Source organism: Solanum lycopersicum, chromosome 6, assembly GCF_036512215.1.
Source record: "Solanum lycopersicum chromosome 6, SLM_r2.1".
Lineage (NCBI taxonomy): Eukaryota > Viridiplantae > Streptophyta > Magnoliopsida > Solanales > Solanaceae > Solanum > Solanum lycopersicum.
This window is the reverse complement of record NC_090805.1, coordinates 36123902-36244914: the sequence shown is the minus strand read 5'-3', so window position 1 is coordinate 36244914 and position 121013 is coordinate 36123902. Positions and strand designations below refer to the sequence as shown.

Sequence of the window (121013 nt, the reverse complement as noted above, 5' to 3'; positions counted from 1 at the left end):
ACATATTTACTATTTAGTAAACAATGAGATTATAATATATTACATAACTTTTGTTTTAATATAATACATAGCGATATTTTGCTTTTTCACTTATTATTGAATTTTGTTATTATTTCATATGTCTCAAAATTATCATATTTTGTTATTTAATTATTTGAAAGTAATTTTATTTTTATTCAATAATGGAATGATCTTTTATTTATAATAATAATAATAATAATAATAAGTTTTACTAATTATTTTCTTTCATAAGGAATTACATAGTATGATAGTAGTATCTTTTCGAAAATAACGATTAATTTATTATTAGAAAGTAAAAATATTAGAGTTGATTTGCATCTCATAATAATTTTTCTATCATTACATTATTTATACTTGTAAAATTATGTTGGAAGATTTATTTTCTATTACTTTCCCTAATCATATTTTTAGTTAGTTTAAATTATTGATGTATTTTTAAAATTTTGTATTATTTTATTATTTTACTATATTATCAATTAAAAATTTAAAGATTCATGAGACTTACTCTCATGTCTTAAGGCTTACGTCTCTTCATGTACTAAGTAAAATGTCTCATCTTACGATCCTACTTTTTAAAACACTAATAAAATACTCTCCCTCCATTTTGATTGATTTGTTACTTTCCTTTTTAGACAATTTATTTATTTGTTTTATTTTTAAAAGAATTATTTAATATTATCATATTTTTTAATCTATTTTAAGATTTCTCACTCTACACCTTTGTGATTCAACCCATCGGGTCGTACAAAAGTTTACTCTAACACCTAGATAAAAGAACTCTCAATCCAAAATTGGTTATAATATGCGAAAAATATACAAATTATAAGCTAACACCCTAAATGTTTATTAAATCACCATAAATTGATTTGACACTCCAAAATTATTTTACAAGAAAACATACTAACACTCAGGGGTGGGCATTTTCGGTTCAAACAGTGGCGAATTCAGGATTTAAGGGTTGTGGATGCTTACTTTTTTAATATAAAATTGTTTGCAATCACATAGTATAAACATATAATAACTCAAACTCTTTGATAAAAAAAATTAACGTATATTAACTCAAACTTTTTGATAAAAAAAAAAAGTAAAACGAAAAAAAATGACTAATATTATCATCATAAAAAACAACCTTTAATTATAAGTCACAATCACCTACTAGTAAGATTGTCATTAGGATTTTATATCATTTAAATCCTGAAATCGTCACTGGCCATAAGCAATGAAAACTCCAAATCTAATTCCCCAAACCTTTTTTTTCCATTATCTGACTTTAATCAAACATCAAATCTTATTACCTTGATTTTGTATTTTGTATTTTTTTTTAAAAAAAGTTTGAAATTTGTTATTGGGTTGACTGCTTTCTCTTTGAGACAACAACAAGAAGAAGAATGATTTCATGTTTTGTTAAGGAAAAAAACCTTAAAAGCCAGCAACGGAAAAGATTTTAAAGCATAGAAATAGTTTTAAAAAAAAATAGTCAACCTAAACTAATTAAGAAAAGAAAAAGTCAAAACATGTTCAAAATTCAGAGTAAAAAGAAGTCTTAATTTAAAAAGAGATAAGTATAAAAAACAAACCTAAACTATACATTTTTTTTAGTTTCATACCTAAACTATTAAGAGTTTAAGTTTCATACCTAAACTATCACTTTTTAGTTTGAAAAACACACATCTCTCTTTTATGTCACTCTCATCATGATATGTGTAATACACTCTCTTTTTTATTTTAAAGATTTTTCACATCACATTCCACATGGACAAAACATTCAACCTTGACAAAAATTAAATAGATTATTAGTATTAGTTAAAACTAAAAATTTAAAAACTATTATAAAAAATATTATTTTCTTTATAAAATAAAATGTAAAATATTTTTCTTACCATCGCCATCACTTCCTCTCACCCCACAATCCCCACCCGCACCATTTCTTAAAAGTTTTTTATTTTGTTTAAATTTCTTTTATAAAAATATTTTATTTTTTTTACTTCATCTCCTCCCCCTCCTCGAATACTAATTGAGATATTATTTTATTTTCTTAAAAATATAATTTTACCCATCCCTCTTGACCCTCCACTTCCAAATTTGTTTTTCAGTGTTTAGATATACATATCGAAAATACTTTTTACTTGCTGCCACAAGACTTTTTTTAATTTTTTAGTTATTTATGTCATATTCGATACACTAGTAGAAATTTTTTCCTAAAAAGATATGTACGTGCATATCTAACACAAAATGAGAAAAACGTAAAAAATAAAATAAAAATTAGGAGCGAAGAATTAAGTAGGATAGAGTAGATTTTTTAAAAAAATAAATAAATAAATAATATCTGTTTCTATAGGGGGGATGAGTGGGTGGTCTTTTTTTTTATTGGGTGGGGGGAGGGAGATGAAGTATGAAATTTTTAAAAACATTTTACAAATGATTTTTTTTTTAAAAAAAAGATAGGAGTTGTCAGGAGGGGGGGATGCGTGGAGGAGGTGGGAGAGTGGGGTAAGAAAAATAATTTAACTTTATATAGATAGTAATCGTTGATTTTTAATTAAGATTAATATTTTATTATTTCATTTTTATCTAGGTAAAATATTTTATATATGTGGAATGTCATGTGTTAAGATTTTTTCAAATAAAAAAGAGTGCATTACACTCACCACTGAAGTGTGTTTCTCAAACTAAAAAAAATGATAGTTTAGGTATGTAATTCACACTCTTAATAGTTTAGCTAATAAAACTCAAAAAATGTGAATAGTTTAGATGTGTTTTTGACATTTATTTTATTTTAAAAAGGAAAAAGAAAAAAAAAGGTGTAAAATTAGCTGAAAAAAGTCAAAAAAGAAGTGAAAATTCGCAGAAAAAGGATGAGCTTACGAGATTCAAACCCTTGCCTGCCTTGCTTCACACACTTTATATTTCAAACAAAAAACATGCAGCTACGACTGCTTTGTTCAATGGGTACTTATTTATGTTTAATATCGTATTTTTCATATTTTCTCTAAATATATACAAAATCTTTATTGAAATCAATGGGTGCTTGAGCACCCAAAACTGTCTACGTGTGTCCGTCCTTGGGTTCAAATTGATCAAACTGAAATTTTCTAAATTTTAGTTTAATTTGTTCGGTTAGTTTCGATTTCATATTTTAAAATTTTAATTATTCGATTCAATTTTTGGTTCTTAAAATATTATATTTTGGTTAGTCAAAATTTTCAATACATTCTAATTTGCATTCTAATTTCCAGGCCACCAGTACAGAACGATACAATCCATTATTATTCGGCCCAAATTTATATATCTAAGCCTAACCCAATCCAATCCAATTCAAATTTGAAATTTCATAAGAGAAAAGACATAAAGTCACCATTGAAGTTGTTTTGGATTTCCAAAAAGATACCTTAACTTTGTGGGTGTCCTATTACCCCACAAAAATATTGAATATCGTTGTAAAAGGGTCATTTCCACACCTAGTCAGACGTGTGTGAGGCTCACACTTATATTAATCCAACCCAATTCGTTTAAAAAATGATAGTCACATGTGATACACACAAGCTATATCTATATTTCCATTAAAACTAAAAAATGTTCCTAAATTAATTTCTCTCCTCCATCAAATTTGCCATTTTCACAGACATTTTATTTATTTATTAATATAAAATCCTTTCCTTCAATCTCTGTTTATCCCTATTCTTTCCGCTAATCTCGCTTCAGTATATAATTATCTTTTTATGTGATTTTTTTTTATCTTTTTTGTTTTTCTTTCTTGGTGTTGTAATTAGGTTTTACTTTGATAATTGTCTTTCTAAGTTTTTTGGATTGAATTTGGTTTTAGTATTTTCTCACTTGGGTGTGAACAACTTTTGCTAGGTTTGAGTTTTCTCAGTCAAATTTATGATTTCGAAATAGAGGAAATTTGAGATTTGATAGTTGAATTGGGACTTTAAGGAAATTTTTAATGTAGAGTGATCACAAAGAATAGCTTGAAAATGGTAATATTTTGAGGAAGAAGATGATTTAAAGCAAGTAAATAATTACTAAAGAAAATAAGTGTAATATGACAGTTTTGTTGAATCCATCCCATTGTTTTAGTCAACTTTAGCTATTCAATTGGTACAAGCAATTGTTAAAAATGAATAGTAATTGGAGTTGAAAAGAAAAGATTTGGTAGTTGGCATATTGGTAAGATTTGCAATCATTTTTGACTTTGCTATGTTTACATATGTCATTAGTGACATAAGTATGGTTTTATCCTTCTATAAATAGAGCATTCTTGCTCATTTGTAGAACACACCAAGTTAGAGAGAAAAACCATTTTGAGAGCAAAGTGAGGTATTCCATAGACTATATAAGAAAATAGTCTGTGAAGAAAAATAGAGTGTGAGCGATATTTTAGTAAGACGGAAACCAAAAGAGTGTTGTTCCTTTTGAGTGTGTAGTAGTCATATTGAGTGTTGTATTCGTGACTACACAATGTAAAATTCCTTACTATAGTAATATCAGTTGCTCCTCTTGGCCCGTGGTTTTTTCCCTTATTCAGAAGGGTTTCCACGTAAAATTCTTGGTGTCGTTATTTTCCCATTTTATTTCCATTACATTTACCATATATACTTTTGTGCTTGTCCGTGTTTTCCCAACAAACTGGTATCAGAGCCAAGGTTTTATCTGAGTATGCTCTGTGGTTACAGCACAGTCTGAACTTCCACATCAGAAAATATTTACTTTGATTTGCGATAACTATATTTTTTGTGAAAAACAATGGAAGCCAACTCAAGTAGAATGGTTACTTTGAATGGTGTTAATTATGTCATTTGGAAGGGGGAAATGGAAGATCTGCTTTATGTCAAGAATTTTTATAAACCAGTATTTACCAATGTAAAGCCTGATAATATAACAGATGAAGAGTGAAATTTGTTGCATAGACAGGTTTGTGGATTCATTAAGCAATGGGTCGATGATAATGTGTTGAACCATATTTCTGGGGAAACACATGCTCGAACCCTATGGGAGCATCTTGAAAGTTTGTATGCTCGAAAGACTGGCAACAACAAAATGTTCTTAATAAAGTAGATGTTGAGTTTGAAGTATCATGATGGTTCTCCAATGACAGACCATCTGAATAATTTTCAGGAGATTATGAACCAATTATCTGCTATGGGCATCAAATTTGATGAAGAAATTCAAGGCTTGCTTCTACTTGGTTCCCTACCAGATTCTTGGGAAACATTTAGAACGTCATTGTCAAATTCTGCTCCGGATGGTGTGATCTCTATGGATTCCGCCAAGAGTAGTGTCTTGAACGAAGAGATGAGAAGAAAAACTCAAGGTTCCTCTTCGTCGGATGTCCTGATAACTGGCCCCAGGGGGAGAAATAAAACTCGTGGTTCTCAGCATAGAGAACAAAATAGGAGCAAATCCAATGACATACTTAAGGATATTGAGTACTATCATTGTGGCATGAAAGGGCACACAAAGAAGTTCTGCAGGAAGTTGAAGAGGGAGAACAAAAACAAAGAGGAAACTAAAGAAGATGACAATGAAAACTGCCTAGCCACCATCATCACCGAAGATCTTGTTACCGTTTTTGATGCAAACATGATAAATATTGCTTGTGATGAGTCAAGCTGGGTTGTGGACACTGGTGCCGCATCTCATGTGACATCAAGGAAGGATTTTTTCTCTTCCTACACTCCTGGTGATTTTGGAACCTTGAGTATGGGTAATGAGACTGTTTCTAGGTTGGTTGATATTGGTACAATTTGTTTGGAAACTAGTGTTGGAACTAAACTAGTTTTGAACAATGTGAAACATGCTCCTGATGTTCGTCTGCACCTAATTTCTGTTGGTGTTTTAGATGATGAAGGATATGTTAGTACCAACGGTGATGGAAAATGGAAGCTCATTAAGGGTTCCTTGGTTGTGGCTCGTGGTAACAAACGTCGTGGTCTATACTGGACTATGACCTCTACTTGTGTTGATATGGTAAATGTTGTTGAGAGCGATGGCTCTTCAACATTATGGCACAAGAGGCTTAGCCACATTAGCGAGAAAGGACTTAATGTTCTAACCAAGAAGAAATTATTGTCAAATTTCCAAAGTGCTAAAATAGAAAAATGTGAGCACTGCTTGGCTGGTAAACAAAATAGAGTTTCCTTTAAGTCCTACCCTCCTTCGAGGAAGACAGAGTTGCTTGAGTTAGTGCACTCTGATTTATGTGGTCCAATGAAGACAAAGACATTGGGTGGTGCACTTTACTTTGTCACTTTCATTGATGATTGCTCGAGAAAACTTTGGGTCTATGTCTTGAAGACTAAAGACCAAGTGCTAAGTGTCTTTAAGCAGTTTCAGGCTTCAATTGAAAGAGAAAATGGAAAGAAAGTGAAATGTATTCGTACTGATAATGGTGGTGAATATTGTGGACCATTTGATGAATACTGCAAGCATCAAGGTATTAGACACCAGAAGACTCCTCCCAAGACTCCTCAGCTTAATGGTTTGGCTGAGAGGATGAACAGGACCTTGATGGAAAGAGTTAGATGTTTGCTTTCTGAAGCAAAGTTGCCGAACTCATTTTGGGGTGAGGCTTTATTGACCGCTGTACATGTTATTAATCCATCTCCTGTTGTTGCTTTGCAAAGTGATGTACCAAATTGTGTTTGGCATGGAAATGATGTTTCCTATGACCATTTGAGAGTATTTGGTTGCAAAGCTTTTGTACATGTGCCGAAAGATGAAAGGTCAAAATTAGATGCCAAGACAAGGCAATGCATCTTCATTGGATATGGCCTAGATGAATTTGGTTACAGGCTATATGATCCAATTGAAAAGAAACTTGTGAGAAGCCGTGATATTATTTTCATGGAGAATCAAACAATTGAAGATATTGACAAAATAGAGTAGGTAGAATCTTCAAGTTTTGATGGTATAGTTCATCATGATGAAGTTCCTCACACAAGTGTGCATGATGTTGTTGGGTTTGATAATCATGGTGATGCCCAAAATCATGTATTGAATCAACATGTTGATGTTGATAATAACAATGATATTGTTATTGATAATCCTGTTGCTCATGAAGTTGTGGACGAATCAAATATTCCGCTTCGGAGGTCCACAAGACAGCGGTTTCCTTCCTCCCGTTATTCACCCAATGAGTATGTGTTACTCACTGACGGGGGAGAGCCTGAATGTTATGAGGAGGCCATGGAAGATGAGCACAAGAATCAATGGATTGAAGACATGCAAGACGAGATGAAGTCTTTGCATGAGAACCACACTTATGAGTTGGTAAAATTACCCAAGGGCATGAGAGCTTTGAAGAACAAGTGGGTGTTCAAAGTTAAAGTTAAAGAACACAACTTGAATCCCAGGTACAAAGCTAGATTGGTTGTTAAGGGATTCGGTCAAAGGAAAGATATTGACTTTGACGAAATATATTCTCATGTTGTGAAAATGTCCTCGATTCGCACAGTTCTAGGTTTGGCTGCTAGTCTTAATTTAGAGATTGAGCAGATGGATGTGAAGACGGATTTCCTTCACGGTGACCTAGAAGAAGGGATTTATATGGAACAACCTAAGGCTTCAAAGTAGATGGTAAAGAAAATTTTGTATGCAAACTCAAAAAGAGTCTCTATGGCCTAAAACAAGCTCCTAGACAGTGGTACAAAAAGTTTGAATATGTTATGGGGGAGCAAGGCTATAAGAAGACTTCTTCAGATCATTGCGTATTTGCACCAAAATTTTCTGACAATGATTTTATCATCCTTTTGTTGTATGTGGATGATATGTTGATTGTGGGCAAAAATACTTCCAAGATTGACGAGCTAAAGAAAGAGTTGTGTAAGTCTTTTTCAATGAAAGACTTGGGTCATGCCAAGCAAATTTTGGGCATGAGAATTACTCGTCTTAGAGATAAAAAGAAGATTTATTTGTCTCAGAAGAAGTACATTGAACGCGTATTGGAGAGCTTCAATATGAAGAATGTGAAGCCTGTGAGTATACCTCTTGCTGGTCATATGAAGTTGAGCAAGAAGATGTGTCCTACAACTAGGGAGGAAAAAGAGAACATGGCCAATGTTCCATATTCCTCCGTCATCGGAAGTCTAATGTATGCAATGGTGTGCACTAGACCTGATATTGCTCACACAGTTGGTGTTGTCAGTAGATTTCTCGAAAATTCGGGAAAAGATTATTGGGAAGCTGTGAAATGGATACTCAGGTATCTTAGAGGAAGCTCAAATGAATGCTTGTGTTTTGGAGCATAAAATCCAATCTTGAAAGGCTATACAGATTCTTATATGACAGGTGACCTTGATAACAGAAAATCCACTACTGGATATTTGTTTACTTTTTCAGGGGGAGCTATATCATGGCAGTCAAAGTTGCAGAAGTGTGTTGCACTATCTACAACTGAAGCTGAGTATATTGCGGCTGCTGAAGCCTGGAAGGAGATGATATGGCTAAAGCGATTTCTTCAAGAGCTTGATTTGAATCAGATGGAGTATATTGTCTATTGTGACAGTCAGAGTGCAATAGACTTGAGTAAGAACTCCATGTACCATGCAAGAACAAAATACATTGACGTCAGATATCATTGGATTCGTGAGAAAGTGGAGAATGAATCTTTTCACGTCAAAAAGATTCACACAAGTGAAAATCCTGCAGATATGCTGACCAAGATGATACCAAAAGACAAGTTCGAGTTATGCAAAGAACTTGTGGGTATGATCTCTCTCTAAAGAAGTTGAAGATACATTCTTCCAGTAAATGGGACTGGAGGGGGAGATTTGTTGAATCCATCCCATTGTTTTAGTCAACTTTAGCTATTCAATTGGTACAAGCAATTGTTAAAAATGAATAGTAATTGGAGTTGAAAAGAAAAGATTTGGTAGTTAGCAAATTGGTAAGATTTGCAACCATTTTTGACTTTGCTATATTTACATATGTCATTAGTGACATAAGTATGGTTTTATCCTTCTATAAATAGAGCATTCTTGCTCATTTGTAGAACACACCAAGTTAGAGAGAAAAACCATTTTGAGAGCAAAGTGAGGTATTCCATAGACTATATAAGAAAATAGTTTGTGAAGAAAAATAGAGTGTGAGCGATATTTTAGTAAGACGGAAACCAAAAGAGTGTTGTTCCTTTTGAGTGTATAGTAGTCACATTGAGTGTTGTATTTGTGACTACACAGTGTAAAATTTCCTTACTATAGTAATATCAGTTGCTCCTCTTGGCGCATGGTTTTTTCCCTTATTCAGAAGGGTTTCCACGTAAAATTCTTGGTGTCGTTATTTTCCATTTTATTTCCATTATATTTACCATATATACTTTTGTGCTTGTCCGTGTTTTCCCAACAAGTTTTTGATTGGTTTTTGTCAGCAAAAGCAAACTTTCACACACCTGTTGTGCGTGTTCAAAATCGGATGAGAAAATGGGTCAAAATGGCTCTTTTACAATAATATTTAATACTTTTATGGGTTAATAGAACACGGATATAGTTAAGATGTCTTTTTAAAAATTCGAGTCAATTTTAGGTATCACTTTATGTCTTTTTTCATTCCTAAACTCAAAAATAGTACTCACTCTCAAAAATAAATTTTACTTTACCAATATCATATGCTGCAATTCTCACAAACAAGTGAACGACTCTTTCTCCACCATCATTGATGTCGCAAATCTAGACCACCATTATATTGTTGATGACTTGATGTCGCTGACCTCTTCCTCTCTGTGGACTGTATACCATGTGGTATGTGGATTGTCCATGTCCGTTCGTACACACTCATCTTATTTGTGATCTTTAAGTAGAGTTTATACTTGTCATGAGCGTAAGCTTACAAACTTTAATTTTCGTTTTTTTTGGTAGATGATGAAGGAATCTCAAAGAATTGAAGAAAATGTTTGATCTCAAAAAAAAAATCAGTGCTACTAAAAGAAAAATCAAATTGGAAAATTTACGTTTTCAGATCAAAAAGACACGATTTCCATCATAAAATAAGAGAAGTGGAAGCTATCGAAGATCATTATCATCTTCAGCTATGAAATATCACTGAATTTTTATAATCAGACTATGTCAAGTGATATAAATATCAGTACAAACAACACGTATTGATAAGTATCATCAATCAACTTGAACCTACCACATAATATAAAGTAGGACATTCATAAAGGAAACATGCAATGTGAAAGTTACACCACCCCAAGTCTCTATCCACATGCTCATTAACAATCTGAAATATAATACTCATAAATTAGTATACTTTGAATCCAACCCCCTACTTTATTCCCAACTCTAATATTTAAATATTCGACTCTCTTGTCATTCTAAGGCTTCCCAAGCCTACCTTTTATATCCCCTAAGGTTTTCGAAGCTTACATGTTATGTCACCATAATATCGAACTTTTATGAAATTAAGAACTTGTTTTCGCATCATAACTTCTTTGTTATTAATTGATACCATCTCAAAATGAAAATACACATAAAGAACAATAACAATATCATATATAAGAAGATCTAAGGTTTAAATTTCCGATCGAATAGTAATGTACTAAAAAGAAGAAGAAAAAAAGAAGTAGAAAGCAAATATAAAAACATGGCATCCCTAGAGTAATGAACCTTTGCCATGTGAAGTCTGGGTAAAGTGCAGAAACTCGAATTTAATAATTAAGAATCAAGATTGATTAGTCACTAATTTACTTTCAGATAACAATTATCTATTAATTAGTTATTGATTATAAGCAAAATGTGGCAGATTTGAGGGAATCGGACGGCCTAAATAGTTGTGTCGGCTAAGTGCTCCCTGCAACTAGCATTGGGGATCCTTACTAAGATTAATTATTTTTATAACTATGTATGTGTAATCTATTTCGATAACTAAAATATAAATTATGAAATAAATAATTTTATAACTAGTTAATACCTTCAATAAAATGCAAAATAAAATGATCATATATTTTATCATAAATTATAATATCTTATATTTTGGATCAAAAATCTTAATATTTTCTAGCTTATAGTTGATTCCATTGATAATGTTCTACCACTAATCTTTTTTTTTTTAACTATTGACACAAGCGAATAAAGATTAAAACGTACAAGGGATACAAAATAAAATACAAAGGATCCCTCTAGTAAAAATGCCTTCAATAATTCAATGGAACCTTCAATTCATGCAGCGTGTTTAATCAAAACATGACGTCTAAGATCATTCCACAATGTAGTCTTTATTAGTAGCAAGAATATTGAGTCTTGGGCATATTTATATATCTAACTTTTAAAAATGTTATAAATGGTCCTTGAATGTTAGAGTAGGTCTAAAATAGTTTCTTTTTAGTATTTTAACTATTCAAAATTTTATCAAGTTTATATAACATAACTTAGATTTATATTAACGAAAATCATGTTTCCGGGAATTTAATTTTTTACTCTCTCCCTGCTGTTTTTTCTTCGTATTACTATTGTGAAAAGGACTCCAACATCCACGATTTAAAATAAATTAATGAGGAAAGAATAAGAATATATATATATATATATATATATATATATATATATATATACATATATATAATTTTAATTTTATCCTCATTATTTCAAGAAACTTGTTCTCATTAAATATAAATAATTCTCTTGTCACATATAACGGATAATGATTTTTTTTTCATTTTACAATAAATTTTAGCATATCAAGTCATTAGCACCAATAATATATTTCATTTTATTCTTCATTAAATCAAAATACGGATTAATATTTATTCTCTCATAAATTTTATTTTGAATCGTTGAGATTGAATTTCTTTCGTAAGAATAATTTAAAGAAATAGTAGCGGAAAGCGACAAACAATTGAAAAAAATGGTAAAGAATTTAATTTCATGGAGCATGAATGTCATTAATATAAATCCAAGCTATTTACATAAAAATTAGACAGAGACCAAACCTGATGAATTTTTAAATATTTAAAAGATTAAAAATAATATATAGTTAAGAAATTAAAATCAATAAGTGTATAGTTAAGGAATCATATGACAAAATTTAAAATAATTAAAGGAGTACATAAAATAAACATATAGCTAAAGTACTACAATAATTTAGAGGCCATTCGTGGCGTTTTCTCTATTGTTTTTCCTTTAGATTCAGAGACTATTTATTTCAACTATATATTTCTTTTTCAGACCAAAGTCAATCCAAACAAAAATTAGAGTTCCATTATTTTAGTCACATAACAAATCTTTAATCAAAATAATAAAGTATGCGTTTGTGTATTTTGTTTTATAGTAGTATTTAATTTTAGATTCAATGACTATTTATTTTTAAGTGAAATAAAAAGTTTGAATAATGATTTTGACTTCAAAGGTAGTGTTGTGTTTTGAGTATAATGATGGAAAACCAAAAAAAAAGGAAATTGGTAAATGTTATCCAAAGTTTGAGCTACTATTATTTCTAGGAATTCTGATACAAACTAACTATGTGTAGGGGGTCCAAGTCAGAGAGATAAAACCACCGGCTTCAATGTTTTTTGTTTGGTGGATACATATGGTGGGTAAGTGAAACCCACTGATTTCATCTATCATCATACTCTTTTTTTATTGTTTGATCATAAACAGGGGGCCACGCCACACCACAATATCCAATACTCTTTTTCCTTAAATCTATAAATACCTTCAAACCAAATTCATCACCATTATCAAAACATGGAGGCCTTGCAATCATGGATTTCTGAGCACAAACTGAGTAGCATTGGTTAGTTATGGGAGTACTACTCTTCATTTCATTATGTTTCTAGTTAACTAAAATTTTGTGGTTTTACAGGGACAGTGTGGGCTACAGCTGTGGGTGCTTCACTAGCTTATTCAAGAGCCAGAACTCCACTCAAGCCAAGTCTTAGGCTTATTCATGCCAGGTTATTTTTCTTAATCATTATCATCAATTAATCAATTTATATTATTATTTATACGCTGCCTACCTGATACTTGGGAAACAGGATGCACGCACAAGCCTTGACATTAGCAGTGCTATCAGGTGCAGCAGTGTACCATTACTATGAAAAGAATAGCAACGACAAGTAAAATACTTAATCAACGCCATGGATCAGTTTCAAGGAACAACCCTTAGCTAAACCTACGATCGTTAGTAGTATGAAATATCCTAGCTTCTCATCAAATATTGTATTCTCAAGACTTGTGCTCATGGTTGAACATAAATAAAAAATGTTTTTGTTTCAGCTTCTCTTCTGTTTAACATACAAATGTACTCCTAGTTATTTTTAATTTAATATAAACTAAAAGAATGAGGCTTGCATTGTGTGTGTATGATTGAGAATGAATAGTGTAAGAAAAATCAAAGAGTACGACCCATGAATTGTGTATCTTAATGCAGCGTAAGAAATCGCCGCCAAGTCAAATTTTGAAAACAGAGCATTCTTCATTAACCTTCCGTTTAGCATCCACAGAGTTTTGTTTAAAAAGAAAAAATAAAGCAAAAGTATCCCGAAATCTTAAAGACAAAGTATAGCTACAGAATCTTTGGACACTATTCATTGAAAAATTATATTCTCTCTATTCCAATTTTACGTGACAATTTTATAAATTTTTCATATATCTTTTGATTATTTTGAATTGTCAATTATTATGATTTATAATACTACTTTTTACGTAGTTTATAAATATAAAATTTTCATTTCAAAATATTTGAAAATTTCACACGCAAATTTACAGTCAAACTAAAATTGTTTGACTCTCGAAAAATGAAAATTGCAACATAAATTGGGACAGAGAAAGTACCGTATATACAAATATAAAATAATATACAAAATTATTAAATAACACATTTTAGACACCCTTAACGTAACAATATGTTGTTAGTCTAGTGGTTTGTGCCTTGAAAGAACCAAATCTTTAAGCGTTTGTGAGTTCAAATTCGCAAGCAATAGCATTAAGCCTCTTTTTCTTTTCAAATATTTTTTAAGTATATTACCTAGTTTGTTTTCCAAATATTTTCATATTTTTTTAAGTATATTACCTACTTTGTTTTCCAAATATTTTTATGTTTATTATGTAGTATAATTTTAAAATTTTTAGTGCAACTATTCATCCAAAAAAAAATATACCCATGTATAATTTTTAGATATTCTTCGTAAAATTTTTAGCTATGCTATTGCCTAAAGACACACATAAACTTAATTAAAGTTCTATTACTCCAAACTCATTTTTACATATTTTTATTAATTTTTTGTGCTGAAATGACACATTTAACTACCAAAGTTGGCTGTGTATATACACGCTCACTTGTCATGTGTGAATGTTTTCTTTTACTCCCCTTTTCATTAAAAACAATATTAATTTCTTTATTGTGTATTTATGTTAAGTTGATACACGTATAGTTTTTGCCTTGCATCAAAACTTTTTTTTTTTAACTTTAAGTCAGTGTTTTTCTCTTTCATTTCTATTGATTTTATCTACTTTTTTTTATTTTCTGTCTTTATTTTTTTAAATTTGATTTCAAATTTATTTTTCAATGTCTTGCATTTTGAAATAAGTTAATTTTGAATCGATATCAAAATAAAAAAAAAATAAAATCAAATAAAACAAAAAAAATTATAGCGTTAAAATTATAGAACATCTTTTAATTTTTTAAAAAATACACAAAATTATTTTAAAAATAATTAAAGATGAGAAGATAAAAAATTAAGGAAAAAGAAAAAACAAATTTAAAGTGAAAAAGAATTTAAAATTATATTTTACAAGAAAGAATGAAAATAATTATATATAATATTAAACTTATTAATTTAAATTAAATAAATATATAATTTATATGTACTAACTAATTATAAAGTTATCAATTAAAAAAGATACGTTCTCAATTGGTTTAACTCATTATATGTCTTCACTCTTCAACAAAATATGCATACTCTATATGCCACACCAATATTTGTGATATATTTAAATTTAGATGTAATTCTAAAATTTTAATTATAATTTAAGAGTATTAAGACCTTATGTTAGAAAAAAAATATTACATATTTTTTTTTTGTCTTCTTTATATCAAGTATAAGTCTTTAGGAGCACAAGCCCTCTCACTTTTCTACGGATCTGGCTCCTCATCATTTTCATTCAATTAAATTATCGCAAGTTTCTATTTTGATTGGAAATACATGATATAGGATAAATTTAATAGCCAAGATTTGATTAATTGAAATAAATCTCTAAACATGCGAAGATTAAAAATAGAGAAATGCTGAATTTCCATTTTTACATTTGATTTTAGAGGAACTTTATGATGCGGATACTCATACATTATTGAAAAATTATTGAGATGAGTGTCTTTTAATAATTAATTATAGATTTTAACGATATCTTTTTTATTCATTATCATTTATAGTGATACTATATTAAATCTGAAATATGTATTAAAAGTGAATTAACTATGCAATATATATGTACTATAACTATTTTTAAAAATATATTATGATTGTTTGGTAAAAAGTTGACACATCGTATTATAAGTTTATTAAAATGTGTGGTAACTGTACTATCCATCAATAAAACTTGTATTATATGTGAATAATAAATTATTCTTTGTAATATGTGTTAAAACTGTATTATAAATATATTAAAAGTGATTAAGTAAAAAAAATATTATTACTATAAATGATAAATATTTTTTATTTATAATATATTTATATTAAGAACAAAAATTACCCGCAACAAATATTTACATCAAATCAATACATGCATATCATGTATTTAAATTTATAATCTATTTTACTTCATTAAATCACATAATAATACATTTTGCATTCAGTTGATATAAATATTTTTTCTTTTATGTAAGTTTGTCTTTTGTTATCTCTCCTTATAATAACTAAATCTCAATCAGCCCACATGGCATCCTACGACCATAATCCTCTAAACAGTTTTTTCTCTTCTCTTCTAAACAAATTGGGTCAGCCCACTATATCCATAATCAATTGTAGATAATTACTAGGACAAATTACCTAATTATATATTTTTTAATAATATTTTCTATTTTTTAAAAAATAATAAATTACTTTTTTCTTAATTTTTTACTTTTTGAATATATCAGTGTAAACTATCACCCCAATATCCCCTCCCTCCTCCTTTTTCACGCTGAAAATCACTTTATGATATCACCAATTATCTTCATTATTGTATTTTTGAATTTCAAATCTTTTTATTTTTTGATCTATGACTGCAAATTATTGAAGAGGTAGTTCTTCTTCATCCATTTTTTCTCTTTTCATATTTCATCAGGTATCAATTTTTATTTTTATTTTTTGCTTTTTCATCTACTATTTCAGTCGTTGAAGAAGGATGCATCTTCGATCTCAAAATCGATTGTGGAAAAAAGGTCGAGTTATTGCTGCTCCAATAAGCGCTTTGAGTCGAAATCCATGGATGACGCCATCAATTGAAAGTGAAAAGAAGTAATAAGAATTGGACACATAGCAAAGGAGAAAGTGTGGATGATTTCTTCAATTTTTTTTTTACTTTTAGCAGATCAAACTGTTGACTTTTTTACTTTTTTTTTGGTTGCTTTGAACAGATCTTTTAAAGTATCGAGTTGATTTTGATTATTAAATTAATGTATAATTCATTTGTTTCACATTTACGATATACTATAATTTTATCATGTACAATATATCGTTGTCAAATATGAGTTTTGATATATAAACCTAATTTATTGAAACGCAAATTAGTATGTATCATGTTCATAATTATGTATTGGATACACAATTATCACAAAATATTTATTATCTTTAACTACTAATGCATACAATCAGCCTTATTCAACTAGTAGAATGCTTTGTATCCGGAAACACTATCAAATATTTGATGCATAAACAATAATGTTTTATAACAAATCAATTTGTATCATATTCATATTGTTTATGTATATGACACATAACTTTATTATGTGCATAAGATAATAACGTATCAGATGTTGTGATGTATCACATGTTATTAAGTATCTATAACACTGTTTTATAAATAAATCAGTGTATACCATATTCATAGTTCTTATTTTTGTATATGATACATAACTATATTAAATAGTCGACCTTTTTATTGAATCTGTTGCAATTTGATCAGAGAAAAAAATTTAAAATTTAAATTGTTTGGAGTTGTTATTTAATTTGAAAAACATTGACATCAATTTGATGTAAATTATTTAGGAAATTAACATCTAATTTTGTATTTATTTTCATTTTTTAAGTGTCATGGAAACTCACAAGATCATTGAGGACATCAAGAAGAAGATGCATCAGAGAAACATCACCATTACAAATTGCTATAGAGAAAGCAATGGGGTTGCCGATGCTCTAGCTAAGTATGCTACAATCATAAAAGAGTAAAAAATCTTTCTTCATGAAAATGATATTCCATTGGAGGCAAGAGGCCCATTATGCATGAACAAGCTACAATTGTCTAATTTTAAAAGAGAGATAGTATATAATGACAAATTAATAATATAAAATAAATATAATAGCTATCGCTTGATTTATTTATATTTTATAGCAATTTGCTTGTCAGTCCCTCTGTCCCTCATATTCTCGCTCACCACTCTCCCTTTCTCGTTCGCTTCCTGTCGCTCGCCTCTCTCACTTTGTACAATAGAATTGTATAAATTGTGTTTCTAATTGTACAAAGCGAGAGAAAATTGTATATGCACATGCAAATACATATGTTTTTGTCCTATACACTTATAATTATACAATAAAAGTACTCCCCTGCTCAAGTCTCTTTTGCCTTTCTCTCTTTCTCGTTTTATACAAATTCAAATTGTATATAATTTCTCTCTTTCTTGTTTATACAATTCGATTCAATTGTATATTCCCTGCCCAAGTCTCTTTTGCCTTTCTCTCTTTCTCATTTTGTACAAATTCAAATTGTATATAATCGTCCTATACACTTATAATTATACAATTCATTTTATACACTTCGTTTTATACAATTCTATGTCCAAGTCTCTTTCTCTTTCTCGTTTTATACACTTCGTTTTATACAATTCGCTTCAATTGTATATGTATAGCGAATTATATATATATTTGTTTGCTATAAAGCGCAATTATGCCAATTTTGCTATAACATACAAATATGAATTTTATGTTTGCTATATGTGAAAGTTGCCTTTAAAAGAAACGCTCATGTTGGACTTTTGGTACTCTCTAATCATACATTTTGTCATGGTTTAGAAAGGTGTTGCTTAGTCTAAAAATTGAAGGAACATTGTGCAATCAAAGTCTGAAGGCCTTGGCCATCTCATGTAAATGGTAGCCTCTTTTGTCTGTCTAGCTATTTTTAAGTTGGAGCTTTTGCTTCCCTCACTCCCCTTTGCATCCCCTTGTACCTAGAGGTAAGATTTGATTCCCCTCTCATATATTCTTTTGTTTAAATAATACACAAGGTAGGAGTCCAGACCAAACCCCCACCACAATGGGAGGTGTAAGCCTGGGTGGATGGTATGTAAAAAAATGTCACTTTTTTAATAGCGAAAAGAGATAAATATACCTGAACTATCACAAAATGTTATGAAGATACCCTTCATTATACTTTGGGACATTGGTGTCCTTGGCGTCCAAAAACTAGAGCATATATATCCTTTATACTAACGAACATACACGTGTCATAATTTTATCCACTGATTAAATTTCGTATCGACAGATAAGATTGCACCACGTGTCCCTATTTAGTCTTCCGTTATAGTGAATGACATACTCTAGTTTTTGGACGGCAGGGGCATCAATGTTCCAATAGTATGGCAGAGGGTATCTGCATATAATTTATAATAGTTTTGGAGTATATTTGTCCCTTTTTCCTTTTTTATATGTTTGATCACCCAACCTTGTGTAAAATGGAGGTTAGATCCTTACCCCCTTCACCCTTTTGTTTGTTCAAAGTTATTGAAATATACAAGGTTGGTGTCACACCAAATCCTCCAAAGCCCACTGGTATTAATCGAGGTGATCATGGCTTATATATATATATATATATATATATATATAAATAAAATTAACTTATTATATAATATTTATGAAGGCATAACGTGTCAATTAATATTGACGGGAGGGAGTAATTTGTATCGAAGGGGACGTGGTTGTGTTACCTCATTTTAGCTGTTTGTAAGGTTGGAAAGTCCTTTTCCACTTCCTACCATAATATTCTTTCAGCTTAATTCTTAAAACCAAATTGTTTCTACTTGTAACCTACTCAAAAGAGACATGGCCAACTAACACCCACTATTAGTTTTATTTCTTAATGCTTTTAATTTTTATCCATTCTCTTTTTCCTAATATTATATTCTTCTGCCTCGCTGGAACTAAATGATGCCCTCTAATTAGCTGGTAAATTACATGAACTTAATAATTAAGTCAAGCTGGTGGATTATTGGTTTATTATTAATCAAATATAATTTCGTTTAAGAATTAATTAAAGAATATTCTTGCATCTCTCTCAAAAAAAGTACATCCCCCTCTATATATTGGAATTAAGAATATATGAAAATTACATAAATCTCATAGTGTTAAGATCTCGTTATATTTTATTTTTATTTTTAATTAAAAAAATCCTTTAAAATTATACGATCTCGAATACATCAGAAAATATGCAAATAAACATATATAACTTACATATGTATCTAACCAGAGAGTGATGTATCCGAAAGAATATTTTGGTAACTTTTTTATATGGTAAATTTTCTAGAGATTATGATGAAAAAAAATGTGTATTTAGATAATAATAAAACATTGAATATTATAATAGCTAGGTTACCCCACATACATATAGATCAATCATATTAATTAGAGAAAACGAAAATAAGTTGCCAATAATTAATAATTGTCAGCTTATAAAGGAAGCATGATAAATAGTTTTGGCTCCCCTTTTCAATTCTTTAATATATATATATATATATATATATATATATAATGGAGCATAAAGTTTATTAAACTAATGGAGAAATGAAAAAAGGCATCGCCATCATCTCTAAGTCCACTTCTCTTATTTTAAATCGATCATCGTCTCTTCTTCATTGATCATTTGAGTTCAGTAATTTCTTCTTCGAATATTGATCAGAAAAAAATTAATCGAAGCGCACAAATAAATATGGATTGTTCTATATGTAGCGCGATGCCATTTATTTTAAGGCCACCAAGAAATACAATATGTGCAGCTTGTTACGAAGGAGCTAGAACAATAATTACGTTGACTACCAACAAGGTTGATCATGTTGAAAATACAAAAGGAAGTGATAATAAAACAATAACTGGACTTCTTTCTGCTTCTTCATCCAATCCATCTATTAAGGTATGTATATATCATCATCTCTTTCTTCAAATTAGCGACAGATAAAATTTCATAGCTAAATGATAAAAATGTCACGTTAATCCCATTTAGCTATGGATTGATGATGGAGTATAGGAAAATTCAATTATCTTATGAGTTTTTTTTATAACATTTTGTTACTTTGAATTGTAGACAAATCTCATATATATATATATATATAACAAAATATGTGAAAGATGTTGCACATATAAAGAAGCTAATATTAATTCCTAAAAAGTATTTTAAGAAAAATGTGGGAATTTAGGACCAAAATGGAAAATATAAATGGTTGCCTCCATTGTTAGATATTTACAAGAAGATTTGGAGAAGGTTAGTTTATTTAGGTTACATTTCGTTTAATTATTTTTTTGTTTACTGATGATTTTGATTATAAATAAGCAAGGAGAACAAAGAGAAATTGGAAATTTAGAGTGCAGCGTGCAAAAACAATTTGCAAGGCAGTAGGTTGAGGCTAAACTTGTGTAGCACAAACCACTTTGTTTTACTAATTACTTTGTTCCAAAATAATGACATGATTAATTAGCAGTTGAAAGAGATGCTGATGTCTAGTTTTGCTCTATTTTTTGAATATTGATATGGATATTGTTTTCTTGATTTTCTTTTGGGGGGTGGGTGGGTTGGGGGAGGCTCAAAATTCACATATGGGGAAATTGCAGATTTATCACTTAAAATTAAAATTAGAATTATTAAAAATATATTCTCTTCGACTTATTTTATGTGACATCATTTCTTTTTTAAATTCTCCAAGAAAAAAATCATCTTACTGATAATTAGAAACAATTTTACTTAAAAATTTTCTTCTCACCCTTGATAAAATGATTTACAACCACACAATTATCAAAAGTTTATTTTAAATCACAAGTTTTAAAAGTTTTTTTTTTAACATAAAAATCGTACTAAGTCCTCTCCATTACTTATTCTCTCCATTTCTCGAGCTACATACTTGGATGAAAGCCATGTGTTATAATTTAAAATTAAAGTTGGAGATTTATTTATAATTTATAATTTATAATTTTTATACTTTTTAAATTATAACACATAGCTTCCATCCGAGGGTGTATTTAGAGAAATGGAGATAATAAGTTATGGAGAGGATATTCATTGTAAAACAAATGGAGTACAAATTGTCTGACTCTCCCATATGTAATCATGATCATTCTTATTGTTAGGATTGACTTTTTAATTCTTATCTTATAAGTCAAAAATCACAACTTAAAATTTTTAATTTATGAATTCAAATTTATTTTATTATGTTTTAGCTTAAGATTAAATATTTAAGAGTATCTTTTTAATTCACGCAAATATTTTAAAAATTGATTAAAAGCTATTTTAACTTTAAAATATTTGAAATAATGGAAAACTTATGGAAGTCCCACTAATTTAGGGGCTAATTATTTTGATATATTCAGTTTGCAATATTACGAATCTTATCAGATTTTTACATGAGATTAAAATTAGGTGTAATTGTTTTAGAGACATTATATTCATATAGATTCATACGTATCCGTATACATTATATCCAAGTGGATTCACATGTATCTAGAAAACACAGCAAATCTCACTTATCTCCCTCCTATCCTGAATACATGCACATACCAATTTATATGTCTAGTGTCATTCACATGTATCTAGTATATATATCTGATATACATGACTATCTCGCTCGTCTCACTCGCCTCTCCCTAATATTGTATATCTAGTAGTAAAAATATATGTATATCTAGATGTATATAGGAAATTCATAATTAATGGTAAGATATGTAATTGTCTAAAAGTATACATAGAAAATTACTATATATAATGTATAAATACATATATGTCTAATAAGCTAGTTGTCCTAGAATAAAAGCAATTAACTTGATGAAAATATAAATGGACGAGCTTTCTACAAAGCTGAAAAGCTATATCTTCATAAGAATTCATTGAAGTGACATAAAAATATTGAATATTTTGTCTAACTGATTCCAGGGATTTGGAAATGCATTGAAATGGGTGAAAGAAATGAAGGAGATGGAAGAGGAATCAAAGGAGAAGCTGAATTATCTTAGTGGTTTTGTTGTTGCCTTAAGAGATCATATTCATACTGATATTTTAATTAAACCTGGCAATGATGCTCCTTCTATACCAGCACATAGAGCTCTTCTGGTAATAAAACACGAGGTTTTGACCAAACTAAGCCATTATATAAAGCAATTCATCAAAATAATGCATTTTTCTAAAATTTTACAAAACTAGTATAAACGTATTTCACAGTAACGTTTTAGGGTATATTTTATTTTTAAAAAATTGACGGTTAGATTGATATACGTTACTCAGAGTAACGTTTCACTCCTAAAGTGTTATTCACAGTAACGTTTTAGGAGTAAAACGTTACTCAAAATAACGTTTCAGGAGTAAAACGTTACTTATAGTAACGTATATCAACCTAACGCTGTTAGTTTTTAAAAAATGAAATAAACCCTAAAACGTTACTGTGAAATACGTTTATACTAGTTTTATAAAATTTTAGAAAAATGTATTATTTTGATAAATAGCTTTAGATAATGATTCAGTTTGATAAAAAATTCAATAAAACACACCAAACTAGCTATTAACTGACTACATTTCCATTATCTCACTTCTGTTAAACATTTTACTTGTATTTAACAGGCAGCAAGATCTGACATATTCAAAAACATACTGGACTCAGATGGATGTAAAGCTCCACCAAGTAACAACACGATAACGTTGTCTGAACTAAACTACGATGAATTAGAGTGTCTATTAGAGTTCCTGTACAGTGGAGATTTGGCTAAAGAGAAGGTGGAAAAACATGTATATTCCTTGTCAATTGCAGCAGATAAGTATGAGATTCCCTTCTTGCAGAAATTTTGTGAGAATCAAATGTTGGGATCATTGAACACATCGAATGCTCTCGACGTTTTAGAGATATCTGATACTTGTTCTAATACGTCGTTAAAGGAGACAGCGTTAAACTTCATTGTTAAAAACATGGAGGATATTGTGTTTACTGCTAGATTTGATGCATTTGCACTCAAGAATCCTCATTTAACTGTACAAATTACTAGGGCTTCTTTTATAGACATTAAAAATAGAAGGCTTACTGTTTGATTATATCCTTGTGTTGATAATAACTAATTGTATGCTACACAAACACCTACAAGAAGGAAATTGGCAAATTATACAATATTTCTTCCTTGTAGTTATTGGGAAAATTTTTAAAATGTCAATATCTTAACATATTTAATACGATTCATTGTCATACTTTCAATATTTAGTAAAAATATCAAAAAAGAAACAATTGTTAAAAACAAAAAGGAGAAATTAAGGGAAGAGAAAAATATTAAAAAGGAATAATTGCTTAAAAGTCTTATCAGTTACAAAAATTCAAAAACAATGAACTAATTTGTCACGACCCAAAAATGGGCGTGATGGCACTCGTCTTATCCCACCAAGACAAGTAAGCCTAAAACTCAACTATTACAATAAAAATGCGGAAAATTTACTATCAACTTACATTATACCCCAAAATCCGGTTGTCACGTGTACAAGCCTCTAAAGTGTTACAATCGGATCAAAAGAAAATATAAGTCTCATATGATATTGTTTCTAGAGTAGAACAAAATTATAAACAAGAGTAAGGAGGGATGCTGAGATGACCAACAACTACCTCACAAAATCTCCAGGAAGCCTCGGAAAAGAAGAGAATATATCATAAAAGTCCGGGCTAGTAACCTACAAAAATTTGTAGAAGCAAGGGGTGAGTACCAAACCACATGGTACTCAGCAAGTAAACCTCTAAACACAAGCTAAGGGGATGAAATACGGATACTCCTACCACCCCCAACCGAACCTCCACAACTACAACCTGAATAAACATCAACCCAACCTAACAACTCACAGTTTACATAGAACGTAACTCAACAAAAACATTTAGACAAATTACATATCCTCCACAACAACACTTTAACAAATTACATATCCTCCACAACAACACTTTAACAAATTATATATCCTCAACATCAACACTTAAACAAATTAGATATCCTCAATAGCAACACTTCCAAAAACTTACATATCCTCAATAACACACTTCAACAAATTACATATCCTCAACAACAACACTTCAACAAATTATATATCCTCAATAACAAGCTCAGTATTCAACAATCACAAGTTTCGCAAAACGGCAATCACTAGATCAGCAAAACACAATATCAAGTTCACTAATGATAAGTATGTGCAATGTAATGGAATGCAATGTCAAGTATAATGATGCATGTCTGACCTAGTGATACACACCCGCTGTCTCTCAGTCCGGGACCCATGGGGGACATATCTGTCCATGCATTTGTCGCGGCGCACGACACGACCCTCGATAACAGTAATCATCGCGGCGCGCGATACGTCCCTCGAAATATAGTATCCATCGCGGCGCGCGATACGTCCCTCGAAATATAGTACCCATCGCGGCGTGCGATACGTCCCTCGAAATGGTACATCCTCTTTAAGTTATCATTCTTTCTCAATGCACATAACACTTTCACAACCATGTCTCAGAATAATGCAATGACATGTTCACACAAATAATGAGGAGATGACCATTTTCATAACATTGCACAGTTCACAACCACACAAACATGAAATCACATCAACAATGATTCAACAAGCCATCAAACTTTTCTCAACACATCACACATAAATAATTAATCACATCGCCTTTTGTTATCCCTTTTATTTCATCATTAGAATTAATCAATGTGGACAAGTCAACCCATCACCAATTCCGTTACTCCCAAACATATATCACAAGGAAATACACGCATTCCATACACTTAACAAGAGTTTAGAAATCCACTTGCCTCAATCAATCAAGAATTCAATCTGAAACTTGAGCCTTTCTCTTTCGTTGAACTTTCAACTCAAAGTAATCTATTCAATTAAATGACCTACATAAGATTTCAAGACTAATTAACAATAATCAAATCTATAATCAAGTTCCTAATCTTGATGTCAATTAGCATATCAATTCTCATATTTCCAAATTTCAAGTCTAGGGTTAAGTTTCAACTTCTCCATTATCATAAATTTAATTGTTATCATATAACTTTACCATCATATTTAGTTACATAATAATGTATCAAGCTATGATTATTTAAAATATAATGATTATAAGGCATATAAAAAAAAGAAAAAGAAAATAAGTGACAATAATAATATGGTTCATTATGTTGAAATGCTAGAATTAACAATGCCTTTATCATTAGGCAATAATTAGCCAATGATTAGGCTATTGTTTTGTGCACATTAACAATTTCACCTTCTTTCTGTCAATACAATTCATATTCAAAAACTTAAATTAAGCCGTAGGATAGTAACGGAATACGAGTAATTCTTTACCTAAAAGTGAAGTTTGGACTTCCACGTTGATCGCCTCTTAGCGCAGGTGATTTATGTTCTCCTCTTGAATCTCTTCTCTAAATTATGTACTAAACTGACAAACCCTACTTCTTATTTTAATATATAAGGGTTAAATAGTACATGGTCTTAAATAAATTATCACTTTAGTCCATTAAATTTTAATTAATTTAATTATCTATAATTACCCATCAACAAATTAACTAAAGTTAAAAGAATAGTTTAGAATTTTCAAAAAAACTGATTTTTTTTTGGGTCATTACATCATCCACCACTAAAAACTATGTTCGTCCTCGAACATAAGGAAGAAAAAGGAAATATAACCATATTACCGAAATCTTATGTTATGACCTACTAGTTTGGGTTCATTGCTCCAAGTAAGCTCATCCTTAAAACCATTCCATCAAGATCAACTATTAAGAACTAATTTTTTCTTTAATCAAATTTTGAAAGGTTTACAAATCAGGAGTGATTATTAAGTCTTAGACTGACACATTAACTCAATCTAAACTAAAACTCATTGAACCTTAACACACCCATCAAGATGACTCTTATCTCACGTAACCAAGATAACCTTATGAATCAAAACTGGCTACAACTATGAGTGACCATGAATCAACCACGAGACATGCATAATGCAGAAATGATCACTTTTATTTTCAAGATTCCCTTATCACAACACAATCTTTCCGTGAACTTAAGTCATAAAAAAAATGTATTTCTAGACATCGAGTACTCATTAAGGGAGAATCAAACTTATCCAACCCAAAGAAGAAAGTTATCGAGTAAACACCTAGCAAATGATACACCCATGCATATAGAACCTCTAACAACACTCTCAAATAAGTGTAACTTTTCACGGAAGCTCTTCTATAAGTTTTCATAATAAAGGTTGTGTATGTATACATATTGAGATACTTTAACTATTTCAACAACGCCAAATTATCAAAATGAAATGACCAAGTCAGTCAAAGGCTCCTACTCTATCAAGAGGAAATAAGAGGATCGGCACATCCGATCCACCACTAAGAATTCACTCATAGGTGTGGAACCACGCGTAATATAAGTAATGAATCATACTATAAATAGTGTCCAATACGAAGAAGGTTGTCACATAAGAATTTACAAAACCAAGGTTGAATAACACTAAAAACTTCTTCCATAATTCCCACATCAAATATTCCATTCATTTGAGTACATCTCTCGATTTTTATCCACACACAACCAACCAGTTTGATCCCTGTTTTGTTAGTACCAAACCCCACATACTTTTCACAATAATCCAATGTATCTAAAACTCTTAATACCAATAAACATTATAGGCACACCATCCATTTACCTTACTATTAAACCGTCTCTGGTATTAAAGTATTCTTAGCGAACACATTATCGCCTTAAAATTATTTTTTTTGAACTAGGTCTTCCTCTCTTTCCCTTTTAAGCATCGCATGACAACAATGAGTCACACCCAAGAGTGATAGCACTAATTACCAGTCTAAAAATACTTTTCCATTGAGGTAAAATAATTGAATCACAATGTCAACTTCACGTAAATTTTCAAATACCATTTTTCAACTTCCTATTCATACCATCATATATCTCATATCAACACTTAAGAAACTGTTAGTCACCCCAATAATCCTATATATTATAAGCTCATAATCTCTACTAACCATCAAATTTCTATGTAACACATTATAACAATCTACATAGTCCCATCAACAAAGTAGTTTCAGTCCCATCAAAATCTTTATTAATCGTATAGAATTGTAGGTCCACATTGTTGAATATAAATAAGGTACCTATCATATTGAATAACTTAACTCGACATAATAACATAAAATATTCCACACATAGTTGCTTGTCACCTAACCAAAACTCAATTTTTTAAGAAAAATCGATAAATAACTCGTAATAAGTCTTTGTAGGACTAGTTCATCTCACAGTCATATCTAACGTCATAGGTGAAAATCAATAAATCGTCCAACTACCAACCAAGGGCTTATACGAGTGTCTTATTCCTTCACTTTTCTTAAATTCTTCTTAGGACGGAAAATTCTGAATATATTAATTTTTTTATATACACCACATTCTTGTTCCTTGTCTAACCACCTTACCAATCTTATTCTTTGGCTAACATCCCATACAATGTAAATCAATTCCTTGATAGAAATACTTTCTTAGGTCCTTTAACAATTAAAAGTAACAAACTCTACGATCCTAACCTTGCACATGTTATTTTAAATTCTCAATATCTGATGCTATCGATCAATTCTTACTTTAATTATTCATACCTCCATAAAACACATTACCACAAACCTAAATTTACCATGAAAAACTTGAGTTTTGGACCCAACTGTGTAACCCATTCCCTTTATCTATGAACATTAATTCATATCTTAAAGATTTTATGAATTCACGTATCTTAGCTTCTCATTGGTCGCCTATCCATCGACCTTATCATATTTTTCACAATCTTATCATATTCAATATCAAACTCAAAATCATAAAAGAATTTATTATCACACTCAAGTCAAATGTCTTTAGACTTCTTTCTTAAATTTTATCAAATAGTATTGAACCAATATTATGAACATGTGACACTATTATCATAATTAGAGCATAATAGATGAGATCACATGTCGATAAACTCCATCTTCTACCATATGAAGATATATCTTTTGTACTTGCACTCAAAGTAAATATCTTTGTTCTCGATCACCTCCTTCAAATGACTAAACTAGATCCCACTAATTCTTTTCATTTGTGACTCTAGCTCTTTTCAATTTTATTTAAGCAGAGTCACAACACCTCTTATAACTTTTCATGCAACAACGTTACTCATCAAAAAGTAGCAGATCATAGCGATAAATACTCGCAGGTCGTTACTATCATAAAAAAATCATTTAACCCACAATCTTTATCATATAGTTATGTCTCAGTCACAATCCATCACAAACTCTTATTACCAATATGATCACTTAGCATTTGTCATCACCACGAAGTCAACATTCTCAATGACATGACACCTCAAATCCAGTTATACCAACAAAATCAAAGGACTAACCCGATTTTATATGTATTTTTTTACTATAATCTTCAATTATCTTTACACAAGTATACTCTTTGAGACTTTTCTTACCCATAAGTTCTTTTTCATTCTGGTATATCCATTCCCTTCGACCACTTCTCAATTAGAAACATCGAGATACACTCCATAAATTGACGTATTAATATCATTCCAACAATCCACCACTAAAACATCCCTTATAACAATGTTTTAACTCAAGCAACCGTAGTAACAAACTAGTTAGTTTCTCAAATATGAATGTAACATTGAATCTAATTGTACGAACATGTGATATAACTTATAACTCTTTAAGTAGTTAATATTCACACTTGACAATCGACGTATTCATTTCCATACCACTAGCGTCACACTGCAAAAATTAATTTAATTCACCACTAGAACATATCATACATATCGAGAAGATCGCACCCAACTAAACCACACATTTCTACCAATCAAATAGACGTAAAATATTACAAAATTTGTTCCATATCTAGCCTTTCCTTTAATACTTTCACTTTCGGTTCTCGAACTATTTTCGATTCCGCCTATACGACAGAAGTACTATATTATTTATTTATTTTACTATGGTCACTAACCTTAATCAACCCCTTCAAATATGATCACACATTTGTTTCATAAGTATATCATTTTCACCTTAATACCAGATCTAACATCAAACCAATACACGACATGCCAATGATTCACAAAAGGAACTACGCACGAGTCATCACATAAATGAGAGAAAGAATGAAATGAAGTAAGAATCAAAACGGACAAAGAATGCACGATAGAGATTCAAAAAGTGAAGATATTTTCTAAAAGTCACTGAAGCCTCTCGAAGATAAGTATAGACGTCTCCATACAGATCCTCAAGAGTCTACTTAGACTCGTCTTGTACACACGTGAGACCTATGAACCAGGGGCTCTGATATCATTTTGTCACGACCCAAAAATGGGCGTGATGGCACTCGTCTTATCCCACCAAGACAAGTAAGCCTAAAACTCAACTATTACAATAAAAATGCGGAAAATTTACTATCAACTTACATTATACCCCAAAATCCGGTTGTCACGTGTACAAGCCTCTAAAGTTTTACAATCGGATCAAAAGAAAATATAAGTCTCATATGATATTGTTTCTAGAGTAGAACAAAATCATAAACAAGAGTAAAGAGGGATGCTGAGATGACCAACAACTACCTCAATAGCAACACTTCCAAAAATTATATATCCTCAACATCAACACTTAAACAAATTAGATATCCTCAATAGCAACACTTCCAAAAATTTACATATCCTCAATAACACACTTCAACAAATTACATATCCTCAACAACAACACTTCAACAAATTATATATCCTCAATAACAAGCTCAGTATTCAACAATCACAAGTTTCGCAAAAAGGCAATCACTAGATCAGCAAAACACAATATCAAGTTCACTAATGATAAGTATGTGCAATGTAATGGAATGCAATGTCAAGTATAATGATGCATGTCTGACCTAGTGATACACACCCGCTGTCTCTCAGTCCGGGACCCATGGGGGACATATCTGTCCATGCATCTGTCGCGGCGCACGACACGACCCTCGATAACAGTAACCATCGCGGCGCGCGATACGTCCCTCGAAATATAGTATCCATCGCGGCGCGCGATACGTCCCTCGAAATATAGTATCCATCGCGGCGTGCGATACGTCCCTCGAAATGGTACATCCTCTTTAAGTTATCATTCTTTCTCAATGCACATAACACTTTCACAACCATGTCTCAGAATAATGCAATGACATGTTCACACAAATAATGAGGAGATGACCATTTTCATAACATTGCACAGTTCACAACCACACAAACATGAAATCACATCAACAATGATTCAACAAGCCATCAAACTTTTCTCAACACATCACACATAAATAATTAATCACATCGCCTTTTGTTATCCCTTTTATTTCATCATTAGAATTAATCAATGTGGACAAGTCAACCCATCACCAATTCCGTTACTCCCAAACATATATCACAAGGAAATACACGCATTCCATACACTTAACAAGAGTTTAGAAATCCACTTGCCTCAATCAATCAAGAATTCAATCTGAAACTTGAGCCTTTCTCTTTCGTTGAACTTTCAACTCAAAGTAATCTATTCAATTAAATGACCTACATAAGATTTCAAGACTAATTAACAACAATCAAATCTATAATCAAGTTCCTAATCTTGATGTCAATTAGCATATCAATTCTCATATTTCCAAATTTCAAGTCTAGGGTTAAGTTTCAACTTCTCCATTATCATAAATTTAATTGTTATCATATAACTTTACCATCATATTTAGTTACATAATAATGTATCAAGCTATGATTATTTAAAATATAATGATTATAAGGCATATAAAAAAAAGAAAAAGAAAATAAGTGACAATAATAATATGGTTCATTATGTTGAAATGCTAGAATTAACAATGCCTTTATCATTAGGCAATAATTAGCCAATGATTAGGCTACTGTTTTGTCCCCCAGAAATCGTTGCACATTAACAATTTCACCTTCTTTCTGTCAATACAATTCATATTCAAAAACTTAAATTAAGCCGTAGGATAGTAACGGAATACGAGTAATTCTTTACCTAAAAGTGAAGTTTGGACTTCCACGTTGATCGCCTCTTAGCGCAGGTGATTTATGTTCTCCTCTTGAATCTCTTCTCTAAATTATGTACTAAACTGACAAACCCTACTTCTTTTTTTAATATATAAGGGTTAAATAGTACATGGTCTTAAATAAATTATCACTTTAGTCCATTAAATTTTAATTAATTTAATTATCTATAATTACCCATCAACAAATTAACTAAAGTTAAAAGAATAGTTTAGAATTTTCAAAAAAACTGATTTTTTTTGGGGTCATTACATAATTGACAATTTATCAAAATACAACTTGCATCTCTTTCTTCTTCTTTCACCATGTTCTAAAAACACGCCTATCACCATTGTTCTAAAAATTCGATATTCAATTTTCTTAATTTTTTTTAATTTCTAAACACGTTTATTTACCATGCATTATCATATTTGAAGCAATTTATTCTATTAAGGCATCATTTTAACGTTATGCAATTATAATTTATCTTTAAAAATGTCTGAAATTGTATGAAGTTATTTGGCTATCATGTTAAGGTTATGAAGTTTGTGTATCTCCTTTTAAGAAATTTTTCAGTATTCAAAATACAATACTCATGTATTAATGGTATAGGTATTAATCTATCTAACATATGTATTTTATTTTGCTTATTTCCAATATCACTTTGTATACTAAATAGTTTGTATTTAGATTTGATTTTGTATTCGTCCTAATGTATACTATAAAGTTTGTGTTTAGATTCGAATTCGTATTCATCCTAATGTATACCATAAAGTTTTGTATTTATATTTTGATTTTGTATTCATTCTCAACTATAAATAGCCAAAATACAGTTTATTTATGTATTCATTATATGTGTATTCATCCTAATTGCATCAGCCAAATAGTTTTGTATTTTATTTTGCTCATTATATGTTTATACCAACTAGTTTATCTTTGATTTTGTATTCATTTACAATTTTAAATAATCAAAATACAGGTTTGCTTTAAAATATCACTTTGTAAAAATAAATTTGACTACAAGCTACAGAACATTCAAAATACTTTCAAATCTTTTGCGAAACAACTCAATACCTAAATGATAATGTAGTATCTACTAAATTTGAAGTATAAAAATAAATCATAAAAAAAGATCAACAGAAATTATTTTAAATACTAAAAATCTGAAATTCATAAATATTTGATGAGCATGTTAACAAATTCATATAAAAATTTAAAAAAATGATGGAAGATCTTCAATACATACAATCCAACACATAATGTGTGATTTTGAAAATAAAATCTCGCAAAATAAATGATGAATTCAAAAATCCCTTTATCAATTGAGAGATTTCTTGATTAATTGATAGATCCGAACAAATTGTTATGAACTTGGATAATTAGTTCTTCTTCAACAATGAGAGAGAATAATGGTGAGATTTTGATAAAAGAAAAAAAAGAAGAGAAAAGTGAATGATGGGGATGGTGAAAACAGAAAAGTTGATGAAAAAGAAAAAAATGAAAAGTGAAAGATGAAATATAAATTTAATGGTATTAAAGCATATAAAGAAGTTTAAAAGGGTAATGGATGTAGAATTTGATTCAAAGTTGGATTGTTTTGAGAAATAAAATTTGAATACAACCACTTTCTAAAATATATACATTTTGACATTTTCAATAATTATTTTAAAGTATAAACATTTTTACTAATTAAGTTAGGGATTGTGACTAGTTTGCTAATTTTCTCGTAATTATTTCCGTAGTCTAATCTTCTTAACAGTCTTCGGCTCGGCCCAATAAATTATGTGATCGATGGGCTTTGGAGCTAGCTAGGCTACCAGGGTAGTGTTCTTCAATCTTGGGCCTAAAATCATATCATAGTCCATGACCAAAAGGTGCAAACCCCTTATGTGGTGTTGAACTTAAGACACCAAAGTTTCTACATGGTGGATGTTTTGTTAGTCAATCTGTGTTTAAAACATTACAACTGATTGAAAGAAACTTTGCAGAAAGACAAAGTTAAATGAACCAGTAAAGAATAGAAATTATTTAATAAAACTAAATCTGTAAAACATACCAGAATCTGTAAAACCAGAATGGAAAGAAGATCAAGCCTACTAAATACAGAGTGTCCCCTTAAGAAAATCATTCCCCATAGTTAGTATCTGAAGTTTGATTTGGAGTATGTCCTTCCAGAACAGAATGATCTGAATCACCAGCGTATTGATACCAAAAACTCTAGTGTCAGTGAGACACTCAACAGTAAAGTACATGAAGAAAATTTTTGAGTAGAAAGTAGAAATTTTTGTAAGTAAGAAGTCTGAAGAATAACTGGAATTTATAGCCAAGAGGAACTGATTCCGAAAGGTTGCAACCTATCGGAATCCACACGACCATTCATGAAAGTATGCAACTTTTCAAACGATCATGATTGTTCGTGAAAGTCGCAACCTTTCATAACAGTCATCTCCAACGACGAGAAATTCAAATGAAACATGAAAGTATTTAAATAAAATGGGTTGCACTGATCCTAGTCAAATCAGAAGTTTCGTTCAATTAACTAAATAATCAAAAAAATTTGGCCATACAATTTAATTTAATTAATTAAAAAAATAATTAAAATAAAACTTTGTTCAAAAAATAATCTCCCGATCATTTTTCAAAAGGTGAAGCTAAAGACAAATCCAAAGTCAAATCTGTAGCCGAAGCCGAGCTGAGAGATCGACAACGACGGCGTGGGGGGGGGGGTGTATCTCTTTCAAGTCCTTTTAACAACTAATAAAAGTATTTTTCTATTTAAACACTTTTATTTTTCTCTCTACCACCAATGAGAGAGAAATATCTTTTCTTAAAGTATAAGAGATTCTTTTCCAGTTCCTTTTTTCATCTTCCTTCCATTTCCCAATAAATCTTACTATACCCAACAATCCCCTACATTAATGGAGAACGGTCATAAAAAGGAATACACTAACGAGTGTGTACTTTACAAACGAGCGTCTTAAATGGACAAATGGTGAGGTCAGGTACCATTAAGCCTAAGGTTTCGTGACCTCTACGACCTATGTCAAATGAAACAAGCAATTGTAGCCGAATTATGGAATGACCAGGGGTGAAATTTGCACTTCAGGAGAAACTTATATGATTGGGAGATGTGCAGAATAACTGAATTTTTGGTTACCCTAGCACAATTTAGGAACTTGTCTGAGGAAGAGGACTCACTGGTATGAAATGTGGGGAGCAAAGGCTGTTCCACAGTAAATTCAACATATGAAGATCTTAACACAATTTACACTTAAGAGCCTGAACAAAAGAGGCATTCACCTGTGTTTCATGTGATTTTTGTGTGAAGAGCAAGGTGAGAGTAAAAAATCTCTTCTTACACTGCAGGTGGACAACCCAGTTATGACAAATGTTCACCAATATGAGAGAGACTAAATGGGTGAAACCAGGAAGGATCAAAGAGGTTTTGAAGTGCTGGAATAGAGATGAAAATGCAGGAAGAAAAAAGGAGAGATGGAAGATTGTCCCATATTTTATATGGCGGACAGTATGGCTAGAGAGGAACCAAAAGATGTTACGAAGGAAAGCAGAGCAACATACACAAATTTAAGCTTAACTTTTTAGCTCTGTATTATTTTTGGTGTAAACTAGTTGCCTTAAATAGCTCAATAGTAATCATCACAAGACTGACTATAACTTGGTAGGGATAGGATCCAATGTAACTAGAACACTTTTGCAGGGGAACTACACTTTTGAATAGTATTCCTATGGATAAATTTAAGGATAAATATAGACTCACTGTTACATTTCTATTTAAAAAGTAAGGTCAAAGTTAGTATGGTCCATAATCTTATTTTTTGAATTAAAAAGCTTGGACTATCAAAGATATTCATCTATACTACACCACAGAATAGGACATGATAATTCAATAAACTATATGAAAGCCTAACCATACTAAATCAAATATGCGATCAAGTTGCTTTTCAGTAGAATGACCTGAATTGGATGAAAATAATTTATGTAAATTATTGGTTAATCTAGACAACATACAAAACTCCTAACATCAATTTCAGTCTCAATTTTTTTTAACTAGATGACAACAAATGAAGAAAATCACTACTCCAACATGAAGTTTAACAATATAAGAAAAATGGAAGCTGCCAGCACCTCGTATAACATATATAAATACACCTAGATTTCAAATAGGCAATTATCACATGTTCAACTAAAATTAACATATGTTATGTTAAATAGGTGTCAAATTTATGGTAAACATTCTTCCAGCCTCTTTCACATTTAAAAGTTCATAATTCAATTTTGGTGTTAATGCTAAATGTAAAATACCTTTTCAAGAATTAACGCATGAGTTGAGCCGGAGTTTGGAGGCCTTACTATCACTATTCTAGCAAAACATCTAAGTAGACAAGAATTCTGTTTTTTGAACACTAGCCTGAATGCATTATCTATTGTTTCTTTGAAATTTTGACGATTACGAAGTTCAGCCTGTCAAAAAGAGATTCTGTAAATAACATATACAAATATAAGAACTTTATATATAGAAAGAGGTCTAAATGGAATCTATATGAATATGCTAGGTGATGAAATCCATAGAAATCTTACGGTTCTTGCAAAATAATGAATTATCCATTGTTTCTTTGGAATTTTGATGATGACGAAGTTCAACCTATTAAAAAGAGATTCTGTAAAAAAACATGCACAAACAGAAGAACTTTATATATAGAAAAATATTTAAATGGAAGCTATCTGAATATGTTAGGTGATGAAATCCATAAAATCTTACTGTAGGATTCCCTTGCCAAATAATGAGTTTAATGTTGGATCCTACTGCGTCGAGCAATGAGGATAACAATTTCTTCTTACCGATTTAAATTTCTAAAACTTTAAAATTTTGCAAATTCCCGAATTATCATCATCATAATGAGAATTTATATATCGCAATCAGCATATTGGTTCAATAAAGAAAATTTTTTGACTCTTTATAAAAATAGAAAAATGAGAATAGAATATTCTACCTAGAAGTACAAATTTCTTCTATCTTTTTTATTTTTAGTGAAGGGGTGACAAACATGAGATGAGAGATAATCACAACTTCAGTTTATGATTCAGAAGTTGGTATAGATATGTAAAGAATCCTAAATCAAGAAAATAAACTAATGGAACATTATAGTGAATCCACACATGATCATGTACCTATGATCATAGTGACACTTAATTAAAATAAACAAACCGTGAATATCAGAACTCGAACATTTAATCAAGTATCCAAGTAAGAGGGAATAATTGTTTAGACTAGAAAATATTAATGATCAGATGACTAGACTCTCCAGAGGGACATATTGATCTTAGCTATTAATCTAGGTTCAAATGAGATCATTACAAATTAAAGACCTCACATATTTCCAACCAAAAGAAAGGAGACTCGGGATGGGAGAAAACTGTAATTACAGCAATCAGAACTCAAACCAAACAAGTACGAATGATTTCAAATATAAAAGTAGCGACTATAACTAAACAAACTTATACAACATAGGAGAATCAAGAAGAATTTTCAAACATCGAGATGAGTTATCAATACTCGAAACTAAAATACTAAACAAAACAGTTAGACCTTGTGTTTTAACATCATTAGTAAGATGGAACTAAAAGACATAAAAATCTGAAACAACAAACACGCTAGGACAAGGAAACACGAACTATAGCAACATTTAGCCATGAAAAACTCTGGAATAAGTAATAACAAAATGTAAGAAATGAATGTAGATAATGAACTCAAGCCCTTAAAACTTATACAAAGACTTATAAACAAGTACTCCGATCGTTAAGACACAAATGAATTAACAAAAGAAACATGTTTCGAGCACCTATAAGATTTTTTGAATAGAGACATTCTTAAAGGATAAACAAAAAAAATAGCTATTGGAAATAATATTAGGTGGCTAATGAGTCAACCACTAAATTTCATATGAACAAAACCAAGCACGAATCATAATAAGACTTACAATTACTAAACATAAACTACTACAGATCCATGATAGGTGAGGTTGGGCTTCATTGCCTTTTAACTGTCTGAGGCAATCTTCAAAAGTCGAGAAAGGTGTTGTGTTACGTACTTTCTTTTAAAAGATGATCAATTTATGGTTTTAAAAGTGAAAAATTAATTTTAGGATTTTCAACTATACTCTTCGAATACTCAGTTATACTTTTTCGGCAACTTCAAAATCTTGTTGCCGATTACTTGATGAGAATGTTCTTTTATGCAAGTACAAAAAATTTAACTGGACAAATTAGATGAAATACTGGTGATGGTCCAATCTATAACATGGTCAGATACATACCTAATGATTTATTGAGAAGCCAACCAAGCGAGGAACGATCAATTGTTCATAAATTACAGCAAATGTTGAAGTAGATGTTTTCGGCTTGCAACACTTGATTGTCGAAACACATTTTACTTTATTTTTTTCATCAGGTACAACAATTGCAACTGGGAAAACCACCTAATTCCTTATTACAAGATAATATGCAAAGGTTATACTTAGAGCTGTAAAAATAGGTTGACCCAACCTAGCCCAATTCTAACGAGTTAGAGAGTTAAATGGATTGGGATGGGCTGACCCTTTTAATTAAAGGGCCTATGAAAAAGCAACCCAACCCAGCCCTAAGAGGGACACAGATTGGGACCGGTTGACCCTCTAACTAAAAAATGGACAATATTTTCCTCTTAGAAAGAATACGAAAGTTGATGAATTACACATGCTTCAGTGAATATTTACAAAATAAATACATAATACCCAAGATACAACATTCATAAGTGAATATTTACAAAACAAATACATAATACCCAAGATACAACATTCATAAGTTTCATCCGAGCAAAAAATATTACATAATCACTATTTTCATAAACATGAAAATAAAGGAGAAGAGAAAAATTAGGCAAAAAATTAAAAGTAAAAGAGGTTAAAGAGTTGTAGTTATAATGGAGTAATGAACTTGGGCTAATACGAAATTTTAGTGGGCTAATGACCCTAAATATAAAAAGTATAGTCTTGATTTTGTGTTGATATTTTAAAAATATTTATTCACAAAATTTTAACAAGTGAAATACTACTTAAAATAAATATAATAAATATTTTTGAAATTCTATCCTGTGGGATGGGCTCCGAGGCTTGCGGATTGGCCCTACGAGGCTAGTGGGCCAAATGAGGTTGAACTAAACTATTTGAGCCCAATCCATTTAATTAAAAGGCTAGGTTGCGCTAACCTTGCGGGCTAAGCCCATTTCGACAACTCTAGATATATTCACTTTTGATTTCACACCTCTTGTATGTTAAGAACTTTGAATCAAGGTCCTTCAATATCTTGCAATTTTCTAAGTGAAAAGTTAAAAAAATTCACTGAGTTAAGCACTCAATAAAGCACTATTGTAACGAACAGAATTGTATTGAAATGAAGAAATATAACTACATGCACTAATAGATGAGTTCATCTCTTCTCTTGCAACAAAACTAAGGGAAAAAATATTCTCCTCCATCTTTGCAGTACGAGTTGAACTATCTTTAAAAGCTAATTTTGTTGCTTTCCCTTGCCATTTGCGAAGAATATAATAGAGATTCTAAATAAATAATTATCTCAGGAAAATATAAAATTAGCAAATCAATTATCTTCTAAAAATTAATAGACACGCCTGCACTTTTCAAATTCTAGTGGCTATTGAATTGTGGATGAGCTCTGAAATTTCAAAAAACATACAGATGAAACAGTCCATTTTAAAAGGCTTGTTATCCCCAAACTTCAACGTAACAGAGTTAACAATCGTTCTTAATCATACAGGTTTATAATCTTACGAAATACTCAATATCAATTCCACTTAGATCAGTTTCATTCCAACATTCTTCAAAGATATACAGATCCATTCCAGCGTAGAAGTAAAAATATTTTTGTGAACCAAAGTATCGACCAAGCAGTGGACATAAATGTATCAACATTAATATAACAACTCTATGAAACAAATGCAGAAACTATCCTCAGTACTCTTCTACACTACTAAGAGCCTGTTTGGCTCAGCTTAAAAGCTGGTCAAACTGACTTAAAAACTGGTTTTTGACTTATTTAGCTGTTTGGCAATACTCAAAACAGCTTATTTTAAGTTAAAAAAAACTTAATTTAAGCCAAAAGTTAAAAGCTGGGGTAGGGGTGCTTTTTTTTTTTAGCTTATAAGCTGTTTTAAGTTGACCACATTTTTATCTTTTTGTGCTTAATATTTTTATACAATCTCCAAATTACCCATATAACCCTAACATTTCTTTCTTCCATTTTTCCCTTTTCACGTTTGACATAACAACTTCAGCACTTTTATCCAAACGCATAACTGCTTCTTTTAAAAATAAGTTTCAGCACTTTTAAAAGTATTTTTTTAAAGCTGCTTTTATTAAGCCCATCCAAACGGGCCCTAAGATTTTAATAAACACCAACAGTCTTTATTCTACACATAAAAGGAAAACATCAATATAAGAGTTCTATCCTATTATATTCATCTACGGTAAGAAAACAACTCTTCAATCCTAAACTAGTTAAAACTAGCCTTACTATCCGTTCCATTTGGATCAGTTTCCTTCCTACATTATCCAAGGATATATCGATCCCTTAAGAAACTAGGAAGACTCAGATTTTTTGTAAGTACACCGGCATGCCCAGTCTAATATAAAGATTACATACCAACAAGACTAATTTGACTCCTAAATGCATTACAGTGAATCAGACCTTGTGTTTGAACAATAATAGTAAGCTGGTACTAAAAGACATAAAAATAAAAACAACAATCACGCTAAGATGAGGAAACACAAACTATAACAACATTTAGTCATGTAATAAATGTAAGAAATTAATCTAGATAATGAACTTGAACTTAAACCCTTAAAACTTATTTAAAAGCTTATAAGCAAATACTCCTAGCGCTGAGACTAGAGCTGTCAAAATGGGTGACCCGCTAGATCGGTCCGATTCAACGTTTAAATTAAATTGGTTTGAGCTCAATTTTTAAGCCCATTTAGAAATGAGGCTTTTTAGCCCAACCTCATTTGGCCCGTTGGCCTCGGAGGCTAGCTCGCAGGCTAGAATTTTAAAAATATTTATAATATTTTTTTAAGTAGTGTTTTACTTGTTAACATTTTGTGAATAATTATTTTTAGAATATTAATATAAATTAAGAATATATTTTTTACATATCTTTAATATTTTAGGGTCATTAGCCCACTAAAATGTTGTATTAGCCCAAGTCCATTACTCCATTATAACTATGAATCTTTGACCTCTTTTACTTTTATTTTATGCCTAATTTTTCACTTCTCCTTTATTGTCATGTTTATGTAAATAGTGATCATGTAATGTTTTTTGCTCCGATGAAACTTATGAATGTTGTATCTTGATTATTATGTATTTGTTTTGTAAATATACACTGAAATATGTTTAATTCATCAACTTTCGTATTTTTTCAAGAGGAAAATATTGTCCGTTGCTTAGTTGAAGGGCCAACCCGCTTAAGTCTGGATTGGGCTACTATTTTATAAGTACTTCAATTAAAAGGGTCAGCCCATGCCAACCCATTTAACTTTCTAACCTGTTAGGGTTGGGATGGGCCAATCCATTTTAACAGCTGTAGCTGAGATACATATGAATCAACAAAAGAAACATGTTTCAAACACCTACGAAATTTTTAAGAGAGGCATTCTAAAGGATAAACAAAGAAATTAGTTATTGTAAACATATTAGATGGATAATAAGTCAACCACAAAGTTCCATATGAACAAACCAAGCACGAATCGTAATAAGACTTACGAACACTAAAAAGAAACTACAATAAATTTAGCCATGGTGCAGAGAATAGAACGCAAAACACGATAAAAACTAGGTAAATTGGAATAGATTACCTTCTCTAGAGCAACAATACAAGAACGACGAGAAGAGTGATTCCACCATTGTGAGGTTCACTCGAATAAGTAGAGGATTACTGAATATGCATATTATTTTCGAAATTTAAAAATAATTTTTGTATTATATAGTCTTCTTTTATGTTATATATCATATTTAAGTAGATGTATTTTTTAATCCATGTTAGAATTTTTTTTTTGACTTTTTAAATCTGTACAAGCACAAATACTTAATATAATTATATTACTAGATAAATGTAACTACATTGAATATGTTATGATATGATGTTGTAATTCAACATGTAGTCATATATATTAATATATTATATTTGATGATCAAAATTCATTCAAGCATCCACAAAATAGTCACCATGAACCTCAATCAGCTTGGAGAAAAAAGTACCATCATTTTCAAACCATTACAAAATAAAATATAGAATATCATAAACAATTTATTTATATAAGAGAAGACATAAAGACACCATCGATGTTGTCCCGTATTTGCATATAGATACCTTAACTTTCAAAGTGTCCTATCACCCCACCAAACTATTTAATATCTTTGTAAATAGGTCATTTTGACCCGTTCCCTCATCTATGTAGTGTTCCGTGTTGCTTACTCCTATGATATAATTCAACCTGACCCTATTCTTGAAGAAAAGTCTTCTTTCTCCTTTCCTTTTCATCTCATTTTGGCATGTACCTTCAAGAAATTTCCATTAATATTCTTTTTTACCTGTCAAATGATATATATTAGAGTTTTGTAGGACTTAAATTGTTTTTTTCAATAATTGAGAATGTATAAAAAAAATATTGTGGGGGTATAAAGGAATCTGAATGTCCGCCTTCAAAATCATGAGATTTGGTGTAAAGTACTGTTCTTATGACGTACTCCGGTTGATGAATTTTTTTATGTCATAATCTAAGGTCAAGATACTTGATGAATCTTTTTATGTCATAATCTTTTTCCTAATTTTTGGGCTTTGATTGTTAAATTTTGAGAGTATTATACTCCTTTATTTGGTAGCAAGGCAGTAATATGATAATTTCCATCGTTTGGTAGTTTCATATGTAGTGTAATGTTAATGGTTCCTGCCAAGGTAATTCTGAATTTGGATTAATTGTTTTTTTTTTGCATTAGGAATGAATGAACATTGATTTAATATGTTCGTATTGAACTTGATCGAGGTGAAAGCTATGCAGGTGGAATTAGATTATTTTGGTTTAAATTTGGGGAAGATGACATAAATTAATTAAATAATTTATAATAAAAAAAATAATGACACATGGCGCTTTTAAATTGGTCCATGGCAGTGAATATACTGCCTGACGCCCGTTATGTGTGTGGTAACAACCCAGACTAGGGAATGGATCAAAATGGCCCATTTATAAAGGTATTAAATAATTTTGTGGGGTGATAAAGACACTTTGAAAGTTAAGGTGTCTTTATGCAAATAAGGGTCAACATCGATGGTGTCTTTATGTCTTTTCTCTTTATATAACTTGAAATTTGTAACGACAAATCCAGCAAACACGGTAAATAAAAGAATACACCACATCATTGTCTTAAACATTTTTTCTTCTAACGTCCTTGATATGTTTACCTCACTGTAGTAATTAGTCTCCAAAGCCTTCAAATTTTTCCTTCAAGTCGTTTATTTCAATCCTAACCACATTCAATGAGTCTATCAAAATATCCATTTTCAAAGTATTCACTTTGAATTCAACTTTTAAACCATTAATTTGGATCAAAATATTGTCTGAATTATTCATCCCACACTCAAAAATCACAATTTTCACCCTGCTCAACAACAAATCAGAAATACTTTAGATGATAATTACTAAATCATAGGAATTGAAACTTCAATAAACATACCTTAGGTTTAGGACACTTGTAAAATTTTCTTTCGGGGTTCAATAAAGTCTTTGAAGTGAAACAATGAACACCTTCACTACAATAACAATTTTTCACCAAATTACTAATAGAATCACAGCTAACTTCAGACATGGTATAACTGAAAAGGAAAACAACAATTTGTAATTTTTTAACCTAAATTACCATTTTTTTACTTAAAAACTCAAAGTCCTCTTATATTAAACCTAAATCACAAATTTTCAATTCAAAAACACAAATTCCTCTTCTATTTTTATACTTAAATAAAAAAATTTGAATTCAAAAACACAAAGTCAAGAATCTAAAGATGAACCTACAAGAATCAGAATCCTAGTTGTGGTGAAGTTGAACGACAGCAGCGATGAGCAACAAATTACTAAAAGAGCTGCTTTGAAGTTGAAGAGAAGGATGAGAGAAATTTGAGGGAAAAAAGACACATTTGTGATTTTTACAGTTGTGTTTGTTTCAACATGAACACCTCTTGGTTTCATGAGTGTATAGAGAATAGAATTTTGATAAAAATTTTTATTTGGAGTGGCTTAGACTTCATACTCACATACGTGATTTCAAACGTGTCATCTCGTAGATAAACTATTTGGTCAAACCTCCCAAACTTAGTAAATCATTAAAAACATTAAGCTTTATTAACTTTTTTAACACCATTTCTGAACATTATCTTTATTATGATAATGGATTGAGTTGATTGACAATGTCGAACCATCAGTCACAACTTTGTTTTTCTCCTTGAATCTAGCTCTTGGAATCTCTAGTCTGCTAGATAGAGTTACCGCCATTATGACTTGTCATAAGCCGTGAACACATTCCCTTAGATGATCGTTCAATTGCCTCTCTTACTAGACCTTTCGTTAGTGGATCTGACACATTATTGCTTGACTTCATATAGTCAATTGTTAAAATTTCACTAGAGAGTAGTTGTCTTACGGTGTTATGTCTCCATCATATATGACAAGACTTTCTATTGTACATGACGCTCTCTAACCTATCTATTGTTGTTTGACTATCACAATGTATGCAAATAGGTCCCACATGTTTGGGCTATAATGAAATATCCTCTAAGAAATCTAAATTCATTCAACTTCTTCACCGGCCTTATCTAAAGAAATAAATTCAGATTCCATTGTTGAGTGCGTGATACATGTCTGTTTGGATGATTTCCAAGAGATTGCTCCTCCACCAAGTGTAAACACATAACCACTTGTAGATTTTACTTCATTTGACCCGGTGATTCAATTTCCATCACTATATCCTTCAATAACACCGGAATATTTATCATAATGCAAAACATAGTATTATGTATGTTTCAGATACCCTAACACATATTTCATTGCCATCCAGTGAGTTTGATTAGGAATACTAGTGAACCGACTCAATTTTCTAATATCACATGCTATATTTAGTCATGTACAATTGAAAATATAGATCAAACTTTCCAACACTCTGGCATATTCCAATTGAGAGTCACTTTCACCTTCATTCTTTTGAAATGTAAAGCTTAAATCAATTTGAGTTTCGACAACATTGAAATTTAAGTACTTGAACTTATCCAATACTCTTTCAATATAATAAAATTGAGATAATTCTAGTCCCTAAGGAGTTTTAAGAATCCTGATCCCTAAGATCAAATCAGAAGCTCCTAAATCCTTTATATCAGACTTGTTGGACAACATGAACTTAGTAGCATTTATATCGTCAAATAATGGATTTCTAATTTGGAACGTTTTCAATGTACATACACTTATCACATTTGTTAATTTTGAATACATTTTCCAACATTGTATTGTTAAATTTAGTATGTGATTATTTGGATGCTTGCTTGAACCCATTAAGTGACTTCACAAGCCTGCACAGTATCTGTTCTTTACCAGGAACCACAAACTTTTTAGGCGTCTTCCTCCAATTCTCCGTTTAAGAAGATTGTCTCTACATCCATTTAGTTGATTTTAAGATTATGCACTGCTGCTAATACTATTAACATCCTAATTGATGTTATCCTTGTTACCGGGGATTATGTATCAAAGTAGTCCAGACCTTTCTTTCCATTTTTGTTTTAAAGATCCACTTTGATCCTAAAGGTTTATTTCTTGAAGACAAATCAGCCAATTCCCAAGTATGGTTACTTAAATTGTTTCGATCTCACTGTTGATTGATTCTTTCCAATAAATTGACTTAGACAAAGACATAGCGTGTTTAAATGTTGAGGCTCATTTACAAGTAAGAATTTCACATAATCTGGTCCAAAAGAAGTGTATTTTCATTGGCAATTATTACGCCTAGGATCCTCATTACGTAGTGTATTTTTCGTTTATTCTTCCCATTGTCATTTAGGTCTTGCACTTATTGACTCACATTCAGTTTTACATGGATAAATGTGTTCAAATGACTCAACTTTATCTGACTCAATTACCATACTTATATCTATTTTAGGATTATCATATTTGTTCATCAAAAACCGATAGGCCTTATTGTTCACAACATATCCAATAAATATATAATCCATTGTTTTGGATCCGATTTTCACCCTCCTAGGTAAAAGAACCTCTATCTTGGATAGATACCCTCACACTTTGAAATATTTCAAGTTGAGTTTTATTTCTTTCCATAATTCATATAGAATCAATTGTGTTTTGTTATGAGGTACCCTATTGAGTATCTTGTTAGCCGTAAGGATGGCTTCCCCCACAGGTTTTGCGGTGAACCAAAACTGATTATTAAGGCATTCATCATTTCCTTTAATGTTCTATTCTTCCATTTTGCCAAACCATTTGATTGTGGTGTATGCATGCAGTAGTTTGATGAATAATATCATATTCCAAACATTTCTTTGCAAAAAAAAGAGATTCATATTCTTCACCCCTATCACTCTGAATCATTTTTATCTTTAGATTTAATTAATTTTTTACTTAATTTTTGTATTGCCTAAATACATCAATTTTTTCACCGTTACCATTAAGTGAAATATACATAGCAAAATCGAGTGCAATCGTAAATAAAAGTTATAAAAGATTTTTTCCCACCAAGAGATGGTATTGACTCCATATTGCATATATTTGAGTGAATTAAGTCTAAAAAATTTTGAATTCCTATCGACAGACATTATATGGATATTTAACAATCTTACTTTCCACTCAAATTTCACATTTTGATTTATCACATTTTAAATAGGAAAATACTTCTAATGTAATCAATTTTCCACAAGGCTTTTACATATCTCAAACGGGCATGCCATAAATCATTTGACTCCAATAAGTAAACATAAACAGAATTCTAACTAATAATGTCAACAACCATTACATTCAGTTTGAAGAGGCCCTAAGTAAGGTAGTCATTTCCTAAGAACATCTCATTCTCACTTATTACATCTTTGTCACTAACCAGGTCACACTTTAGCCCATTCTTAACGAGCAGTGCAATAGAAACTAATTATTCTTAATAGTAGGAATGTGTAGAACGTTGTTCAAAGTCAACACCTAGCCGGATGTCAATTTCAACATTAATTTTCCAGTTCCTGAAATCCTTGTTCTTGTTGTGTTCTCCATGAACAAATCTTCATTAAAATCAGCAAGAGTATACGTTGCAAAGGCTTCTTTTGCAGAGCAAATATGTCGAGTGGCGGCACTCTAGTCGAGAAACCACTCCTTGAAATTTCCAAGGTTGCACTCTGAGATTGCACAGAGGTCATCTACATCTTTCTTCTCTTCCACGATGTTTTCTTGACTTTTGCCTTTGTCATTGTCTTTACAAGGAGCACGACATTCAGAAAACATATGACTAGCCTTGTCATAGTTGTAACAGTTGCCCCTGAATTTCTTCTTGGCTTGTTTTGACTTCTGTCTGTTGAACTTCGATCTCTTCTTTACTTTGGTATGAGCTTCTTCAATAATATTAACTTCAATTATTGTTGAATTCCCACATGACTTCTTTCCGACGATCTTTTTGTTTTCCTCGATCTTGAGTCGAATCACAAGATCTTCAAGCTTCATTTCCTTGCGTTTCTGCTTAAATAATTTTTAAAGTTGTTCCAAAAAGGAGGTAACTTCTCGATTATTGCAGCCACGTGAAAAACTTCATTTACTACCTATCCTCAACAATCATATCATGGAAAATAAGTTGAAGTTCCTGCATTTGTGATCCAATAATTTCACCATCCGACATTTTATAGTCTAAAATTTTTGTGACCACAAACTTATTCAAGCATGCATCTTGTATCTTATATTTCTTCTCAAGTGCATTCCACAATTCTTTCAAAGTTGTCATTGCACTATAGCCGTTACATAAGTCATCCTCTAAAGCACTTCGAATGTAGCCCTTACATAGAAAGTCTACTTGTTTCCATGCATCAATAATCAAAACATTTTCTCTGTCTGATATATTAACATCATAGACTGGGTTTCTTCATTGGCAAATTTCTCAGACCAAGAGTGGCAAGTCAGAAAAATATCCACTGCTTCCATCCTTTGACATTCACACGAGAGAATCTTCTTAGTTTCTCTACTGGTGGTACAACAGTTTAGGTTGGTGCAACAATAACCACCGTAAAATTATCATTTGCCATTTCAGAATCAAATCCAGAATCTGTAATAAACAAAAATTGATACAAATGGTTCAATAAGAAATAACTTAAATTGCAAGTTTTTGTCTCCACCAAAATTACATATTAAAAAAAAATTAATTTTCTTAAGATTGTTAGTCAATCTGTATTTAAAACAGTACTACTGATTACAAGAAACTTTGCAGAAATACGAAGTTACCCAAAGTTTAAAAGAACCAGCGAAGAAAAAAATCAATTAGTAAAAACTAAAATCTGTAAAATCAGAATGGAAAGAAGATCAAGTCCACTGAATGAACAATTCTCCTTAAGAAAATTATTCCCCTCTAGTATCCAAGGTTTATTTAGGAATATGTCCTCCCAGGATAGAATGATGTCAATTACTAGTGTATTGATGCCCAAGACTCTGGTGTTAACGAGCCACTCAACAATAGTAAAGTAGACGAAAAAAAATTGTGAAAAGAAGAAGAAGAAATTCTGAACAGTTACTGGTATTTATAGCCAAGAGGAACTGGTTTCGAAAGTTTTCAACCTTTCAGAATCCACACACGACCATTCATGTAAGTCTGCAACCTTTCAAACGGTCATGGTTGTTCCTGAAAGTTGCAATTAGAACAATCATCTCCAATGGCGCAAAATTCAAATATATCGAAAAAATATCTAAATAAAATGGGTAACGCGGATCCGAATCGGGTTGAAATGTTTCAGTTAATTAACTAAATAATTAAAGTGCTCCATTTACTTAAATTAATTAAATAAATAAATAACTAATACTTAAAACAAAATTTTTGTCGAGAAAATAATCTCTCTATCACTTTTCGAAGCCGACACTACAAGAAAACTATGAATTACATGGGGATTTTTCTGGGAATCGGTACGAAAATTTGCAGGAAAATAAATTTCTTGCGAATTTTCATACATATCCCAGGAAAATCCTCATGTAATTCAAAGTTTTTTATAGTGCGAGCGAGTGCCGACGACGACGTGAGAGGGGTCCCTCTATACAAACCTTTTAACAACTAATTGAAGTGTTTCTCTATTTAAACACTTATATTTTTCTTTCCACCACCAAAGAGGAGAAATATCTTTTCTTAAAGCATAAGAGAATCTTTTCTAATTCATCTTTTCGTCTTCCCTCCATTTTCCATTAACTCTTGCTATACCAACATGTTTGAAAGTAGGAGTTCTTACGTAATTATAGAGGTGACAAAAAAAACTCAATAAAATGGTAAAATGTATATATAATAATGTATCGATACCAGTGTTTTCAAAAACATTTTTGAGGTGAGTCTCGGAGCAGGGCGTATCAAAAATACTTCGGGACACAAATTAAAGACGTAAAATGATATGGTGCAATTCTTACAATTTGGGCGTAAGCCCTGAGCGTAAAATCGTACACCTAAGGAGATAATTTGTGTTTTGTTTTTGAACCTGTTTTGTTTTAAATCATATTTTTTTATTATTAGGTGTAATGATAAATAGTAAGTACACTATCTTTTTATTCATTATTGGTTATTAATGTCTATCTCAAATAAAAATCAAAACATCTTTTCTATATATTAATTATTTATTAAAATTTATTTGTAAAATCAATTGAAAGTCTTACTTTTGCTAATTTTCTTACTAATAAAATTATAAAAATGAATATACATGAAACTACCCTAATAGACCCGTGAGACTTACACTCCGTGTCTCGGAGCTTACACCTTGTCCTGTAAGGCATAGAACGCCTCGCCTCACTCCCCTACCTTTTAGAAAAACTTATCGGTGTTACATAAATAGTATATAATTTGGTACAGGTGATGTATAACTATATATCATAGATGTATATACATTCATATTCACCTTGTATACAGACATATGTATTGTACTACTAATGGAGTTTAATAGTATAGGAAGATATGAACTAAAATTGAGTGCACACATTAAGACATTAGAGATGAATAGGTTGAAGAAATTCAATTATCAATTTAAATAAGGGGACGCATACAATTATTGAAAGAAGTCTCCACTTCACCCCCAATAAAGGAGGAGAAGGAAAGGGTGATGATGCTAATTGAGTGTGTTTCATGTTTGAATGAAAAAGATAGGAATGATATAATAAAAGGGCTAATACTTCCATATTTCTCCTTTCTACCCCTACAAATTCATGTTTGACTATATTTACTAAGTTTAAATTATATACTCATCGTAAATGTAAAGAGTTTTCAAACGATTAGGTCATTTTTACCGCCTAACAAGTCATTATTTTCAAGATTATATATTCTACATTTTTAGAAAACTTAACCGTTTATATAATACATCCTTCCAATAACTTAATAATATAAAAAATAATAATTTACAATAATATTATAGGTAGCTTAACTACTATCATATCATGTTCGCACATGCCAACTTGTCCTTGATCATAACAATATCAAACATTTAATTTAGTGAAAGGATTTAACAAAAAATAGAACTCCTTTTATTGCTCATTCTTAATTCAAGCATGTTTAGCATTTTGGCCTTGATCTCAATTGATAAGTTTTAATTCTAATGCTCATCATTGTGATGATATAATAACTAAGCATATATACATATATGTGCGTCATACTTCAATGATAGGATACATACCTTTTTATTCATTTTTGACAAAAAGATATAGAAAAATCAAGCAATGTAAAGAAGTATATGATCTTCGATATGGAGAACTTATGTATATCATATGATACCAAGTACCAATTCTGGATAAATTTACCGTAATACATGATTAATAATATAGTATTGCATATATCGTATGATACCAAGTACCGATAATCTAGTGTACGTAACACAAGGTTAATAATATAATCTAGTACTATTATTGTTGCCTAGCTAGTATGTATCACGAGGAGGAAAATGAATATGAATGAGCATCAATAATTGAAGCAAAAAATGTTGCACAAAAAACCATATTTCTTACTTAGGGTTCCATTTTTCTGAAATGCAAAAGATTACCTTTTGGCATTTATCACAGGTATATATTAGGCTGTCAAGAATGGCCCAACTGTACTTGATAAAATGTAGATTTTGCGTTTCTCAAACAAATGTTGTCAGCAGAAAGTTGGTAAAATAGACAGCATTTATTATTTTTGAATATCTGTTTTTTTAATATATATATATATATATATATATATATATATATATATATATATATATATATATATATATATTTTATTTTTTTTTATTTTTCATTTAGAATCTTATAAATTATTATATATAACAAACACAAACACCAGCAAGTGTCTAAATCACATAAACGCATCACACACTTCAAATTGTCTTTTAATGTACCTCAGACAACAACCTCAACTCATAATTATTTTTTTATTATTAAAAATATTTTTTTATTAAGTTTGATTCTGCTTAAATTAATCTGCCTCTTTTAAGTAATTTAATTAATTACGGTAAGTTCTTGTAATAGACACACATAATTAAGTAGCTAGAAGGCCTATGCCTTTCCCACTTTCCTGGAGACTAAATTTGAATAAACTGACATAGGGAGTACTACTTGAAAGAATAGGAATAAAATTATTCAACTTATATAAAAAAGAAGCAAACTAATTTAAAGTGTATATACACACAATAAATAATTAAAGAGTAGCTACGGTTTTTTTTGTTTTTTTTTTTTTGAAATTTTAATTACACATGTGACATGAAAATAGAATCCTGGGCAAAATGAATGATCTTTGATCATTAATATTGATATTAATGAACTAGCCAATAATCTTATCGATAATTAATATAACTATCATAGCTAGCTAGGAAGATGATCGGGAAAGTTAAAATTAAAGAGAAAAACGAAAGAGTGAATATAGTAATAATTAATAATAGCTAATTAAACTATATTATATATTTGATTAATTAGCCTTGTTCTTTGCTTTCACTCCAGTTCTTAATAGCTTCAAAAACTGCCTCTGTCACCACTTGGGCATTAATCATGGTTTCTTCATCCTACAAGAACCATTTTTTTCAGGATATAACTCATTAATTATATTCTTCAAACACACATGAAAGAAATGAATTTTTTACACACTTTTTTTTTTGTAATAAAAAGAAAAAATTTGACTAGTAATCGTAGATGAAAGAATAATTACCTCTCCACCAAATGCTTGTAAACGAAAGGTGTCGGTGCAAGAAACCCTAGCTTCAAGTACGTTAAGGCCAAGGTCTTCAAGAACTTGTAATATGGAAACAAGCAAACCAGGGCAACTTCTTTCTGAATATACATTTACTAAGAAACCTTTTTCTAGGGTTTCCACTTCAATTTGCTGGAAAACAAAATACAGAATCATCGATCGATTGATCACCTTTGAATGTTTTAAAAGTATTAGAGAGTCAAGAAAAGGAGATGAGTCAAAAACTTACTGGCCATGAAGAAGTGTTGTTGTTTGAATTAGTTTGAGGGGTAGTAGTAGTTATGTCTTGATTTAGCCTTTCCACTTTGTGTTTGAGTTCTTGAATATATTTTGATGCATCTACAATGATTGAGCTTTCACTAAGCTGCATGAAAATGCAAATTAATTAGTCACACTTTGAACTTGGGAATTGCAACAAATAGAAGAGGCAATGTAAATCTACAATTCATAGGGTCAAAATTAAAAAATTAGAAACCTCAAAATTGGTTATATTCTACTTGTATATATATTCATCAATAATTTATCTAATACTACTAAAAAAAGTATAACAAAATGAATGTTTACATATATAGAGTTAAGAACAAATAAATGTCATGTCATGTCATGTTTAATTCTCTTTTTTACTCTCTTTGAGTTGCGGAGCAGATAAAAGAGTATATTGATTGCCACAAAAACACAAAATCAATGAAAAATTAATTTTGAAGAATCAGAGAAATCTTTGTATCTCAGTTGATTGACTGTCTGAACTTTCACCTAATCAATTAGAGTTTGATTCCCCATCTCATAATTCTTTTTCCCTATACCCAAAAAAAAATGTTGAAGAATGAGAAGAGAAGGTTACATATAAGTAGAATGGATTAGAAAATTACAGCATGAGATTTAGTGATTGATCGAAGAAGTTGCAATTTGTCATGCAATACTGAGGCTCTTTTCTGCTCCCTTGATACCATTATATTGTTGTGAGATTTAATGTTTTTCTCTTCCTCAAGCTCTAAAGCTAAGTCTCTTTAAATAAAGTATGTAATAACTAATAAGAGAGGAGCTCTTCTCTCATATCAATATCCCCTCTTTAATTTGTTTGCTTCCATGACACCTCATCCCATCACAAGTTTATTTCTTATTCTCATACATTATTATCAAAAAAGATGCCCTTTGGATAAGAAACACATAAATAAATTATTCAATATCCTTCACGACAAAAATAATAAACATTAACCTACAATTACAAAGGCTATAATTCTCTCAATAAGGGTGATATTGTCTTTTTTTGGACATAAACTCGTTAAAATTTAAAACATGTCATTAGTGTATAAGGTCTGTTTATGTTTTGCCGATGTGAGACTTCGTACGTGACTCTTAATTATGTTATGATATTATCTGTTCTGAGTCTAAACACAAACGACTTTAATACTCGATACTAGTATATGATGTGTGCTTACTTATATACCCAATATATCTCTTATATTTTATCCATGTGAAGCATAACATAATATTAAGTGTACGGTAAATTGTCGTAAGTAACTGAATATTGTTATTTGGGGGATTATTTATCATTACTGGAGTTAAATGTGCAATAATCGAAATAATCAATAATGCAATCCCTTGTCCAAAATATTGAAGTTAAGCTTCTAAAACAAAAGACTAATAATGTTTTACAAAATCAACAAGGTATTTAATTTTTTTTCCTCAAATTTACCCTTGGTACATTCCTAATTCATCTACAAATTTTGTTGATAGCTACGTCAACCTACCACAAAAATATTTTAGTCAAACTTCATTTTTTAGTCCCTATGCCCAAAACTAAAATATCAATTATATTAGATCGAAGAGAGTAATTAGCTAGGATACCTTGTTTTATATATATAGCTTAAATTTTTTAACATTAATGTACATCGAAACCTTTTTGTTTCATGGTATTATGACTAATATGTCATAAATTAATATTCCCACGTTTGGACTATGTTGAATAAATCCCATAAATGAGAGTGAGTGTGTAATATTGGTTTTGATTATGCAATTCCACTAGTAAAACTATGTCATAAAAATATCTTCTTCAATCAATCTATATTAGCCAGCTATATGTTATTAAGGGTCATGTCAAATATGAAAAATGAAATTACCACGGACAAGACTTTTTTTTCAACTATATTATATTTTACACGTCAAAATTCAAAATTTCTAATCAATAAAAATATAATATAATACTACTATATATAGTACACTCAAATAATTAGTGGAAGTTAAAATTTAGAAAGAAGCATCTAGCAATGAAATGGTAATAATCCATGCATATATAGTTTAATTATATGGAAAGTAGTGGAGGGAAAAAAAATTATAGATGGATGTTTATATTTTTGTAAATTTTGGATGAATCCAAATAGTTTTCACGGGGAATTTGGAGTTCCCCCTTTACTACAGCCGTCACCTTTGTCTTCACTTCTCAGTCCTCTTTTTTTTTTCCCTCTCTTTCTACACGTGCCTTTCTTCCTCCATCACTATTTTTTTTTTGTTTTTTTGAAAAATAAATATCTATCAATATATTATTTAAAATATTCCTAAATGCATGATCAATTTGCTTTTTACCTTTCTACCGTACACACTACTATTAGCAGTATCGTGACATCTCGTGATCATATAGATATATATTATGTATAGGGCTGTAGTTTGGTTAGTCTGTGATAATTTATGGAGGAATTTTGAATTTTGGTGGTGTACATAAATTATTTCTCATGAAATATGTAATTTCATAATGCAATCTAGTGTGCAATGTATAATTGATTTTTTTTTAAATACCTCTACCAACTGACTATGGGCAATTCTATGTTATTTAAGGGTGCACTTTTTATTATACTCCTATTTCTATCGGTCTCTCTCTCTCTATATATATATATAATTTTTTTCGCCGACCTATACATGTGGATCTCCCTATGTATATAGATAAATTCCTTGAATCATGAATGACGAAGCTCACCCTTGAATTCGAATTAGATATCGTTCAACTGAGGTTTCAAATCAGCTGCTGGAAGATTCGCTAGACTTAACAACAAAAAAATTATTGACCACATCAAATATGATTTAATATCTTATATAATTCTAAAAATCTGAGAATATTCTATTTTAACTATGCAGAATCACACCATCGATATTGTGCTAGAATCATGCTTTTATTTGTATATCTTTGTACACACCATTGAGTTCGTTCACCCACACGCCAAACAATTTTAATTTAACATGAATTCGTCCGAAAATTTGTAAGTTTAAATGTTCTTGATGTATGTTCATGAATTTACTTTCATTCTTGAATTGGGATGGTATTGAAGAGTTTCTTGATATTATAGAGTTGATTATTAGAGTTGTTTTAGTTAGATTCTTGTGTATATGTTGTGGGTACCTGAATTTAAAGAGAATTTGAGAAAAATAGTTGAGTTTAGGCGAATTGAGTCTTGAAAACGAAGAAGGAAAAAGTCAGATAAGGAATGGGTATCAGGTCCGACCTGTTCCTCAATTTGGAAAATCCTCCCCCGCGTCGTGGAGTATTCACGAACCGTTCTGCCTCAAAAGTTATTTTGCGACCAAATACTTTAACTCATCTCAGCGTCGCGGAGCATGTTCCCATCAATGATTTCTTGATTGTTTCTCATGATTAACTATCTAAAATCACTCTTAAACATCATGAGATCTATCCTATACAATTTCAATCCTTGAATCCATAGTTCAGTTCAAGGATTAGTTAAGAGTCAAGTCAAGAGAAGCTAAGATCCAAGTTAAGAGAAGTTCTTAGAGTCTTCCAAAAGTCTTTCACAAATGATAAACATTATTTTAAGACTTGAGTTTTGAGTTCATTAAAGAGTAAAGTTGAAGTTCATTCCTTCAAAAGTATATAGGGACTATGTACTCCCAAAGAATTCAAAATATTTTCACATTTATATAAGAACGGAAACTGAAATTTCCAAAGAGTCTTAAAGCTAGTTTTCATAAAAAAAAAAAGTAAATGCTATCATAATTAAACAAGAGAGGAAACTGATATTTCCAAGATAACCTTTAAGCTAAGTTTTGAGCAATTATCTCAAATCGCATAATGAAGTTACGTTTTTAAGCATAAAGAGCTAGTATATATTACAGGACTAGTATTGAGCACCGATATTGGGGAGAGTTTAGAAAAATCCAAGCCGCCATAAACCATGTAGCCGCACGGGTAGAAAAGGTTCATACTTTTTAGATGATTCCTTTAGTGATTTTTAGCATAGAGTAATGGATCCACTTAGTCGTTCAGGTTCTATACTCATGGCAAGGTATAGGTTAGCCCTGACAGCGTTAAGTAAAATGTTATATCATCACAATAGTTATTACGTGATGGTTGTCGATTAGAGAAACTCTCACAGATGTAATTGTATTTTTATATACACAGATTACTAGTATTGTAAAATACATCTCAGAGTTATATGTATCTTTGCATACACCGAGAGTGACTTCATGTTTTAAATAACTTTTCTTTATATTGCACTTGTTTTAAACTACTTTATATATTGAAATTAGTTTAGTTATGTTGAGTCCAGTTAAGCTAGGTAAGTTCTTCTGGTTCTTTTCAAGCTTATGTTGTTTTTAGAATTTCAACTTGCATATTCGTACATTCAATGTATTGATGTCAGTTGGCTTGCATCGTCTTATGATGCAGACACATGTAATCATGTCAGCACATAGCACATCATTGATCCAGTGAGCACTCCAGAATCAGTTGGTGAGCCTCATTGCATTACAGGGGACTCCTTTTTATTGCTTTTATATTAGTTTACTAAGTTGTCGTGGGGGTTTGTATCAACATTCATCTCAGTCTTTTTAGAGGATTTATACATTGTCAGTCAAATGTTAGTTCATTCGTCATTATTTTGTTATTGACTTATGATAAGATTTTAGATGCCACTTTGGCTAAGTTAAATGTTTATTTTCAAAACATTATGAGTTTAGTTTGATACACTTAAGTAGTTAAGCATTTTAATTCCTTTTCTTTATTCTTAAAGTCTTCCGCTTAATAAGGAAGTCAGACCAAGAGTTTGCTTGGGGCCAATAATGGTTCTCGAATGCCAGTTCCACCCTGGCTGTAGGCTAGGGGTGTCATAAACTTGGTACCAGAGTACAGAGTTTAAGATTCCTATAGATTCTATAAATATATATCTGTAAAGTCCTAGTTAACTGTGTGAAGCGTGCTACATCTATAATTAAGAGGTGTAACACTTAGGAAATTTTCTCACTTCTTTCGAACTCATTTTGTGCATTAGAGTTTGATCTCTAAAATTTTCCCTTCTAATTAGTTTTACTCGTGTTTCAATTAATTATGCCTCCACAAAGAGCAGTGAGAGGTCGTTCGGCTAGGAGGGATGTTGAACCACAAGAAAAAGTAGTACTTAATGCACCTAAAGTGCAACCCCAAGGAAAGGTTACCAATGTTGAGTTCTGTGAGGCTATTCGAATGTTCAGCCAAGTTGTGATCAACCAGGTTGGACATCAGAGAGGAAATCGATAGGATGTATCTGACATTTTGAGGATCTGCCGGTTCTTATGAATGAATCCTCTAAGTTTCACAGGTTCGAGCACGAATGAGGATTTTTTCAGAATTTTATTGAGGAGTTAAAGAAGGTATTTGAGGTTATGCATGTTGTTGATACTGAACTGGTTGAGTTGGCTGCATATCAGCTAAAATTGTTAGTAGGACTTAGTTTGATTAGTGGTAAGAGGGTAGAGATGAGGATACGCCACATATGAGTTGGGCTTGTTTTGAGAAGGTTTTTTGGTGCGTTTCTTTCCTTAAGAACTGAAATAGGCTAAGGTACGAGAGTTACTCTTACTTAAGTAGGATTTTCTAAGCGTTCATGAGTATGGGTTGAGATTAACCCAACTATCTTGTTATGCTCTAGAGATGGTTACGGATATAAGGAGTAGAATGAGCCTGTTTGTTGTTGAGTAGTCCCGTCTATTAAGCAAAGAGGGCAGGGATGCAATGCTGGTAAGTGACATGAATATCTCAAGGTTGATGGTATATGTGCAGTAGGTTAAGGAAGAGAAGCTGAGGGATAGATGAGTTCAAGAATAAGAGAGCTAAGACGAAAAACGAGTCAGGACAGTAGAAGAGCAATGTCAACTGCATATCCTTCCAACATAAATATAAGGGACTTGCTCAATCTCCTGCTAGTGCAACTGCACCTAAAAACAAAGGTGAGTACAATAGTCAGAATTTCAAAGCCATGCATGCCTATTCTTAAGGTAGTAGGATGCAAGGGAATAGTAAACCTCCTGTTTGCGCTAAGTGTGGTAGGAACCACTCAGGTACGTCTTTGAGGGATCCATTGGTTGTTTCAAGTGTGTTCAGAATGGTCATTTCATGTGCAAGTGTACAAAGAACAAGCAGGGAAATGGTAATGGGGGAAATAGAGCCCAGTTTTCTTCCCTTACTGCACCTAGAGGGGCTACTTTCGGTACCGGCGAGGGAACAAACCAATTATATTCCAACAATAGTCGTTAAGAGCAAGAGGATTCGCCTCACTGTTTGATTTAAGTCTTTGACTTTATTGCTTATGCTTTCCTAGATCTAAGAGAGAGTTTGTATTTGTTAACTCCTTATGTTGCTATGTATTTTGATGTTATTCCTGAGCAACTTAGGAATCATTTAGTATTTCTACACCTGTTTGTGAGTCTATTAGAGCAGAGAGAGTCTATCGTGATTGTCCTGTTTCTGTCAATCACAAGATTACCATGACCGATTTAATTGTGTTAGATATGGTGGATTTTGATGTCATTCTTGGTATAGAGTAACTTCATGCATGTTATACCTCTGTTGATTGTAGAAGTCGAGTTGTGAAGTTTCAGTTTCCTAATGAGCCACTCTTAGAGTAGAAAAGCAGTTCAATAGCGCCTAAGGGTCATTTTATTTCATATCTAAAGGCAAGGAAGTTAGTTTCTAAGGTGTGTGTCTATCACTTAATCCAAGTTAATGACTCTAGTGCTTAGATACATCTTATTCAATCAGTTTCGACAGTAAAAGATTTCTAGAAATCTTTTCAGATGATCTAGCCAGAATCTCTCCTAAGAGAGAGATAGACTTCGATATAGATTTTCTTCCAAATATTTGTCCTATATCTGTTCCACCATATAGAATAGCTCCAGCAGAGTTGAAAGAGATTAAAGAACAGTTGAAAGATCTTCTTGATAAGGGATTCATTCAACCAAGTGTCTCACCTTGGGGTGCTCCGATCTTATATGTGAGAAAGAAAAATGTTTCCTTAGGATGTGTATTGACTACTGTCAGTTGAACAAGGTTACTATAAAAAACAAATACCTCTTAAAATGATTGGTAATCTTTTCGATAACTTCAGGGTGCCACCTATTTCTCTAAGATAGATCTCATATCTGGCTACCATCAGTTAAGAGAGAGGGAATATGATATTCCAAAGACAACATTCCGGACCCGTTATGGTCACTATGAGTTCATGGTCATGTTATTCATTTGACCAATGAACCTGCATAGTTCATCGACCTTATAAGTAGAGTTTTTCAAACCTTATTTGGATATGTTTTTTTTTTATCATTTTCATTGATGACATATTGATCTACTCAAGAAATGAAGAAGATCATGCTAGTAATCTCAGAATAGTTCTCTAGACTTTAATACATAGAGAGTTGTATGCCAAGTTCTCAAAATGTTAGTTTTGGCTTGAGTCTGTGGCATTTGCTAGGCGACATTGTGTTTGGAGAGAGAATTAAAGTTGATACCTAGAAAATAGAGGTAGTGCAAAATTGGCCTAGACCTACATCTCCAACTGATATTAGGAGGTTCTAGGGTTTGACAACTATTATAGAAGTTTCATAAAGAGGCTCTTATTTATTTCATCCTATTTGACAAAGTTAACTTAGAAGACAGTTAACTTTTAATGGTCTGATGCTTGTGAAAAAAGCTTTCAGGAATTAAAAAAAGAGGTTGATTGTTGCCCAACTTTGACCTTACCAGAAGGTATGCAAGTAGGGGTGGACATTCGGTATTTCGGTTCGGTTCGGTTTTTCTTTTGGTTTTTTCGGTTTTCGGTTTTTTAAAATTACGTACCGAATATCGAACCGAAATATTTCGGTTCGGTTCGGTTTTTGTTAATTCGGTTCGATTTTTATTAATTCGGTTCGATTTTTTATTTCGGTTTTTTAATGGGCCTGTTTAGTGGGCTTTTTAAAATTTTAAACTTTACAAGTTTTTGTTTGATTTTTCAACTTAATGGGCTAAAAAGTAAAAATAGACAATATATAAAAAAATCATAATAAATTCCAATAACTATTAACCAATAACAAAAACAAAATCAGATGAAAAAAATCAAAAAAAAAATCAAAAAAACTGAAATTACGATTTACATACCTGCACCTGGGTTGGCTGGTGGCTGGCTGCTGCTGCTGTCGCCGGCGGCTGACCTGCTGGCTGCTGCTACCTACTGTCGCGGCTCGCGGGCGGCTGCTGACCTGCTGGCTGCTACGGCTGGCTGCTGCTGCTGCGGGCGGCTGGCTGCTGCTCGAGGACGGCGGCTGGCGACGCTGCTATTGGTGGCGGTGGACACCGGCTGGAGTAAAAGAGGAAGAGGAGAAAAGAAGGCAGAAGTTGTGCTGAAGAGTGAAGAGGAGAGGATGAAGTTGAAGAGAGAGGATGAAGTTGAAGAGAGAGGATGAAGTTGAAGAGATGAAGTTGAAGAGAGAGGATGAAGTTGAAGAAGTTGTGCTGAAGAGTGAAGACGATAGGGTATTAGGGATTTAGGGTTTTTTATTTTTTTAAAAAAATTATTTAATATTAATAATTATTAAATATAATATAATTTATAAATTAAAATATAATATTTCGGTTTAAACCGAAATACCGAATTCCAAAGTAATACGTACCGAAAACCGAATCAAAATACCGAAAATACAAAAAAATAAAACGAATACCGAACCGAAAACCGAAATACCGAAACCGAAATTTTGAAAAATTTCGGTTCGGTTCGGTGTTTCGATTTTCCGGTGTTTATGCCCACCCCTATATGCAAGTCTTTGTTGTCTATTGTTATATGTCTAGAGTTGGTTTGGATTGTGTATTAATATGGAATGACAAGGTTATAGTTCCTCCAACAGTTCAAAGTTCATGAGAAAAATTACCCAACCCATGACTTAGAGTTGGTTGCCATAGTATTTTCCCTGAAGATATGACATCATTATTTGTATGGTGTGCATGTAGATGTTTTCACCGAACACAAGAGCCTTCAGTATGTGTTTACCAAAAAAAGCTTAATCTCAGACAGAAGAGGTGGTTAGAGTTAGTTAAGGATTATGACATGAGTATTCTTTATCACCCTGGTAAGGATAATATGGTTGATGATGTTTTAAGCAGGTTGCGTATAGGTAGTGTCGTCCATGTTGAGGAAGAAAAGATAGAGCTAGAGAAAGATGTGCATAGAGTTACACGCTTATGAGTCCAAATAATGGATTACACAGAAGAAAGAGTGGTGGTGATGAATGGGGCTGAATTATCATTAGTGTCAGAAGTAAAAGAGAAGTAAGACCAAGATCCCATCTTTCTTGAATTTAAGGCAAATGTTCATAAGTAAAAAGTAATGACTTTTGAACAAGGGGGGACGGTGTGTTGAGGTTTCAAGATAGATTGTGTGTACCCAGAGTGGATGAATTCCAAGAGGGGATCATGGAGGAAGCTCATAGCTTCAAATATTCCATTTATCCGAGCTCCGCAAAGATGTATTGTGATTTAAATAGGTTTATTGGTGGAGTATTATGAAGATGGACATTTCAGAATTAGTTGCTAAGTGTCCGAATTTCCAACAAGTTAAAGTAGAGCACCAAAGGATCGGTGGTATGGCTCATAATATAGAACTTTCAAAATGAAAGTGGGAGATGATCAATATGGACTTCATCACAGGTTTACCAAGGTCTCGTAGGCAGCATGATTCGATTTGGGTGATTATGGATCGAATGACCAAATCAGCCCACTTTTTTATAGTAAATACTACTCATTCAACAAAAGATTATGCTAGGTTATATATTCAAAAGGTGGTAAGACTTCCCTTGTTTCAATTATATCAAATAGGGTTACACAATTTACTGTACAATTTTGGAAGTCATTAAAAAAAGGTTTGGCTTCAAAGGTGAACTTAAGTATTGTCTTTCATCCTCAGATACGTAGGCAAGCAAAACACACTATTCAACTTTAGAGTATATGTTGAGGGCTTATGTGATCAATTTCAAAGGTAATTGGGATGATCACCTACCTCTCATCGAGTTTTCTTACATCAATAGTTACCACTTGAGCATCCAAATGTCTCCTTATGAAGATCTTTATGATAGAAGATGCAAATCCCTTATTGCATGGTTTGCAGTGGGTGAAGTAGGGTTGATAGGACCAGGTTTAGTTCATCAAGCTATGGTAAAGGTAAAGGCGATTCAAGAGAGGTTGAAAATGACACAGAGTCATCAAAAATCCTACATTGATGTTAGGAGAAGAGTTAGAGTTTGGAGTTGATGATTGTTGTATTCAAAAGTTTTACCCATGAAGGGCGTTATGAGATTTGGAAAGTGGGGGAATCTTAGACCCGGGTATATTGGACCTTATCAAATAGCCAAGAGTATTGCCAAAGTATCTTATGAGTTGGAGATACCACAAGAGTTAATAGTGGTTCATCCGGTATTTTATGTCTCCGTCTTTAAAAAGTGCATGGGCGATCCTTCATGATCATACCAACTGAAGATATTGAGATTGAGAATAGCTTATCTTATGAGGAGATTCCTGTTCAGATTCTAGATCGTCATGTTTGCAAGTTGAGGACTAAGAAAGTAGTATCAGTCAAAGGCCTCTAAAATAACCGATTTATTGAGGAAGCTACTTGGGAAGATGAGGAAGATATGAAGAAGTTCCAAATCAAGGTACTAATCCTTCCTTAATATTAATTTAAAAGTTGGCATGTTGTTTTTGCATTTGCTTGTGGGTGCTTGAACTGAATGTTGCATGTTACACCCTTAGCCTAGTAAGAGTAGATGACCAATGTTCCTAAGGGGGAGATATTGTAACATCTTGCAATTTAAAATAGTTATGAAGAAGCTAAGAACTGGAAATAGCCATCTTTAAAAATAATAAAAATCTAGGAAATTTGTTAAAGTTAGGAAAAATGAGTTTTTGATCAACTTCAAACGGCCATAACTTCTATCTCAAAATGATCTAGAGTTACTTCTAGATATGGTAGGAAAGATCTTGGAATGATCTTCCAACACGCTAAGTTTGCGCAATTATGAGTTCATATGAGTGAGTTACACCCTTTTGAAGTTGAGTTGTTGAAATAAGAAAAGTCCAATCCGAATTTTTAAAGAGTAGTTTGGCTTTTTCCTTACCTTTTTATTTTAATTCGTTTTTGGTAATTAATTAGGGGTCTAAGCTGAACTTAGTCAATTTACGCTCTTGGAAAATATTTTAGGGTTATTAGAGAATAGAAAAGAAGAGGAGAAAGGAGAAGAAGATTTAAGATTCGTCAAGATTGTCGAGTTTAGCTTGTGGATTTCGTCGAGGGTGATCCATATAAGGTATGTAAGTTCATTGCAATGTTGGATTCGTTCATCCATGAGCCAAACATGTTTAATTAAGCATGAATTCATCCTAAAAGTTGAAAGTTTGAATGTTCTAATGTGTGTTCTTGAATTTACTTTTGTTCTTGAATTGGGATGATATTGAAGAGTGTCTTGAGATTATAGATTGATTATTAGAATTGTTTCATTTAGATTCTTCTATATATGTTGTGGGGTACCTGAATCTTAAGAGAATTTGAGAAAAAATATTTGAGTTTAGGCGAATTGGGGATGAAAAATGAAGAAGGAAAAAGTTGGACAAGAATATGCACCGGGTCTGCATGCGGTTGGACAAGAATATGTACTGGGTCTGCATGCGGACGTGTTCCTCAGATTTGGAAAATCCTCCTCCCGTTGCAGAGCGGTCTTGGAACTTTTTGCCTCAAAAGTTATTTTGCAACCAAATATTTTAATTCATCTTTGCATCGCAGAGTAGGTTCCCAGCAATGATTTCTTGATCATTTCTCATGATTAACTATCAAAAATCACTCCTAAACATCATGAGATCTTTTCTATAGCAAATCTCAATCCTTGAATCCATTATTCAATTCAAGGATTAGTTAAGATTCAATTCAAAAGAAGTTAAAAGAAGTTCTTAGAGTGTTCCAATAATCTTTCACAAATGATTTAACTTTGTTAAGACTTGAGTTTTGAGTTCAGTAAAGAGTAAAGTTGAAGTTCATTCCTTCAAAAGTTTATGGGGACTATGTGTTTCCAAAGAGTTAAAAATATTTTCACATTTAAATAACAACGGAAACTAAGATTTCCAAAGAGCCTTTGAGCTAGTTTTCAGAAAAGAGTAAATGCTTTTACAATTAAGCAAGAAAGGCAACTGAGATTTCCAAGATAGCCTTTGAGCTAAGCTTTTGAGTAACTATCTCAAATAACTGAAAGAAGTGATGTTTTTAAACATAAAGAGCTAGTAAATTTTGGGAGAATTATTGAGCACTGATATGGGGGATAATTCAAAAAACTCCAAGCCGCCATAAACCATGTAGTGACCATAGTAGAAAAGGTTCATACTTTTTAGAGAATTCCTTTAGTGATTCTTAGCATAGACTAATGGATCCACTTAGTAGTGCAGATTCTATACTCATGGTAAAGTATAGGACAGTGCTGGCAGCGTGAGGCAAAACATTGTATCATCACAATAGCTCTTATGTAATGGTTGTCGGTTAAAGAAACTCCTATAGAAGTAATTGTATTTTCATATACACAGTTTACTTGTATTTTTACATACATCTCAGAGTTATATGTATCTTTGCATACACCCAGAGTTGACTCTATATTTTAAATATCTTTTCTTTATATTGCACTTGTTTTAAACTACTTTATGTTGAAATGAGTTTAGTTATGTTGTAAGTTCTTCATATTCTTTTTAAGCCTATGTTGTTATTATCATTCCAACTCGCATACTCGTACATTCAATGTACTGATGCCAGTTGTCCTGCATTGTCTTATGATGCAGACGTAGGTAACCAAAATCAGCATGCAGTACATCGTTGATCCAGTGAGCACCCCAGAGTCAGTTGGTGATCCTTCTTGCATTCCAGAGGACTCATTTTTATTGCTTTCAGTTATTATAATAGTTTATTAGGATGTCGTAGAGTTTGACTCGACATCCATCTCATTCTATTTTAGAGGCTTCATAGATAGTTAGTGAGATGTTAGTTCATTTGTCGTTATAATGATATCGGCTTATGTTCAAATTTGAGTTGCCACTTTGGCTAAGTTTGATTTTTTTAAAGAAAAACATTATGAGTTTAGTTTGAGACAATTAAGTTGTTTAGTATTTGAATTTCTTTTCTTTATGCTTAAATTTTTCCGTTGAGTAAGTAAGTCAGGCTAAGGGTTCGCTTGGGGCCAATAATGGTTCTCGAGTCCCAGTTTCACCCAGGGTATAGGCTCAAGGCATGACACTTTTACATGATGTTCAAACTCTCAAAAATCTATTGTATGATGGTTTATGTTAATTGAATCATCACTTGTCTCGTGAATGTGCAAGAAGCAGCTAAGAATTTCAAAATTATCAAAGGAGGTAAAATATTGATCAATGCCAGTTGCTTGCTCTGAAATTGTATGGATAAGTCGATTGATGAAAAAACTTCATAGCTCTATTGGTGGCTCCACTACATTACATGCTGACAATATTAGTGCAATACAAACAACAACAAATTCGGTCCACTATGAGAACATAAAGCACATAGAAGTGGCATGTTATTATAATCAAGAACTTGTTGTTAATCAAGTTACTAATCATCGACATATCACGTCTCATGATCAATTTACAAACATGTTTACAAAGATAATGACAAGGAGCAGAGACCAATTCATATTATCAAAATTGATGCTTCATGATAAATAGCATCAATTTGAGAGGACATATTGATCATATCAGATATAATTCTAAATATCTGATATGATTCTAAAAGATATGAAACAATATTCTACTTTAACCATGCAGAATTATACCTTTGTATCCTGCTTTTACTTATGTATTTTTTTTTATACATAAATAGGGATAATTATCAATTGAAAAACATAGAAATACAAAATACTTTTAACCTTTTTTTGATTTGTGATTTATTAATTGCTTAAAAAATCAAGTGTAGTATCAATACACGAACCACCATGTACTGATAGGATCATGCGGTCAGTCCAACATACACAAGTAAGTAGTTCATGACTTAATAACACCCACAAAGCAATATGCAATATAGCATAATCAGTCACATGACATGAAAACGACAAACAAGAACTAAACAATGCATAACATGTCTCACATGATCATAATGCAATTATTGATCCTCTCATGGAACCTCAAGCACATGCCTAGTCTTCTCACGGAACCCAACCCAAATTATAGTATAAGACTAGCAGGCATCCGAGTCAACCATATATAATCATATCAGACATGAAAATCGAGCCAATCAACAAGCATACCAACATGTATAATCACATTATACTACATCGTGCATCAACACATAGCACAATAAACAAGACAACTTGCACCCACATGGTACAATCACACAATTCATATCGTACATTACACAATATGACGCTACAAGCAATAAACATGCACATATACATAATCCAAAAGTATAACCATCACCTAACTCGAATCAAGCCTCTGGAAAATAAGCAATATAAACAACAATCAATCATATAGGGCCTAATAATTTATCCGAATTAATAACAAATTCCAATTCTGATCAAAATGTGATTATTTTTCTCAACTTAGGGCTCCTTCCCGTGATGAATTTATGCTCAAAATCCCTTAATTTTAATAAATATGATAGAAATAAAATGTGAGCTTGTCATCAACTAAGATTCAGAGTAGTCCATAAATGTAATTATGAAAGCAATCACTTATACTTGTGATCGCGTATACTAGGGTGTTTGTGGAATAACAAACATTTAATGCATAATGATACTTGGAGTTCCATTCCTATTTTACCAAGGATGAAATGTAAGTACTTTGTGTTATTTATTCATCACGTTCTAAAGATACATGAGATTTTATTTTATTCCAATAAATTTGTCCTTAATTTTGTTGAGCTGTTTGTTCATACAAACTTTTATAAAGTCATGAAAACATTTTATTTTAATTTCTGAAGAGAATACATTAATTAATATTGTTGAGCTTTAAAAAAGTAAAGGAATTATTTTTAGCGCACTTTTCATCGTACTCCAAAACAAATGAGCTGTAGAAAGAAAGAATCGACTCATTTTTTAAATTACATTGATTCTATTCAGTATTTCTGATATGTCAAATAATTTTTTTCTAAAGCAGTACATACTTTTGTATACTTGATCAATAAACAAACATTCTCAGTCATTGATAATGAGATTCCATACTTCAAACGATTTCATAGTAAATCTAACTATTCTTATGTGTTTTTAATTGTGTTTGCTTTGTCCATCTTTCAGCACATGAATGTCATAAACGTTTTAAAAATTCAGCATAATATTTTTTGTGGGCTACAATGCCACGCAAAAATGAATATCCCTCTTATATAATGTATTTTATTGTCATTCTGAATATTTAATATTAGTTACTTGAGACTTTGTTGACAAACCAACATATGGAGTTCTCATGGAAAGTAACAAGATGTATTCGATTAAATTTAAGGTAGATGGTACATTGATTGCTACAAAGATTGAAAGGTTTCTCAAGGGTAAAAATATGAGCATGGGATAGAATATGAGTGTGTTTGGTAGGAAGGAAAACATTTTCCAGAAAATGTTTTCCAATTTTCTCATGTTTGGTTGGGGCAAAAATTTTGGAAAATGACTTTCCTTCAACCCAAAGCTCTCCTCCAATTTCAAACTATATTTTTTTTTTTTGGAAAAACATCAAGTTTTTAAAAAATATTTTCAATTTCAAAATTTTATTTTTCACTCGATCCTGACCACCCTCCCCCAACCCCAACCCCACCCCTCCCCAAAAAATTAACTTTGCTTTTTAAAAATATTTTCAACTTTAATTTTTTATTTTTAAACTCCTACCTCTCCCCCTGCCAACCCCCTACCCACCACATGAAATGATTGTAGCAAGTTCAAAAATTAATTGACTACTACACCTTTTATCGGAGTTCAATGGTGCTATTATAACTCTTATGGTGTTGCATGTTAATACATTTTAGTGCGATTAATATAGCAACAAACGTAGTAGAACATAAAAATACAAAACATATAAAGGTGGACTAGCATTACACTTGGGAATTGGTTGTCAATCGTCTCATTTCTTTTCATGATCAACTTACCAATTTGTTTACAAAGGCAATCACACACACAACATCACTATCTTATCTCCAAATTTCTACAATGTTCATCGGTTTATCATTATAAAGAGGGGGTGGGTGTTAGGAAATGCTATAATCGTATTGTTATCACAAAATATATTATTTCTTAAAATATGACTTAATTACCGATACTATAGTTATAACAATATATACACCTTCCTTGAATATGGTGCCACGTATACTTGATATACTCATTTGTCTGAAAATTACATTGTACAACTAGGTTAAAATATATTTTATGTATACATATTACATATAAACACTCCTTAGCTTCTTTGTGAATTTACTACTTTTTTTATATTTTGATATCCCTTAGTAAAACTACTGACTATAAGTATTTCCTATTGGATAGTTGAAAGGATAGAAGGCACTTGATGTTACGTTGCATATGTTATTCCTTTCTTTCCAATTTGTTTATCATATTTTAACTTATCACAGAGTTTGAGAAAATAAAGAAGACTTTTGAATCTGATGATCTCAAAATTGAAAATATGCAAATCATATGGTCGTAATCATATCATGTGAAAAGTAAAATTGAAATATTATTGGAAAAAAAGAGACATTCTTTATCAAACGGAGTAAAGAAAACAAACAAATTGAGTATGTATTATCTATCCCTATCTTATTCGAATGTGATAATTTCACTAGTAAAGCCAAAAAGTGTAATGCCGTGTTTAATGACATGATTCCCTTAATCGATCAATAGGATAGCAAATTCTTCACGGATTAAAGATGAGACATTGAAGAAGCTTAGTACATGGGAGGCATTGAAATTAGTTTGGATGTAACTTAATTTGTTGAGATATATACCAAATAAAATATAGTAGAATAGGAGGGAGGTATAGCTAGTATCCAATATATGAACAGAGTGGGGGTGTCACGAGATTGCAAATAGGAACAGTTCATTAATAAGGAAGTTTGCATAAGGTTGTTGCTTCAAACATTGTCTCCATTCCTCCAAGACAAATATGCACGTACCCAAACCTCTTCACATGTGCACCCTTCCCTTTTATCAATTATCATTACTACAAAACAATTCTCTCCATACATATTTATCTTGTCTCTTCCTATTTACTATTTCTCTATTTTCATTTTTTTCTTAAACTAATAAACATATACTATATCTCTTCTCTTTCCTCTCTGTAATTCTGTCAATACTTCCCTTTGTCGATTATAAGGAGCGTCTTAATTCATATGTCTCGCAAACTATATAGTATCTTCATATATGTTATGTTGTGTAAATAGTAAACACGGGTGCAATAGTCTGATAAGTAATATCGCGTAAAAATCAAGTATTGACTTGAGACGACCACAATCATCTAAGTCTACTTAATACCACAATATAGGTGATGTTGTGTCACTTTCCAAAATTATGCGGACACCACTACAAGTAAGGGTAGGCATGTCTGTCTGTTGTCACACATAGATAAAAATAAAAAAAGTAAACAAGAAGAAAAGATTCATCCTGATTTGAATAATGGATATTTAATCCAACGCGTTTAAGGTTGAAATGTACATGAAGGAGACCTAGATGATCTACACCTCTACATCACACTTTCATTTCAACGAGCAATAGACCCTCAACCTACTAACGAATGATGGACGTTCTTAACCACTTGAGCAAGTCTCACTAAATTGTTATGTAGAAATCCGTGTGTGTTAGTTAACGAAATCAGATTATCATGTTTAAAAGAAGAAACGACCAAGACTTGGAGCCTCTTTACAAATGAGTGTATGAAAACAAAGGCAACTAAGTGTTGTAATTTCACATAATTAGAGAAGGCAAAAGTTAACCCCTGAGCATACAAATTGTGAGTCACGTGAGTTAGAGAGTATCACTTCGGAAAAGTACATTCACATGCAAATGTGACAAAAAAAACAAAGCAAAATCATGTATTTAAATTGCAAAAGTTTTAAGTCATAAAGAAAGAGTGTACGGGAATGGTAGGGTCCTTTCAACCAAATGACAAAACACTGTCTTTGAACTTATTAACAACCTTTCCTCAACATTCAATATTTAGTTCAATGCAGTTTTTACTCCTTTTATTTTATTTAGAATAGTATATAATGCGCTCTCGCACAGGTGTACCTATTGCTTAATACATTCTCCCAGCAAAATCTCTTATACTGTAATAAAATCTCCTACAAGTCACACAACTCTGTACAGCTTTGATATTTTGTACTCTTGTAACAGAATACTTATCTTATTGTAAGGCTTCACAGGAACCATGGGAGTCTCTCCTACCCAATCTTGGATAGCACAGGCTGTAGTGTAAGGACCATTTTGCTTCCTCCTGTGGACAAATGTGTGTGGTTTTTCTTGCACTTTTAAGGTTTTTTTGTTTCATACAACATTGATCACCTCTGGTAGGAATATTTGGGTCATTATAAGATCCAGCAACTTGAAATGAATATGAGTCACAAGACATTAGGAATATGTATGTTCCCCACTTCCTACGACATCTTGCCATATATTCTCAAGGAACAAATTGATCAAGCACCAGATAATAATGGTTATAGACAATACTCATTTGCATTGCTGGACCATGGGTCGAACGAAGAATCCAAAACACATAGGTCCTGCTGATACTTGTCCAGATGTCTAAAAGCAAATCTAATGGCCCCCATTTGTTTCATGTCTAGTCAAATACAATTCTACCCATTTAAATCTAGCTTAGTTCAAGATAACACATATTTTGCTAAAACTATCAAGTGCACAATGGCATTAAAGAGAAAGGAGAACTGTTGTCTTGCCAACTGCAGCTTCTAAAACAGAATGATTGTGACAGATGGTTACCCTGAATTCAGGTCAAGGGCTGGATTAGAACTTAAATACAACTCAAAATTCACCAATCCGTTTAGGAAGTATAAAAATCCAAAAATGACCTTAACTTCAAAATTCATAGGAAAAGCAACAGGATTTTGTGTCAATAGCAACTTTGCATGGGGCATCCAGAATATTTTTCCATTCTGATGCCCTTGAAGAATTTACAACAATATAGCTTAACTCACTCGCTAGCAATGCTTAAGATCCCATGAAACAAGAGACCTTTCACTTAGCATAGCCATGGCTTTCTAGTGGACATGTAACATAAATTACATGTATCAAACATGTAAGAATTCTCTCAACTTTCTTCAAAAGAAAAATTTTAAAAGGTCAGCAATTTAATAGAACATCTAAATAAAGACGTTATAGAAAATTTCTAAGAAAGTTACAAGAATCTCAGACCTGATAATAGTAATCTCAGACCTTACATCATATGATAAATTTTGAAATCTAATCAGCAAATTTGACTTGTATTTCCCAACTTCAGCATCCTCATCAGACTCACGAGTGGAATTGAGGATTGATATAACTCCAGCTTGATGTAATACCACAGCAGCCTCATCTGCAGTATGAGAATGAACACTAAACACTACATCCATTCAAGCCCATGTACAATCACAAATAACAAATGCCTCAGCAAGGTCCAGTAACATCTGACACTAATGCAGGGTGTCAATTTGAAGCTAACCAAACATCAGGCCTAGCAACATATAGTATCATTAGGCAATTGGTCTTAATCGCCGATTAGTGTCATCAGCCAAAATAGGATAATGCAGCAAGGGCCACACAAACAAAATAAGAAGTCTTCATACATCTATAGTTAAACACTACACAAAACTGACTCAAGTTGTACAGCATACTTTTGCCTTAAATACACGTGTAACAGGCCATAAGTGTTAGAATACATGCAATTGCTCAAATTAATCACACCATTAATGGATTCTCACAGATGTATTAGAGAGAAAAGAAGAGAGATGATATATTCAGAAAGAAGAAGAATGTTCTGTTAACCAACTAATTACAATGAAACAGTGATTTATATACACTGTTAACCGACTAACAACTTGTCTAATTCCGTAACTACCCTTTAACTAACTTTACATATACGATCAAGTGACACCTATCTCATTACTCCCCTCAAGCTGGTGGGTGCAAACACATTCAACACACCAAGCTTGCTCACTAAAACTTCATGTTGTGATCTAGGCAGCCCCTTAGTATGTCTGCAAGTTGTTCTTTTGAACTCACATATTCTGTCCTCGTCATTCCTGCTTGTATTTTTTGTCTGATAAAATGACAGTCAATCTCTATGTGTTTCGTTCTCTCATGAAACACAGGATTGGCTGCTATTTGCAGGGCTGCTTTGCTATCATTGTATACAACAGCAGGCTGCTCAACTTCACTTCCCAATTCCTTCAAACTCTGAAACTGCAGTTGCCATGCTCCTATACTCTGATTCTGCTGAACTCCTGGAAACCACATTCTGTTTCTTTGACTTCCATGACGACAATGTTTCACTATGTTTAACTAGATATCCTCACACCGACCTTCTTGTATTTGGGCATGCTGCCAATCTGCATCACAATATACACTCAGTTTATTAGACTTGTTACTGCCCAGTAATATGCCAAGTACCGGCTCTCTTTTAATGTATCTCATCACTCTCACTGCTGCCTCCCAGTGTGACTGTATTGGTTGCTGCAAAAATTGACTTAATGTTTGAACTGAATAAGCAATGTTTGGTCTGGTCATGGTCAAGTACAATCTTCCCTATAACCTTTGATATTGCTCTCTATCTGCAAAAGGTTCATCATCTGATTCTCCAGTAATGCAACTTAATGTTTGAACTGAATAAGCAATGTCTGGTCTAGTCATGGTCAAGTACAACATCTTCCCTATCAACCTTTGATATTGCTCTCTATCTGCAAAAGGTTCATCTTCTGATTCTCCAGTAATGCAATCCAATTCTGGAGTTGTCAGCTTCATATTAACTTCATCTGGAGTCCAAGTTGGCTTGACACCTCCTAAACGCAAATCTAAAATAATTTCTAAAGCATGCTTCCTCTGATTCATCAAAATACCTTTGGCTGATCTGCTAAATTCCATACCAAGGAAAAATTTCAATTCTCCAAGATCTTTGATCTTGAAAGCATTCTGTAAGGTTGCTTTTGTATGTTCTATAAGAGTCAGATTATTTCCAGTAACTATCATATCATCAACATAGACAAGAATTACCACCATATATGAACCTATTCTCTTAATATATAATGAATGGTCTAAGCTGCATTGAATAAAACCAGACCCCAGTGGTGCTTCATTTAACTTTAAATTCCATTGTCTGCTTGCTTGTTTGAGTCCATAGAGGGATTTGACAAGTCTACATACAAGTCTAGACTAGGAAAACCCTCAGGGAACTGCATATACACTTCATCATGAAGATCACCTTGTAAGAAGGCATTGTAAACATCCAGCTGATGCACAGACCAGTACACTGAGCAGCTAAGGAAAAAACAGTCCTGACAGTGGCTATCTTGACCACTGGAGAGAATGTTTCATGAAAATCCAGACCTTCTCTTTGAGTGTAGCCCTTAGCAACCAACCGAGCCTTAAACCTCTAGGAAAACCCTCAGGCAACTGCATATACACTTCATCATGAAGATCACCTTGTAAGAAGCCATTGTAAACATCCAGCTGATGCACAGACCAGTCACACTGAGCAGCCAAGGAAAAATCAGTCCTGACAGTGGCTATCTTGACCACTGGAGAGAATGTTTCATGAAAAACCAGACCTTCTCTTTGAGTGTAACCCTTAGCAATCAACCGAGCCTTAAACCTCTCAACATCACCATATGCTTTCAATTTCACCTTGTAGACCCATCGACAACCAATAGGAATCTTGCCTTTGGGAAGTGGAACCAAATCCCAAGTGTGGTTATCTTGCAGAGCCTGCAGTTCAGCCTGCATGGCTTCCAACCATATAGGATCTGACATAGCTTCCTTGTAGGAAGATGGTTCAACTACAGTTGAAAAAACTTGCAAATATTTTTGGTAAGAAGAGGACAAATTGGTGTAGGATATAGAAGTCGTAAGAGGATACAAAACTGTACAAGCAGAAGGTTTAGAAACATATTCAGATAACCAAAGAGGTAGCTTAGAAATCCTAGTAGACCTCCTAAGTTGAGGAAGCAATGAGGTAGGAGAAACAAGAGTGACAGTAAGATGGCATAGGATCAACTGGAAGATCTAAGATGGGAGGAGATGAAGGTAAGAAATCAGGAATATTATCAGAAGAGGTAGAAAGAAAATCATTGTGTGTAAATGACTCTGGGAAAGAAGAAGAGATATGTGAAATAGGAGCAGTAACAGCTGAAGATAAATACAGAAAAGGATAATGATCCTCATGAAAAATCACATCTCTATTCACAAAAAACTTTTGTTGTGCAAGATCAAAACAAATGTATCCCTTAGTGATAAAAGAATAACCCGTAAACACTGACCTAACTGCTCTAGGGACAAACTCATCAGTCCTAGGCAATGTACTAGCAAAACATAAGCAACGAAGTATTCTGAGATGATTAAAACATGGTTTCTTACCAAAAAAGACCCCATAAGGAGACCTCCCATCTAGAGTCTGAGAAGGAAGTCTATTAATAATATATGCTGTTGTAAGAACATAATGTCCCCAGAACTTGATAGGAATATGGCCCTGAAACCTTAAAACCTAGCAACTTCAAGGAGATGTCGATGGTTCCTTTCAGCCACCCCATTTTGTTGAGGGTGTGTGCACATGTTATATAATGAATTATACCAAATTCTTTACACAAATCCTGTAGAGAACCATTCACAAATTCACCACCATTATCTGTTCTAACACCTTTAACATTGGTCTTAAACTGAGTAGCAACAGTTGTGAAGAACTGTTGTCACCAATACATCACACTTGAACTTTAATAAGAAAATCCATACAATTCTGGAAAAATCATCAACAATGGTAAGAAAATATTTATTTCCATCAAATGTTGGAATATTATAAGGACCCCATACATCCAAATGCAATAAAACAAACACTTCAGAAGACCTAGTGTTACTACTAGTGAAAGGTAGTCTAGTGTGTCTAGCTAGAGGACATATTTCACAATTGTTCAAAGCATTTTACAAGCATCAACATTATAGCCTAACAAGTCTTTCATAGATCCTATTGAAGCATGGGCAAGTCTTTTATGCCACAGCAAAATCTCCTTTTTTGTCATCATGTGCAGCAAAACTCGTAACCTTGTCATGAACAGAAGGTTTCTGCGAATGAACCAGACAGTACAACCCATCATCTTCTTTACCAATCCCCTTCAGTTCACCAGTGGAAAGGTCCTGGAATAAACAAAACCCAGGATAGAATGAAACAAAACAATTGAAGTCCTTTGTAACTTTTGATATAGATAAGAGATTATAATGGAATTCTGGCACAAACAACACATCCTGTAATTCTCCTGTGTCTGCAAACTTACAACTCCCAGTATGAGTTACCAAAGTATTTCCTCCATTCGGTAAATGTACTTTCCAATTTTGTGTATTCTTAACAGGTGGGGTACATCATGAAGTACATCTAAGCTAGAGATCATGTGGTTAGTCGCACCACTATCAATTATCCATCTAAAAACTGTAATTTTAGAAAGAGGAATATCATGGGTCATACCTGCCATGTTTGCCATTACATGAGCAGTACAAATATTACCATCAAGCATCTGCATTACTTGATCATGTTGATAAACAGTCATCTGAAGTGCTCATGGTAGATATTTGGGAACTAGTTGATCCACAGTGTTGTCTCTCAAACCTAAGCTCGTAGAGGATGAATTATCAGCCTGCACATTATAGACATTATTGCCACCTCCCTTCTTCTTGAACAAAGTATCTCTGCACAAAGTTTTCCAGAGAATCTCTTAGAGATGTCTGAAAATCCAAAGCCAAAAATAGTGTTTCAAGGGTTCCTTTGGGCTTTTCTGGTGAAATTTAATTGGTCATTCCTTAATTTGTATCGATCTCTAATTTATACAAATGTTATTTAATACTATTTGGGCTTGAATACAGGTATGGGCTTTTGAAGCAATTCCTAAACTAGAAGAAGCTTTTGGACATCATCAACAAAGTTTCCCTTGCTAATTCCTAGATTGAAGCGATGGTTCATGAAGAAACCGATTATTCCATCCTATAAGATGGTGTCACTAGTAATGGAAAGAGTCAATGTGAATAATTAAGTTTTTTTTGGTGAAATCTTTCATATTATAAGTTTATTACTGTGGTTTTGCTTGTTGAACAATTTATTTTCGTATAGGATGTAGTGCAATTTACTCTTACTCCTACTACTACGGAGTTAGAAAAAGCATATCTTTACAACTGGAAGGATTTGGAGACTGTTATTGCTGCTTCTCCGGATTCTCCGAATCATGCTATTGCTGCATCTCCAGATACTCTGGATCGTGTTGTTGTTGCCTCTTTGAGTTCTCCGGATCATGGTGCTGTTTCCGCTTCTCCGTATCGTGAGATTATGACTGCTGTCATTGCCTCCCAAGGTACATCATCTTACTTTCCTGTGTGCTGCTTTCCTGGACCATTTAGTTGTTTGTGTTATAAGAAAATATAGGCTGATTGAATCATCCTCAAACTGTTTTTGTTCCAAATGATCCAGATTCTCCGGATCATGGCATTATGACTGCTTCTTCTCCGGATCATGGAAGGACGCATGTTGTTGCCTCCCAAGGTACATCTTCTTACTTTTTTGTGTTGCTGGCCTGGACCATTTGGTTGTTTGTGTTATCAGAAGCTATAGGCTGATCGAATCATCCTCAAACTAATTTTTTTCCAAATGATCTGGATTCTCCGGATCATGGAAGGACGGATATTGCAAGTTCCTTTTCTCCGGATCAGGAAAGGACAAATCTTGTCTCCACCACATGGTGCCAAACAACTTAGGCGATTAAAACAAACTTCAAAGTATCATCAATGCATGAAATTTATGTACTGCCTCCTTATAAGCGTTGTCAGAACAAAAACAGAGCCGCTCAAGTGGGCTGACAAAGAAAATCATATATGGGTTGTCCTAAGTTGATGAATTCATATTATATTACTTTGTATATTGAGATTATTGGATTGGATTGGTGATCGAGGAAGGCAATGGGTAAGAGCCTTTGAGTAGTGAGTTTGTTGAATTGGCTATGGATTGTAGTTGTGAGATTTTTATTATATTACTTTGGATTCTTTGTATATTGAGATTATTGGATTGAATTGGTGATCAAGGAAGGCTATGGGTAAGAGCCTTTGGATAGTGAGTTTGTTGAATTGGCTATGTGAGCTTTTATTTGCAATACAAAGTACTAACTAATCTCTAATGTTATTGTTGCCTCTCAGAACTTAGGGTCGACTTGTTTGCTAGAGATGCTTGATGTATCACTAAATTTGCATAGCCTAAGAATTTCTATTAGATGTATTGCTTGTGCACTTTCCCTATTAATGAATGGTGGAATCAGAAGCCTAAAAATACGGTACATGGTTTGGTTCTACAATCTGCCCTATTATTTGTGTTAGGAAATATGGAATGAAAGTTGAAATTGTAAATATGGTGGCAAGAGAAGTTTCAACAAACACAACCTTGACATTACCTTGGATCACATTTTGTAAAAATCTTCTGAAACTAGAACCAATCGTCAAATGTGTATCTATTTCCTGGCAATTCCTATAAATGGAGCGTTGAAAATGAAAAACATACGCGACCCTTTGCACACTATCTGGAAGAGCAGCCATGGCAGCTTTGAGGCAAAGTCATTGGCAGCCCTCAAGGGGTTGGGTTTATGCGTCAAAAGAAATTTCAGCCATTTTTTCTTGAAAATCGACTCAATTATAGTCTTCCAGATGATTGAAGGAAAAAGACAACCCAATTACAAGCTCAATCTCACCATAGAGAAGATTCTACATATGATAATTCAAGCCTAAGAGAGGCCAATAATGTTGTGGATCACTTGGCTAAGATGACAAACACCAACCAGAACAATCATGTTTTTGTCTCCTTTCAGCAGATTCCTAATGGTGTAAAAGGTCCTTATCAATTGGACAAAAGTCAAATGCTATCCATTAGACTCAAAAACTACTTATATAACTGTATTTGAAATTACTGAAGACAAATTACCTGTACTGCCGACGGATAGGCTATCCGTCTGTGTATATTGCGCAGGCGGATAACTACTCCGTCTTCGTATATTTTTGTCTATATACTTGTATATATTTTTGACGTCAATATTTTTTTTTCTAATTAAAACGATAGTAAAAATCACAGTTTATAATAAAATATTATCGTTACCAAATAATATAATTATTTAAATTGTCTCAATTAACAATACAACGATAATTTTAAGAGAATGACAAACAAGCACACTTGAATTAAAAAGTTGTCTTACATTTAATCGGGGGTTTTTGCTAATTTGTGTTTTATTTTTTCTTAACCACATCCTATAAGTTATTAGGAATATGACGGAACGAAAGATCAAGGAAAGAAAGAAGAATACACCAAAATGCAAGTGTGGCACCAAATACTGCTGGTTGTTTCTTGTTGTAAGTGAATGCAACGAAAAGACCTGGAAATAACGAATAATGAAACAATTCATACATTAACATTTCATGCTCATTTTCAAATTTCTGCTTTGTTATTCCCATCATCCGGTAACCACAAGATGATCCACAAGAAAGATAATTTTGCTTTTTAAAAATATTTTCAACTTCAAATTTTTATTTTTAAGATCCTAACCCCCCTCCCCCTCCCCCCCAAACCCCACCCCTCCCCCAAAATTTTTCTTTTAAAAAATATTTTCAACTTAAAATTTTCATTTTTAAACTCCTAACCCCTCCCCTCCCCCCCCCCCCCCCCCCGGCCAGTCCCCCACCCATCCTCAAACCCCAAGAAAATTAATTTTGTTTTTTAAAAATACTATCAACTTCAAATTTTTATTTTTTCACTCCTACCCCCTATCCCCTACCCCACGCACTACCCTCCACCCCACCCCCACCCCCAAAAAAAATTTGATTTTAAAAAATATTTTTAATTTCATATATTATTTTTTACTCTAGTAAAAATAAAAGATATTTCTCAAACACATTTTTCATTCATAAATCAAACACTAAAAATTATTTCCGAAAAATATTTTCTGCTCACTAACCAAACATGAGAAAATAAGTCCAAAACGCTTGTTTTCCAGGAAAACATTTTCCTCCATACCAGACACACCCTTAATCCAGGTGATGCCAAACCCTATCCTTCTGGTGTGCTCCACAAATATTCCCGATTCAAGTGATCATAAGTTTTCTCTATGTCTAATTGGGTGTAACAAGTGTCCAGAGATTAACATGTAATTAAATTTACTGTCAGTATAATTCATCATGTAGATTTAACACATTAAATTGCCATCTATTTCTCTGAAGCCTGAAGCTCAAAGATTGTCAAAGAAGCTCATATTCACTATTATAAGGGGACTCCACGAATATGAATAGATAGAGGTGAATAAATTGCATAGTTCAAAGTATGATGGCTGGATTTTCAAGTAATATTATAATTTTAAATAATCCTGAGTACTGAGCAAGCAAAGAATAGAACATGCTTCAATAGAAAAAAACTATCAAGACAGACAAGCAATATAGAAGCTTACCTTTTCTCCAAATTTGTGTTTCCGTCTTTCACTAGTTTTTCATTCTTCGTGTCACTGCCACTATCCGCTTCAAGGAAATACATCTGAAACAAATGAATCTTCGGTGAATACTTATAGCATGTATAAGAAAACATAGCCCATAAGGCAAGGGCCATGGTCAAAGGTACTTACAAGACACTAACAACTTAAACTTACATCTTCTTCATTAACTGTTTCTCCAGAAACAATCAATGGAATAGGCTCCGGTCCCAATTCATTTCAACGAAATTTTCTGCATTTCATCTGCAACAGCAAAAGCTAATGCATCCTGAATTGAGAAGATACCGAGTGAATTATTAATTGTAGGGACTAGGAACTCGGTAATAACAAATGACATGCAGACACAATTACCTGATGACTTTCATATGGCAGATTGAATAAGCATCCTAGAGGCTCAACCTCCACGGCAGGTATAACAGAAGTATTGGGCTTCTATCACATGCAATGCATATAAAACTGATTAAATATACTGATGCAGATCTGTATTTTCCCTTACTGGAAAGTATATATGCAAAATTGTTCTAGGGGAAGTGATAGGTTTACAATTCATCTACTCGAGATTTAGGACCATAAATAAATATACAAACAATTGCAATAGTGAAGAAATGGATCGAGAAAGAAGAAGACAAGGAGGTACAAACAATATGCACCAGGGATCGTTTTGTTGAGAGACAAGTTATGCGAGAACTGTAATGTAAGGATTTTATCTTAGGAAATAGAGTAATACAAGGATTATAATACATGAATTATATTGTAGGATTAAATATGTGTTATGTTTGATTTTACAAAATGGATTATATAAAGGTTATTATGTTCATTTTAGTTGTTTTAATCTTGATTCTATAATATCTTGGTAATGCAACCAAACGAGCTTGTGTCACCAGTCAACCCACCTCATCCACAGACATAGAAAATTATGACAAGACTTCATTCCACAACAGAAGGGAAGTACAGAAAAACTAAACTCAAAAATGAAATCCCAATCTAAACATGCATCACATATTTTGATCAAGATCTTTAAACAGCATAGAGCATCAATGATGCTAAAAGGAAGGATTTCAAAATGCCAAATTGAGGAATGAGTAAAATAGAAAACAGTCCAAGTTTGACTTCTTTTTGGATGCCTGATATCTTTTTTTATAAAATTTTGTATCCGTTAAAGATCATTGTATCTGCATAATCTAATTCGTCAAATGAAGTGGTGAAAATGTGTTTAGCAATGGGAAACTTACTGATCAATTAATCAATCAACTATGCATCACTCACAAAAGATAGTTAAGGTCAGCTCTAATGGGTCGTCTACATCCATTTTGCTTATTTAGGTCCATTACCTTCAACGATATTCTTTTATATCCATTCTCATGCCTTTCTTTCCTTTTTTACTCTCGTCTATTGTTTGAGCAAATAAGCATGCAGAGGATGTGCAAGGAAAAGGTTTATCTCAAATATGCTTAGTGATTCAATTGACTTAAGACTGATCATTTTTAAATGGACTTCGAAGTAATCATTTTAAGGCAAAAATAGTAGTCCTCATAAAGAACGGCAGGCTACATTAATAAAACTTATGGCATGTATTGCATCACAACTTACAAGGAAAAACTTCAGCTGATCTGAAATATGTTTTTCATGTATAAGGAAACCAAAATTGAAAAGGATGTTCCAGATAAGTGGCCCAAAAAGATAAAGAGGAGAAAAGAATTTTAAAATTCAAATACGGGAAGGAGAAAATAGTGTACCTTTTTGGTTTTGATGACCACACCTGCAACAATGCAATGAAGGTTGTATCAAAAAAGTCATTTTACTACAAAAATGAAGAGGAACAAAAAGTCTCTAATTATAAAGACACCTTTATCGTCCCAAATGTCAACCATGCCAGAATCTCCACCAGACGAATCCTAATAACACAAAATTAAGAAGAAACAAACAATGAGGATCTATTAGGGATGTGCACTCAAATGAAAAGATTTTTCTCCCTATTGAGGGAAGGCCATTGTGGCAAGGAAGAAGCAGCCATAATATCTTGCAATTGGTGAATTGAATATTTAAAATGAAAGAGTGAAGAACCTTTTGACCCTGTTAAGTAGTATCTTTAGCTATATGAACTTCACTTTTCTTCTTGGACTTTTTCCAGTTGAAGAAGGTACAACTTCAACAAAGGTATTGCATTGTAGCATACTATCACATCGAAGTACTTTCTCCCGGTGTTTTTCAATTTTCCGTTTGACAGAAAGATCTGGATTATAGACATAAAATTGTCACTTAATCGTTAAAAAAGGGACTTGCCAACAAAAAAAGACTAAACAATAATAAAGAAAGAAGGAAGATGCGCCCATGATGAAAATCAACGACAAAATATCCCAGTGATATAGTACTTAAGGTGATTTGTACTAAAGGGGAATCGTACTGATAGGGAGTACTGTAATCGCATACAATAAGGTAAGAGTTCATATTCACATCATATAAATAGAAAAGAAAGAAGGGAGGGATGTTTCAGAATTAGTCTAACCAACTGAAAATAAAGAGACAACTACATAGCATACGCCCTAATGAATTATTTTCTCTTGTATAAAGTGGACATGCTCCTTTTTAGCCAGGGTCCCAAAGGTAATTAATTTGCTAACTGCCCAAATGGCTCTTTCACTATGACCAAATTTGCAACAAAACCCCTGCCCTCAATAAGAATTTTGTCCTCAATGTTCAAGTCAAGGACAACATGAGTAGCAATGTGCCCATCCCACCCCCACCCTCACCATACCCCATTGTCGGCAAAACAAAGTGTTCTTCGTAGCAAAAGAAGAATATGTAACCATGTACATGTGTTGCAGCAATGATATGAATCATGTAAAAGTTAGACATGCCTAACACAATGGAAGTAAAAACAGAAACTTGAACTTCAATTGTAGTAAGATGGAAGGAACTAATGTAGTATCTTTGTCACAAGGCTAATTTGGTTCCTTAACCAACGAAGTTGTAATGTCTGTATGTGCAAAATGCATAGGAAAACCTGCCACTTATTTGGGATACAGAGTCACAATGTTAGTGAACCAAAAAAGCTTTTCTACTAGTAGTATTGACATCCCTATCCCAGATGCGGTTCAAGGTGGCAAGAAAAATCTCAGTAACTAACTCATTACACATCAAAAAAACATAAGCAGAAACGATGGCTTAATCCATTAAAAATATTAGCTTTGCCGTTTATATTCACAACATAGTATCACTACTTCACTACCCACTTGTGGCTGTGTAAGCCAAAAGCATGTTGAAGCAAACCAGTGGCTATATGGGGACAACGAAATGCTGCATAAATATCACTTTCTAGATTTAAATGGAACACTTTGCAACCAAACACAATGTCAAGCTTATGTCTTTTGCCTTTAGGAAGAAAACTCGGTAGCTTAACCGAGAATGTAAGGTGTAGATTCAAGTTGGGTCGTGACAATAAAAGCACTGGACATATTGTCGAGATTCACGGATTTTTGTATTGTATCCCCAACAACTTTATATGAAGTTGTGAATCCAAATAAGAGTTTACGATCACAGTCACCTTGGTATTACTATCATCATAAGCTAAGTCTAGCACTGATGTGACAGTTGAAGCATCTGAAATCTCTGGGTATCAATGAAAGTGGAGTCGAATCGCATCTCCTCTAGTTGTAGTGAGCGCAAATGGAAAATAGAAGAGAGCATACGCTTGTTGTTCGCTTGTAGCTCCTTCATTGATTCTTGCAGCGCCTTCACTGATTCAAGAGGGTGTTGAATTGAGCTTCAAGCATGGTAAAAGGGTAGAGAGGCATGAAGTAGGAACAAAGAAAGTACCAATGTAATGGAGGGGGATTGTACTGATAGGGAGAACTGTAGTCCCATACAATAATGCAAGAGTTCATTTTCACAATGTAGGAATAGAAAAAAAGGAGCATGTGCACTTCATTATGATATATATATATATATATATATATATATATATATCATAATGAAGTGCACATGCTCCTTTTAGTTAGGGTCCCGAAGGTGATTTGCTAACCTACCAAATGGGTCTTTCACAATGGACAGAGTCGCAACATGATTCTAAACTGCCCTCTTCTAGTCCTAAAATGTCAGTTACTATCTCCCAAATTTCATCAGACTTCATAGTTCACCCAATAATTGCATGTGAACAGTTACCATTGACTGAAAAGTGACACCCAAACACTTGTTCCTGAAACTTTTCTGCAAGTGTATAACTGACATGAACTCTCAATCTGCTCTCAAGATAGATTTTTCTAAAATTACAACTCAATGGGATACTCAACCATTTTGTCTAATTGCCTAATACGTAATATTATTGAATGAGTCCACCTAAAAGGGAGTTCAAGAGGAAATTATGAGAGCACACAGTGAGTACCTAAAAAATACTGCTAAAGAAGCAGCCATTTTTTCACAAGTGGAGCAATCCAGTTATCCAGTCAAAATCAGTTCAGTACAACAATAAATAGCATACATGCAATCCATCTAAAGGCAATACTAGCAGCTAGAACGCTAATCTGGTATCAAAATCGGCTCTTTCTTTTATACTTCGTTATGTACTGAAACAAGTGATATTTAATACTCTGGCTATTTCGAAAATACCTCTGGATTTGTCAACGTAAAAGAGAGAATCGCTAGGAACTTGAGCGAGTGGACCGCCGGAAAGAGCATCCTTTGTGGAATTATCAAAGAGATCTTCAATGTCCTCCATACTTATGTTGGCTCTCCATGCCTTCTTCCCCCCATCTCTCTACCTTCGCTTCAAAGGCGTTAACCTAAAGCCCTTTGCGCTGTGTCCCCAAATATTTAAGACCCAAAAAGAATTTGAGTATTCATACTGTATTTTGTTTTGTTATATACAGAAGGGGTCAGATTCATCATTTTATTTTCCATCTCTATATTTTTATCCGATAATAAGTGTAAAAAAAAAACATAATAAATTTTTTTAATATTATATTTAAATTATTATAAAAGTGTGAGTTTCATATTAAATTATTATTTTTTTAATTTAAGAAATACACTACAATGTCCTTGTCAGAGTAGTCAATCTTGTGGCTATTAGGATTTGAAGCGAATTTACATCTGTTAGGTTATTAGCATTTTAAAATTAATATTTAACATATAAAATTGCTTTATTTGGGAGTTATAAGAATGACTATTAGTAGGCATTTGTGTTTTAAACTATCAATTTGATCATGTTATTTATCTTTGACTTGGTAGCCATGTAATGCAATTACTTTTGGCTTTATTGGTTGAATTCATTGTAGAGATAAAAACATTCCAATAAACATTGGAATGGATAACTTCTACATCATCCATTAGCATGGGTTGTCCATTATTTTATTTCATTCTTAATTCCTCCATTACTCTTTGTAATATATGTAACTCCTATTGTAACATATGTAACCTATGAAATTCCTAAGGTCATTATATCATTATTTACTACTTCCATTATCTTCCTATTCATTGATAGGAAGACTTCTTGTAGTATAAATAGTGGTGCTCTTCATTTGGTTTGTAACACACAAAAAAAAACACAAAAAGAAACACAAGAGAAAACAAAGAGTGAAAGAGTTAGTCTAAAAGAGAGTTCTTATTAGTTGAAAGGGGAGCTTTAGACTCAACTCTTGTCCAGAGTTGTTGAGTTATACTTTGTGAAGGTTGTTGTATCCGTAAGAGGACAAGTCAAAGAGGACTACTGCTAGACCGGTGAAAACATTTGCTACAGTGGGCTTGAATCTCCTTAAAGAGAGCGAGATATCTGCGCCTCAGCCTGAAGAGATTAATTTCTTCATTTTATTTTCAATTGTAATATTGCAATTTTATTATGTGTAAATTAGGTATATAGCATTTTCTATAGTAATATTCTCAAGATATAGCATTAGAGTTTGTATTTCAATATATAACATTTAATATCTCAAGCTATAGCATATTATTATAAACTTAATGTTAATTTGAAATAATTAAAAAAAATGTTTTAAAAAAATGAATAAAAAACTGACAAAAATTTAAATGGAAAATGGCATCCTTTATTACTAAATTAAATACAATTATTAATTAGTGTTAATTGATTAACACGTTTTAAGGAAATTTAAAAAATATTCAGATTAGTTAGTTGCCTTAAATCTCTCAAATTAGTTTAAATGAGAATAAATTTTGATTTAATTCCTTAAAAAGCTCTAACAAATTGACATCAACGTACAAGCTATTTTTTTCCTCCAATTTTCACTATTCTTTCAGATTTGCAGCAGATATCAGTTCGTTTTTTTTTTTAGTAATTGAAGAAATTTTGACGTTGAAAAAAATTGATTTGCTATGATGGAGACATTGTGTCGATATTAATTAAAATGGTGGAATGTGGAATTCATCAGGTTGGTTTTAATTATGATTTGTTTATTTTGATTATGATTTGTTGGGTTTTAACATGGAGAACATTGTGTCGATTTTTTTTGATTATTTTAAGATCTGATATAGATTATAGCTTGTTTTTTTGGGATGAAACAGTGTTTTGGTATATATACCGTATCTGAAAAACAGCTGTAAATATATATGTGTTTGAGTTTTAATAAAATTGAAGATTCGCGTAATACTTGAGTTATGAACAAAATATAAAAAATGATTGATGGTACAGTGTATTTAGTTACTAGTCAAAAAATAAGTATTTATAATTATGTGGATCGTTGAAGTATGAAAGTTGTATAAATCGTGTATGAACCTTATATGAAACTTGTATTAATTATGTATGAAGTTTCTTTTTTTGTTGAAATTAGAATATATGTTTCTGTTTGGCATATGAAGGTAAATGTTGATATAATTCTGTATGAAAACTGTATTTTTTTGTTTAGCTTTTTTTTTTTTGTTAGTAAATTTTTTTTGTGATGATGAAAGCTATATTTGTTTTTTTGTTTAGTAATTTTTTTTGTTATTTGTGAATATGTGAAATATTAATGGAATTATTGGTGAAAAAATAGTATGTTGGTCGAAATATGAAATGCTAGTTTCTTTGTCTGTTTCTGATTTGTAAAGCAATGTTTGTATTTTTTTTGACATTTATAGTATGAAAGGTGTACTATTTTGATATTAAATATTTTTATTTTATTTTTTAATGACATATTTTTTTTAAATTATTTTTAATGAGCATTAATTTTCCATGTTAGGTAATACCATCGACGGTTGATATGTATGTTCTTGTCGAAGGACCAAAGAAGTACATAGTAAATTTAAATACAAGGTGTGTAGTTGCGGGAGATTTCACCATTATGAAATACCATGTGATCATGTAATTGCAGTTCTTAGATACAAGAAACTGCATGAAACATATTTCTATTCTGTCTTTTATAGCCTGAAGAATTTCAGAGGTGCATATGTCATCCCTGTTGAACCTATCCCCTGCGAGAGTATGTGAGATATACCCAATTATATTTCAAAGCCTAAATTGATGGCACCCGATCCAAGTAGATCAGTTAGAAAATTGCATGTTGAACGTTGGAAGGAGTTTGCTGATGTAAAATTCAAAAGGTCAAAGGTTACTTGTAGTAAATATCGTCAAGTTGGACATAACAGGAAGACATGTTCAAATTATCCTGTTAAAAAAATGATTTCATGATTTTTACTTTTTGTTACATAACATGTTTTGTTTTATGGAAGAATCTGGTATAATTAATATTTGAGTAGTTGTGATTTCTTAATATTATCCATATAAATAATACTGAAACACATTTTGTGTCCGTTTTCAAATTTTATTCGTATACTAATATATAGTTAAACAAGAATCGTACATAATTCATACAAAAAAACATATATATGGAACAACTTTTTAACATATAATTGTACAGTAAAACTCTTGTTAAAATAGTTCATACATAGATCATAGATAGTTCGTACAAAGTTCATACATATGGATCAAAAAAATATATGATAGTTGTCATACTAAAACGATAATAAATCAAAAATGTGATATCATGTTCATACTAGTAGTAATCAGACTTCATACATATTTCATCCAGACAGTAATCAAACTTCATACATAATCAATAATGGAAGAAAGATTTATACAAAAAAGCCAACAAATTAGAAATGTAATGTCATGCCCATACAATTAGTAATCAGACTTCATAGAAAAAAGTCAACAAATTAAAAATGTAATGTCATGCCTATACAATTAGTAATCAGACTTCATACAAAAAACCCAACAAATTAGAAATGTAATGTCATGCCCATACAATTAGTAATCAGATTTCATACACACATCAATTTATATATCAATTCAAACATCATTCAAACACTGGTAATATGTATTAATATCGTATGAATTCTGTGTGGATTGATGTATTAGTTTGTATGACTTGTGTATAAATGTTGTATGAATTGATATATACATTGATGTATTACTGTTGTATGATTTGTGTATGAAAGTACCTTAGAATTTCATTTCATGCTTTGTGTATGAATTGATTTGGTTGTCTATTTATATGACAGTGTTTGGATTATGTTTTAATTGATATATAAATTGATGTATGTATGAAGTTTGATTACTAGTTGTATGGGCATGACATTACATTTCTATTTTGTTGATTTTTTTGTATGAGTCTTTCTTCAATTATTGATTATGTATGAAGTCTGATTACTGTCTGGATGAAATATGTATGAAGTCTGATTACTACTAGTATGAACATAATATCACATTTTTGATTTATTATCGTTTTAATATGACAAGTATCATATATTTTTTGATCCATATATATGAACTTTGTGCGAACTATCTATGATCTATATATGAACTATTCTAACAAGAGTTTTATTGAACAATTATATGTTTAAAAAGTTGTTTCATATATATGTTTTTCGTATGAACTATGTACGATTCTTATTTAACTATATATAAGTATAGAAATAAAATTTGAAAACGGACACAAAATGTGTTTCAATATTATTTATAGTTGGACAATATTAAGAAATCACAATTACTCAAATATTAATTGTACCAATTTTATTCCATAAAACAAAACATGTTGTGTAACAACAAGTAAAAATCATGAAATTATTTTTTAACAGGATAATTTGAACATGTCTTCCTGTTATGTCCAACTTGAAGTCATCTACTACAAGTAACCTTTGACCTTTTGAATTTCACATCAGCAAACTCCTTCCAACGCTCAACATGCGATTTTCTAACTGATTTACTTGGATCGGATGCCATCAATTTAGGCTTTGAAATATAACCGGGTATATCCCACGTACTCTCACAGGCTATAGATTCAACAGGGATGACATATGCATCTCTGAAATTCTTCAAGCTATAAAAGGTAGAACAGAAATATGCTTCATGCAAGTATTCTGTATCTAAGAACTGCAATTACATGAATGATGAAATTTCCCACAACTACACACCTTGTATTTAAATTTACTATGTACTTCTTTGGTCCTTCAACAACAGCATACATATCAAACGTCGTGATATCACCTAACATGAAAAATCAATGCTCATTAAAAACAGTTCCAAAAAAATATGCCATTAAAAAGTAAAATAAAAATCTTTAATATCGAAGTAATACACATTTCATATTATAAATTTCAAAATAAATAATACAAACATTGCTTTACAAATAAAAAACAGACAAACAAAATAGCATTTCATATTTCATACCGTATTAATATGCAATTCAGATAACTAACATCATGTTGACCAATTTTATACGATTTTTTCACCAATAATTTCATTAATATTACACATATCCACAAATAACAAAAAAAATTACCAAACAAAAAAATAAATATCATACAATCTTATAACACTCTTAATACAATGAATTAACATAGATTACTAAAAACAAATCAGAAAACTATAACAAATACCAACATGACAAATCTCATCTGCCACCATGTTTCATTATATTGATAAGTTATTGTCCATCAAAATAAATCACAATTTTTTCACATGAAAAAAACTCAATAAAAAAAAAGGAGTAAAAATTCTGTAAACAGGAGAGTGAAAAATGTGATAGAGAGAAAAAAAGTAAAAAATCATGTTTTAATTTGATTTAAATTAGTTTGAGCATTTTAAGGAAACTGAATAATTTAAATCTTTTTTGAATTCCTTAATATGTGCTAATTTGTTAATTATCCATTATTAATTAAAATTAATTCAAATGCCACAATTGGTGCTACTAACAATTAATACATAAACGTGGTTTACCTTTTATTTTATTTAAAAATAATATAAAATTTAAATGTAAAAATAAAAATAAATATTTAAACTTATTAATTAGTATTTAAATAATTACTTATAGTTGGTTTTTAAAATATTTGGGGAAGATGAATTTTTATTTTTTTTTAAATATAGCATGTGAAGGTTTTTTTTAAAAAAAACTGGTATTGGTTTAGATAGTGGTGGGTAGTTATCATGGAATGATAAAATCCCTATTATTTTGTAATTTTTTTAAAAAGGTAACTATATAATGTTTAATTTAATTAATAATAGTTAAAGAGTTTTGTTTAAAAAAGATAACTTAAAAAAATAATTTAATCAAATAATTTGGTTTTAAAAAGGTAACTTAAAAAATTAATTTAATTAAATAGATTGATTTAAAAAAGATAATTGAATAATAAATGTAATTACTTAAATAAATTAATTATTATTTAAATAATTAATGAGAATAATATATTTTTTCTTGATATGCTATAACTTGATAATAATATGTTATAAGTAGTTTATTATCAAAAAGTATATTTATAACTTGATATTTATCATCTTAAATGTGTGTGGAGTGTTATTTTTATTATCTTGTAAGTTTTTTCACTAACAACATCAAAGGCATTGTCTACAATTTCTGTTTAATGTACACATTTTGTTGTTGCTTAGTTATTAAAATATTCCTTTCATGTTTAAAATATAAATTTGCCTTGTATTTTAAAATGAAATTTTAAACATCAATGTATAGGAAAACAAAGGGAAGTTTCTGTGATACAACAAATCTCATCCTTTTTGGTTAATTAATATTATTTTTGATAAAGCAATCATTTATGAATCAATATAAGGCAAGTTCAAGTTAATGATATAATGTATGATGTCATTTTTCCTCTTCTTGTTTAATTAGTTAATTCTATTTTTTCCAAGAAACTCCATTTAAAGAGCCGACAAGGAAAAAAAGATAACTTGGAGGATGTCATTGCTATGAGCTTTCTGGCTTTATTTGAAAAGAAAAAATCGACTTCTATTTAGTTGAGCAATAAATCTATTTTGTACACTAGTTTTCAACTTTATTAACTAGCTAGTCTGTCAACGTATTCCAAAGTATTCTAGATGTATAACTCTGTCAAGTTCATATATAACAAATTAAATCTATTTTGTATAGCTCTAATTTTGTAGAATTTCAAAAAAGAAAACATAAAAAAGTTTGTTCATGTCACTTGAGCAAATAACAATATAATAAATAATTTGTCGGAATTATTTATAAAATTTAAATGATCAATTGCATCCTTATTTATTGACTCTGTTTCAAAGAGAGCAGACTTTTCGTATAAATAATATCATCACAATGTATTGGCCATATTGAAATTGCTTAATCCAAATAATCCAAACAAATGTTATCCTATATACAAATGTCAATACAAATCTTGACATTGTTATCAAATCTAATTAAAAGTAGAGTGAACACCTAATCATATGAAAGCATATGTATGAGAATGACTATAAATTTTGGTGATAGATATAGTGCACAATTTCATCCAAGAATCATTAATATGACGGTCGTCTTTTATCATCCATAGCTTATGCCGGCCTAGTCTCTTTCCTTCTCTTAGTTTACTTTCAACACATTATTTTTGATACGCCGACATCAACTTCAACTTTGAACCTAAATGTATAGATAATGGTTTATTTTTGGCTTTTAATATATTTTATCTGATTGACATAGTTTTTAATGCATATTAAATGTGTTAATTTTTATTTTTAATAATTGAAATAATCCTAATGTATGACAAAAGTATTCATTTCCGTCTTTTACGCTACACCTAAGAGATTTAATGAAAACAAAAGTATTAAATTTTATTAGAAATCCTATGTGGCTAGTAAAATTTATCATAATTGTCTCTTTTTTGTTAACTCAAAAAAAAAGAACATAAAATCTAACATTATTTTCATTTTCCATCAAAATTTACTATTTATGATAGAAACATTTTTTCAAGTTAATAAAATGTTAGCCATTTGTTGCAATACAACCTCTCGGTTCTTCTTCTTAAAAATCTTATGAGTTAATATCAAAAGGTCATTTAACATTAAAAAATTATCTAGTAAAATCATCAAATTTTGATTTACATTATTGGAAACACTCGACTTAAATTTTTATATTCAAAATACCTTGAACAACTTTTGTATAAAGAAAATCACTCAAATAAATTTATCATTAAATATAGTTTGACATAACAATTGATGGCTGGAAGTTCTCCAAAAGTATGAAAAGTTGGAGGACTTTGTACCACTCATTCCGGTGTGGTTGGATTCTGTTCAACAACCAAAGGACTTGGAGCACATCTTTCGTTCTTTTCACTGCTTGAAGTGATTGTTACGATCACAAAAAAGCGACAAATCACAACTACGGACATATAAGAGTCAAAATTGCTAAGGGGTATATATTCCATTCAGCGTAAGCATCTAGACAATCTGAAATGCGATGTGACATACTCAAAAGCCTAACAAATTACTTTTTGTATCCAAAATTGAGTGACATTTTAAAATATTAGTTTCTAAGATAAATTAATTATTTAGAGTAGTAATTTATATTTATAGTATATATGCCAAGTAAAATATTTGTCAATAGATAAATAGATAGATAGATAGATAGATATTGATATAGATATTTGTATTGGGGGAGAGCTCCTATAAAATTGTATAATTTTTACTTGCTATGTAATTTTGCAATGACAATTTTTTATACTATCTCTTAAATTATTTTTTGTAGTTCGTAATTTGAGTACATCATAACATTTATTTTACATAAACAAATAATATTTTCAAAATAAATTTATCCACAATAATATAAAATATTTTTGATCCTTAAATACATGAAATTTCAACCGACATAATAATAATAATTTATTTTGTAGTGAGAAAGAAAAGAGAGTCGGAGATGCAGTTCAACAGCGAAGGAGAAGCAAATTACTATTTACATTTATTTATTTACTAGTGTATTCGGGCATAGCAAAATTGAACATATTTTAAAATAATTGATATCCTTAATTGACTATATGTTTATAAAAGTTTATAAAAAGCAATACAAATCAATTCACGGTCTTGATGTTGTCTATTCAGAAAATTGCTAGAAAGATATTAAGAAAAGACGTAAAATCAGCATTGAAGTCTCGATTTTTTAAAAAGACACATTAACTTGCATATTACCCACTAAATAATTTTGAACATATATTATAATCCCATTTTTTGATAAGCTCCAAATTTTAAGAAACAAGTGTGTTCACACACAAATCATTACATGACACGTATTAATTTAATCAAAAATATAATTTTTTTAATTTTAAGTTTTTCCTTTATTTTTTTTCTTTACTTCTCTCCGTCTTTTACTTTTTCACTTTTAATTTTGATTTATCTTAAAATTCACTTCATCTTCCACCTCCTACTTTTAAGTGATTTCATTTTCTTTTTTTCTTCACCTCCACCCTCATGTCAAAACTTCCATTTTTTTTTCTTTTCGTTTTCTTCTTCTTCTTCTCCAATCAAATTCCTTATAGATATCAAACTATTTTTTAGACTTCATTGAATTATTGATAACAAAATTAATTATTTTTCTATGAAAATTTAAAATTTTGAAGGTATCATCAACTACTTACTTTCATATAAATTTGTAACGGCCTGTTTAGTCGTTTTGAGCAGTAGAGTTTATTTCTGGTAATAACTGTCTGGGTCGACGGATTCCACGACGGACCGTCATGGTTACGACGGACCGTCGAGGGGGTCTCGTTCCAAAACACTTAGATTCTGGAAATTTGGGTACTGAGATCGACTCTCTGAACTTCGCGACGACATGGCAGGACGGACCGTCGTAGGCACGACGGACCGTCACAGAGTCTTTAATGAATTCAACTCTCTGAACTCTGTGACGACTCAGCAGGACGGACCGTCGCAGGCACGACGGACCGTCATAGGCTGCGTAACTCTGACTGGGTCGGATTTCTGTTAAAAACTTTTAAGGGGTGTTTTGGACTATTCCTGCTTATGATTATGAAGTTAGTGGTTTAATGTTAATAATTCAATTACTTGGGGGTTAAAGGAGATAACTTTGGAATAAATAGTGGGTTAATTTTACCATCTTTTATACTTAATTATATGGTAATTAGGGTAAAAGAAAAAGAGTTTGAATAAGGAAAAATAGAAAGAACAGAGAGAAGAGGGGAGAACGAACGAGAGAGGGAGAAACGAAGAGGAAAGAAAAGCATTGGAGAAGTAGATTGCTTGATCACGATTCTTCGGTGGAGGTAGGTTATGGTTTATGCTATTTCACAGTAAACTCTTAATAGCGAATGATATGTATTGGGTAGTATTGTAAAGTCTTCTATATGCTTAATTGTATGCTTGCATGATGTGATTATGTAATTGTAATGGGTTGGAAAGATGAGGTTGTGAAGCTTAAACCTAAAACACTCTCTGTTAATGATGATGCCTTGGTATAAAAGAAGGCTTGATGAACTAAAAGAATGAGGTTAATGGATCGGGTGTCACGTTCTAACACCAGGATAGTAGTAGTGGATCGGGTGTCACGTTCCGACACCAGGATAGTAGTAGTGGATCGGGTGTCACGTTCCGACACCAGGATAGTAGTAGTGGATCGGGTGTCACGTTCCGACACCAGGATAGTAGAGGATCGGTTGTCACGTTCCGACACTAGGATAGTAGAGGATCGGGTGTCACGTTCCGACACCAGGATAGTAAAAAGAATGAATCTTGAATTATGTTAATATACTCAAATTTAAAGAACCTATTTCCCAAACGAGTATGGTGTGGAGGCGTGAGTCCTCACAGATGTACTTGGGTGGTGGCCAATGGTTATGGTACTAGTTGTTGTTATCTGTTGAGTATGGTAGTCTATTTTATGTTATTATCTGATATATATTGCTTTCTATTTTAAGTTGGCCGATGATACCTACTCAGTACTTGTGTCTTGTACTGACCCCTACTTGTATTTGTTTTCTTGTTATTTGTGGAGTGCAGCAAACGTGCCAACAACTTCGACTCGTCCGCAACTCTAGCCAGACTTCAGCATAATCAGATCTCAGGGTGAGCTATTATTCCTAGCTCGGACTGGAATCTTTCCTTCGCGTCTTGATGTCTTGAAGTTCGGACATGGACCATCTCTTTTACTTATTTTAGCTTCTTAGATACTCTTAGATTTAGTAATTTGAGGATAGATGTTCTTGTGATGATGACTTCCAGATTTTGGGGATAGTAATTAATAAATTTTAGAAGTTATTAATTGATTTCGTTAATGAGTCTTAAGTCTTCCGCATTATATTCTGTTTATTATGGTTGAAATGTTGGGTTTAGATTGGTTGGTTCGCTCACATGGTAGGGTAAGTGTGGGTGCCACTCGCGGCTCGTTTAGGGTCGTGACAAAATTCAAATTAGAAATAATAATTTTACAAGAATAAATTAATTCCCCAAAAATTGAAACAACTTAAAATCAGATTAAAAAAACTATATAATACTTTATCATCTTGAAATTTAATGGGTTTATCAAAATGTTCAAAATGTAAGAAAATATTTAGATAAAATTTTAAAATTAAAGAAAGTAAAACTGATAGTAATAAAATTAGAATGTCAAGTCTTGGTAAAAATGGTGGCATTGAAAGTAAGAAACTTCAATGGACGGAGACGACAATGATATTTGAAGAAGAAAGAAGAAAGAAAGAGAAAAATAAAAAGGAAAAAAAGTTAAAATAATAATCAAAATAATCAAAATATATATTATAATAAAATACTTGTAAAAATAAAATTATATCAGTTATTTTAGGCTTCTCACTTTCTTTGAGAGAGTGCCCACCACTCTCTATGTCAAGTGACGAAAAATGATATAACGGACAAGGGCCTAAAATATCCTTAAAGTATTGAAAATGGTACAAAATTATCCTGTATCCACCTATTGGCTCCAAAATGCCCTTTTCATCCACCTACTGGCTCCAAAATACCCTTGTCATCCACATTTGGGTTCAAAATTGACCACTTTTTTAATTATTTTAAAATTATAAACTCTTTAAATATTTTTTAAAATACTTGACGTTCAACTATTGATTATAATTATAATTTATTAATATAATTTATAAACCAACCCACTACCACTCATTACTAACTAAACCTCACACAATTAATAATCCAATTATAATATCAAAATCGTCATAAACACTACTAAAACACGATGAAATTATAGATTCCTGAAAATGACATTCAAAATTATTCGAGTCCGAATCGAAGCCCCAATTAAATCTAGGTAGAGCCACTTATTAGGCGGACACTTTGTTTCAAAATTCAATTAGAAATTTATGATTGAAGGTAAAGAAGTAATACATCCCAAATTAATTCATGCACTTTTTTAAAATATATTTCATAAATATTTATGATTTGTTTTAAAACCTTTAATATATTATTTTGAAAAAAAGTTACCTATGAAGTAACATCACATAATTGAGACGTAAGAATAATTAAGATGAACATAGCCAGACTTTTAAGTTTATCGGTGATTTTTATTTAGCCACTTGAATGTATGATAATTTACTTCTTTAATTTTTAAAAACACTCAATTGGTAGTAGCTTGCATTAATAATGTGCCGGGTTCATTAAAATAGAGAGATTTAATTAGTAATGGGATGGGTAGTGGATTGATTTATAAATTATACTAATAAGTTAAATTATAACAAATAGTTGAGCGCCACGTATTTTAAAAATATTTAAATAGTTTAAATATAAAATCATTAAATAAGTGGTCAATTTTGAACCAAAAGGTGGATGACAAGAGTATTTTGGACCCAATAGGTGAGTGGGAAGGGTATTTTGGAGCTAATAGGTGGATGGAGGGTAATTTTGTTCCATTTCCAATACTTTAAGGGTATTTTAGGCCCTTTTTTGATGATATAATAATATCTATTAAAAATTATTTAGTGGAGTAATAGGACGGTTGCAAAGTTAAGGTGTCTTTTTGAAAATTCAGGACAATTTCAATGGTGACTTCATGTCTTTTTTTCAAAAATATTTTCAAACTTTAATTTCCACTTAACATTGCCGATAAGAAGGGAAAAAAACATATAAATTATCTTAAGAAAATAAAATTAAGTTGATACATAACATTACATGTACATTATACTTTGCAGTGGAAGATGTTGAACCCATCGGCAGCCCCTTAAATTTGGCATCAACTTTCATTTAGACATCTCAAGTAGGCTTTCTGCATTTTAAACACCTCAAGTAGGGTCCGCTATGTCATTTTGACACCTTTTTGCCAATCAACTAAAATAACAAAGTGTGTGTAACACACTTGCGGATGACATGTCATGATGACTAATTAAAAGCTGACATGTGACATTTAAATGTAAAAATAATAATTTTAAAATAAATTATTAAAAAACAACTAATTTTTCAGCAAAAATAAATAAATAAATAAAATTTCCTATTTTCTACTGTCCGACCTTACCCCACCCATACCCCATCTGCCTTACGTACCTTTTGCCTCCGCAACTCTATAACCATTTTCATGATTCTTCTTCCTTTTTTTAAGGAAAAAATCGTTAGATTTTAGTTTTTTCTTTTAATTGATTTTTGGAAATTAAATATGACATTCTTCTAATTTTTTTGGAAAAAAAATGTATCTTGTTCTAAAAAATCTTTTCAAAATTAGTGTGACGATTTTTAAAAATTTTGCTCTTATAATTGTTTTTAAAATTAGTGTGATAATCTTTTTATTTTATTTTTTCATATTTCCTAAGGTTTTTTTATCATGAATTTTCATGGAGAAGGTGTAATTAAGTGGTAAGGCTAAAAAGTGAAGAAGAAGGAGGGAAAAAATCCAAAAAGAAAAAACAAAACCTCACGCGCTCAAAATGGGTGCGACACACACAACATGTCATGACAGCAAAAGTGCATGAGGTGTCTAAAATGAACAAAGTCTAATTGATGTGTCAAAGTAAAAATTGATGTTAATTTTAGGGGGCTACCGATGGGTTCAGTGGAAAATAAAAGAATTGAAACACATAATATATAATAAAATGTGTGTGTATATATATATATATATATATATATATATATATATATATATATATATATATATATATATATATATATATATAAGAAGTCTTCATGTCATTATTAGTAATTCAATGTGTACTTATCTACTCAATTATATGAAAATTATCATAGAGTGACAATATATGTAGAGTACATGAAGTGCGTGTTTGGTATGAAGGAAAATGTTTTCCATGAAAAATATTTCCTTGAAAACAAGTAGATTTTTTACTTATTTTTCTCATGTTTGATTGGTGAGTAGAAAATATTTTTCGTAAAAGATTTTTAGTGTTTGATTTATGAAAGAAAAATGTTATTAAGAAATATCTTTTATTTTTACCAGAGTAAAAATAATTTTTGAAATTGAAAATATTTTGTAAAAAACAAACGTAATTTTTTGGGGGATAGGGGTGAGAAAAAATAAAAATTTTAAAAAAATGATTTTTTTTTCTAAAAACGAACTTAATTTTCTTTTAGGAGGTGAAGGATGGGAGATGGTAGGGGGTGAAGTTGAAAATATCTTTTTTTTTTAAAAAAAAATTAATTTTATTTTGGAGGGGGAGGGGGAGGGGGAATTGGTACGGATGAAAAAATGAATTTTTATAGTTGAAAATATTTTTTAAGAACAAACTTCTTTTAAAAAAAATTGGTTGGTTTGGGGGGGGGGGGGGCGGGGGTGAGTAATGGGGTGGATGGACGGGATCAAGATTAAGGGTGAAAAATAAAATTTTGAAGTTGAAAATATTTTTTAAAAACAAACTCAATTTTTTTTGGAGGGTGGAGGGCTAGGGGTCGAGTGTAGAGATGGGGTGTAAGATAAAAAACTCAAATTGAATTTTTTTTAAAAAATAAATTTAATTTGCTTTGGAGGGGAGTGAGGGCTGATAGGGGGGTCAGGGTAAGGGTAGTGTGAGGTGTGGTGCGATGAAAAAATAAAAATTGGAAATTGAAAATATTTTTTAAAATAAGTTATAAATATATTTTTTTCAACAAAAAAAATATAACTTAAAGTTGGAGGAATGTTTTGAAAAATTTCTTAATTTTTAAAGAGAAGTCATTTCCTTAATTTTGAGAAAAATGATTGATTTGAAAAAAAATTCAAAACATATAGCAACCAGAAAATGTTTTTCTTCGTACCAAACAAAGTTATAGAAAGGTATACCAAGAGATGGATTTATGTTTGTCCCTAACACATGTAGAGAAAGTGGAAGAGTTTTATAACATTAATAATCTATTTCTTATTATAGTCATCACCAAAAAAAAAATTAATATAGATACTTTTTACTTTAAATAATTACAAGTTAAATACATATTAATCACAAATACATATTTGTTATAGCACGAAATAATTTTTTATTATATATGTACACATATATGAGAATTTTTCCTTCATTCTTTTTATCAAAAAATTTATTTATAAATAAAAATTTTAAAAATACTAAAAAATGATTAATTTATTTTGTGATTGATTTCTAATATGATAAACCATATAATATATTTTTAGGAGCAATATATCTTATTGTAATAAGAAATTATCGTATGTAATATTATACATTTTAACAACAATAATAAAAAATAGAATATTAATTAGAACTAGACAAATAAATAGACCCATATAAAAGAGTGGAATGGTTTAATAATATTAACTAGTGAAATTATTCGCGCTCTGCGCGATTATATAAAATATTTATAAGATAATAATATGAAATATGTAATATTTAGGTTAGTATCGAATATATAGATGATATTAATATTTCTCCTCGTCTGCAGATCATAGACTTTTTTAAAACATATAAAATATTTTTATTTATTTTGTTTATATATATATATATATATATATTAGAACAAGATATTCACTGTAGTGAAGTAAATGGAATAAGAGACAATATGTTGAAATAACAATATATTGTATTAGGTTGAAAATATTTTATATGTTTTAATTTTCTATATCTTTTGTAAGAATACTAATGTTCTGTTCAAACTCTGATTTCATCAAAACAAAATTGAATTTTTTTTTAATTTTATCATTGTATTTACTTATTATAATTTTTAAAACACTAATTAAATATTTATAGGACTTCCGAAAAATAAAACATATAAAAATTATGAATAATATTTAATATAAAACGTTACAAGTAAGATGAAGAGACATAAGTTATCAATAATTTAAATGTGTAATTTTATTAGACAATAGATGTATTACTAATTATGTATTGATTTTATTTGTAAAATAAATAAATAAAACTAAGGGGTGAAAATACAAAAATGAACAAAGAAAACATAATAATTGGTGACTACACAAAGATTATAAATACATTTCGAAGCAAAAAAAATGGTGACAGATTGTTAAATACACAAAAAATGACTTCATGAAAATAATATTTTAATTTTCAATTACTTTTTATAATTAAAATAAGGGAAAATGCATAAGTACCCCCTCAACCTATGCCCGAAATCCCAGAGACACACTTATACTATACTAAGGTCCTATTACCCCCCTGAACTTATTTTATAAGTAATTTTCTATCCCTTTTTAGCTTACGTGGCACTAGTTTGAAAAAAAAGTCAACCATCGTTGGACCCACAAGATAGTGCCACGTAGGCTAAAAAGGGGTAAAAAATTATTAATAAAATAAGTTCAGGGGGGTAATAGGACCTTAGTATAGTATAAGTATGTCTCTGAGATTTCGGACATAGGTTGAAGGGGTACTTGGGCATTATCCCTTATAATAAAAATGAAACTAATCATCTTAATTTTGTTGTTGTTGTTAAAATGAAATAATTATATTAATTTTTTTTCATATAAAAAAGAAAGTAGAATACTAAAGGATCAAATGATTGGCATTGACAAAATAATATATTTAGCTAAATTATTTATATAAATCAAAATTTAAAAAACTCTAGCAAAAGTAACTAAGTTGCTAATACAATTCAAAATGAAAAAATAATCTCTAATTATACTTTTTTTTATTCTACCATCTTCCTTTGCAACGAGATCCGTCATCATATTTTGATCCATATGTCAAACTCGTCATTATATGCAACCAACTGAATTAAAAAAATTATATACCAATAAAAAATAATTATGTCAAAAAAGAAAGAATGAAATCTAAACTATATTTAATATATTTGTATATTATCTTTTCAATAGTACTAACAATATTAAATAATAATTATTTCTTGAAATCTAACAAATATTATGATCAAACTATATTAAATCTGAAAAACTAACTATTAGAAAGAGCAATTGCATATGGACAATGCATTGTTAAGAATTACAGAGATTTTTTTATCATACTTACTTGATAAATTATAATACAAACATAAAAAAAATTAAGAAAGTATGTCTAAGTACATAAAAATAAAAAGAAAGACTTTAGAATGAAATATATCTTACCTTCATATATTTTTTTTTGTTTCATGTTAGTTAATTCGCAAAAAAGTATGATGAAGAAGAGGATTTATAACTTTGTATGTGAATCTTCAAGAAAATAAATAAGGATAATGCATAAGTACCCTTCAACCTATGCCCGAAATCTCAGAGACACCTTATACTATACTAAGGTCCTATTATCCTCCTGAACTTATTTTATTAATAATTTTCTAGCCCTTTTCGGCCTACGTGGCACTATCTTGTGGTCCAACTTTGGTTGACTTTTTTTAAGCTAATGCCATGTAGACCGAAAAGGGGTAGAAAATTGTTGGGGTAATAGGACCTTAATATAGTATAAGTCTGTCTGGAATTTCGGGCATAGGTTGAGGGGTACTTGTGCATTTTCCCAAATAAATATGAATTTATAAAGACAAAATAATGAAAATAAAAAAATAAGGACTTGAGAATGATATATTAATTAACTTCATTTACTTTTTTTTGGTTAACCAAATACTAATTTATATAGAAAAAAATAGAGAAAATAAAAATAAAATTGCAATGAAATATTTCTTACCTTCATGTACTTCTTTTTTGTTACAAACCAAATCTATATGATGAAAAGAGAAAGGATAATTGTGAATGTGAATCTTCATGAAACTAATAGAAATTCATAGGCAAAATAAAGGAATACCTGTAACGACCTGTTAGTCGTTTTGAGCAGTAGAGTTTATGTCTGGTAAAAAAAAATTGTCTGGGTCGACGGACCCCACGATGGACCGCCATGGCCACGACGGACCGTCGAGGGTGTCTCGTTCCAAAACACTTAGAATTCTGAAAAATTGGGTACTGAGAACAACTCTCTGAACTTCGCGACGACATGGCAGGACGGACCGTCATGGGCACGACGGACCGTCACAGACCCTTTAGTAAAATTCAGTCTCTGAACTCTGTGACGACTCAGAAGGACGGACCGTCGCAGGCACGACGGCCCGTCGCAGGCTGCGTAACCCTGACTGGGTCGAATTTCTGTTAAATGTTTTAAGGGGCGTTTTGGACTATTCCTGCGTATAATTATAAAGTTAGTGGTTGAATATCAATAATCCAATTACTTGGGGTTAAAGGAGACAACCTTGGATTAATTAGTGGGTTACTTTTACCATCTTTTACACTTAATTATATGCTAATTAGGGTAAAAGAAAAACGGTTGGAATAAGAAAAATAGAAAGAACAGAGAGAGAGAGAAACGATCGATCAAGAGGAGAGAACGAAGAGGAAAGCAAAGCTTTGGGAAAGTAGATTGCTTGGTCACAATTCTTCGGTAGAGGTAGGTTATGGTTTATGCTATTCGTAGTAAACTCTTAATAGCGAATGATATGTATTGGGTAGTGTTGTAAACCCTTCTATATGCTTAATTGTATGCTTGCATGAATGTGATTATATAATTGTGATAAAATAAGCATGATGAAGCTATTGAATCCTAAATCTTGAAAAACCCTAATCTACTTTGTTAATGATGATGCCTTGGTATAAAAGAAGGCTTGATGAACAAAAGTAGTGAGATTAGCGGATCGGGTGCCACGTTCTAGTACCAGGATAGTATATGAGGATCGGAGTGTCACGTTCCGACACCAGGATAGTATATGGATCGGGTGCCACGTTCCGGTACCAGGATAGTATATGAGGATCGGAGTGTCACGTTCCGACACCAGGATAGAATATGGATCGGTTGTCACGTTCCGACACCAGGATAGTATATGAGGATCGGAGTGTCACGTTCCGGCACCAGGATTAGTAAAGAGAATGAATCTTGAAATATGTTAATATACTCAATTTAATGAACCTAATTCCCAAATGAGTATGATGGGGAGGCGTGAGTCCTCATTGATATGCTTGGTGTTGTGACCAAGGGTTATGGTAATTGTAAATGCCGTATGTTGAGTATTATAGTTGATTTATGATATTATCTGATATATACTGTTTTCTATTTTGAGTTGGCCGATGATATCTACTCAGTACTTGTGTTTGAACTAACCCCTACTTGAAATTGTTTTTCTTTGTTATTTGTGGAGTACAGCAAACGTACCGTCGTCTTCAACTCAACCGCAACTCTAGCCAATCTTCATTACACCGGATTTCAGGGTGAGCTAACGCTTCTAGCTTGGACTGGATCTTCTTCTTCATGTCTTGATGCCTTGAAGTTCCGGCATGGACTAGCTTTTTATTTATTCTAAGCTTTCTAGATACTTTTAGAATTAGTAATTTGTGGATAGATGTTCTTGTGATGATGACTTCCAGATTTTGGGGATAATGATAAGTTTTGAGTTTTAGAAGTTATTATTGAGTTTTATGTCTTCCGCATTTTATTCTGTTTACTATGTTTGAAAATGTTGGGGTTTAGATTGGTTGGTTCGCTCACATAGTAGGATAAGTGTGGGTTCCACTCGCGACTCGTTTTGGGTCGTGACAAACTTGGTATCAGAGCATTAGGTTCGTTGGTCTCATCACACAAGAACGAGTCTAGTAGAGTCTTAAGGAACGGTAGGGGGACGCCTTTACTTTTCTTTGAGAGGCTATAAGACTTTAGGAAAATTCCATTCTTTCTTTCTTTCGTGCTATTACTTGGATCCAATTGGTATCTAGGTGATACAAATTGGTATCTGACCATCTTCACTCTATTTCGCAGATGGTTAGAACTAGAGCAATAACAGCGCCAACACCAGCACTGGCAAGACAAGAGGCGTCTGAGCCAGCCACTGGGGCTGTAGCTCGAAGAGGAGTAGTGGCAAGAGGCCGTGGAAGAGGTCGTGGGAGGACGTCCTCTAGAAGAAGAGGACAAGTACCTGTCCAATCTAGTACTAGGGCGGTGACTCCCCCACCGACTGAGGAAGTATTAAGAGGGGGTGAGGAAGGGGAAAGTGAGCAAGTGCAGAATGAGGAATTACCACCCCAACCTACCCCAGAGATGATTAATCAGGTTCTTGCTTATCTTAGCGGGTTAACTGATCAAGGCCAGACACCTCCAGTGTTTTTTGCACCAGCACCTCAGGTTCCGGAAGTACGATAGGCCGCTATTGAGGCTCCCCGCATGGATGCCTCATTGGAAATAGGCACGTTTCCTCGTCTGACTACATGGCCTATAATGACAAGCGATCAGCATGAACTTTTCAGTAAGTTCTTGAAATTGAATCCTCCAGTCTTCAAGGGTGCTGAATCCGAGGATGCCTACGATTTTCTGGTTGATTGCCATGAGTTACTACATAAAATGGGCATAGTGGAACGATTTGGCGTTGAGTTTGTAACCTATCAGTTTCAGGGAAATGCCAAAATGTGGTGGCGGTCACATGTTGAGTGTCAACCCGCACAGGCACCACCTATGACTTGGACGTCATTCTCTAGCTTATTTATGGAGAAGTATATCCCCCGGACCTTGAGGGATAGGAGGAGAGATGAGTTCTTGAGCCTAGAGCAAGTCAAGATGTCGGTGACTGCGTATGAGGTTAAGTTCCGTGCATTATCCAGGTATGCCACCTAGCTTTGCTTCAGTCCACAAGAGCGGATTCGCCATTTTGTGAAGGGATTGAGGTCAGATTTGCGGATTTCAGCCTTACAGGTAGCGGCTACAGCGAAATCCTTTCAGGAAGTGGTAGACTTCATGATAGAGGTAGAGGGAGTGAAGCCAGATGACTTCACCATGGCATCGACATCTAAAAGGTTTCGTAAGGGAGGTGAGTTTAATGGTTCTTACTCCAGAAGGCAGGGTTCAGGAGGTTATTCAGCCCGACCTATTCAGTCTTCACTGCAGACTGTAGTTAGGGGTCCACCGCAGACCGGTCAACACTTCTCTGAGTTTGGAGGTTATCCCCAAACTTCGTCATTCTCACAGAGAACTATGCTGGAATCTAGAGAGTGTTATGGATGTGGGGAGACTGGACACATTAAAAGGTATTGTCCAAAACAGAGTTACAGACCTCAAATAGTCAGAGGTAGAGGTGGTCATGGAAGAGGTCGTCATTCTGGAGGGCGTGGTGAGGTAATGGTGGTCACCAAAACGGCCGGGGTGACGGACAAACTGGAACTACTGCAGTGCAACATGGTAGGGGCAACGGACAGACCGGCGATAGGGCCCATTGTTACGCTTTCCCTGGGCGGTCGGAAGCGGAGACATCAGATGCTGTTATCATAGGTAATCTTTTGGTTTGTGATTGTATGGCTTCTGTATTATTTGACCCTGGCTCCACATTTTCATATGTATCTTCCGCATTTGCTACTGACCTTAATTTAAATTGTGAATTGCTTGACATGCCTATTCGTGTTTCTACTCTGGTGGGTGAGTCTGTGATAGTTGAAAAGGTATATAGGTCTTGTCTGGTGACTTTTGTGGGGAGCAATACTCATGTAGACTTGGTTATCTTAGAAATGGTTGATTTCGATGTAATTCTGGGTATGACTTGGCTTTCTCCAAACTTCGCAATCTTAGATTGCAATGCCAAAACTATGACATTGGCCAAGCCTGGGACAGATCTGTTAGTGTGGGATGGTGACTACACTTCCACTCCAGTTCGTATCATCTCCTTCCTTCGTGCTAAGAGAATGGTTAGAAAGGGTTGTTTATCTTTCTTGGCACACCTCAGGGATGAGACTACCCAAGTACCTTCAATTAAGACGGTTTCAATAGTCCGTGACTTTCTGGACGTGTTTCCCGCAGACCTTCCCGGTATGCCACCGGATAGGGATATCGACTTTTGCATTGATCTGGAGCCGGGCACTCGCCCCATTTCCATACCCCCTTATAGGATGGCTCCCGCTGAGTTAAGAGAGTTAAAGGCCCAACTTCAAGAGTTGTTAAGCAAGGGCTTTATTAGACCAAGTGCATCCCCTTGGGGTGCTCCGGTGTTATTTGTGAAGAAGAAGGATGGGAGTTTTCGGATGTGCATAGACTACCGGCAGTTGAACAAGGTAACTATTAAGAACAAGTATCTCATTCCTCGCATTGATGACTTGTTCGATCAGTTACAAAGTGCTTGTGTCTTCTCTAAGATTGACTTGAGATCCGGTTATCATCAATTGAAAATACGGGCAACGGATGTGCCAAAGACTGCTTTTCGGACCAGATATGGGCATTATGAATTCTTAGTAATGTCTTTTGGGCTTACGAATGCCCCTGCTGCTTTCATGAGCTTGATGAACGGGATTTTTAAGTCATATCTGGATCTCTTCGTCATTGTATTCATTGATGATATATTGGTATACTTGAAGAGCAAGAAGGAACATGAGGAGCATTTGAGAATTGTGTTGGAAATGTTGAGGGAGAAAAAACTTTATGCCAAATTCTCTAAGTGTGAGTTTGGCTAGATTCAGTGTCCTTCTTGGGGCACGTAGTTTCTAAGGACGGAGTGATGGTGGATCCTTCTAAGATTGAAACAGTGAGAAATTGGGTAAGACCTACTAATGTGTCAGAAATAAGGAGCTTTGTTGGTTTAGCCAGCTACTACCGTCGATTTGTCAAGGGATTCTCTTCTATTGCTTCCCAATTGACGAACTTGACTAAGCAGAATGTTCCATTTGTATGGTCGGATGAATGTGAAGAAAGTTTTCAGAAACTCAAGACTTTGTTGACTACTGCACCAATTCCCACCTTGCCAGTGGAAGGAAAGAACTTCGTTGTTTATTGTGATGCATCCTATTCTGGTTTGGGTGCAGTGCTAATGCAAGAGAAGAGTGTAATTGCTTATGCTTCGAGGCAATTAAAGGTGCATGAACGTAATTATCCTACCCATGATTTGGAGTTGGCTTCGGTAGTGTTTGCATTAAAGCAATGGAGACATTACTTATATGGGGTGAAGTGTGAAGTCTATTCAGATCATCGTAGTTTACAGTATGTCTTTACTCAGAAAGATTTGAACTTGAGACAGAGGAGGTGGATGGAACTACTGAAGGACTATGATGTTACCATCTTGTATCACCCAGGAAAGGCTAATGTTGTGGCAGACGCCTTAAGTAGAAAATCAGGGAGCATGGGTAGTTTAGCCCACTTACAAGTTTCTAGACGCCCATTGGCTAGAGAGGTTCAGACTCTGGATAACGACCTTATGAGGTTAGAAGTAAATGAGAAGGGAGGATTTTTGGCCAGTGTGGAGGCGAGATCTTCTTTTCTTGAAAAGATCAAGGGAAAAAAGTTTGATGATGAGAAACTAAGCCAAATTCGAGATATGGTGTTGCGAGGAGAAGCTAAAGAAGCAATAATGGATGAGGAAGGTGTTTTGAGAATTAAGGGAAGGGTATGTGTGCCCCGTGTTGATGATTTGATCCACACTATTCTTACAGAGGCTCATAGTTCCTGATATTCTATACATCCTGGTGCAACCAAGATGTACCGTGACCTAAAGCAACACTTTTGGTGGAGTAGAATGAAGCGCGACATTGTTGATTTTGTTGCCAAATGTCCAAATTGTCAGCAAGTAAAGTATGAACACTAGAGGCCCGGAGGAACACTTCAGAGAATGTCCATTCCTGAATGGAAGTGGGAGAGAATTGCAATGGACTTTGTGGTTGGTCTTCCAAAGACATTGGGGAAGTTTGACTCTATTTGGGTAATCGTGGACAGATTAACTAAGTCTGCTCACTTCATCCCGGTAAAGGTGACCTACAATGCAGAGAAGCTAGCCAGACTCTACATCTCAGAAATTGTTCGATTGCATGGAGTTCCACTTTGCATCATATCAGATAGAGGTACGCAGTTTACTTCTAAGTTTTGGAGAACATTGCATGCTGAATTAGGTACTAGGTTGGACCTTAGTACTGCATTTCACCCTCAGACCGATGGTCAGTCTGAGCGAACAATTCAGGTGTTGGAAGACATGCTTTGTGCATGTGTGATAGAATTTGGGGTCATTGGGATAACTCTTTACCCTTAGCGGAGTTTTTATACAATAATAGCTATCACTCAAGTATAGATATGGCTCCTTTCGAAGCATTGTATGGGAGGAGATGTAGGTCTCCCATTGGATGGTTTGATGCATTTGAGGTTAGACCTTGGGGTACAGATCTTCTGAGGGAATCGTTAGATAAAGTGAAATGCATTCAAGAAAAGCTTTTAGCGGCTCAAAGCAGGCAAAAGGAATATGCAGATCGAAAGGTTAGAGACTTGGAGTTCATGGAGGGTGAGCAAGTCTTGCTGAAGGTTTCGCCCATGAAAGGGGTGATGCGGTTTGGAAAAAGAGGTAAGCTAAGCCCAAAGTATATTGGACCATTTGAAGTACTTAAGCGAGTAGGGGAGGTGGCTTATGAATTAGCCTTGCCCCCAGGACTGTCAGGAGTGCATCCGGTATTTCATGTGTCTATGTTGAAAAGATACCATGGGGATGGAAACTACATTATTCGTTGGGATTCAGTTCTTCTTGATGAAAATTTGTCTTATGAGGATGAGCCTGTTGCTATCTTAGATAGAGAAGTCCGCAAGTTGAGGTCAAGAGAGATTGCATCTGTCAAAGTTCAATGGAAGAATCGGCCAGTTGAAGAGTCCACTTGGGAGAAGAAGGCTGATATGCAAGAAAAATACCCACACCTGTTTACAGATTCAGGTACTTCTTTTCGTCCTTATTTTTCTTCTTGTGATCGTTCGGGGACGAACGATGGGTAAATTGGTATCTATTGTAACGAACTATTAGTCGTTTTGAGCAGTAGAGTTTATTTCTGGTAAAAAAAACTGTCTGGGTCGACGGACCCCACGACAGACTGTCATGGGCACGACGGACCGTCGAGGGTGTCTCGTTTCAAAACACTTAGAATTCTGAAAAATTGGGTACTGAGAACAACTCTCTGAACTTCGCGATGACATGGTAGGACGGACCGTCGTGGGCACGACGGACCGTCACAGGCCCTTTAGTGAAATTCAGTCTCTGAACTTTGTGACGGAAGCAGCAGGACGGACCGTCGCAGGCACGACGGCCCGTCACAGGCTGCGTAACCCTGACTGGGTCGGATTTCTGTTAAATGTTTTAAGTGGCGTTTTGGACTATTCCTGCGTATAATTATAAAGTTAGTGGTTGAATGTAATAATCCAATTACTTGGGGGTTAAAGGAGACAACCTTGGATTAATTAGTGGGTTACTTTTACAATCTTTTATACTTAATTATATGCTAATTAGGGTAAAAGAAAAAGGGTTGGAATAAGAAAAATAGAAAGAACAGAGAGAGGGAGAAACGATCGATCAAGAGGAGAGAACGAAGAGGAAAGCAAAGTTTGGAAAAGTAGATTGCTTGGTCACAATTCTTCGGTAGAGGTAGGTTATGGTTTATGCTATTCGTAGTAAACTCTTAATAGCGAATGATATGGATTGGGTAGTGTTGTAAACCCTTCTATATGCTTAATTGCATGCTTGCATGAATGTGATTATATAATTGTGATAAAATAAGCATGATGAAGCTATTGAATCCTAAATCTTGAAAAACCCTAATCTACTTTGTTAATGATGATGCCTTGGTATAAAAGAAGGCTTGATGAACGAAAGTAGTGAGATTAGGGGATCGGGTGCCACGTTCCGGTACCAGGATAGTATATGAGGATCGGAGTGTCACGTTCCGACACCAGGATAGTATATGGATCGGGTGTCACGTTCCGGTACCAGGATAGTATATGAGTCGGAGTGTCACGTTCCGACCAGGATAGAATATGGATCGGATGTCACGTTCCGACACCAGGATAGTATATGAGGATCGGAGTGTCACGTTCCGGCACCAGGATTAGTAAAGAGAATGAATCTTGAAATATTTTAATATACTCAATTTAATGAACCTAATTCCCAAATGAGTATGATGGTGAGGCGTGAGTCCTCATTGATATGCTTGGTGTTGTGACCAAGGGTTATGGTAATTGTAAATGCCGCATGTTGAGTATTATAGTTGATTTATGATATTATCTGATATATACTGTTTTTTATTTTGAGTTGACCGATGATATCTACTCAGTACTTGTGTTTGGTACTGACCCCTACTTGTAATTGTTTTTCTTTGTTATTTGTGGAGTACAGCAAACGTACCATCGTCTTCAACTCAACCGCAACTCTAGCCAGTCTTCATTACACCGGATTTCAGGGTGAGCTAACGCTTCTAGCTTGGACTGGATCTTCTTCTTCATGTCTTGATGCCTTGAAGTTCCGGCATGGACTAGCTTTTTATTTATTCTAAGCTTTCTAGATACTTTTAGAATTAGTAATTTGAGGATAGATGTTCTTGTGATGATGACTTCCAGATTTTGGGGATAATGATAAGTTTTGAGTTTTAGAAGTTATTATTGAGCTTTAAGTCTTCCGCATTTTATTCTGTTTACTATGTTTGAAAATGTTGGGGTTTAGATTGGTTGGTTCGCTCACATAGTAGGATAAGTGTGGGTGCCACTCGCGACTCGTTTTGGGTCGTGACAATACCATAAGACATCATAAACTTATAAATTTAATTTGGAGGTTATGAACATAAAAATTATGAGAGTTATGAATATTATTAAAAGTAAAAATTAAAAAGGGACAAGTCATGATTAGCAACTCCTAGTGAATAAATTAAAAAATAAAAATAAAAATATTGAAAATATAAAAAAAAAATATTATGATTTCATGATTAGAAGTTAAATAAACAAATAGAAAAAAATATATAGAGTTTATTATAAATGTTTTTACATTAATAGAATATTAAGTAATATATTTTTATAATAAAATAATTAATTTGAATCTAAAAAATTCAAAAATAAATAAATTATATTTCTCCTTTTATTATAAGTGAGATAAATAAATAAAAAAGATGAAGAGTTTTTGTTATAAATGATTCTCCATTAATAAAATATTTATTTGTAATAAATTTTAGTAATCCTTTTTATGATATAATAATTAATTTATTTTTTAAAAAGAAAAAGAGAAAAAAACCAAATGCAAATGGAGGCCATAGAGAGGTGCCACATCACCTTGTCTATGGTCCTCATATATATATATATATATATATATATATATATATATATATAAATATATATACTAGTCAACTGAACCAAGCTTCGTGCGATATTAGTATTTTAAAAATTAAATTAAATTAAATATTATTTTATTTAAACCCACAATTTTTTTTACATATCAACAAATGATACCAAAAAATAAAATAAATCATTAAAATAAAGTGAAACGCTATAAAAATAATCAAAAGAAAAGATAATTATTTGTTTAAATTAGATTTCCCTCGTAAAAAAACAATCAACATTAATTATTTTTTAAAATCTATGTCCGAACACGTACTTAAATGATACAAAGATGTTGAAATTTTAAATGGACTATGCATATTTAAAATCACATCTCAAATGAAAAAAATTGTAAAATCAATATTTCAGATCTACTTTGTTCATTACGTTCTTTCTTCTCCTTTTTGCTATCACGTCAATTGTTCATTAAATCTTTTTTTAACACTATGTGCCCATAAAAAATACCATTACATTTATTCAAAATCGATATTAAAAAATAATCAAAATGAGTATTGACCTAATGAAAAACTCAAAAGGAAAAAGAAAATATTAGCAAAGAATTGACACTGTAATAACCATTAAGAATTATAGAATTTCAATATATTTTCAAATGTTTTTTTTCCACACAGGTTTTGAGATTTTAAATATAAGGGGGTGTTTGTATTGAATTGTTTTAAGTAGCTTATAGACTTTAAAAATTAGCAAAAATGAAATTAAAGTAAATTAAATATCGATGCATAATTTTATTTTAGCTTTATTATTATTATTATTATTACTATATATTATATAATAACGATAGTTTATAATATTATTGAAAAACAATTAAAAAACAAACAAATTTTGTAAAATTACTTTTTGCAATTCTTATTAAGTTATAATAATATATTTCTAGGAATAAAAAAGAACATAAGGAAAGGGAATAAAATAAAAGAAAGAAAGGAAAATAAATGGTTTAAGAAATAATATAAATATAATATTAATAATGAGATTAAGGGGAGGAAGTAAAAGAACTTAATAGCACTAATGATTCTACGAATTAAAAAATATATAAGGAAGGGGAATATAAAATAAAAGTAAGAAAGGAAAATAAATGATTTAACAAATAATATAAATATAATATTAATAATGAGATTAAGGGGAGGAAGTAAAAGAATTTAATAGCACTAATGATTCTACGAATTATATATAGTTATTTTTAAAATTTAATGTAAAATATCAGTCTTTAAAAATTAAAATATAATTAAAAAAATAAATATCAATGCTAGAAGGGTGTTATTCTATTTTTTATTTTAGATATTATTACACACACATATATAAATTTGTATAAATTAATAACAAAAAATAAAAAGTAAAATAAAGTAATTTAAGAAAATAATATAAATGACATTAATAATGAAATAAAGGGAAGAAAGTAAAAGGAGCTAATATGGCCAAAATAATTATCATTTATTATTCAAATTTTTCATTATTTTTTTTATTGAAAATCAAAACTCATCCATATATTGACATATGATGAAATCATTTATATTCGCTTTTAACTTCTTCATTTTTATGTAATGTTTGAGTTACATAATTTATTCAGTTTTTATATAAAAATGATATTTGAGCTCTCTTGTATATTTATTATTTCTATTTTTAATGTATTTTTTTTACGAAGTATTAATTTTTTATGTTTTTAATATGAAATTTTTGTCTTTTTCATATCCAGAGGATATAAAAAAAGATATTTTTAAAGTAATTCTGCTATTTTGAATATTCCATAAGTTTTAAGATATTCCTGAAGAGATCATAAAAAATATTAAATATTGTTTTTGAATGATCTCAAACATCTCATAAATTATTAGATATTTATAAAGATTATAATCTCAAATATCCTATAACTTTTGAATACTCACAGAGAAATCTTAACAATATCAATATTGTTTTTGTTAAAGATATCTCGAATATCTCATAAATTTTTAGGATATTCATAAAAAAAAAAGATCTAAAAACATAGAATAAACAATTTTGTAACTATAATATTTATTAATATTTTTTATTTCTTCAAATAAATATAAAAGAAAGGGTCATAAATGGAACAAAAGAACGATAATACTAAAAGTCAGACATGACACATCCCTTTGATCAAAATTGTCATTTATAAAAAATTACTTAACTACACTCCTTTAATTATCTTAATAACCATTTATCCCTACTTATTATAAAAATTTCAAAAATCCCTTATTCCCCCCAATTAAAAAAATATGAAAGATACATAAAGATTTCCCGCCCTTTTTTCACCCAATTGACAAGTTTTACTTTACTAAAACAAAATCCTATTTTCAAGCTACCCACTTCCCCGTTAACAACCCCAATTAAAATTTATCATATTAATTTTTATTCCTTTTTTATTTCCCTACGTTTTAGGTGTATAATTGTCTAATTTGAATTCCCCATTCCACACATTTGCAGTTTAACAAAATTTGAATTCAAGTACAAATTTGCGCCATATATATTTGATATTTTGTAGGAGTCTCCTTCTTTCTAACCTGATTTTCTAAGTTTTTAAAGGGTAAACATTTTAGTCTCCTTCTTTCTCTTCATCGTGTGAGTTTACAAATATTATGGAAGAGTGTAAATCTGGAGATGGTAATTCACAACACCAACTGAAGATGACATTGTTAACATAGATTAGTAATTAGCTGAGACAGGATGAACAAGTTTTTATGTTGTTTTGTGTTGAAGACAATTATCTTTTGCGTTTTTTTAAAAGCTTATTGGTATTACAATAGTTTGTTAGTTATTAATATTATGTGTTTTCAAGTTATTGTTTTAGACATAGTTGTTGCTTTATAACGTTAAGGTACAAAAATTTTATTGTTTCAGTTTAAGTAATTTTGACAGTTAATTTACAAAATGAAGTATATGACACTTAAGATCTAATGTGTATGATACATTATTGTTTGAGTTTTAAGTATTTTTCACTTATAAAAATGATGTATATGATACATAAGTTATAATATATACATGTACAAATATTGCAGTTATATATTTAGCAACTTGGATTATACGAATGTATATGATACATCATATACATAAACAAACTAATCACAGATTAATTTTACAGTGCAAAGCACCACTAGAATGTAATATATCAAAATTATAGTTCATAAGGCAGTACACACGAAACATGTAGTACACATTTGAACAAGTCAAGTTTTGGGACACTAGAATAACTCATAAGGGAGTATACACGAAAAATATAACATATTTTCAATCATATGAATGTATCTGATACATAATATACATAAATAAACTCATCTTCAATTACTGTTACATTGAAACCCAACACTGTTGAATATAATATATCAAATTTATAACTCATAAGGCTGTATACACGAATCATATAGTAAACAATTGAACAAGTCAATTTTTTTGTACACTTGAATAACTAAAAAGACAATATACACGTAACATATAACATATTTTCAATAATATGCACATATATGATACATCACATACACAAACAAACTCATATAGCATTACTGTTACATTGAAACGCACTACTGTTGAATCTAGTTATTTATAAAATTTTATCAGTTGTATCAATACAAAGTGGATACATGCCGATTCCTGATGCATTCTTTTTTACTTCAAAATAAAGTTTCACACCCCTGTCGTTTTTTATTTTCAATGGACATGAGCTTTCCTCGACAATGTATCGTATTTTAATATACTTTGTAACAGTGTCGATCTGAAGCTTTGATAAAATCGACTTTTTCAGATTCACAAATGAAATGGAATGGCCAACAACAATACCATCAACTTTGTAACCTTCATAATTAACATCGCTTACCCAAATTCCAGAATGCCGCAGCAAAATTGAGATATTCATCTTCAAACCTTTTTTTTTATTTCTTAGTGTGCAAGTCAACTTTTACAAGAATAATTTTGATTTATGAAGATCATCTAATTTAAAATTTGAATTTACTAATCAGATACACAAGCTGTATAGCATTAATTATGTGATTTCAGTTACAAATAACAGAAATCACGGTAATTACTCCTAATTAATAGCAGCAGATGCAAAATATGATGTATCAGGACTTATGTATCCCGTGCCATTTGGATGTATCCCGCTTCCTTGAATTTTAAGGGATTTTTAGTAATTTCAATTCTAAGAGGGATAAAAGGTCATTTTGTATTTATAATATGTGGTTCCTATAATTTATACTTTATTTTATCTACTTTTTCCCGTAATTTATTCTTTAAAAATAAATAAAAAAGATATACAAATTTAAATTTTCTCTTTCTTCATTAATCATTATTACTACACTATTCATTATTCCTAACCCCTTCCTTTCCTTCTTTATTTTCCATTATTTTTTCTCTTACCAAGATAATTGTGCTTTTAGTTCCCATATTTTAGATTTTTTTTTCTTATCAAATTCAAATTTTCACAAAATAGCTATACACTTATAGTTTCTCTTTCCTCATTAATATTATACTAATTATATCTTTCCAAAATTATTTCTTTTAACTTCTTTATTAATTTTTAAAATATTTACAAATATAATTATAATTAAACTATAACAAATATAATTGTTATTTATATATGCATAAATAAATAAAATTAGATACAGGTTCAGTTAAATTTATCTCTATTTTCTCTTTTTTTGTTTCGATTTTTTTCTAATTTTACATAATCAATTATTTTAAAAACTCTTCAACTAATATAAGTGTAATTGTAATTATATATACAAAATAAAATAAGAAGTTATATTTATCTCTTTTGTCTCTTTTTTTTCACAATTAATTTTTTAGAAAAAAAAAACATTTTTATAACTCACACCTCTACATTTATAAATGACAATCTTCTAATTATATTAATAAAATATTCATAATTATCTTATCTTTCATATTTATAAGTATCATTATTTAATTTTGCATGTCTTAAAATATGGGAGAAAAAATTATTTACTTATTTTATTTTCCAAAAATAGAAAAAAATATTTATTCAACTCAATCAACTTTTAACTTCCCATTATAATTGTCTTCTTTATTATAGATTTTAATATATATGCATGCATTCATCCTCCTTCAATTTTTGTAATTCTTAATTAATTTTATTAATGTAGGGTAAAGTAACAATATATTAAAAGATGGGAAATGAAAAGACAAAAAGTAACTCATATATATGTTTCACTATCAAACAATGTATATATGAATTATTCTTTTTTTAGTTATGTAATCTTTTAAAATTAGGAAAAATGTCATTAACAAATAATAATGAAACTTTTTTTGTGCAATTATTTTAATAAAAATGTATTTAAAATGTCAAAATAATAGATATAAATAAATAGCATATATATATATATATATATATATATATATATATATATATATTTCAAAATAATTGATATAAATAATTATGTAAATTTTGCTTTGCTATTCTTGTCGAGTTATAATAATAACTTACTTCTTGGAATAAATATTTGACAGAAAATAAACAAAAAGGAAAAAACGTGATTTATGGAAATATAAATAATATTAATGGAGAGATTAAGGAAATTAAGTAAAAGAAACTAATAGCATATGGTAATACTTAAATATGGTCATTTTTTAAATAAAAATTTATAGTCTTTCAAAGTTAAATAAAATAAATATTGAGGCATACTTTTTTTTTTCAAGAGTACCTTCATCATTGAATAGTTATTTTAATAAAAATATAAGACAAATATCAAAGTAAGTGATAAAAAAATAATAGGTATCAATGCTAGATTCATAAGGGTAACGTTGCATTTTTATTTTAGCTAATATTATTAAATATAAATAACTTATTTTTTAAAATAAATAAATAATTTAAAAAGTTATTTAAGGAAATAATATAGTAAATAATATTATTAGTTATGATATTAAGAGAAGAAATTAATATAATTGATGATGAAATGATTCAAATATGATTATCTTTTCTTTTGAATCTAAAAATGCAAAAAAAAAGAAGAAGAAGAAAAAGTATCAACATTAATTTCCTTTCCTTTCAAATCACAAAACATATTATCAATTTATTCTTCTCCTAATTTGATATGAAATACATAAATAGATGGATTCTTTCTCCAAATAATTATCTTACCCAATGTTACACTAATCATTCTTCCAATCAATTTTTTTCTCTCGATATAACATTTCTCCTATCTATATCTTTGAAAGAATCATGATGTACTTCTTCTTTTCTCTTTTGTTGAAGAAATTCGAAAGCCTATATATTTGATACATCGAATCAATTTTTTTCATCAATACAACATTTCTCCTACCAATATCTTCGGAATCATCATGATATACTTTTTTTCCTCTTTTGTCAAAGAAAAGAGAAGGAGTTTTATTGTTGTTTGTGATATTCGTATATTATTCTTTATTATCGTAAGAAATGAAGTAATCATTCTTTTATTCAAATTTTTTTCTCAATATAATACTTCTCCTATTAATATCTTTGAATGGATCATGATGTACTTCTTCTTTTCTCTTTTGTTGAAGAAATTCGAAAGCCTAGAAATTTATATATCAAATCAATTTTTTTCTGTCAATACAATATTTCTCCTACCAATATCTTCGAAATCATGATACACTTTCTCTTTTGTCAAAGAAAAGAGGAGTTCATTGTTGTTTGTAATGACTGTATATTCTTCTTTATTATCATAAGAAAAGAAGAAATGAAGAAAAGAGCAAGAATTCATTATTGTTTGTCATAAATACTCAAATTTTTTAATTTTATAGTCTAAATAAAATAAGCAGTTATGAAAAATGATAAGTTTTTGATCTTTTCATGTTCTATTTACTTAAATATATTAATGTTAGGAAAGTTTTTAAAGAACATGATTAATTGGGTAATTCCTTTAAATACTTTCAGTTTTTTCTAAATACAAATAAAAAATAGAAAATAAATTTAAAACTTCAAAATAATGGAGATAAGAGAAAATGAAAATGCTGGCCATAGAGAGGTGCCACATAGGATTGTTTAGATTCAGCTTTATATATATATATTTATATATATATATATATATATATATATATATATATATATATATATATATATATATATATATATATATATATATATAGATTGATTTGATTATTACACACACATATAACTATTCAAAAGATGACTCCTTCTTTAATGTGAAAAATAAGATAGATAATTTTTGTTTTAAATAATTATACGTTAAATATATATTAATCATAAATGCACTTTTATTATAGTGTAATTATAAAATAACTTTTTATTACATGTGTATAAATAAATGAGAATTTTTTTTTCATTCTTTTCATTAAATAATTTAGTTATCAATTAAAAGCTTTAAAAATACTAATAAGATGGTTTACTTACATATTTTAGGGGCAATAATATATAATAGCTATGATAACTCCTCCTTTGATGTGAAGATAAATATTTTTACTTTGAATAATTACAACTTAAATATATATTTCTATAAAATAACTTTGAGAATTTTATCTTCATTCTTTTCATTAAATAATTTATTTATTAATTAAAATTTTTAAAATACTAAAAAGACGATTTACTTTAATGTCTAATATAATTGACAATATAATATATTTTAGGGGTAAAAATTTCTAATAGCTATGGCTTATGAGAAATGTACCAAAAGGTGATATTATACCTTTCAACAATGACAAAGAAAATTAGAATATTAATTAGAAATTGACAAATAAATATATACAAAAATAAAAACAAAAATGTGATACTTATCATCTTCATTCATTTGCATAATAACAATGTTAGTAGATATCTAATCAAAATAAAATAAAATAAAATAATATTAATTAAAATCAAAACAATACATTATTGAATCTTCAAAATATTTGAAAATTATTCAAATATTTATACTAATATGACCATCTTTTTTGATGAATCTTTCAAGATAATTAAGTTCCTTTCTTCATTTGATGAATTTGTACCAAACTTATGTGAACATCTCTATGATGAATTTTTGAAGAATATATGTATAATTTTTATCAAAGTGAAGACCATATCATGACATTAATAAGTACATGAAGATGAAATAAAAAGAATGAAAAATTAAAAATGGACATTGAACATCTCTAAAAATGATTGTTATTTATAGATTGGATAACCATAACAATAGTTAGAAAGAAGTTGAAGATACGTATGACATAACTACAATAGTAAATATGATTAAAATTTTAAATTAATAAACAATTATATATTGAGAAAATGAAGAAAAATATCAAAAAAAGAAAGAAAAAAATATAAATGAAAATGAACGTCATAGAGAGGTGTCATATCATCTTCTCTCTCTCTCTCTCTCTCTCTCTCTCTCTCTATATATATATATATATATATATATATATAATATATATATATATATCTGTATTAGCAGTTATTTTATCATTTCAAATTTTATTTGATGAAAAATTTAATTGAGTAATTTTATTAATACAAATGCTTAAGTTGAGTGATTTTATTGATACCAAACAAACTGTAACGACCTGTTTAGTCGTTTGGAGCAACAGAGTTAATTTCTGAAAATCACTAGCTGGGTCGACGGATCCCACGACGGACCGTCGAGGGTGTCTCGTTCCAAAACACTTAGAATTTAGAAATTTGGGTACTGAGATCGACTCTCTGAACTTCACGACGAAATGGCAGGACGGACCGTTGAAGGCTCGACGGACCGTCACAAATCCTTCCGCAGAATTAACTCTCTGAACTTTGTGACGGACGTGCAGGACGGACCGTCACAGGCTGCGTGACCCTGACTGGATCGGATTTCTGTTAAATATTTTAAGGAGCGTTTTGGACTATTCCTGCTTATAATTATAAAGTTAGTGGTTTAATGTTGATAATTTAATTACTTGGGGGTTAAAAGAGAGAACCTTGAAACAAGTAGTGGGGTATTTTATCATCTTTTATACTTAATTATATGCTAATTAGGGTAAAAGAAAGAGGGTTTGAATAAGAAAAAGAAAAAGAACAGAGAGAGAGGGAGAAACGATCGATTGAGAGAGAGGAAGAACGCAGCTTTGGAAAGTAGATTGCTTGATCGCAATTCTTCAGTGGAGGTAGGTTATGGATTATGCTATTTCATAGTAAACTCTTAATAGCGAATGATATGTGTTGGGTAGTATTGTAAAGTCTTCTATATGCTTAATTGTGTGCTTGCATGATGTGATTATATAATTTTGATAAAATAAGCATGATGAGGCTGTTGAATCTTAAATCTTAAAACCTCTTTGTTAATGATGATGTCTTGGTATAAAAGAAGGCTTGATGAACTAAAAGAATGAGGTTAATGGATCGGGTGTCACGTTCCG

At 31.5% G+C, this 121013-nt stretch overlaps 3 protein-coding genes and 3 long non-coding RNA genes across 8 annotated transcripts; 2 read left to right on the top strand and 4 right to left on the bottom strand.

The window, feature by feature from the left end:
- Positions 1-16113: 16113 nt before the first annotated feature.
- LOC138349048 (uncharacterized) lies at positions 16114-16629 on the top strand. Its single transcript, XR_011221578.1, has 2 exons — positions 16114-16233; positions 16325-16629. It is a non-coding gene; the product is annotated as an uncharacterized lncRNA (long non-coding RNA).
- A 3334-nt stretch (positions 16630-19963) lies between these two features.
- Positions 19964-23618, top strand: LOC101268286 (BTB/POZ domain-containing protein At3g56230). The gene is made up of 3 exons (XM_004240857.4): positions 19964-20330; positions 22338-22514; positions 23019-23618. Exons 1-3 carry the CDS (start codon positions 20130-20132, stop codon positions 23478-23480), a joined length of 840 nt encoding a protein of 279 aa, XP_004240905.1. The 5' UTR covers positions 19964-20129; the 3' UTR covers positions 23481-23618.
- On the bottom strand, positions 23257-27024 carry LOC138349142 (uncharacterized). Its single transcript, XR_011221739.1, has 2 exons — positions 25770-27024; positions 23257-25318 (listed from the first exon to the last, which is right to left on the bottom strand). It is a non-coding gene; the product is annotated as an uncharacterized lncRNA (long non-coding RNA).
- A 24404-nt stretch (positions 27025-51428) lies between these two features.
- On the bottom strand, positions 51429-53244 carry LOC101268000 (transcription factor bHLH61). Its single transcript, XM_004240856.5, has 4 exons — positions 52917-53244; positions 52277-52411; positions 52006-52179; positions 51429-51862 (listed from the first exon to the last, which is right to left on the bottom strand). The coding sequence occupies exons 1-4, from the start codon at positions 52995-52997 to the stop codon at positions 51773-51775; spliced, it is 480 nt and encodes a 159-aa protein (XP_004240904.1). The 5' UTR covers positions 52998-53244; the 3' UTR covers positions 51429-51772.
- A 19727-nt stretch (positions 53245-72971) lies between these two features.
- On the bottom strand, positions 72972-73548 carry LOC138349368 (uncharacterized mitochondrial protein AtMg00810-like). Its single transcript, XM_069299695.1, has 2 exons — positions 73085-73548; positions 72972-73005 (listed from the first exon to the last, which is right to left on the bottom strand). Exons 1-2 carry the CDS (start codon positions 73546-73548, stop codon positions 72972-72974), a joined length of 498 nt encoding a protein of 165 aa, XP_069155796.1.
- Positions 73549-75275: 1727 nt separating this feature from the next.
- On the bottom strand, positions 75276-84910 carry LOC112941638 (uncharacterized). 3 transcript variants are annotated; one of them, XR_003247061.2, is made up of 9 exons: positions 84639-84910; positions 82098-82266; positions 81880-81928; positions 81770-81792; positions 80385-80465; positions 80190-80301; positions 79995-80077; positions 75998-76218; positions 75276-75672 (listed from the first exon to the last, which is right to left on the bottom strand). It is a non-coding gene; the product is annotated as an uncharacterized lncRNA (long non-coding RNA). The 3 variants fall into 3 exon arrangements; XR_011221738.1 differs by lacking the exons at positions 79995-80077; positions 80190-80301; positions 80385-80465; ... (2 more) ...; positions 82098-82266; positions 84639-84910 and adding an exon at positions 77961-78421; XR_011221737.1 differs by lacking the exons at positions 79995-80077; positions 80190-80301; positions 80385-80465; ... (2 more) ...; positions 82098-82266; positions 84639-84910 and adding an exon at positions 76697-78351.
- Between the last annotated feature and the right edge of the window lie 36103 nt (positions 84911-121013).

Coding starts and splice junctions, on each gene's coding strand:
- LOC101268286 (XM_004240857.4), top strand. CDS start 20,130: ATGGATTGTTCTATATGTAGCGCGATGCCATTTATTTTAAGGCCACCA. Junction 20,331..22,337: donor CATCCAATCCATCTATTAAG/GTATGTATATAT, acceptor AACTGATTCCAG/GGATTTGGAAATGCATTGAA. Junction 22,515..23,018: donor CAGCACATAGAGCTCTTCTG/GTAATAAAACAC, acceptor TGTATTTAACAG/GCAGCAAGATCTGACATATT.
- LOC101268000 (XM_004240856.5), bottom strand. CDS start 52,997: ATGGTATCAAGGGAGCAGAAAAGAGCCTCAGTATTGCATGACAAATTG. Junction 52,412..52,916: donor CAATCACTAAATCTCATGCT/GTAATTTTCTAA, acceptor ATTTTCATGCAG/CTTAGTGAAAGCTCAATCAT. Junction 51,863..52,005: donor TACAAGCATTTGGTGGAGAG/GTAATTATTCTT, acceptor TGGTTCTTGTAG/GATGAAGAAACCATGATTAA.
- LOC138349368 (XM_069299695.1), bottom strand. CDS start 73,548: ATGGTGGTAATTCTTGTCTATGTTGATGATATGATAGTTACTGGAAAT. Junction 73,006..73,084: donor GATAGAGAGCAATATCAAAG/GTTATAGGGAAG, acceptor CAATTTTTGCAG/CAACCAATACAGTCACACTG.